The following is a 144,179-nucleotide window of genomic DNA, read 5'->3' on the forward strand; positions in this document are numbered from 1 at the left end:
TTTGACTATGGATTACATCTTCAATCAATCACTCCTTCAGTTATTCGTTCATTAAACAGAAATGTATTATTGCCAAGTGTTCTTTTAGGCTCTGGGACGCCTGAGTGAGCAAGAAAAGACTTATGGCGCCTCACCTGAGCAGGAAAGAATAATGACCACGGAGTCACATATATGTGATCAAAGGGGAACTACAGCGTTGGAAGAGCACAGCTTAGTGTCTGCTCAGACTACCCAGATGTGTAAATAGCCACTGTGTGATGTGTGGTTTGCAGGTATTAATCATAAACAACATGATCCAGAAAGAACATATTAGTAGCTGGAAAAAAAAACCCTCTGCAAGTGAAAGAAGATATCAGAGCAAGGCTTAGGCATCTTAAATAATTAACTGGAGAGTAAAACAACAATTCAGTGGAGAAACTTTTCCTTTTCCTCTCAATCTCCCTTTCCAGTCTCCAGTCCCTAAACCACCACCCCTAGAATGAACTTGAGGGAGGAGGTTATAAAATCAAGAATTTAGGTGATTATACAACAAGTTCCAGCAACTTTTTAAATCTTAGGGACAACATACATTTGTGGGTCTTTTTAATGACTCACATAACAATTTCAATTTCTTTCACATCACTATGCCCATGTTCACAGAGTTAAAATTTTTAGTAAATTTGTCACCTTTCACTGTGTTTAATCAAAGTACAGAAAGTTGAGTACAGCAGAAACTAACACAACAGTGTAAATCAACTATACTCCAATAAAAAATTTTTAAAGAAAACTAAAAAATAAAAGAAAAAGAAAATGTACTTTAACTTTAACCAGTCATTTCCAGAAACTTACATATTCTGTAGTCACACTGATGTTAAGTGGGCATTTTCTTTAGAACACACTGAATGGACCCAGGTTTTTTTTCCCCCAAGCTCTAATTATTTGAGATAACAGAACATGAAAGTAGTGAAAATGTAGTTATAGTTTTATGCAGCTGAAATTCAATCCATTTCTCAAGTTACATAAAAGAGAGAGGACACTAATTCACCCAGAGAACAGAATCAACAACCTTAAGTTTTCCCACCCAAGATAGTTTGTCCCTGGAAAAGGAGCTTGCGGTTTTGTGAAATGGCAGCTGGGATGGAAAGAAGTGACTCTTGCCGTTTTGAACAGAAGAATATAAAACAACTACAACCAAGCAGCTTAGTCGGATCTTGAAAACACAGAATTTAATATTATTTTTAGCATAGCTAAAATCCTTTCGGGTAAACTAACATTTTCTTTTCAAAAGTTAGCAAAATGGTTTAGGAAAGGTCTTTCTGAAAACCCACCTGCTTAAAAATTAAGCGTAAATGTATTCCCACCATCTAGAATACAGTCCTACTCTCTCCTGCCCCATCCTCCCTGAACCTTCCATCTCTCCAGCCTCACACAAGCTCTTATCATTGTGTATTGTCATTTCATCGATTTCCAGTTCATTTCCAACATTAGACTGTAAGCTTCATGAGGGCAGGAACTGGGTCCTGCTGTCTGTATGTACTGGTATCTGGCATTTGGTAGACACCTGAAGAATGTTTGATGAAAGAAAGGGAAGAAAAGGAAGAAAGAGGAAGGGGAGAAAAGAAGGAAGGAAGGAGGAAAGAAGGAAAGGAAGGAAGGAGGGGTGGAGGGAGGGAGGAAAGGATGTATGGACTCTGAAGATCGAAGCAAAATTGTCAGTGACACATAATAGGTCCTGAACAGTACTTAAAAATTTTCACTTTGATTTGTTTAGATTTGGTACTCTGCCTTTAATACTAACTAGAAAGGAAGTCTCACTTTCTCTCACTTTTTTTTTCCCCGAACTACTTGTGTAAGTAACATCTGATTTACAAAGAATGTATGACATATGTTAAGCCTTGTTGCCATTGATGCTGCTGGGAAATAAGTGTAGGATTCCATTCTGAGATTTTTCTCACAGAATCCTGTCTTCTCTGAATTTCCTCACGATTTGTCATACGGGAAATTAAAGGTCATCAAGATGAGTAAAGCACAAAACCGCCATGCATTTTACTACAATCCTTCTCAGAACTCCGGTTAACATGTTTAATTGTACCATCCTTATTAGTTGCCATAAAAAGAGAGGTACCTTGAAAAAGAAATTACTTTTTTTATGGGCTTATATCACCATCACATAATCACAGAGAATTTAACAGTGTTACTGTGAAAGCAGAAGGACACTACCATCAAGGGGATATCTTCACAATTTGAGCTTATTGTAGTTTTTTTAAAAAAGTACTTATACTTCTCAGACTCCACTTTGTTCCTAGAAACTGTATGATATCTTTGTTGATCTCTACTTCTTAAAAATAATATTCTCAACCCAAATATTATGGAATGACTCCTAAATAGAATTTATTCACACTGAAAGAAAAGCTCGCATAACTAAATGGCTTCACGTGAGGTCAGCTGACTATGATAAACCTTGACACAGAAATCTGGAAATAATGGAAGGCTGTTCTTGTTTTTTTATAAATTGGAAATATGGCTAAATTATCTAAATTGTTTTTGAGAATTAAACCAAATTGGGACTTCCTCCATAATTTGGGGGAGGAAAAATATTCTCAGATAAGTATGTAAAGATGAGCAAAACCTTTTAAACTTTTAAAGACTTGAAGTCAATAGAGATATTTGAGCTGACTTGTGATGGTAGCTCTCAGATTGGGAAAAACATGCCAGTTCTGGTTACCAGTTTGCTGGTTTCAAAGGACCATAGCAAAACTTATCTGCCTCAAGTGGAAAAGCCAGTCTGATATCAGGAGATTAAAAGACGCTATTGATGATTTTACAGTATACAGAGTATCAGGTGTTATTGGTGAAAGTGATTTCCATTGTCTTTATTCCCTGAGGTAGTTCACACAAAGGGCACAACTTTAAAATCTACATAACGATGAGAGAAGTTACATGTAATACCTATAAAATATTTAGATTCTAGAAGAATCTATTCTAGCTAGTAAATGGAAGATTAAAGAGGTTTCAAAGTTTTCATCCACAATTTGTGTATGAATCACCTAAGGAAAAGACAGCTTATTAAGTTTCCCAAGAACAGTATCATAACGTATGTTCTTTTTAAAATAATAAGCTGCTGCTAAACAGAATGTGGATGATGTTATTTGTTCTATTACACGGGTTTCTGTAAACTTGACTTCAAATCTTCTTAGGGAAATCTCACACATCATACTCTCTAAATCTTGTTATTCTGCGAGTTGGGATCCAAAATAGAATTGAGCTCAAATATTTGATATGACTTTTATGGGAATATACCTTATATTTCAAAGAAAGGCAAAACAATATCAATTACTATAAGATAACAATAATCAAGAAACATACACTTAAAAATGTGTCCAGGGAAGTCTGTTCTATTATCAGGGATGTGGATCTAAGACGAAAAAAATCTTCTTAATAAATAAGGGAAAATAGAAGAAACCTAGTGAATTTTTTTTTTTTTTTTACTTTTGCAATGTTACTTAATTCTGTCTCTCTCCAAAAGTGTTCTGAACTTACTAAGGGAAGAAATTACTAGTTCAAGACCGTATGGTAAGAACTATAGTAAGTGCTCAATAAAGATTTGTAATTACCAAGTACTTTAAAGAGGATTCGAGTTATCTTATTATCCTATCTGGTAGGATCTTGTAACTAAAACCTGTGGATACTAATCTTAGAGTCTACATACCTTGGAGATAACTCTATAAAATATACTAGGCGAATGTGATGGTTCAATTCACAGTGGATATGCGGCTGGGTTTATTTTTTAAGTATTCTTATTTTGCATTGTCATAGAATTTTTAAATTTTCTTTATTTTTACATGCCAAAATAAAGTAAGAACTGATTTAGAAAGCCAATATGAAAGAGAAAATTGGGTATTAGCTTGCAAACTATGCTGTTTTGATGGCTAATTCCCATCTTTCCAGATAGTTGGTTCTTAATGATCCAGGATCTCTACATTGTAGCAGCTTTTGTCACGATTACTATCAGAGTAACTATGGCTAATAATATCCAAGCAAATTTAAATATCATATTTATTGGAATAATGAATCCATGGAAAGAAACACTCTGAAGGGAGAACTTATTCAATTAAAAATTTCAATTTTAAGGATGTAAAGAAAATCTCTCAGAGCATGAAACTATGAAGGGGCCTTTACAAATCTAAAGGTTCCATTTTTCCGATATGGTCAAACATAACATGAGATCTGACTGCACTGTTTCCCAGCCAAGTGAGTAAGTAAGACAAATAGCATCAACTTGTCTCCAGTAATATGTACAGCTTATTGATTAGTTCTGAGGAGGGCCCTGGACCTCTCCTGGGCTCAAAGAAATTAAATGAGTCTACACTATGAACATTTTGAAGATAAAATACTAATGCACAGAATTCCTTACTAAATGGTCTGGAATCACATACAGAGAAAGGCAGTCATTCCAGAGCTGGGACCTATGAGTCCTAAATCACATCTTGAATTATTACTAAATCCTGTTCCAGGCAGTTTCCTGTTTTCTTGTTACCATTCTTTATTTTAGATTGGGTTTGAAATACTTCTCACGTTGTTTTCAGTGATTTATTTTCTATTACAATTAGATACAGTGATTAAAATGTTTTACATATTTGTATTTTCTGTGCACATGGATAACATCTAGATAGACTCTCCCTTCCCACACTCTATACTTTAAGAAAATAGGACAGAATGGTCATGAAGAATTACATTTTTTTTTCTCAAGGTTAAGCTGACCAAGACTGACAATAATATAACAGAAAGAAACACATATTAGAAGGTTATTTTTTTCTGTTTTTCCCTTTCTTCAATAAGCAGTCATTTAGTAATATAAAAAAAAAGTCAATTTGGAAAAGTATAGTTTAGTGTTATCAGTGTTCTCACATATATTCCATGACAGAGAACAGAACAATAATTATTCTGCCAAGCAAAAGCCATAAATTGTAAGTACACTTCCAATTCCTCCCTTTTTTCAAACGTCTGTAAATTTCATGCATTGGGATATCAAGGAACAGAAATTCAGAAGAGATAAAGGTTGCCTGACTCTTCTACTTTAGAAAAGCTTTGTCTCATATAATAAAGAATACTGTAAACTAAAATTGTAAATAAAAACTGTATCTTAAAACTTGGTCTTAGGGCCCACAAGTTTCCATATAATTGTACAGAATAATGAATGACGCAAGTTAAAATAAATTGACATCATTTTACATGTGCATACATAGTTCTATAACGGAACAAACAAATTAGATTAGCCTATGATTATAATTAATGAAATTAAATTGTCTAAAAATTACACAGTACTAAATATCCATTTTATATAAGAAAAACTGCTTTGAGCTAGTTTTATATATTAAATATAAGTGACAGAATGATACAGAACTCCTTATTTTAAATCTTGAAATGTATTCAGAATTGGGGTTTTTCAAGTATAGAGAAAGCAAGCTAAGACCTGCATTTGAACATGACTTAATATACGGTCATTTGAAAGTTTTTCCTAATTACACAAGTTAACTGGGATGCACCTGGCATATTTTTTTAAAAAATCAAAACTTGCAACAGAGCATTTGTCATTTTTATTGTTATCAGTTTCATTATTAGACTGTCAAAAAAAAAAAAGTATAATGCCACAGCAACTGGATCCTGTGAACAAGAGTAGCAATTCATCCCCAGTACCTAATGTTCCAAGAACATGGACCTTCCCTTTCTTTTGTCCCATCTTCTCCTTTATTTCTGCTTTTCTTACTTATCTATTGATTACTACTCTTTTTGTTGAATTTTCATGGTATATCAGTGCTCAAGGTAGCTGTGATTGCAAAAGTTATTTTTTGATTCAAAAAAATAATAATAATCCTGTTTTAGGACTTCCAAGGACTTCCCTCAGTCCTAAAACTTCTATGGGCTTCATTGGAAGAAGCCCATTAAAAGAAAAGAAACCACAGGCTAGCAATTTTGTTTGCCAGAGTTATTTGTACTAAATGTACATGACGGTTTTAAACAGACCACTATGGAAGAGGGTTTAACTCTCAGTCTTTATCTTGAGTTCAAATACATGTCATTTAAAATAACACATGAGCTTTGGTGACAATGATCAAAGATTAGTTTATCTATTTAAGAGAAATCAAGAGCCAAATTAGAGGTATAGGCAGTTAAAATTACACAGATGTGGAGCCAGGCCTTGGGGTCTCACGACTCCCAATCTATTGCCAACATTGTTCCAATTTTATCAGAGCATGGTAGCCAATAATTTTGCATTTTATATATACATATAACTCCCTGAAGTTTTATATTTCCTATATAATATAAAAATATAAATGTAAAATATTTTATACAGTTTTATATTTCTTAAAATACTACTTCTCTGATTTACCATAAAACCTTCACAAAAATGTAATCTCTTATTCTACACACTATTTCTAGTGATACGAGTAGAGATTCATAAAAGTAACTTTTGGATTCACAAATAAAGAGAGGAGTTTTGGAAGAGTCTGGCTGGAACGTCCCCATGAAAAGCCAATGAGGAAGCATTCAGAGAGAAACTAATTGCTTTTGTGTTTAATTTCATTAGTCAAGTCACTCAGAATTATCAAACTAGTTTGTACAGTCAAACTTTCAACCCTCAATCAGAAGTTTAAAAAAAAAATCGAAAACTCAGAAAAATATTCTTCAGTCATCAGGCACACAAAGACTGGGTGTGACAATCTCACACTCTTCTAGAAGGAAACAGGAGGAGGAAAATTAGTTTCTATCACCCTTAAAAATATCCCTGGGAATGAAAATAATCACCAGACTCAAAGGAGCTGATTGTGTCTCCCATACTTGGACCTGATTGGTGGATGTGGTAAACCAACCAGCAGAGCTCTTTGTGAAGGGAATTAATGGAATGAAAACAGAGTAATTAACCTTAAGCCTCTAGTAATTAATCATAAATAGAACAGTCTGTTCAATTTTTTCAGATTTCAGGAAAAAGAAGCCACAGACGGCAGTTTGTTTAGTACATCAATGGGGCTACCCACAAAACATTTTTGCTTTTGAAAAAAAAAAAAAGCTGTTTGGCTAGGGCCTTGAGAAAAGCATTTGACCAAAGTGTTTGAGTCAATGGCTTCCTGTAGACAGCCTCTATATAGGGGTGTGATACAGTAGCCAGCTGTGGAGCAATTTGCGGAAGATTTCAGCTGGCTGAACTCTATCCGCTAGTTTCGGTGAAATGTTTGAAGTAAGTGTTCATCTTGAAAATGTTTACCATAAAACAAGAATTGCCTTCCTGTTTAATTTTGAAATATGCTTTTTGGCTGTTAGAATGTCATTAGAGTCAATGTTTGCTTACCTAATTGGTTTTATAAAGCAAGTATTGTCCAGATGTTGCTTTAATGCTCTAAGCACTTCACAAAGTACTCGACATAAAAGACAAGTTCCTTTGGTACTGCAAATGTTATGTCTTTATTTCCGTGTGTAAACGCTGATATTAAGTATTTTAATATTAATGTATATTATCAAAGAGATTACTGTTAAGACACATTCTCAAGTTATTGTAGGTTCTTAAATTCAAATGTACAGGTGAACAATTATCCAAGTCCTGTGATTTTCTCCAAGGAGTGTGTAACCCTGAAAATTTCATTATAAAAGAAGAGCTTCCCATGTTTTAGTAGACTCCTCCTTTGCCTGAAGTATTACCTGATCTCAGCTAATTGTGATTTTATATTTTTCTTAAGCTTCTGCTATTTCCACCTAATTTCTTCAGTTCCATTTGTCAAGTCCTGGCTGTGTCCTTTTTCAAAGTTAACTGTGTTCCTGCATCTTTCTCTCCATTCTGAACATCACTCCTAGTTGGAATCTTATCATCTTCTTAAACATTTTCAAAACCTTTTGAAATTGTTATCCAGCCTATAGTTTCATTCTATCCTACAAGTCTTCCTCTTAAAAACCTTCCATGCCCCCTCTACTTTGCCAAACAGATAGAATACATCTCCATGAATTAATGCTCATCTATATATATATCTTACACTCCAGCTAAAATAGAGAATAAGCTATGGCCTCTCAAAGGATATAATCCACTTTCCTACTTTTTTGCTTTTGTTATTTCTCCCCACCAAGAGAAATAATATTTATTTATTTTATTCAGTTGTGTCTTGCCTCGTAAAATCCTTTGCAATATATCTTGTATTGGTGATTTTTTGTGCGTGCTGTGTTCCTCCAAATCCTGAGATTCTGTGAAGGGTTTTGGTACCCTTCAACAAAAGTAGCTCTGCTTAGAAGAGTATAAACTTTGAAAACCACAGACATATATTATTACTCAGCTCTTCAACTCATATTTAAGAGCTAGGGAGAAAAGGAACTTAGTCTTTTTTCATTTTAATGGGCATCCAAAATGCCTTGTACATGATAGTTGATCCCCTGATAGGGATCAACTAACATTTAAATACCAGTTAAGGTTTTACCTCTTGTGAGTTACTGAAAACATGAAAATCCTAAAGGAGAACATAAATACTTAATTTAAAAAAGTACTTCTACATCTCACATGAGAGTAGACCATGAAAGGGTTAAACAGTAAGTCCCTGACCTGTTAAGGAAGAAGACAGTTACTTCAGCAGAAATGTCATGTCATCTATGTTTCTACATAATGGGACAATCATTTGTAGCCTGGAGCCCAGGAGGTAGGATTTTTCTCACCAAAACAAGGCCAAGTTAACTTTCCCTAACCATGTCATAAACAGAGAGCAGAAATGGGAAGAATGTATTTGTGGTATGATAATACATACATATAATCTATGTCCCTGGTTCCTGGGATGGGGCTTCAAAAATCCTTGGAATTTCCGGAGCGATAAGCAGTGTCTTTGTTATGCTAATGAGGTGACAATAGCTCCAAGATGGAGAGTAGTCACCATAAAGACCAATTCTGTGATTAGAGGACTGGAACTTTGGACCAACTCAATTTCTGGGCATGGGAGATGGGCTGGAAATTGAGTTCAATCATGTGGCCAATGATTTACTCAATCATGCCTATGTAATGACACCCCGATAACAGACTCTGGACACTGAGGCTCACTGGAGCTTCTTGGTTGGTGAACGCATTGATGCACTAGGAGAATGATGTGCCCGGATTCCAGGAGACAGCCTAGAAGCTCTCCATTTGCCCCCAACACCTGACCTGCCCCAATGTCTCTCTTCGTTTTGCCGTTATAACATTTATAATGATACTGTAATCATAGGTAGAGCACCTTCAATGAGTTTTGTGGATTCTAACAAATTATCCAATCTGAGGACGTTGTGGGAAGCCTTAAGATTTTTTTTTACCAACCAGGCAGAAGTGAGGGTGGCTTGGAAACAGCCAAACTTGTGGCTGGTGTCTGAAGTAGGGGCAGTCTTGTGAAGGAACTGTACCTTTAACCGGGGTCAGTACTAACTCTAGGTAGTTAGCACTGGAGTTGAACTCTAATTTAATTCCACTGGGTGTCGGACACCCAGATGGTATCACGGAACTGGTCTCAGAATGCACTACTGCAATTAGTCAGGAGGTAGTTGCTGCAATTAGTCAGGAGGTAGTTGCTCAAAAAGCATACATAAAGCACAGAAATGGGGCTTTCCTGGTGGTGCAGTGGTTGAGAGTCCGCCTGCCGATGCAGGGCACGCGGGTTCGTGCCCCGGTCCGGGAGGATCCCACATGCTGCGGAGCGGCTGGGCCCGTGAGCCATGGCCGCTAAGCCTGTGTGTCCGGAGCCTGTGCTCTGCAACGGGAGAGACCACAGCAGTGAGAGGTCCGCGTAGCGCAAAAAAAAAAAAAAAAAAAAAGCACAGAAATGAGAGAGAGTGATGTACGGAGCCTGGCAAAGAAGAAGAGACATCCCAGGATCATATGCAATTAACTATGGAAAATTTTCCAAAAGTAATGAAGTTTCTTAATAAAAACACTGACAGTGACTCTTTTTTTTTTTTTTTTTTTTTTTTTTGCGGTACGCGGGCCTCTCACTGTTGTGGCCTCTCCCGTTGCGGAGCACAGGCTCCAGACGTGCAGGCTCAGCGGCCATGGCTCACGGGCCCAGCCGCTTCACGGCATGTGGGATCTTCCCGGACCGGGGCACGAACCCGTATCCCCTGCATCGGCAGGCGGACTCTCAACCACTGCACCACCAGGGAAGCCCAACAGTGACTCTTGAGATAAATTTTGTGAGAGGCATAAGATAGACTGAGAAGCAGAACTTGACTCCATCATCATAACTCAGAACAGGATGTGTTCCTACTTAGAAATGGCAATGTAAGAATGAGGTGTATATGGGTGTGGGAGGTACAGACTGCATCTGGATGAGAACAAAGATATTTCTCTTAGCCACACACATTAAGGAAGTTTCACCCACTTTAAACTGAAGACAGGATGGGAAATCAATAACAGAACCCTCCCCTGCTGTGCATCATTATACTTAACACCACAGTGACATAAATGGCACTTCCAATCCCTTGCATGCGTTCACTTTCACCTAACATTTTCATTGTCTTCCTAAAGCGGGAATTGAAAGACTTCTCCAAGTATTCTTGGAAAAATCTACCTGAACTAGCATATTTTGTAGTCAAAATTCTTATACCCAGAGTGGGCAAGAGCAAATGCACACTAACCATCTTATTTCACCATAACCAGGCTTATTTGTGTCTGAATGCTGTACATATTCCACTTCTCTTTAATGAGAGTTCACAAACTGACTAGCCACTTTTAAAGAAAACAATCATTAATACATACATATACACATACATACATACATACATACATACATACATACATACATACATACATCTAAGACCTGGGACTGATTCCAACTTATAAATGGCCAAGTTGTTTTGGTTCTGGAATTCTGGAAGGAAATATATTGAGAACATCAACTATTGACTCAGATTGCAAATTTCCCTGCTGAAAATATGCAGGAAGTGGGAGTGATGTGAATGAGTGCGTAAAGGGGCATTATGTCCTGTATTTGATGAATGAATAGGCTTACTTGGCCATTATCAAACCATCATGGGAACCATAAAGCTTACCTTCTCCCTTTCTTACAATCTGATAATCCTTAGAAAACAAAATTTTTTTCCTGCTCATTTTCAATGTATTTAGTATTTTCTGCTTTAGGAAAAAATTATTAAACTGAACAATTTCTGCTTTAAAACACATTCTAAACCTTAGTGTTATAAGATCACAGGTTCTCTCTTAAAAATCTCAAGGTCACCTAAAAATATTTTCGACAAATTTTTATAACAATACTAATTTCATAGTGGTAAAATCTGACATAAAGTTCCCCAAAGTGTGCAACTCATTGGATCATGAAAATAACCACAAATTCACAAAATCCAATTTGCCACAGCACAGTACTTTACAGTATGTGATGGCTAATTTTATGTGTCACCTTGGCTGGGCCACAGTTCCCAGATATTTGGTCAAACACTATTCTGGATGTTTCTGTGAGGCTGTTTTTGAATTAGATTAATATTTACTTTGGTAAACTCTGAGCAAAGCAGATTGCCCTTTATAGGGTGGGCCTCATCCAATCAGCTGAAGGCCTGAATAGAACAAAAGACCAACCTCTCCCAGGGACAAGAAAAAATTCTACAGCAGACAGCCTTTGGACTTGAACTGCACCATCAGCTCTTCCCTGGGTCCCCAGCCTGCTGCCCCAGATTTGGGGGCTTGCCAGCCTCCATGACTGTGTGAGCCAGTTCCTTAAATTAAATCTCTTTCTACATGTATATGCATCCTTTGGTTACGTTTCTCTGGAAAACTCTGCCTAATACACAACAGAAACAATAAACATAAGTCAAATGGGCAAAAGGAGTTTCAAACCTAAAAAAGAATAACCTTGAGCTACAGAAGTATTTATGTAATGAACTATATACATTATAATAAAAAATTCCCTAATCACAAATGTCTTTATTCACAGAAAATATTCACTTTTGCCAGTCATCACAAAATATGATCAATCAATTATCAAATTACATTGCCTTTGATAATAGTATCAAATAGTATTTTTAATATATACTGACATACTGACAAAGATACCTCTCCTTTTCTTCCTGGTTTTCCTTCTTCTGGTAAGAGTACTTGACTTTTCTGTGGGTAATTAATTACGTGTTTCAGGTTGACCTCATATGCTAAGCCAGAGGTAGGTCGACCTGTGTGTGGAAAGCCCCTCCACAGACGAAGTGGAAAATTCACAGGTCCTGCAATGTAGCTACTGATAAATAGAGGTTCTGTAGCCTTGGAACAGGCACCAAAAAAAAGAGAGGTGGTCTAAGCATTCTGCAAAAAGAATTTCAGGACCCAGAACCACACATTAGGCCAGTGGTAATGGTTCGCTGAAGAGGTTTCTTTGCCTTACACTCTAGTGGAAGTATTTTCTGAGCCCTGTTACAACACTTCTCACAGGTGGAAAGATAAGAGTACTGGAAGTCTCTTTGTCCAGGGGTCCCCTCACCTGGCAGATTTCTCATTCCATGTGAGCTACCAATTATCATCACCACCTTGAACTGATCAGGACAAGAGAAGCCAGGCTCATTCAGATATATCCCAGAACCACTGAAATACTCAGGGATGGGTATGCGACTCAAGTCAGGACAATAGAGCCACAATCACTGGACTATTTCTGGGAATGTCAGCAAAGAAAAATTCTCTTTCCTTGGGTATTGTGACGCTGCAAGGACGGGGGGGTGGTGAGCTCCTCTTTTTCTAACCTGTGGAAAGATCCTTCCTGAGAGTAAATCATGCAGAAAAAAGCAAAGCTGAGACAGAGAGAAAAGGGATGCTGTTCGTGGATATATGTCTTGATCAGCCGTATCTAAAGTCATATCCACCTCCTGGAGTTTTTGGTCACAGGGGCCAAAATATCCAAGTTTAGCTCAAGACTGAATTTAAATTCTGTCCCTTGAAAACCACAGAAGCCCTAATTCACTTATATAGCTTTCCACGAATTATATCTAGAACTTACAACAAACAAAATAGAAGCTATCATTAGACCTATATGAGTTACTTTACTTTTGTGACACAACTTGTTTTAAGGCCTACTGGCAAAGAAATGAAGGCTTCAATGCAATTGCTCATGAGACTGAAACCTGAGTTGAGTGAACACTTTTCTCAATACACTGGCCTCATTTTCAATCTATTCTTTACTTTCCATTAGTCCTTCCCATAATTTATTCAAGGTGAGTGAGGAAGATGCTGGGCACAAGAAGCAGAAGACACAGGAAAAAATGATTGAGACCATGCCTTCTCTCCTCAAACAGCTACCATTATTTTCACACTTGTTAAGTGTATTGGTTAATGCAAGTTTATTTTCAAATTTAGGCACTGTGCTTAACAATGGAAAACTCTCTCCTTTTCTCCATATACTCTTATTCTATCTACATTTGAGCATTTTTTTTTTCTTCTCTTCCACTAAACAATTTGAAGCCTTCTAAAGCAAGAGAGACGTGGGCAGGAAACCAACCAAATGACTACAGGGTTGTATTGATATTTCTACCCTTTGGAAAGGTGTGTGAGGTATTCCTTTCCCCAGGCTACCAAGAGCCTCCACTGTAATGCAAAGCAAAATCTCTATTGTCCATACACTCATAAGTATAAAAGTGCTTTGGAGGACACATCAGGGGGCCACATAAGTGGACACGAAACGTTTTTGTAAAGAGATAAATAACTGTCAATACGAGTCATATCCTTTTTACCACAAATATACTGCCATGATATTTTGTTGTTCATTCAATCATTATTTTTTATTTATTTATTGTTATTGAAGTATAGTTGATTTACAATGTTGTGTTGGCTTCAGGTGTATAACCAAGTGATTCAATTATATACATTCTTTTTCAGATTATTTTCCCTTATAGGTTATTACAAAATATTGTGTATAGGTCCCTGTGCTATACAGTAGGTCCTTACTGGTTATCTATTTTACATAGAGTAGTGTGTATATGTTAATCCCAAACTCCTAATTTATCCCTCACTCCATTCCTTTCCCCTCTGGTAGGTATAAGTTTGTTTTCTATGTCTGTGCGTCTATTTCTACTTTGTATATAGGTTCATTTGTATCATTTTTTTTAGATTCCACATATAAGCGATATCATAAGATATTTGTCTTTGTCTGGCTTATTTCACTTAATATGATCATCTCTAGGTCCCTCCATGTTGCTGCAAATAGCATTATTTCATTCTATTTTATGACTGAGTAGTATTCCATTATATATATATATATATATATATATATATATATACACACACACATATACACACACACACACACACATACCACATCCTCTTTATGCATTCCTCTACTGATGGACATTTAGGTTGTTTCCATGTCTTGGCTATTGTAAGTAGTGCTGCTATAAACATTGGGGTGCATGTCTCTTTTCAAATTATGGTTTTCTCTGGATATACGCCCAGAAGTGGGATTGCTGGGTCATATGGTAGCTCTATTTTCAGTTTTTTAAGGAACCTCCATACTGTTCTCCACAGTGGCTGCACCAGTTTACATTTCTACCAACAGTGCAAGATTTTTTTAAATGCCATGCTATCTGAGACTCCCTAGCCAGTGACTGTACTAAATTACATGGGAGGGAGAGAGGCAATCCCTTTCAGCTGACAGCAAAGTCAAATAAGTGCAAGTTGAAGCAATAGGAATTTAGATAAAGTGGCAAAGGAGAAAACGGACAGATCACAATTTGTAGATTATAGACACTAGAATGTGTTCAAGGAAGTTGTAAAATCTTTTTTCTGAGGGATGGTTCATGATGAAAATACTGTCTACCATATGCTTGCCTTCAGGCGGGGAAAGGACCAGATACGTATTTTTAAGCCAGTTCCAACTCCAAGTCCCAGTCATTACTAACATGAAGAAAAAGAGCTGCTGTTGACTGAACCAGCCGTGTTTTTCTCTGACTCATTCACATTATGTGGAATTGGCTCAAAAAGAGAACAGATGTGGGTCATCAGGGTGCAGTGCCGACTTTTTGGCTCATCTAAGTAAGAAAACCTTCTATACTCCGCACTTGCAGATGTGTGGTATTAGCTAACATTTAACACTTCAAAACAATAGGAGAATAACTAGTGAAAAGGAGAGGAAAAGAAGTTCACCCTTTTTTTCATCACTTCGAGTGAAAGCATGTCCAGTAAAAGTCAGTCCCAGATACCACTGTACCCAGTGTCATTTTGCAATAAGTTAGGAAAGCAATAAATTGAATATTATTCTACTTCTGCCCAATAAGGCTGATTCTCTAGCGTTTGCATTTCTCATCCATGAGTTACTAACTCTTGTTAGTTTTGTTTTCCAAGAGAGAATTAATCTGAAAGTATAATCTTTTTTACTGGAGATATTCCGCTCATTTTCTGGCTGTCTGCAGATAACCTGTATATCTGAATTGATAAAAACCAGATTGTTCGAGTCAGACCTTCAAGATGGCAGAGGAATAAGAAGTGGAGAATACCTTCCTCCCCCCAAATACATCAGAAATACAACTACATGTGGAACAACTCCTACAGAACACCTACTAAACACTGGCAGAAGACCTCAGACTTCCCAAAAGGCAAGAAACTCCCCACATACCTGGGTAGGGCAAAAGAAAAAACAATAAACAGACACAAAAGAATAGGGATGGGACCTGCACCTCTGGGAGGGAGCTGTGAAGGAGGAAAAGTTTCCACACACTAGGAAGCCCCTTCACTGGCAGAGATGGGGGTTGGCGGCGGGGAAGCTTTGCAGCCACGGAGGAGAGCACAGCAACAGGGGTGCAGAGGGCAAAGGGGAGAGATTCCCGCACAGAGGATCGGTGCCGACCAGCACTCACCAGCCCGAGGGGTTTGTCTGCTCACCCCTGGGGCCGGTGGGGGCTGGGAGCTGAGACTCGGGGTTCAGAGGTCAGATCCCAGGGAGAGGACTGGGGTTGGCTGCGTGGACACAGCGTGAAGGGGGCTAGTACGCCACAGCTAGCCGGGAGGGAGTCCGGGAAAAAGTCTGGACCTGCCTAAGAGGCAAGAGACCATTGTTTTGTGGTATGCGAGGAGAGGGGATTCAGAGCACCGCCTAAATGAGCTCCAGAGACGGGTGTATGCAACACCAGAGACGGGCATGAAATGCTAAGGCTGCTGCTGCAGCCACCAAGAAACCTGTGTGCAAGCACAGGTCACCATCCATAGCTTCCCACCCGGGAACCTGTGCAGCCCGCTACTGCCAGGGTCCCGTGATCCAGGGACAACTTCCCCAGGAGAACGCACAGTGTGCCTCAGGCTGCTGCAACATCATGGTGGCCTCTGCCGCCGCAGGCTTGCCCCGCATCCGTACCCCTCCCCCTACCCCCAGCCAGAGTAGCCAGAGAGCCCCCTAATCAGCTACTCCTTTAACCCTGTCCCGTCTGAGCGAACATGCCCTCAGGCAACCTACACGCAGAGGCGGGGCCAATTCCAAAGCTGAACCCCAGGAGCTGTGCAAACAAAGAAGAGAAAGGGAAATTTCTCCCAGCAGCCTCAGAAGCAGTGGATTAAATCTCCAAAATTAACCTCATGTACTCTGCATCTCTGGAATAACTGAATAGAGAGCAAATCATCACAAAATTGAGGCGGTGCACTTGGGAAGCAACTGTAGATTTGGGGTTTGCTTTCTGCATCTAATTTATTCCTGGTTTTATGCTTATCGTAGTTTAGTATTTAGAGTTTATTATCACTGGTAGATTTGTTTATTAATTTGGTTGCTCTTCCTCCTTTTTTTGAAAATATATATAGATTTTTTTTTCCTTTTTCTCTTTTTGTCTGTATGTGTATCCTTCTTTTTGTGATGGTGTCTGTATAGCTTTGCTTTTACCATTTGTCCCAGGGTACTGTCTGTCTGTTTCTATTTTTGTTTTTTAGTATAGTTTTTAGCGCTTGTTATAATTGTTTGATTTCTTTTTCGGTTTTGTTCTTCTCTTCTTTCTTTCATTTTTTAAATTACGTTTTAATTTTTTTAATATTTAATAATTATTTTTTATTTTATTAATTATTTTATTCATTTATTTATTTATTTTTCTTCCTTTCTCTATTTCTTTCTTATTTTCTCCCTTTTCTTCTGAGCTAAGTGGCTGACAGGGTCTTGGTGCTCTGGCTGGGTGTCAATCCTGTGCCTCTGAGGTGGGAGAGCAGAGTTCAGGATATTGGTCCACCAGAGACCTCCGGGCTCCAAGTAATATCAAACAGCAAAAGCTCTCCCAAAGATCTCCATCTCAAGGCAAAGAACCAGCTCCACTCAATGACCAGCAAGGTCCAGTGCTGGACACCCTATGACAAACAACTAGCAAGACAGGAACACAACCCCACTGATTACCACCAAGGCCGCCTAAAATCATAATAAGGTCAGAGACGCCCCAAAACACATCACCAGATGTGGTCTGGCCCATCAAAAAGACAAGGTCCAGCCTCATCCACCAGAACAGAGGCACCACTCCCCTCCACCAGGAAGCCTACACAACACACTGAACCAACCTTAGCCACTGGGGGAAGACACCAAAAACAACGGGAACTACAAAACTGCACCCTGCAAAAAGGAGAACCCAAACACAGTAAGTTAAGCAAAATAAGAAGACAGAGAAACACACAGTAGATGAAGGAACAAGGTAAAACCCACCAGACCAAACAAATGAAGAGGAAATAAACAGTCTACCTGAAAAAGAATTCAGAGTAATGATAGTAAGGATGATACAAAATCTTGGAAACAGAATAGACAAAATGCAAGAAACATTTAACAAGGACCTAGAAGAACTAAAGATGAAACAAATAACGATGAACAACACAATAAATGAAATTAAAAATTCTCTAGAAGGAATCAATAGCAGAATAACTAAGGCAGAAGAATGGAGAAGTGACCTGGAGGATAAAATAGTGAAAATAACTACTGCAGAGCAGAATAAACAGAAAAGAATGAAAAGAATTGAGGACAGTCTCAGAGACCTCTGGGACAACATTAAACACACCAATATTCGAATTATAGGGGTTCCAGAAGAAGAAGAGAAAAAGAAAGGGACTGAGAAAATATTTGAAGAGATAATAGTTGAAAACTTCCCTAATATGGGAAGGGAAATAGTCAGTCAAGTCCAGGAAGTGTAGAGAGTACCAAACAGGATAAATCCAAGGAGAAACACACCAAGACACATATTAATCAAACTATCAAAAATTAAATACAAAGAAAAAATATTAAAAGGGAAAAATAACAAACAAGGGAATTCCCATAAGGTTAACAGCTGATCATTCAGCAGAAACTCTGCAAGCCAGAAGGGAGTGGCAGGACATATTTAAAGTGAGGAAAGGGAAAAACCTACAACAAAGATGACTCTACCCAGCAAGGATCTCATTCAGATTTGACGGAGAAATTAAAATCTTTACAGACAAGCGAAAGCTAAGAGAATTCAGCACCACCAAACCAGCTTTACAACAAATGCTAAAGGAACTTCTATAGGCAGGAAACACAAGAGAAGGAAAAGACCTACAATAACAACCCCAAAACAATTAAGAAAATGGTAATAGGTACATACATACTGATAACTAACTTAAATGTAAATGGATTAAATTCTCCAACCAAAAGACATAGACTGGCTGAATGGATACAAAAACCAGACCCATATATATGCTGTCTACAAGAGACGCACTTCAGACCTACGGACACATAGAGACTGAAAGTGAGGGGATGGGAAAAGATATTCCATGCAAATGGAAATCAAAAGAAAGCTGGAGTAGTAATTCTCATATCAGACAAAATAGGCTTTAAAACAAAGATTATTACAAGAGACAAACAAGGCCACTACATAATGATCAAGGGATCGATCCAAGAAGAAGATATAACAATTGTAAATATTTATGCACCCAACATAGGAGCACCTCAATACATAAGGCAAATGCTAACAGCCATAAAAGGGGAAATCGACAGAAACACAATCATAGTAGGGGACTTTAACACCCCACTTTCACCAATGGACAGATCATCCAAAATGAAAATAAATAAGGAAACACAAGCTTTAAATGATACATTAAATAAGATGGACTTTATTGATATTTATAGGACATTCCATCCAAAACCAACAGAATACAATTTCTTTTCAAGTGATCATGGAACATTCTCCAGGATAAATCATATCTTGGGTCACAAATCAAGCCTTGGTAAATTTAAGAAAATTGAAATTGTATCAAGTATCTTTTCCGACCACAATGCTATGAGACTAGATATCAATTACAGGAAAAGATCTGTAAAACATACAAACACATGGAGGCTAAACAATACACTACTAAATAACCAAGACATCACTGAAGAAATCAAAGAGGAAATCAAAAAACACCTAGAAACAAAGGACAATGAAAACACAACGAACCAAAACCTATGGGATGCAGCAAAAGCAGTTCTAAGAGGGAAGTTTACTGCAATACAGTCCTACCTCAAGAAACAAGAAACATCTCAAATAAACAACCTAACCTTATACCTAAAGCAATTAAAGAAAGAAGAACAAAAAAACCCCAAAGTTAGCAGAAGGAAAGAAATCATAAAGATCAGATCAGGTATAGATGAAAAAGAAATGAAGGAAGCAATAGCAAAGATTAATAAGACGAAAAGCTGGTTCCTTGAGAAGATAAACAAAATTGATAACCATTAGCCAGACTCATCAAGAAAAAAAGGGAGAAGACTCAAATCAATAGAATTAGAAATGAAAAAGGAGTAGTAACAACTGACACTGCAGAAATACCAACGATCATGAGAGATTACTACAAGCAACTGTATGCCAATAAAATGTACAAACTAGAAGAAACAGACAAATTCTTAGAAAAGCACAACCTTCCTAGAATGAACCAGGAAGAAACAGAAAATATAAACAGGCCAATCACAAGCACTGAAATTGAGACTGTGATTTAAAATCTTCCAACAAACAAAAGCCCAGAACCAGATGGCTTCACGGGCAAATTCTATCAAACATTTAGAGAAGAGCTAACACCTATCCTCAAAATCTTCCAAAATACAGCAGAGGGAGGAATACTCCCAAACTCATTCTATTAGGCCACCATCATCCTGATTTCAAAACCAGACAAAGATGTCACAAAGAAAGAAAACTACAGGCCAATATCACTGATGAACATAGATGCAAAAATCCTCAACAAAATACTAGCAAACAGAATCCAACAGCACATTAAAAGGATCATACACCATGATCAAATGGGGTTTCTCTCAGGAATGTAAGGATTCTTCAATACACACAAATTAATCAATGTGATAAACCATATTTAAAAATTGACGGAAAAAACCATAGGATCATCTCAATAGATGAAGAAAAAGCTTTCGACAAAATTCAACACCCATTTATGATAAAAACCCTCCAGGAAGTAGGCATAGAGGAAACTTATCTCAACATAATAAAGGCCATATATGACAAACCCACAGCCAACATCGTTCTCAATGGTGAAAAACTGAAACCATTTCCTCTAAGATCAGGAACAAGACAAGGTTGCCCACTCTCACCACTATTATTCAACATAGTTTTGGAAGTTTTATCCATAGCAATCAGAGAAGAAGAAGAAATAAAAGGTATCCAAATCGGAAAAGAAGAAGTAAATCTGTCACTGTTTGCAGATGACATGATACTATACACAGAGAATCCCAAAGATGCTACCAGAAAACTACTAGAGCTAATCAATGAATTTGGTAATGTAGCAGGATGCAAAATTAATGCACAAAAATCTCTTGCATTTCTATACACTAATGATGAAAAATCTGAAGGAGAAATTAAGGAAACACTCCCATTTACCATTGCAACAAAAAGAATAAAATACCTAGGAATAAACCTACCCAAAGAGACAAAAGACCTGTATGCACCAAACTATAACACACTAATGAAAGAAATTAAAGATGATACAAACAGATGGAGACACATACCATGTTCTTGGATTGGAAGAATCAACATTGTGAAAATGACTATACTATCCAAAGTAATCTACAGATTCGATCAAACTACCACTGGCATTTTTCACAGAACAAGAACAAAAAATTTCACAATTTGTATGGAAACACAAAAAACCCCGAATAGCCAAAGCAATCTTGAGAAAGAAAACCGGAGCTAGAGGAACCAGGCTCCCGGACATTGGACCATACTACAAATCTACAGTAATTAAGACAGGATGGTACTGGCACAAAAACAGAAATATAGATCAATGGAACAGGATAGAAATCCCAGAGACAAACCCATGCACATATGGTCACCTTATTTTTGATAAAGGAGGCAAGGATATACAATGGAGAAGAGACAGCCTCTTCAATAAGTGGTGCTGGGAAAACTGGACAGCTACATATAAAAAGAATGAAATAAGAACACTCCCTAATACCATACACAAAAATAAACACAAAATGGATTGAAGACCTAAATGTAAGGCCGGACACTATAAGACTCTTAGAGGAAAACACAGGCAGAATACTCTATGACGTAAATCACAGCCAGATCCTTTTTGACCCACCACCTAGAGAACTGGAAATAAAAACAAAAATAAACAAATGAACATAATGGACCTACTGAAACTTAAAAGCTTTTGCACAGCAAAGGAAAGCATAAACAAAATGAAAACACAACCCTCAGAATGGGAGAAAATATATGCAAATGAAACAACTGACAAAGGATTAACCTCCAAAATTTACAAGAAGCTCATGCAACTCAATATCAAAAAAACAAACAACCCAATCCAAAAATGGGCAGAAGACCTAAACAGACATTTCTCCAAAGAAGTTATACAGATTGCCAACAAACACATGAAAGAATATTCAATATCACTAATCATTAGAGAAATGCAAATCAAAACTACAATGAGGTATCACCTCACACCAGTCAGAATGGCCATCATCAAAAAATCTACAAACAATAAATGCTGGAGAGGGTGTGGAGAAAAGGGAAGCCTCTTGTACTGTTGGTGGGAATGTAAATTGATACAGCCACTATGGAGAACAGTATGGAGGTTCCTTAAAAAAAGAAAAATAGAACTACCATAGGACGCAGAAATCCCACTACTGGGCATATACCCTGAGAAAACCATAATTCAAAGAGTCATGTACCACTGTGTTCACTGCAGCTCTATTTACAATAGCGAGGACATGCAAGCAACCTACGTGCCCATCAACAGATGAATGGATAAAGAAGATGTGGCACATATATACAATGGAATACTACTCAGCCATAAAAGGAAACAAAATTGAGCTATTTGTAGTGAGGTGGATGGACCTCGACTCTGTCATACAGAGTAAAGTAAGTCAGAAAGAGAAAAACAAATACCATATGCTAACATATATATATGGAATCTAAAAAAAAAAATGGTTCTGAAGAACCTAGGGGCAGGACAGGGATAAAGATGCAGACGTAGAGAATGGACTTGACACAGGGAGTTGAGGGGTAAGCTGCGACGAAGTGCGAGAGTGGCATGGACTTATATACACTACCAAATGTAAAATAGATAGCTAGTGGGAAGCAGCCACATAGCACAGGGAGATCAGCTCAGTGCTTTGTGTCCACTTACAGGGGTGGGATAGGGAGGGTGGGAGGGAGACAGAAGAGGGAGGAGATATGGGGATATGTGTATATGCGTAGCTGATTCACTTTGTTATAAAGCCGAAACTAACACACCATTGTAAAGCAATTATACTCCAATAAAGCTGTTAAAATAAAAACAGATTGTTCACTTCTGATGAAATGTTGACAGAACCACAAAATGCTTTATGAATAAAGTTCAATTAGAATTCCTAATAATATGCAGGGCCTGTGGCCATTTGCATTTGGTGGGGTTAGGTGTGCAGTCACACACTGCCCTGAGCAGCATGGGTCAAAGCACAGCAGTGTCATACTAAAACATACTTAAAGGAGTACAGACCCCAGATTTTCCCAATTGAAGGCCAGATTTGGTCCTTTAAGATATTTGCATAATTCCCTTTCGAAATTAATAGGGGTTGCAAAAGTACATATTTTGGGGGAAATGTTAACCTAATCCAGCTCAGGAAATGTTTAATAGCTGCTTGTTCAGAAAACTTTCTCTGACATAGCCAGACATCTCCACTCTTCTTCTGCCAGTAGTTTAGGAAGCTGAAGAGGAAAGCCAGTTCACCTGAGTTGAGGAAATCTTGTGCACAGCATTTCAGAAGAGGGTTTGGTGATTGTGATGCTGTGCTATGTTGTTGTTGCTACTACTGCTGTAATTAATCAAAGACTAGTCATAATAACAACCTTATAAAGTAGATACCTGTGTTTTATTTTTACAAATGAAGAGAATGAATGTTTGAGAAATCATTTTTCTGAAGCCCTAGAGGACTAGCTGTCAGAATCAGCATTTACACTCAAGCCAATATACCTTCTGGAACTCATGCTCTTTCGATACCCAGATGAGTTACTAACTTGTCACAAGCACCAGGGGATTGAACTCAGGAGAGACAGTAGTGACTACCTGAGGACCTGTCTAAAAGGTGGGCCCTCCAACCGGCTTAGTCCCCAACATTAGCCCTGTAGCTAGGTGCCCAGAAGTGAAAAGAAAGTAAAACTTAACGGGAGAAAAAGTAAAAGAGGTTGACTATAGAGGTACTTAGATCAATCAACTCTCTTACTAACTGCAATCAGAGGTCCAAATAAATTCCTCCATTCTCAATCCTGTATGAAAGAAGCAGAAATCAGTCCTATTATCTAATTGATATTATCCAGTCCATTTTACTCTTTCAGTATATCCCATAATTATTAGGTACTCAGTCCAGGATTTTTAAAGAAAATCCTTCTCTCACTCTCCTTTGTTCTAATTCTTTCTTTTTTTTTTTTTTCTGAAAAAATGTAGGCTGTGGTACAAGAAACCACCATACTGTTAATCATAAATGAGAAAATTGAAGGTTTATTCAAAAGCACTAGGTTACAAATCTGGGCCAAGAATTTATAAGGTGTCGACTTTTTCTGACACCTGACAGCTTGGATTTCTCTGTCTTTTTTGAAACAGAAGTATCAAGAGATTAGTTTTCTGGCTGTTCTATATGACTTTGCCAAACCCACAATACGTAGAAACCTATCAATGTGATAAATAATATGCAAAACAAATCCTGGGAAAGGGATTAATTTTGGTGGAGACTTCCTTCAAATAGTCAAATTCATCTTTCTCAAAAGAAGCAGAGGAAGCTGCTAATGTTGCCTTGGAAAATTTGAAAGTGAAATATGTTCATTTCTCTTTACTTATCCAAATATCTCAACTTAGTTCAAGCAATGGACTCAAAACATCCTGTGATTGAAAAGGCAGATTTTTTTCAGTTACTTTCCCCTAACTGATTTAAAACAGAAAATTTATACCACAAGTAATAAAAAGAAGTGATATAAAATGTTCCCCCCCACACAAAATAAATTGTAAACAAATGCAAAAAGACACATGAGGGGACACTGGAAGAAAAATTGAGGTCACAAAAAAGTGGTTTTGAACAAAATAAAATTTCAAGACATTAAAGAATTAATCAGCAGCTGTGATTTTTTCCCCTAAATAATGTAGTAATTAAGATCACAGGCTCAGTCACTTTATAGCTGTGTCATCTTAGGCAAATCATACTTCACCTCTCGTCATCTTATTTTCCTCACTCATAATATAGCTGTACCTAACCTCAAATGTCACTGTAAAGATTAAATAATTTGATACTTGAAAAGCTCTGAGAATCTTGCCTGGTACATAAAAATGTCTCACTACACAACTGCCAAACAAACGTCACTACTTTATTTATTAAACTCTAAAACTTGAATTTGAAAGGAAGCCACTACTTTTAGAAGGTTGCTTAATGTAGTTAATTCTGCTTATTCTACTCTTTCCATGTCATATAGGGGGAGAAAAGGGAGAAATACTCTAAATCTGGGCTCATCTTTTGTCTTCCAGCATTTTCCTCATCTTTGGTATCTATTTTAAAAGACTACTGACCCTCAATGTGATAGAATAATGAGCAGCAAGGTTAATGGTCTCTACATCTCTCAGGGGGTATCAATTCTTTTGTCTCACTGTAATTTATTAAATGTTCTTATGGCAAGCTTTTATGTTAGCAATAACAGTGTATTCTTTGTTCAGGTGTGCGTGCAAAAAAAAAATACTAGTATAGAGGATAAGGAAAACATAGCTGATTTATCAATCACTAGAAGAGTCTTATCTAAAGATCCATTGCTTTAAGTTTGAAATTTGGTCTAGAACAATGGATCTCACATTTTAGCATGTATTAGAATCACTGGGAGGTCTCCTTTAATGCTGGTTCCAATCCCCAGAATTCCTGATTCAGTAGGGCCAAACATCTGCGTTTCGAACATGTTCTCGTGACGGTGATCGCGAGACCACACTTTGAGAACCTCTGCTTTAAATCTATATAATAAAGTCACTGGGAACTTTTTTCAAAAAATACCAATGCCTTTTAAATCAGAATCTTTGGGGGTGGGTCTGGGCAACTGCATTTTTTTTTTAAAAAAAAACTCTTCCCAGGAGATGCTACAGTACAGTCAAGACTGAGAACTCCTGGTCTACAGAAAGGGTTGTCAAGTAGGATGGGTGTTGAACCAGATTCACCTAGGAAGCTTTTCCAACTCTTCCTTAGCCCACCCCCAAGGTTAGATGGAAAGGCGGTGGAAATACAGTTTCTAAATGTTTCTCGAAGTTAGTCTTGGGATGACTTCAGTCAAAATTACCTTATATTTATTAAAAATGAAGATCCCTTGCCTCACCTGGGACCTACAAAGTCTCAGATGAATTTACACACCACACCAAAGTTTGAAAATCACTGCTCTAGGGATCAGAAGCAGTGGGTTCTAATTCCTCCTTGCAGATTAGGAGTTGCACTGGAACCTCACAATTAATATGGTGATTGATTGGTTTACCAGCCCTAGAGAGGTGAAAGGAGAATTGATAAAAGGAGAAAGGCAGGAAGGAACGGGGCAGATGGGCAGGGGTAGAAAAGGTAGGGCTCCTCTCTCCTTACCAAAACCAGTAACCACCCAGCTGGCCTCTCCTCTCTTTAATTTGCCCTGGCACGCAAGGACAGAACGTCTTCTGCTGATACACATGTCTAAAGCACCAAGCAGCCTCTGCTGACAGCTGTGTTGACTGCTGTCTCGACAAAGAAAAAGCAAGAGAGCAAAAGAATTTTGCAAGGAAACATTTTCATTTTCCCCTCTAAACAAGGAAAGAAAAGCCGTATGTGGGGAAACACGGGATGCAAACACGATTATGTAATGTAGTGAAAACAATAGAGACTAATGTAAAGTGAAATGTTCAGGAAAGTGACTATTGAGAAGAGACTGTCCTTGGTGATGCTGTTTCATTAACCTCTGCTATTCAAAAATCCAACGCCGGATTACTGGCATATATTATCATGCTATTGATAATGATTTCAAAAATGACTTTTCTGGGCATTTCCAAAAAGACAAAGATGAATGAAGAGTCCTCACGTCACTTTGGAAAGATAAACACTGCCCAGGGTGTTGTCAACCATAATCATTCTCTATATGGCGTTCCGGAGTTTGCACTTTTGCCCCTAGAACTGATGTGCTCCTGATGCCTTTGTGCCAAAGGGGAACCCCAAGCTCTGTGAGCTGGATTCTAGGTGAATCTCTTGGTCGGTGATGTTTTCTGTCAGCCCACAGCTTAGTTGTGCATCGGCAGCTTTAGGCAACGCTGCATATTGATGGCATAGGCCAAGGCAACAGAGCGCAATCAGATCTATCTGATGAAATCTGCCAAAAGAGTTTTAAATCCCAGCATAGGGTTTCTAACAAGATTTTCAAATAACTAAAGACTTTCTAAGATACAAATATTGTATCAACTATTAGTGTTACATTCTTCTAAGCATATTTTTCTTCATGTGTGCTGTGTACAGTCACTCTAACTCCTTAACAGTGATTTAAAATTTTAGGATGACAATCTGTAAATTTCTGAAAATGATTTAAGCATATAAAGTTGCAAAGTCAAATGATTCCCCTGTGACCTTTCCTTGAAATAAGAGGAAATTGAAAGAGTTTGTTTTCCTTCCATTTTATCTGAAGTAACCAGAGGGTTTTATTTTTGTGAACTTATCAGATCTACTAAGACTGTTCTCATCTAAAATAAAACTGATTCTGCAAAGATTGAATTCTCCTATGTCATGCTACAGCTCAGCACGGTAGAAATTAGAGCTACTGTCCCAGCCTTCCCCATCTTTTCAGTCATCTAGTTCACTGTTCTGAAAAATGTGTAGAAACTTCTGGAAAGTATGAACAGATTGGATTCATATACGTAAGGATGAGAAAAAAGAAAGGAAGGACAGTGCGCTGCCACGCTTTCCTTGAGAAGCATAAGGTTTAAGATAGCGGTTCTTATCTGTGTCAAGAAAGGATGATTTGCAAATTCAGAAGAGCAGCTCAGTTTCTACTACATCCTGTAAAGAGAATTATTTCTCTCTTTGAGAAAGACCATAAATTCTGATGGTACTTGTCAGAATGGGAAAACATTTCTTGAGCCTCCCACCTATACAATGAAGTGAAATTGATTCCTTTTTGTTTAGACTCAAAAGCACCACCATTTAATGACATGAGCTCATGATTTTGATGAGATTAGAAAACTTTTAGTAATGACAAAATATTACAAGTGGAGTAGCTAAATGATTAAGAGGAAAATATGATGAGAATAAATGTATATAAAGGAAAAAGAAAAAGCTTTCTAATTTCCAGTGCAAAGTACACAGATGCAACATGTGACACAGGAAACGACAAACTTTCCAGCATTATTTTTTTCTTATGACAAGACCACATAAATTCATATGCTATTTCTCCTATGCTGTTTTTGATCATTTACTGCCATTTTAGCCATGAAATATGATATTAAATGTCACTTATTAAAAACAAACAATTTCAAATTGGTTAAACTAATTATTGGGAACAGAATAAAGCTTGTTATGTGTTTTTAAACCAATGATATGAATTCATTCTTTATCATAAGGGAGAGTTTCTAAATAGTGGCTGGAAATCAACATATTGCCTTTTAAAGTGTGTTCCGCAGACTCCTGGGGGTCCCTGAAGATTTTCCAGGGGTTCATGAGGTCAAAACTATTGATATTTTTATCATTATACTAAGGTGTTATTTGCCTCTTCCACTGCGTTACATTTGCACTAATGGTGCAAAGGCAAAGATGGGCAAACCTGCTAGTGCCTGAACACTAAGAAAGGCCATTGCACCCAGAATCACCTCTACACATTTTCAATTTAAAAAAAAAAATAGTTGCAATTAAGAACTTCCTTGATGAAACATTTAACAATTATTAGTTTTTAAAAAATCTTCACCCGTTAGTCTACTTCTCTTTGATATTCTATGTGATGTAAGGGGTAATGCACGTCAAGCACTTCTGCCACAAAATGAAGCACAATGATTTTCTCAAGTAATAGCCCATGTGCTATTTTTTGAGTTGCAAACGAACTAGCTGCTTTTTTGCCTGAAACACCACCCCTGCCTGAAAGAATAACTGGCAGACAAGCTATGATTGTGCAGAATTAGGCATCTGGCTGACAATTTCTTCAAAATCAAAGAAATGAGCTGATTTCAAGGAAATGAGCTGATTTCAAGGAAAACAATTGACAGGCTTGTTGTCAGTAACAAAATTCAAGCTTTTGAGTAAAATCTTAGAATTTTTCAAAGTTATATTTGCCACCATGAGTTTGATAACTCCTCAATACTTAAGGAGCTTTCAAATGAGCTCAGTGGTTATTTTAATGAAAGTAATTTTTCTATTATAGAATGAAATATGTCAACAATCAGTGAATCAAGAGTTTCCGAATGACTAACATATCATTTTATAAAATCAAGCATGGGTCAAAGTGCAAGAGAGACCCATGGATTGTAACGTATAGATACATAAAGTTAATTAACATGTTTTCATATCCCATACTGAAACTGAACTTTAAGAAACTACCACTTGCCATGTTTTGGTATAATATCAAAGAAGAATACACACAATTATTTGAATATGTTATTAAGATACTCTTCTCTCTTCAAACTAGGTATTTGTGTGAGGTGGAAGTCTTCATATACTTCAACCAAAGCAACGTTACAAAAGATTGAATGCAGAGCAGATATGAGAGAATCAGCTGTCTTCTATTAATCCAGACATGAGATTTACAAAAAGTATAACACATGGCTATTTTCATTAAAATGCTTTACTTGTTATTTTTATTATTTTTAAATGAACTAAAATATTTTAAAATTCTCAGTTATAACTTCTGACTCAGTAAATATTGATAGATATAATCCACATAAGCAAAAGTGTTTGAGATCCTCAATAATTTTTAGTAGTATAAAGTGTTCCAAAACAAAAATATTTGACAACAATTGTCCTAGGCTAGGGTTATCATTTTCACTGTCATCCTGTGAACAAACACTGATTTTGGCACACTTAAAGGTAATTTTGTAAGGGCAAGTAGTCAGAGAAACATTATGGAGTTTAGATCATTCAGAGACTTGGAAGATGTACATACCCTGTGAAGAGTTCCAGTAACCTGCAGATTGTAGCATATGGGCTTCTTCTTGAGCTGATGTCCAACCCTATTCAGTAAAAGTGCATAATACTCTCCCTGCTTGACAGTATGTTGCAAAATCAAGGACATATACCTTTTCTTGCAGCATCTTAAAAATAAATTGTCCTCGATATAAATAAATAAATAATTCAGGGGAAAAAATTCAGAAGAAAACGAATTCAAAGGGATCATAGAGTAAAAGCCAATGTAGTGAGTTCAGTGACTGCAAGATTGAGATAAGAGAAAAAGCAGAAACTGCATCAATGGATGGTAACAAATGTTGTGAAACTTGATTCCAGTGATGCTTTTCACTGTTGTTGATGTACTTGAGAATGAATCTAAGAGTCAAGGAAAACATTCTAGGTGCAAAGCTGATCACCTAGGGGAAATAGATGTGTGTTCATTTCTACTTTCATTTGAATGTTATGACTTAGGGTAAGGAAGGAAGAAACAGAAAATGAATTGGTATTCTGTCATTGGTGCTTTGTTGTTCAGGGATACAAATCAGGAAATAGAAGTTCTCCAGTTATTTTAACAGAGAGAACTTAATATAAAGGATTATGAGGTATATTGAAGTAGAAACTGCAGGAGACAGCTACCATTCCCTAAACCTGAGGAAACAAAGGGAAGAGGTTATTAAAACTTGAAAGCTTGGAGGAGAAGGGGCCCTGCACAGCTGGGACCCAGACCCCTGAAGAGGGGCTGCTGTTTGATGGGAGTGGTACCTTAAACACCTAAATAGAGGGTAGCACAGAGCTGGGATTCAGGCTACTCTGCACGGGTGCTGCTCAAGTGGTGCTGATGCCTCAGGAGCAAAGGGAACTGACCTCTATGAAAAAAGAGATATTTCTGGGAAAATTATAGAATCCTTAAGCATCCATGCTTGTGTCACCTTGAAATTGAAAAATACTACCAATAAAAGTAAAAGGGAAAAGAAACAAAATATTGTGCACAGGATTACACATATGCCAGGCTCTAATAAAGCTGATGACAAAAAGTAAATGATAGAAAAATAATTGTGATTCAATTGCCAGAAACTTAAAAATGAATGTGACAGCATGATCTATCAACATAATTGTGAATATTTAAAATGAGAAAGAAAATTATCTAGTGAGATGCTTAAAAAATGTAAGATATAGAGGAGGACATGGAAACAAGGATGAACTCAAAAGCACGTCACACCTACCAGAATTGTTTGTGGAAGATTATAAAGATGCAGAAAAACTAAAATAATTTTTAAAAGGATAAAATACGGGTAATTATAAATGTATAACAAGATAATGCTTATAAAGATGTTATGTTAATAAGTGACAGAAAAGTCACTACTCACCTTCTCTTTTGTTACCACCTTCTATATAAAGGTAGCACTCTTAAATCAGAAAGTGGCCAACAAATGCTTTAAAATGAAATAAAACATGATAAAGGTGAAATGATAGTCAAAGCATATCTAATTTAAATAAATTCCTTTCTCTAGTCCCACTGGAATTGCTTCCCAGGGAACTGAAAGAATCACAGATGCAACTATAGAAACAGTGTCTGGAATCTTTGAAAATTAAAGAATGGGAGGAGTGCCAGAAGTCTTTTTTTCCTGGTCATCTAAGAGAAAAGGGATGGATTCCACCAACTACAGTTCAGTAAGTTTGATAGATGTCTGCAATTTTAGATCTTAAACCTAAAATCTGATACCAGTATATATTCCAAAGGAAAGTCACAATTAAACTAACCTATTAACTTTTTAAACAAGACTGTTGGACAAGGAACAGGGGAATGTCACGGATATATTGAAATTTGAATTAAAGAAGGTATTTGATAGAAACTCTCTGGATATCTGTTTTGAAGTGAAGAAATGCCAATGATAGCATATACATTTTTTTGCAATAACTAAGCCAATGGGTAACACTGATAGACTAATAATCTTAGAGAAGCCAAACCACGGGCTATTCACCAGTGACCGGAAGGAAGACGTGGAGCCAGGTTCATCAAGTTTGTAAATGACACCACACTGGGAGGGACAGCAAATACATTGCATCTGGATTCAGTAGACACTCCAATTAATGGAGTGCTGTGACAAAACCAAAGAGATGCAATTTATCACGTATAATACAAAATAATGCTTTTAATTTTTTAATTATATTCCAGGCTATGGCAGTCTAGTCTTGAAAATATCTGCTCTGAAAAGATCAGATGGTTGAGTTGACCACAATGTGTGATAATGATGTCGAGAACCCAAAAATGTACTGTTAGGTTACACGGAATGATACTACAGAGCCTAAATCCAGCTGTTGGTAGAGTTGGGCAGGGATCATCCCATTATAATGTCTAAAGTCAGATTATCTGTGGGGAACAGTCTTGATATATCCACTTGAAGAGGAACACTGACAAACTGAACTTTATTCCAAAGAGGCCAAATGGACTAATGAATGTCTGGAGACCCAAAATGTATGCATTCATGGGTGTTTAGTCTAAAGAGAAAAGAATAATCACTCTATTTATCTACAAATATTTGAAGGCCTATCCCATGCAGAGTTTATTCTGACTTTCCAAGACATCAGACAAGGACCACTGCATGAAAGTAAAGAAAGCACCCTAAACGAGCACATGAAGAGTCTTCCCCAATAAAGCCCACTGCCTCACAGTGGAGCATCACTGTCACAGGAACGGTCAAAACAGAAGCTAGATGATCAAGTTCAGGTCCTAAAGAAGGATTTCTTCATTTGGTGAGAAACTGGACTAGTTTTTCTAAGATCTCTACCACTTCATACTTCTTTTTTTTTTTTGCGGTACGCCGGCCTCTCACTGCCGTGGCCTCTCCCGTTGCGGAGCACAGGCTCCGGACGCACAGGCTCAGCGGCCATGGCTCACGGGCCCGGCCTCTCCTCGACATGTGGGATCTTCCCGGACCAGGGTACGAACCCGTGTCCCCTACATCGGCAGGCAAACTGTCAATCACTGCACCACCAGGGAAGCCCCACTTCATACTTCTTTAATTCATACAGTTGACAGTATCTGGAGGCAACTAGCTGTGTAGTCAGCAACCTTATAAGACTCAGACCTAGTCTTCTTCCCTATAATGTCTAGATAAATCAAGAAAAGTCGAGAATATAGCTAAACTATTTGGGCAATAGCAGCTATAGAAACTCAGGCAGAAAAGGGGGGAAATAATCACAGTTTCAGATTTACAATAAAAAGCCAAGTTAATGTTAAGTCCACAAATGGATATGGTTATCACACTAATAAGAAACTGTCAATAACATAGCCCTGAAGGTGGCAAACAAATGTACCATGTACTATACACTGCCAGAAATAAATCCGATTAGAGCAAAATGCTATTTAGGTTGCACGCACCTGGCTTTTCCTACTCTGGGCTTCAAAATCCTAGCCATACACACAGAGGCAGCCTAGTTCAGATATCAATCTCATTAGGCGTCTGCATTTCTGAGATTTATGAAGAAAAGATTGGTGAGAATGATTTGGAACGCCCAGAGTTCATTAACTTCGACACAAATACATGCTGTGACCTCCGAGGGAGCTCTGGCATACACTTCCCAGTCATCCTCTTAAATAGCGCTAGAGAAACCTTTAGCCAGAGCGATTAAGCGAATTGTTCTCTGGGTAAATTTTAGAGGCCTTTCTTCTGCTCGTCTTGTCCCGTGATCCTCCTCTGTGTGTCCTGTGCAATTCTTGTCCCTCATTGGACTCTAGTGGAATAAGATTTCCTTCTTTCAGGACCCTTGTTACTGTGATAGGAACTCCTGCTCTATTCATAGGCTTACTTAAAGTTTATTTAATATGCAAATTAAATAAATTTAATTTATTAATTAAATACTGTGAATCAACTACATAGGATGCTTTGTTTACCTCTTAAATGATCTGCAAAATGTCTGTCTTTTCTTATTATCTTTTTTTTTTTTTTTTTTTTTTACTTTATGTATCTGTTTATTTTTGCCTGCACTCGGTCTTTGTTGCTACGTGTGGGCTTTCTCCAGTTGTGGGCAAGCGGGGGCTCCTCTTCTTTGTGGTGCGCAGGCTTCTCAGTGCGGTGGCTTCTCCTGTTGTGGAGCACGGGCTCTAGGCACGTGGGCTGCAGTAGCTGTGGCTCGCGGGCTTTAGAGCGCAGGCTCAGTAGTTGTGGCACACAGGCTTAGTTGCTCCGCGGCATGTGGGATCTTCCTGGACCAGGGCTCGAACCCGTGTCCCTGGTATTGGCAGGCGGATTCTTAACCACTGCGCCACCAGGGAAGTCCCTTACCTATTATCTTGAAGTGACTTTCCTTTAGTCAGCTCAATGGTACAGCCGTGCTCCATAACATAGGTGCCCTTTGTTTCCTGCAATCAATATTCAAGTTTTCTTTGGATTTTCCATGCACTCATCCTGCTGACCATCCCTGCTCCAAGGATGATGTGTTATTCTATTCTATTCTCTTCAATGAGAAACCTCCTAATTCGGGGGGTTGGGGGGGAGGCATATTGGGGTAGAAAGGAGACCTCCAATAGATCAAGTCAAAAACTACATGATACTCTTTGTATTACCTATTAATTGCCCTCCTTGGTTGTATTGGCTCAGTATTTGGTTTGGTTCGGTTTTCCTATAACTACTTCATGCCCTATGTTCTACAAACTAAAAAGCATGAAAATACAGGCATAACTCAGAGACGTTGCGTGTTTGGCTCCAGATCACCACAATAAAGTGAATATCACAATAAAGCGAGTGACATGAATTGTTTTGGTTTCCCAGTTTATATAAATGTTGTTTATACCATACTGTGGTCTATTAAGTGTGCAATAGCTTTATGTGTAAAACAACAATGTACATACCTTAAAAAATATTTTATTGCTAAAAAGTGCTAACTATCATCTGAGCCTTCAGCAACTCACAGCATTGATTCAAAGATCGCTGATGACAGATCACCATAAATACAATAATAAAGAGTGAAATATTGAGAGAATGATCACAGTGTGACACAGAGACACAAAGTGAGCAAATGCTTTTGGAAAAATGGCGCCGATAGACTTGCTAAGTGCAGGGTTGTCACAAACCTTCAATCTGTAAAAAACACAACAAATGCAAGTGCAATAAAGCAAACCACAATAGAATGAGGTATGCCTGTAAAAGGTATAAACAGAAAGATTTTATGATAATAATTTAAAGTTTTTTTCATACTCTTTCCTAGGTCATATGATCCTAATGAGTACATGTTGTACATACATGCTTCAAAACTATACACGCACCACAGACATTCTACGATATGTATTTTATTTTACTGCCAGAGGGGACCTGAGTGAATCTTTCCTGTCTGACTGTAACTAACATCAAAATATTCTGAGTAAAACTAACTTAGGCCATATGATCTGCAATTAACAAAATAGGATATAGGATATTGTGTACATGCTCATTTGTTTTACCCAGCTTGCTCTGACTCATTAAAAACTATTTTCATTCTTTGCTGGGAGTATTGGGTACCCAAAAAAGCAAGATACAAATGGAATTGATTCATGACTGTCTGGGTTCTGGGAACAGACACCTTCTGGCATGTGTTCACAGGTGGAACATTGCTTCTTGACTGTAATCTGTCTGACGCAAACAATACCTGCTTGTTGAAAAGGTGGCCAATTACTTCCTTTGAATGGGAAACCCAGCAGACTTAGATTCAGGTCACAAAAGTTGTTTGGGGTTCTACCTTTTTTGAGATTTTCAAAGAGGTGCCCAAAGCGCCTTTGTTTTCAGAGTTCACGGGTTTTCTGTATCCAATATCAAAATATGCCTTGTAGGTAGCCAGGACTATTGCAACTTACGTTTACATTGTGGTTTTGTCTAATATTTCAAAACAGCATTGTCTAAACATACTCAGTTGGTATCATGAGAGTTAAGACAAGAGAATCTAAGGGATGTGGTTTTCCTCAAAACTAACTGAGGGGCTTCCCTGGTGGCGCCGTGGTTGAGAGTCCGCCTGACGATGCAGGGGACATGGGTTCGTGCCCCGGTCCAGGAAGATCCCACATGCCGCGAAGTGGCTGGGCCCGTGAGCCATGGCCGCTGAGCCTGCACATCCGGAGCCTGTGCTCCGCAACGGCAGAGGCCACAACAGTGAGAGGCCTGCTTACCGCAAAAAAAAAAAAACAACAAACAAAAAAACAAACAAACAAAAACTAACTGAGAGGTGAAATCAAAGCACACAGTGTTGGAAAGTCTTTTGTAAACTAGTAACAGCTGCTTAAAAAACGCTTTTGTTGGGATGGAGGAGGGAGAGCCTGCCTGCACAGGCTCAGCACGTAGGGAAGTCCACCTCGTGTTAAGTCAAAGGAAATTCAACAATGTTATCTAAAACATACAAAGGGCATAAACTGATAGGAGGTTAAATCGACTGTGTAAATATTCTTAAGAAGATATTATTAAAAAACCAAATGTTTTCTTTTGTCTAAACAATGAAATATGGAATTGTGTAGCTTTGCCATTTCCTTTTAGGCTGTTTAGGACTCAAGTTACTTTTATTTCCTGTTTTTTTCTTCTAATATGAAAGGTACAAATATAAGCATAAATCTAAAAGAAGAAGAAAAATAGGTTCTGGTCTCATTCAATGTGTATTACATTTTAGCTGAAATCAGGTACATGTGATGAAAACTAATAGGAGGTTTCCATCTCAGGAGGAACACTGTGTTTCTTTTGACCTTGAATTACGTAGCATGATAAAGGACTCCTTTTGCCTAACCTTTTCTAGCAATTTCCCAACCGCATTCATTGGCAAATATAGGCCACTGTTTACTTCAAATTTTTTCTTGTATATGAAACTATGGAAGTTACCGAGTATTTAAAATTAAACTTAGATGATCAAATATCCATTAACAGAACAGAATTTTGTTGTTGTTGTAACAACTTGATACAAGTTACAGTACTATATATTATTAAAATTTAATGGAAATTTAAACAGAAAAAATATAAGCTGCACTGGTAATGATTATAATTATAGTATTAGATAGAAATTCACTAGGGAATAAGAAGGACTCTCATAGTTTTAAAAACCAGCAACAGCTTAATGGACGGTGGGTGTTGTCTCTCTAAACAGATAAGCATAATTAAACTGTCTATGGGACCACGGCCCACTCAAAGGTATTTGCTTCCCTCTCTACGTTATAAGAATTTACCTACACCGTGTGTCAAACAGAAAGAACCTAGAAATACTGGTCTTACCAACCATGGAGTGCTAATAGAACACCATATCAAGTTGGCAGAGATCCAAGTTTCACTGCCTAGCTTATTCATACAACACACTTCTTCCTGAGCCTTGACCTTTTAGACACCAACACTTACGTTAAAACAACTTCTAGAGTAGAGTGGAGTAACACAAAGGATGTAACTAAAATTAGAGACCTAGGCACTAATTCTAATGTTACCTCTGAATAAATCAAGACAACATAATCAGCCTCCCTCCCACAGTTTGTCTGATAAAGGAATGGGATCAAATTATTCTAAGGTCCTCTTTGGTTTAAATATTCTACAAACTTCACAATATAGCAGTGCTTCCCAAACTTTCCAACAACGAACGATCTCTCCCACATCTTTTTTTTTTTAAACCACTGCTACAGACTAGATGCTTTATGTACTCACTTATCTCTCCATTTTAAAAGCCAAAGATTAATGTGCACTATTAATACCACACTGAGTTAACATAAATTTGATATTTAAGTTAAGCCATGTAGCTTATCTTTGGTAAATATATGCAATTCATTAGCTTTGGGGGGAATATTAAATGTATGAACTACTTAGGGATCTAGGTACATTTACTTGGAAATCACCAAAGTAAGGGAAAGACACCATCCAAATCTGTCAAGAGAACTTAGCTACCCTCTGTTTGTCTTCCTGATTCGGCTACCTGGAGAAAATCATTACCTCTACCAACTTCTCCCAGAAACAATATTTGTTAGTCCTGCATCTGAAGTCTTTCTGTCTTCATCTGAAGACCCTACATTAGTGGATAACACATCTTGACCAAAGAACAATCTTAAAACCAATCCCAATGAATTGGGGGTGAGTGGGTAGGGTGCCCACTGTCACATAAGCCATTGAACTTAAAGACATAGACTTTCAAGGTAATTCACACTTTTCATCAGTATTTGTTCTTGAAACCTTTAATTAACTAATCAGCCAGGCCGGAAATACTGATGTATATTCCATATGCCTGAAATTGGCCTTTTATGGATACGGCAAAGATGTATAAGAGGCCATCTAAGTAGGCAAGGAAGAGTTAAGTCAGGAAAACAAGGCACAAATACAAAGCACTAGCCAAGAAGCTGTGTGGCAAAGAGAAAACAGAGTTAAGGTGAGTCAGCTAGAGACCTTAAGCAAATAAACCATGTTAGCCAATCTGAGTTTTAATTTCAACTGATAAATGAAAGACAAGGGTTTTGAATATTTCTAATCCCACAGGACCAGTAAAATTATCAAATAGTAGAGGAGTTCACAGGCAGCTACTGAGGTCAGCGGTGGATTTAGCTCTAAAGTTAAAATTGAGCTGAGCGTAAAGGCATGTATATGGTTTGGAGAGTTAGTGCATAGAAACGAAATGGGCAAAGACAGAGATATCAAAGATCAAGGTATGTTCAGGTAAGAAAAATAACTAATCAACTGCATAGAGTAGAACAGGATTATACCTGAAATCCTAGGTAGGTGGGAACAATACTATTCGGGGCATTGAAAGGCAATCTTAGGATGCTATGGAAGCCTTCTAGGTGGAGAAATTGCATTCATTTATTAATTCATTCACCATATACTTATGGAACACATACTACAAACAAAGTGCTATATTAGGGGCTGTGGGATGAAATAAAACTGGACACTATGTGTTCCTTATCTTCATCCATTTCACCTTTTCCCCCAACCCCTTGCCTCTAGCAACCACCAAACTGTTTTCTGTATCTATGGGTTCAGTTTCGTTTTGTTTTATAAGTGATACCATGCAGTATTTGTCTTTGTCTGACTTATTTCACTTAGCAGAACGCCTTCAAGGTCCCTCCATATTGTTGCAAATGGCAAGAAATCTTTTTTATGGCTGAATAATATTCCATTGTGTAGATACACCACATTTTCTTTATCCATGCATCCATCAATGGACACTTAGGTTGCTTCCATGTCTTGGCTACTGTCTTGGCAATGAACATGGAGATGCATATATCTTTTCAAGTTAGTCTTGCTGTATCCTTCAGATAAAAACTCAGAAGTAGAACTGCTGCATCATATAGTAGTTCTAGTTTTAATTGTTTGAGGAACCTCCATACTGTTTTCCATAGCGGCTGCACCAATTTAGATTCCAACCAACAGTGCAAGAGGGTTCCCTTTTCTCCACATCCTCTCCAACACTTGTTATTTCTTGTCTTTTTGTAACAGCCATTCTAACAGGGGTGAGGTGATATCTCATGGTTTGATTTGCAGGAGCAGGAATTTGAACCAATAAAGCCAAGTCTGAAGCCTGTTGTGTTAACCTTTACATTATGCTGCCTCTCTAATGACACCTGTCAAGAAGCCTTAGTGATTCACTCATTTAGACAATGAGGCAAGGAGATGTAGGTGAAAACTTAGTTTTGAAGTTAAGAAGGTGATTTTTAAGGCCTCCTCTGGTTCAGAAATTTTCACACGGATTCAGAGTCAGGTAGATTATTGTATAACCATAGCTTAGCTGACTATTAGCTGACCTACCCTGGACAAACCTCAGGCTCCTACTTTGTGAAACGGCACAACTTCCCTTCACAATACTGTTACAAAGCTTAGAGGCGAGAATATTTGTACATGGTTTAGTGCGGGGCCTTGCACATACTAGTCAAAAGGAACAATACTTTCTCACCTTGTATACCCAACAGCATACCTGACCACAGGAGGCAACATAATTATTTTCTCAGTGTATGTATTAATTGACTCAATAATTGATTGATGAACTGATTGGTTAATGGAAAGAATTTTTTCTTATAAATTTATTATGTTTTTAATTTATTTACTTTCAGCTGCGTTGGGTCTTCATTGCTGCGCGCAGGGTTTCTCTAGTTGTGGCGAGCTAGGGCTACTCTTCGTTGAGGTGCGCAGGCTTCTCATTGCGGTGGCTTCTCTTGTTGGCGGGCACGATCCCTAGGCACGTGGGCTTCAGTAGCTGTGGCAAACGGGCTCAGTAGTTGTGGCTCGCAGGCTCTAGAGCTCAGGCTCAGTAGTTGTGGCACACAGGATTAGTTGCTCTGCAGCATGTGGGATCTCCCCGGACCAGGGCTTGAACCCATGTCCCCTGCACTGGCAGGCGGATTCTTAACCACTGTGTCAACAGAGAAGTCCTAATGGAAAGAATTCTTAACCAACCATCTGATTCCAATGATCCATCTCTCTTTTCTCTGCCTTACCCCTAGTCTATGATTTCAAGTTTGAATAAATTTTCTATCTAGCATGTATCCATTAGTAGATGTTAAAAGAGGTGGCAGTATTTCAGAAAAAGTAAAATTAAGGCAAGTAGAATATATACAGAATTGTATGAATTTCATCATGGAATTATCCTTTTCATACTGCTGCTCGAGCAGGAAGATCACAGCTTTAGAAACCTCGCTCCTTCCTCCTGTCAATTTAGATCTAAAACAACGACTGTGCAGACTCTTCTGCTCTATGTAGACTTAGACGCTTTTGTAATAACAAATGAAAAAAGAAATTCTACAAATGAAAAGGAAAAAATTCTGAATTATTGAATTCCTGAATTCCATTTTTTAAAATTTTTATTGGAGTATAGTTGACTTACAATGTTGTGTTAGTTTCAGGTATACAGCAAAGTGAATCAGTATATATATATATATATATATATATATATATATATATATATATATGTATATATATATATATATCCATTCTTTTTCAGATTCTTTTCCCATATGTGTTATTACAGAATATTGAGTAGAGTTCCCTGTGCTCTACAGTAGGTCCTTGTTAGTTATGTATTTTATATATAGTAGTCTGTATATGTTTATCTTAATCTCCAAATTTATCATTCCATTTGTTTTTGTTCACTAACAATTTAAACTGAGTTTTCAGTCACCAGGTATAGTAAATGTCTGAAAATAAATCTAGAGTCTTGAATTCACGTGGCATTACAGATACTTAACACATATTAAATGAAAAGCTTGGAAACTTCAATTGACCAGAAAACAAGAGTAAATAAAGGAGTTTGATCACCAAGGTAAAGTTCAAAACATTCCATTTTTACCACAGCAATCATTAAAATTCTCTTCTTATAAAATTCTCTGATTTTTCAGTCTGGGGAAAGTTTCCTAAAGGAGATATAAATGATGCTTTTTTTTTTCTGGCTGCTCCAGGTCTTAGTTGCTGGCATGCACGATCTTGGTTGCCGCATGCGGGATCTTTAGTTGCGGCAAGAGGTATCCTTTAGTTGCAGCATGCAGGCTCTTAGTTGCAGCATGCGGAATCTAGTTCCCTGAGCAGGGATTGAACCCAGGCCCCATGCATTGGGAGCACGGAGTCTTAATGGTTGGACCACCAGGTAAGTCCCTAAATGATGCTTTTTTAAAAAAATGATGAACTTGTTGTCATATTTTGGTAAACCATAAAAGGTCTTCACATTTCTCCTTCCACCCTCCCCCATTCATACCAGCATATAAAGTTTGCATTCCAGTCACCAGAGGAGAGGTAGAGTCAGTAATTTTTGAGGCACGTGGATGAAAATATCACTGTGGGAGGGGAAAAAATGCACCTCTGAACTATTTGCCCACGTCAGAAAAATAGTGCCACCGTCCAAACACAGGAACTCGCATTTACATAAGGCTGTCACTTATTTTCTACATAAAGAAGAAATAGCTTAATCCTTCATGGAAAGCAAAGCACAACAAGGAAATGAGATATTTTTTCTGGCAATTCACTTTCAGTGAAGTAGCAGGTCATTTTTATCTCCTTTTCTCAGAGAATAATACTTTCTTAATAAGTGTCCCTTTCTCTGTCAGGAAAAGTCTTACTAAGTTGTTGAGATGGATGTTGCTATCTCTCTCATGTTGAGAATCTGAAATGCCGTCTTCCAGCACAGTTTAGAGGGAACGCTTTCTGAGGATGCTGTGCGGTCCTACAAATGTCAGTTTGGAGAATCTCCTGGCCCTGGTCTCAATCTTTGTTGTACTAAAACATGTTTAAAAATATTAAAAAAAAAAACAGCCAATAAGCATTTTTAAGAATAAAAATAGTAATAGACACTCCTCTAATATTTCAAGTGATTTCTGAAATAGAAAGTGGCAGGGAAAAAAAAAGGAAAACGAAAATGAGGAGAGCATGTCACGAAGAGATTTATCTCCACTTCTCCACATTCACTCCTTGCCACTTCTGTTGCCACTCATGGCTGTTTCTTGGAGGCTCAGAAGAAGCTTTCTAGTTTATGACCGTGCTGATATTTCCTCTCGGGAAGGGAAAAAATGGTCCACAACCAGTGCATTAACCTAAAAGGAAAACATCTGTTTGGAGCATGGAGCAATTTACTGGCCGTTTTTTTTGAATTTTCTGAATACAGGGATTGCTGCTGAGATCCTCTCTCTGATTCTGCAGGTCTCATCCGAGCACAAGGAAAGGAAAATTGGCCTTTAGGGGAGCACTCACCTGGGACTTAACTGGATTAGAATAGAGATTATGTCTGTCATTTAGACAAAGGTGGCTTCCTTAATAGTACAGGAAATTTGAGAATAAACACAGCACGTAATGGTCAGAAGGATATGGTTAAAATGGCATATTTTACGTTACGTAGATTTTACCACAAAGAAATGGTAAGACGGATTTGTTTTTTTAAAGATACTTATTCCTTCTCGTATTTCAGATTCTAAAACAGGCATCAAAAACCCCAAATCTAAATATCATCAAAGTAAATCCAACTCAGATGATTCTTTTGCTGTGAAATCAACCCCTCAACTTTTACTAACAAGCAAAGAGGACTTTTGTTTCTCTATAGACTAATATTAAAGTTTTTGGCCTTTTAAAAGGGCCAGTGTCTCATCCTATTAAGTCTATGTTCATTGAGAACACTTTAAGTGTACATAGATATGTGAAGATCTAAAATTAGGTGTGGCATGTACATGAAACTAAAATGGAAAAAGAGGGATGTTAAGGAGAAAAGCTTCGAGAATAAAAACTGATTTAAAAGATTGCAACCCAATCCAAAAATGCGCAGGAGACCTAAATAGATATTTCTCCAAAGAAGATATACAGACTGCCAACAAACACATGAAAGGATGCTCAACATCACTAATTAGGGAAATACAAGTCAAAACTACAACGAGGTATCACCTCACACCAGTCAGAATGGCCATCATCAAAAAAGCTACAAACAATAAATGCTGGAGAGGATGTGGAGAAAAGGGAACCCTCTTACACTGTTGGTGGGAATGTAAATTGATACAGCCACTATGGAGAACAGTATGGAGGTTCCTCAAAAAACTAAAAATAGAACTACCATACGACCCAGCAATCCCACTACTGGGCATATACCCTGAGAAAACCATAATTCAAAAAGAGTCATGTACCACAATGTTCACTGCAGCTCTATTTACAATAGCCAGGACATGCAAGCAACCTAAGTGTCCATCGACAGATGGACGGATAAAGAAGACGTGGCCCATATATACAATGGAATATTACTCAGCCATAAAAAGAAATGAAACTGAGCTATTTGTAGTGAGGTGGATGGACCTAGAGTCTGTCATACAGAGTGAAGTAAGTCAGAAAGAGAAAAATAAATACCGTATGCTAACATATATAGGGAATAAAAAAAAAAAAACAACGGTTCTGAAGAACCTAGGGGCAGGACAGGAATAAAGATGCAGACGTAGAGAATGGACTTGAGGACATGGGGAGGGGGAAGGGTAAGCTGGGACGAAGTGAGAGAGTGGCATGAACACATATACACTACCAAATGTAAAATAGATAGCTAGTGGGAAGCAGCCGCATAGCACAGGGAGATCAGCTCAGTGCTTTGTGACCACCTAGAGGGGTGGGATAGGGAGGATGGGAGGGAGACTCAAGAGGGAGGAGATATGGAGATATATGCATATGTATAGCTGATTCACTTTGTTATGAAGCAGAAACGAACACACCATTGTAAAGCAATTATACTCCAATGAAGATGTTTAAAAAAATAAATAAAAAATTTTAAAAAGTAAAGATTGGACTCGGTTTCAAAGCACCGGATTGGATCTTACGAATAGACAGCGAATGAAGTTCCTGGGACAAACCTGGCCAATAATCCAGGTGCCCTAAATCACCATCCGGTACTGCCACTGTGCAACTAACAGCCATTAGGTGTCAAACACACCAGCATATTCAAAAATAATTGCATTTAGAGCTGGGTCTAACTGGTCACATAATTGGAGATAATTTAATTTTTTTCAAATTGCTTCATAAAGTATAACTGGTAAGAGGGAAAATAGATACGCTATGCGACGGACTCACAGTGAGTCATACCTAATACTTATAACCCAAGAAGATAAATACAATCTAAACTAACCACCGTCAACAATAAAAACTGCACTTGAACCCATGGGTTTGTGACTACAGCAACCACTGTAAAATATAACTTGAAATTATTAAAGGAAGAAAGGAAAAATCTTACCTTTTACTCTTTCAATAAACTCTATAAGAAACTACAGGCAGTTCTTTTCATAGCATGAATTTAGAACTTCTACTTGTCAAATGATATCTTCTCCAAAATGACTTCATACACTACAGTCTTGATTTAACATGGAGCTACCAGTATTTTAAATAACTTATTACTGACCAATGATAAATTAGCTGCCACAACGAATCTCTACTTGCCAATAAATATTTGCCCAGTGGTCAGGCTTCTGGTTACAAGAACTACTGTTTGTATAACACTGGTGCATTTACAAAGTACGTTTTTCATATATGACAGTGTTTCATTTACATCTCACAGCTGTCTGACAAAGTATTATCTCCACTGTCCTTTGACAGAGGGGAAGTAATATTTGACAAAGTCCTAAGATTGGTACAGGAAAGAGACAAAATAGAACCCCAGTCCTCTGACTCACGTTGTCACGATCTTTCCCTGAGAGAAACGTCAAAAGACAACTTGAAATGCAGAAATTAAACCACCACGATGGTTTTCAGAGTGTTAGTTATTTGCCTCAAGTGAATATTTTAATATTCAAGCACATTTTTGTAATAGGTCGCAGCTGATACCTTGAGTGTTGTTGAAAAGGCAGAAGACCAAAAGCAAATATAAGAGTAATAAAAGCAGTGTTCTGTTGGCAAATTTTGTTCTCCCATAGGATACTGTGGTATTGCCATGTATGCGTTTGCTAGGGCTGCCATGACAAAATATCACAGACCGGGTGATTTAAACAACACAAATTAATTTTCTCACAGTTCTGGAGGCTAGCAGTCTGAGATCAAGGTGTCAGCATGGTTCGTTTCCTCTGAGGTCACTCTCCTCAGCTTGTAAATGGCTGCCTTCTCCCTGCATCTTCACCTCATCTCCCCTCTGTTGATGTCTGTGTCCAAATTTCCTTCTTATAAGGACACTAGTCATACTGGACTAAGCCACCCTAATGACCTTATTTTAACTTAGTTATCACTTTAAAGATTCTATTTCTAAAGGTAGTCACATTCTGAGGTACCAGGGGATAGCACTTCAGCAATTAATTGATAATAAATGTATTGCTATAATTGTATTAGAAAAAAGTTTTTAAATGACTAAGAAGAGTTAGTACATAAAATATATACTAAACAAGAAAGAAAAGAAATGTATGAGTTTATGATTGAGTTGGGGGGGTAGATTTAATGTCATAGTCACCAATGAAATTAATAGTTTTAAATATAGTGGCTACCTTCTGTTTGTTCCTATAGTTCTTTAAAAAAAAAATTAGTTTCTAAAATAGTCTCCTTTTCTACTGCAAACCTGAATTGCCTCTTAGTCACTGTTTCACATACCATATTAAAAATCTATATCTGTTTCTTAACAAAATTTTAAGAACAATTTTTTTTTTTTTTTTTTTTTTTTTGCGGTACGTGGGCCTCTCACTGTTGTGGCCTCTCCCGTTGTGGAGCACAGGCTCCGGACGCACAGGCTCAGCGGCCATGGCTCACGGGCCCAGCCGCTCCATGGCATGTGGGATCTTCCCGGACCGGGGCACGAACCCGTGTCCCCTGCATCGGCAGGCAGACTCCCAACCACTGCGCCACCAGGGAAGCCCTGAATTTTAAGAAAATTTTAATGATACATATTCAAAATAAAAATTAAATATTATATCTGTCAAGACTATCAATCAAAAAATAAATACGTCATTAAAAATTTTAGCAGTCATAGAATACTCAAGTTAGAAGTGACCATAGGAATTTTACTAATTCCTTGATTACAAATATATATATATAATATTTTCAGTTTTGTTCTGATTCCAGGTTATACCTGCCATTGTGTTGGCTTTCTCGACTACTGCTGTCAAACATGGATCAATGTCTTTAGAAACAGGTTAACAATTATGTTTTTCTTTTATTCAAAGTGGTGGCTCGGAATGCGTCTCCTCTAAGACCCAGCGTGAGCTACTTCTCCCCAAACAGCTAATTTTACGCTGCTCACGTACATATGTAACTCAGTTAACATGGAATGATGGTAATAAAACATTTTCTATTTGAAATGCATTGCATAATTCTTAACTCCTATTATAAACAGATGTCATCTAAAGAACAATTGCCACTTTTGATGTTCATTTACAGTCCTCCACCTTCACATGACAAAATGGTTGTTAACATTAGTTTATTTAGCCATAAATTTTTTCAGCTACAGGTAACACCATCACAAGGGAAGAATGGCATTACATAAAAGGGTAAAAAGGAAAAAAAAAAGCAGAAGCATGACATAGCCAACTAATAACTAATTGACTAGGCTTGAGTTGACACATCATCAAAGAAAATTGTCACTGGGTTTATGATCCTTGTTAATTTTTAGCCAGCAAGGTAAATTTGTTTTTACTCTTTGGCATGACTTTGTGCTTGCTTATTTGCGTACTCACTTGCTTTCTCTATTTTTCTTTCCTTATTTCTTTTCTATTAAAAAAAAATCAGAGTATATTCTCTTCCCATTATATTTACCTCCCAACTTCTACAAATATAAATCTTTATTATTCTAACTCAATATATTTTCCACTCCAGTAATCACCAGGAGGAATGCACTTCTGTTGTATTTAACTACACAAGTATATATAGAAAACCAGAAATAAAATTGAACTCTTAATACATCTAGTAGCAAAAGGTAATCAATGTCCTTCAATTACGAAGAGCAAAAGGATTGCTCAGCTGTAGGGTGAGGTCCTTGTAAGGTGGATTTACGGTGATAGTTGATCAGAATAGAACCCTTAGAGAAGCAAGGGCAGAGATAAAGGAATAAATAGCCTTACCTACCAACCTACTCAATGAACTTGAATAAATCAACAAGTTTAAAAAAAAAAAATCAACACGTTTTCTTTGTTCTTTCCCCCTGACAATTATTTTTTTTCTGCCTGTTGACTTAGACTACTGAATTGGAGTAGTGCCTGAATAATCTACCTCCACTAATTGAAACTTTATATGGTACAAACGTACGCTTCACTTTGTACTCTGTACAATGCTGTAGTACTCCAATTACAGTTTTGAACAACTGCAGGATTTTAGGGTATTGGTTAAACTCCTTAAATAGACAAACTGAGATCAAGCACTTGAGGAAGCACTATTTGCATATAAATAAATACTGTGCTCACCATTGCTAATCTTGCCCTGGTCTTTACTGAAGGTCTGCCAGGTTTCTAGTTGTCAGGGGCCCTTGTTACAGGAGTGTGAGTTACTCTGCATTTAGAAGACATAACACGGCCTTTCATTAAAATTCCTCTATAATCCCAATATGTAACCCTCAAGTAGCTAAATTAGTAATTGTCTGCAAAGTAAACTAACAAGGCTGGGCTACTGAACTGTTTTTAAGTAATCCAATGATGTTACGTGACCATGGGTTTAAAAGCATTTTTTGTTTTCAAACACCAAATTCTATTTTCACTGTTGTTTTAATGAAGTACACAGAGTCCTTCTCCATTTAATTGTCCCATGCTTGTTTCTGTCTTCAATATTTTCCCACTTTATAATATTGTTGAATCAGTTATTTTTCACTTCGCCAAGGCATTCAATATATTTATTCATCTTTCAATAATATTTGTAATGGGAAAACTTTGATTTTTTTTTGTGAAGGCAAAAAAATTCAAAATCTTCAAATATAATTTACAAATTTTAATTGGTGTCTTGGAAGTCTATAAAATCGCATTACTGTGCAGCTAGCTAGAAAAGAATTGGAAAAGGAGCCCAACAACATGAAACTGTTTCGTGGAGATAAAGGCAAAGTATACTAGAACCCAAGTCACAAGAACAGACTGGTTGGTTATTACAATGGGATAATCCAAGATCTTGCTTCCTGCTTCAGTAAGTTTGGGTGCAAATGTCCAACAGCTGTTCTCTTTTACCCAGAAGTAGGTTCCTTTAGCTATGGGTTGAATGACTGCCACATGCACAATTCCTAATTCCTTAGGCAGGGAACAAAAGAGAATCAACAGATACAAAATAATCAAATGATTACCCAGTGTATGGCCTTTATAGTATATGGTTTTCATCAAAGACAGTACACAATAAAAGCATCATCTTACACTATTTATCATGGTAGCCAGTGGTTTTCGACTTGGATTCCAAGAAGTGGCCAGATCTGTTCTATTTTCAAGTTATAGTCTAACTTCCATTGTCTAAGATTTCGTTATAAAAAGAGGCCCCCTCATTTTATTATTCCCATAATCAAATTTTTAACCTTAGAAAACTTCCCACAAGGATAGCAGTAAAAGTTCCATATGGGGATAGAATTTTCTGTGTCATACTACAAGATCTGACCAATTGCTTCATTAATTAGTAAAGGGAAAAAAAACTATACTGAATTCCACAAAATATAATGTAAGCCAGAAGAGAATTGTTAGTTCTAAATTTTTCAGTTCTTAAGGGATAAAAAAGACATTCTTTATTCTAGTTTGCTTAGTCAGAAAAGTTATGCAGCTTTATCATGGCCCTTATAAAGATTGCCACACAAGACCTATTCCAGTACCTTTTTACACAGTGATTTCAGCCAAAGGCACCACCATCCTATTCTCCAGTCCCTTATCCAGTGTGAATCACAACTAAGCACTTCAAATGACTAAAAATTGTTTATAATGGTCTTCTGAATTTCACACGGTTGAGATCTAGAAACCACTAGAAAGATTTTAACTGAAACTTCGTCTCCTAGAAAAAGTAATCGGTGTCATTAATGAGCAAAAAAGAAAGGAGAGAGCACTTCTTGCTCCTGATGATTTTCTTATAATTGATCTGGAAAGATTGTGTGTGTGTGTGTTTCACTGGAAGGACAGTGGCCCACAAAAGGCACGTTAAACTACCCTGAATCCTTCTTGTAATAAGGCAAGCATCTTAAGGATCTTTCAGTTGAAAGTAATAGAAATCCACTCAAACCAGCTCAAGTGAAAGAGGAATTTAAAAGAGATTCAAAGTTATCTTGGAGTAGCCAAATACAGAAAACACATTTAGGTTTTGATAAAAAATGAAACATCCGTAAGGCAGTTTTTCTACCTTTCAGACATCTTCTCTACTTCGCTTTTAGATCATCTTCTGCAATGCAGTTATTTTTTGTTCCTCCATAACAGCAGCTTTCAGGTAAGTTTACTTTCCTATTTCCAACTCTCTTTAACTTACAGGCAGAATGTCCATTGCTGTCTAATTCAGTCTCTGGGGCTCCAAGTTTAAATTACTAAGAGAGTGAATCTGATTTGCTCAACTGGGTCACATTACACCTTGGCCCAATCAAGTGTGGCCAGGGGTTGGGACTTGCTCAAGCAAGTAATCTTTCATAGGCAATAGGTATCAGTAATAATACTTGCTGAGTTTGAAAATTAACTTCTATAGATTATATAAATGCCCTGTTTACTGAAGATACTAGATAAATGGTGATCGTAATAATATTAATGTGAAAGTATCTTTCCTAATATGGCAAACATAACATTTAACTCATAACATTTTTAATTAGCCAAATATAGAAGAACATATTTGAAACTCAGGCATGAATTTAGTAATTATATTTTGATATTCAATATCTCACAATGAAAACAAATGTTCATATTGGAAAAATTTTTTTATAAACTACCATCTTTATCTTTATAAACTACCATCTTTTTTATAAACTTTTATAAAATTTTATAAATTTTTTATAAAATTTTTTTATAAACTACCATCTTTATCTTTATAAACTATCATCATTTTTATAAACTTTTTTTATAAACTTTTTTATAAACTACCATCTTTATAAACTACCATCTTTTTTTATAAACTACCATCTACTACTACCACAAAAAGTGTCTTTTTATTAAATTTCAATTAATAGTTGTATGCAAATCACGAATTTGGGTATGTTTTTTAAAACTCCTTGTAAAGACAGCATAAAGAAAACATCAGTTCAGTGCCTTAAAACAAATCATCAGAATGTTACAACAGTCATTGTAATAATAATACTTTTCATTTACAACTGCTGTGCTGAGCACTTTCTGTACAGATTCTCATATACCAATAACAATTCTTACACTTAGGTGTATTTTTTTTTTTTTTCTTTTGCGGTACACGGGCCTCTCACTGTTGTGGCCTCTCCCGTTGCGGAGCACAGACTCCGGACGCACAGGCTCAGCGGCCATGGCTCACGGGCCCAGCCGCTCCGCGGCATGTGGGATCTTCCTGGACCGGGGCACGAACCCGTGTCCCCTGCATCGGCAGGCAGACTCTCAACCACTGCGCCACCAGGAAAGCCCCACTTAGGTGTATTTTTTAAACCATATTACAAATGAGGAATCCGAGGTTCAGGAATACTATATTTTGTCCAAGTTACCCAAAGCAAGTCTGTAGTGATAGCAAGATTTTCTAATAAAAATCAGGCAACTCTTCAACTAATTCAAAAGCCTCTTTGCAAAAATTTGAAGAATCTGACATTTTCTTAAGACAATGTTTTAACATCTGCTAAAAAGTTACCATTATAAATATAGAAATCCATAATAACTGCAAATATGAATGGTACCCCTAGAACTGTACAACACAAAACTTGCACAACTATATATGACAGCCTGTTAATCACAATAGTAAGGATATTACTAATCAATTCTCCTTTCTACATCGAGTACCATTCATTAATGCTCTAGCCCTCCCCACCTTTTCCATTTACCCCACCCCATTACCTAGGTAAATGATTAAACTCTAAAGTGTTTTAGCCCATTTGTTCCATTGATGGTTCAGTGATAAAAGACTTTAAAAGGAGTGTTAAACCAAAGTTCCAATAAATCCCTATATATAATTCAATCAATAAAACATTATGTGGTCCAAGAAATGCACAGGGTTTATGACCCACTGTCCCTCTGTGACCTCCTTTATTTAAAAAAATCTTAGTTCTACAGTGAACAAGGGAAATCTCTTAACAAACAACAACAGAGCTTCCATTTTGTTGTTAGCTAGTTTGATGAAGTGAAATGTGACATCACTCAGCAAACCTGTTTAGAAGACGTAACTATTGATACTTGCACTAATTATGCTTATGCCCATTGGCTTTTTCCAGAATGATGGCTTTGCCACCTAATCTTACATTAGGCCAGCAATGCTCAAGGAGAATGGAGGAGAGAAGAGTGACAGATCAAAATGTCCAGGGAAGCACGCGTACTTAGGAAAAGTGTATTTATTGTAAGACAATATTGTAGTTGGGGGAAAAGGAAGGCAACTCTTGTTTTTGTAGTACAAACCACAGAAAGTAAAACCTTATGAAACCCTGGTTGATGGGGATGGAGGATGAGGGAGGGCTAAAAAAGAAGGGAGATATGCCGAATATGTGACAACTTGAAGAACACTTGCCCAGACACTTCATCCTGAACTCGTGGCACCATTTCACTAAACATCATCTTATTTAACAACATCCTTTGCACTCAAGACATGGGAGGAGAAGTAGAGCCAACCAGGCTACTTGACTTTGGCTTTGAACTTAAAAGAGCCAAAAGTTTTAGCTTTTGTGTAGCAGCAAATTTCTGCAGGGAAACAATACAATGCCTAGAATAGTGGCCTTGAAATATACCTTTCGTAGACTTTTTTCCAAAAGCCGTATTCATATTTCTAAAAGCCACACAGTTACCAATTTTGGATATTGTTCCTATGTTAGTGAGGAACATGGGGACGTAGCTCATGCTACAATAACTCTATTGACATTCGCATTACAACCACTCCTTCTCCTATGGTAGCCTGTGATCCTCAGAAGCACAGTCTCTTGGAACTCTGTTAATATATGTGTTTGTATATGTGCATGTGTATGTATATGTACATCTTCCAAAAAATTTTTTTCCATGATTTTACTTAAATAGTAAGTGCTAACTAGATGAAGGAGGTGAAGATCCTTAGGGGCATAAAATATCACTGTAACACACAAAACTGTAATCCACAGTACTAACTCAATCTGAGGGTGCCAGGATAGACTCAAAGAAGGGGGACTTTAAACAGGCCTCCGTGAGTCTACAGGAAGGGGACCTGCATGGAAGTGGGATGTAGCAGTGGCTGGCTAAGGACAAAGGACTTCCATTTTCCTGTTGACAATTTCCACCTGCCAGCTTCCACCATATTTATGAGGCATAAAATAAAGATACTTGGGGTTTAAAAAAATAAAATAAAATCAGACGCAAACTCACCTGGAGAAAACCCCATGAATGTACCTAAGTAGATCACAACTGTTTTTTTCCATAGCCTGCTAGCGTCTCATTACTACTGCTTAGACGTAAGGATAATTCAGGGGAAAGTAGAAGAGTCATCATACAGAGAAATAATTACTGTATGGATTGAAGAGTTCTACTGCTCTTTGCTATTTCAAGGATCCAGAATAAAATCCCACTATATATATATGTTTCTTTCGTAATCACTTTTTAAAATACTGAACAAGGTGATTAAAGATAGTTTATGGTAAGAAGAGCCACTGCAAACAAATATGAAAATAAAAACAGCAGCTCCTCAGAGAACACACTTCACAATAGAAGTCTCCTACAATGTCGAGTAGGAACTAGAAATACTTTAGAAACCAGCTAAGTGGATAACTATTTCATCACGAATATCTTTTACCCAAAGAGTGAATGATTTGCTAAAACTTCCTATGCTATTTTGTTCAGTTCTCTTGCCAAATTTTGGATTAAGGCACGAATATTTCAATTTGGCTGTAAAAACAAAGATTACATTTTACAATAAAATTATATTTCCTTGAATGATAAAATTCACATTTCTTCCTAATGCTCTGGTAACGAAGAGCATTAAGAAGAAAACTAACCAAGTTTTATATAACTTTTTCCTTACATTGTTTTCTAGCTAACCTTAAGATGGTTACTTTTCAACCATAGATTCTCATTAATTTTATTTCCATAGAGGCATGTTGGTGACTTTTAAAAATTTTATTAGCAGCCAGTCTTGGTAGGGCACCAGGTTCTTTCCCTCTTGTTCACATTTGCATACGTTTATTTAGATCTGAGCTTCTAGAGGAAGTGTGAAATGATGAGGTAAAGATCCCCTCCTCAGGGAAACCTTCAAGATGGCAGAGGAGTAAGACGGGGAGATCACCTCCCTCCCCACAGATACATCAGAAATACATATACATGTGAAACAACTCCCACAGAACACCTACTGAACGCTGGCAGAAGACCTCAGGCTTCCCAAAAGGAACAGACGCCCCCAGGCGACCTACACACACAGGCAGGGACAAATCCAAAGCTGAACCCCAGGAGCTGGGCCAACAAAGAAGAGAAAGGGAAATCTCTCCCAGAAGCCTCAGGAGCAGCAGAGTAAATCTCCACAGTCAACTTGATGTACCCTGCATCTGTGGAATACCTGAATAGACAACACATCATCCCAATATTCAGGTAGTGAACTTTGGGAAAACTGTAGATTGGGGTTTGCTTTCTGCATCTAATTGGTTTCTGGTTTTATGTTTATCTTAATTTAGTATTTAGAGCTTATTATCATTGGTAGATTATTAATTTGGTTGCTCTCTCCCCCTTTTTTTTAATATATATATTTTTTCCATTTTTTCTTTTTGTGAATGTGTGTATGTACGCTTCTTTGTGTGATTTTGTCTGTAGAGCTTTGCTTTTACCATTTCTCCTAGGGTTCTGTCTGTCCAATTTTTTTTTTTACTACTAAAAAAAATTTTTTTAATAATTTTTCTAATTTTAATAACTTTTATTTTATTTTTTCTTTCATTTTTTGCTCCCTTTTCTTCTGAGTTGGCGGCTGACAGGGTCTTGGTGCTCCGGCAGGGTGTCAAGCCTGTGCCTCTGACGTGGGATAGCTGAGTTCAGGACATTGGTCCACCAAAGGTCTCCCGGCTCTACATAATATCAAACGGCAAAAGCTCTCCCAGATCTCCACCTCAATGTTAAGACCCACCTCCACCGAACGGCCACCAAGCTCCAGTGCTGTGCGCCCCAAGCCAAAAATCTAGCAAGACAGGAACACAACCCCACCCATTAGCAGAGAGGGTGCCTAAAATCATAATAAGGTCACAGACACCCCAAAACACACCACTGGAAATGGTCCTGCACACCAGAAAGACAAGATCCAGCCTCATCCACCAGAACACAGGCACCAGTGCCCTCCACCAGGAAGCCTACACAACCCACTGAACCAACCTGAGCCACTGGGGGCAGACACCAAAAGCAGTGGGAACTACGAACCTGCAGCCTGCAAAAAGGAGACCCCAAACACAGTAAGATAAGCAAAATGAGAAGACAGGAAACACACAGCACATGAAGGAGCAAGGTAAAAACCCAACACACCAAACAAATGAAGAGGAAATAGGCAGTCTACCTGAAAAAGAATTCAGAGTAATGATAGTAAAGATGATACAAAATCTTGGAAATAGAATGGAGAAAATACAAGAAACGTTTAACAAGGACCTAGAAGAACTAAAGAGCAAACAAACAACGATTAACAGCACAATAAATGGAATTAAATATTTTCTAGAAGGAATCAACAGCAGAATAACTGAGGCAGAAGAATGGAGAAGTGCCCTGGAAGATAAAATAGTGGAAATAACTACCACAGAGCAGAATAAAGAAAAAAGAATGAAAAGAATTGAGGACAGTCTCAGAGACCTCTGGGACAACATTATATGCACCAACATTCGAAGAATAGGGGTCCCAGAAGAAGAAGAGTGAAAGAAAGAGACTGAGAAAATATTTGAAGAGATTATAGTTGAAAACTTCCCTAATATGGGAAAGGAAATAGTCAATCAAGTCCAGGAAGGGCAGAGAGTCCCATATAGGATAAATCCAAGGAGAAACATGCCAAGACACATATTAATATAAATATCAAAAATTAAATACAAAGAAAATACATTAAAAGCAGCAAGAGAAAAATAAAAAAGAACATACAAGGGAATCCCCAAAAGGTTAACAACTGATCTTTCAGCAGAAACTCTGAAAGCCAGAAAGGAGTAGCAGGACATATTTAAAGTGATGAAAGGGAAAAACCTACAACAAAGGTGATTCTACCCAGAAAGGATCTCATTCAGATTTGACAGAGAAATTAAAATCTTTACAGACAAGGAAAAGCTAACAGAATTCAGCACCACCAAACCAGCCTTCCAACAAATGCTAAAGGAACTCCTCTAGGAAGGAAACACAACAGAAGGAAAAGACCTCCAATAACAACCCCAAAACAATTAAGAAAATGGTAATAGGAACATACATATTGATAATTATCTTACATGTAAATGGATTAAATGCTCCAATCAAAAGACACAGACTGGCTGAATGGATACAAAAACAACAAGACCCATATATATGCTGTGTACAAGAGAACCACTTCAGACCTAGGGACACATACAGACTGAAAGTGAGGGGGTGGAAAAAGATATTCCATGCAAATGGAAATCGAAAGAAAGCCAGAGTAGCAATTCTCATATCAGAAAAAATAGACTTTAAAATAAAGATTATTACAAGAGATAAAGAAGGACACTACATAATGATCAAGGAATCAATCCAAGAAGAATATATAACAACCGTAAACATTTATGCACCCAACACAGGAGCACCTCAATACATAAGGCAAACACTAACAGCCATAAAAGGGAATTCAACAGTAACACAATCACAGTAGGGGACTTTAACACCCCACTTTCAACAACGGACAGATCATCCAAAATGAAAATAAATGAGGAAACACAAGCTTTAAATGATACATTAAACAAGATGGACTTAACTGATATTTATAGTACATTCCTTCCAAAAACAACAGAATACACATTCTTCTGAAGTGCTCATGGAACATTCTCCAGGATAGATCATATCTTGGGTCACAAATCAAGCCTTGGTAAATTTAAGAAAACTGAAATCGTATCAAGTATCTCTTCCGACCACAACACTATGAGACTACATATTAATTACAGGAAAAAATCTGTAAAACATACAAACACATGGAGGCTAAAAGATACACTACAAAATAACCAGACATCACTGAAATAATCCAAGAGGAAATCAAAAAATACCTAGAAACAAATGACAATGGAGACACGACGACTCAAAACCTACGGGACGCAGCAAAAGCAGTTCTAAGCAGGAAGTTTACAGCAATACAATCCTACCTCAGGAAATAACAAATATGTCAAATAAACAACGTAAACTTACACCTAAAGCAATTAGAGAAAGAAGAATTAAAAAAGCCCCGAAGTTAGCAGAAGGAAAGATACCAAAAACATCAGATCAGAAATAAATGAAAAAGAAATGAAGGAAACAATAGCAAAGATCAATAAAACTAAAAGCCGGTTCTTTGAGAAGATAAACAAAATTGATAAACCATTAGCCAGACTCATCAAGAAAAAAAGGGAGAAGACTCAAATCAATAGAATTAGAAATGAAAAAGGAGAAGTAACAACTGAAACTGCAGAAATACAAAGGAAAATGAGAGGTTACTACAAGCAACTCTATGCCAATACAATGGACAAACTGGAATAAATGCACAAATTCTTAGAAAAGCACAACCTCCTGAGACTGAACCAGGAAGAAATAGAAAATATAAACAGACCGATCACAAGCATTGAAATTGAGACTGTGATTAAACATCTTCCAACAAACCAAAGCCCAGGACCAGATGGCTTCACAGGAGAATTCTATCAAACATTTAGAGAAGAGCTAACACCTATCCTTCTCAAACTCTTCCAAAATATAGAAGAGGGAGGAACACTCCCAAACTCATTCTATGAGGCCAACATCACCCTGATACCAAAACCAGACAAAGATGTCACAAAAAAGAAAACTACAGACCAATATCACTGATGAACATAGATGCAAAAATCCTCAACAAAATACTTGCAAACAGAATCCAACAGCACATTAAAAGTCTCATACACCATGCTCAAGGGGGGTTTATCCCAGGAATGCAAGTATTCTTCAATATATGCAAATCAATCAGTGTGATAAACCATATTAACAAACTGAAGGAGAAAAACCATATGATCATCTCAATAGATGCAGGAAAGGCTTTTGACAAAATTCAACACCCATTTACGATAAATACCTTCCAGAAAGTAGGCATAGAGGGAACTTATCTCAACATAATAAAGGCCATATATGACAAACCCACAGCCAACATCGTCCTCAATGGTGAAAAACTGAAACCATTTCCACTAAGATCAGGAACAAGACAAGATTGTCCACTCTCACCTCTATTATTCAACATAGTTTTGGAAGTTTTAGCCACAGCAGTCAGAGAAAAAAAATAAATTAAAGGAATCCAAATAGGAAAAGAAGAAGTAAAGCTGTCACTGTTTGCAGACGACATGATACTATACATAGAGAATCCTAAACACACCACCAGAAAACTACTAGAGCTAATCAATGAATTTGGTAAAGTAGCAGGATGCAAAATTAATCACAGAGATCTCTTGCATTCCTATATACTAATGATGAAAAATCTGAAAGAGAAATTAAGGAAACACTCCCATTTACCACTGCAACAAAAAGAATAAAATACCTAGGAATAAACCTACCCGAGGAGACAAATAACCTGTCTGCAGAAAACTATAAGACACTGATGAAAGAAATTAAAGATGATACAAACAAATGGAGAGATATACCATGTTCTTGGATTGGAAGAATTAACATTGTGAAAATGACTATACCACCCAAAGCAATCGACAGATTCAAAGCAATCCCTTTCAAACTACCAATGGCATTTTTCACAGAACAAGAACAAAAAATTTCACAATTTGTATGAAAACACAAAAGACCCCAAATAGCCAAAGCAATCTTGAGAAAAAAAAATGGAGCTGGAGGAATCAGGCTCCAGGACCTCAGACTATACTACAAAGCTACAGTAATCAACACAGTATGGTACTGGCACAAAAACAGAAATATAGCTCGATGGAACAGTATAGAAAGCCCAGAGATAAACCCACATACATATGGTTACCTTATTTTTGATAAAGGAGGCAAGAATATACAATGGAGAAAAGACAGCCTCTTCAATAAGTGGTGCTGGGAAAACTGGACAGCTACATGTAAAAGAATGAAATTAGAACACTCTCTAACACTATACACAACAATAAACTCAAAATGGATTAAAGACCTAAATGTAAGGCCAGACTCTTTAAAACTCTTAGAGTAAAACATAGGCAGAACACTCTATGACATAAACCTCAGCAAGATCCTTTTTGACCCACCTCCTAGAGAAATAGAAATAAAAACAAAAATAAACAGATGGGACCTAATGAAACTTAAAAGCTTTTGCACAGCAAAGGAAACCATAAACAAGACAAAAAGACGACCCTCAGAATGGGAGAAAATATTTGTAAATGAAGCAACTGACAAAGGATTAATCTCCAAAATTTACAAGCAGCTCATGCAGCTCAATATCAAAAAAACAAACAACCCAATCCAAAAATGGGCAGACGATATAAATAGACATTTCTCCAAAGAAGATATACAGATTGCCAAGAAACACACGAAAGGATGCTCAACATCACTAATCATTAGAGAAACGCAAATCAAAACTACAATGATGTATCACCTCACGCCAGTCAGAATGGCCATCATCAAAAAATCTACAAACAATAAATGCTGGAGAGGGTGTGGAGAAAAGGGAACCCTCTTGCACTGTTTTGGGAATGTAAATTGATACAGCCATTATGGAGAACAGTATGGAGGTTCCTTAAAAAACTAAAACTAGAACTACCATATGACTTGGCAATCCCACTGCTGGGCATATACTCTAGAAAACCATAATTCAAAAAGAGTCATGTTACCACAATGTTTCATTGCAGCACTATTTACAATAGACAGGACATGGAAGCAACCTAAGTGTCCACTGACAGGTGAATGGATAAAGAAGATGTGGCACACATATACAATGGAATATTACTCAGCCATAAAAAGAAATGAAATTGAGGTATTTGTAGTGAGGTGGATGGACACAGAGTCTGTCACACAGAGTGAAGTAAGTCATAAATAGAATATATTTGTCCTTGTATATATGGCAAGGACATATATACACTACCAAATGTAAAATAGATAGCTAGTGGGAAGCAGCTGCATAGCACAGGGAGATCAGCTTGGTGCTTTGTGACCACCTAGAGGGGTGGGATAGGGAGGGTGGGAGGGAGATGCAAGAGGGGAGGAGATATGGTGATATATGTGTATGTACAGCTGATTCACTCTGTTATAAAGCAGAAACTAACACACCATTGTAAAGCAATTATACTTCAATAAAGATGTTAAAAAAAAAAGATCTAAGTCTTCTCCCCATTGATTAAAAAAAAAAAAAGTCTTGCTTTCTATTCTGCAATTTTGTTATCTTTAACTCACAGTTAATGCCTGGGGAGATGTTGGTTTGTTTTGTTTTGGATCTAAATCTGCAAGCCCTCTGCCATAGACTGAATGTACATGTCCCCCCAAAATTCATATGCTGAAACCTAATCCCTAATGTGAAGGTATCTGAAGATGGGGTCTTTGGGAGGTGATTACATCATGAGGGTGGGGACCTCATGAATGGGATTAGTGCCCTGATTAAGAAGAGATCTCCAAGAGCTCCCTCACCCATTCTGCTATGCGAGGACACTGCAGAAAGATGGCCATTTATGAACCAGAAGTGGGCCCTCACCAGGCATCACATGTGCAAACTCCTTGATCTTGGACTTCCCAGCCTCCTAAAGTGTGAGAAATAAACTGCCGCTGTTTATAAGCCAAAAAAAAAAAGATCCCCTCCTCAACAATTTCTCTATCACATTGTTTTGTTAAAAAGATTCTCAGTCTAAGAAACTACTACTTAAATATATATGTGTGTGTGTATACACACACACACACACACACATATAATACACACACACAGAAAAGCTCTTTGAAAATTTCTTATAAAGTTAAACATACACTTAGTATGCAATCTACCAATTTCATTTAAGAAAAATGGAAATGTGTCCATGCAAAGACCTGTATATGAATGTTCACAGCAGCTTTATTCAGCTATAAACTGGAAGCAACCCAAAAGTCCATCAACAGAACATGTCCATGCAATAAAATGGTATTCAACAAAAACAAAAAAAAGAAATAAACTACTAATATATGCAACAACATAGATAAATCTCTAAAGCATTATGTTTAGTGGGAAAAAAAAACAGGCATAAAAGACTACAGTTGACATGATTCCATTTATATAACAATCTAAAAAAGGCAAAACCATAATGCCAGAAAGCAGATCATTGGTGTTGGGAGAGGAGACTGACTGCCAATACTCTTGAAGGATGTTTTTGGGGTGAGTAAATGTTTTATACCTTATTTTGGTGGTAGTTACATGGCTGCATATATGTGTCAAAACCCATTGAACTGTATCCTTAAAATGAGTGAATTTTATTACATGTGATAGCTTAATAAAGCTGATTAAAAGGAAGAAAAATACAAATATAACAATTTAGATCAGTGGCCCTTAAAATATTTTGTATCATGATATTTAATGAAAGCTATTCACCTGATTTGACAAAATTAATAGAAAGACCATGAAGAAGTTTTGTAGACTCACTAAAGGCATCCCTATTTAGTCTACAGCCTAAAACACTTTTCCTTGGAGGATTAAGTTAAGACAGCCTGATGAAATACTCAGATTGCTTACCTCAACATTTAACCCAAAATCAACTGGATAGAGGAAAATGCAAGTTGAGGCATTCAAGGAAATTGTCCTACTTAGCCTGAGGAGAGACATTTCAGAAAAGAATTGTGAGAATGTTGAAAACAGATATCACCCACTTACAATTTTTCCAAAACCCCCAAGTTTGGCACCCACCTCCATTCCATTGAAAATAACCTCATGCACCATCTTTGACACAAACAACCAAAGTTTGCAAATGCCTTTGATCCCAGTGAGATATAGTGAAATAGAATCTCCACTGATGAAAGCTAATAGTTTTGCATTCAATTCATATGGAGTACTAATGGCCAACATTTCCTCTTCTCTTGTACCAAAAGATTGAGGCCCTGTCCTTCAGATTTCCAAAAGATCACAAGTTTTATTATAATCATCTCATAAGGAGTAGCTTTTCATTAAAAAACTTCAAAAATTCTCACTTAATTTTTAATTATCTATCGATTTTCTTTGCATCATTCTGTATACAAATGTTATCACAAAGAAAATGGGCCAATTTTAATTGTCCTATCAACTGTCCTTCTTCCTTTGTCATCAAATTTCGGAAACAAAATAGTCCTACATGATTAAATTAGTCTTGATTTCCCTGATCGCTACAAGGGAGACTGATTTCTCTTAATCTCATGTCTATGAATATGGCATTACCATAAAGAATTTTTTAAAGCCAATTGTTTTCCAAATCAATATCGATATTTTGGTAGCAAGTTAAGCACTTACTTATTATAACTATGTTCCTAGTTCTTTTAGCCAGAGGATACAAATTTCGACAGAACATCATTTCTACCACGGTATGATAAAATATAAACTAATGAAAACTTTTTTGCTGTCCCATCCCACATGAGATTTTGTTGTTTGAAAAAGATCTTGCCATTTTTTCCTAATAAAAAAAGAAAAATATTTAAGTTAACTTAGAAAATTCAGCATCCCTTCTCTCTCCCTCAGGTTGTATTAATTTTGTAAAACTAAATCATAATTGTAGGATCTAGCCTTTCCTAAAATGCAGTCTCTACAACAGACAGTGGGACATGATGGAACCCATGTGACATAGAACTGAAGGCTCCTAATGAAGCTGCTTGAGGTGGCTTATGTAACCAGCTTAAAGCTGAGTAATGAAAATGTAATTTTCTAATAAATTCCTTTGAAGGTTCATTTATTCTTTCACTTATTCATTTTTATTTATTCATTTTTGCTTATTCAGCAAGCATTTAAAGCAAGGGGTTTTGTTTTTGTTTTTGCATAACATTGCAAATAATTCTACTGGAGAAAAATCAAAGAAACAGAAAATCAGTGATATGGTCCATGCAAGATTAATGTTCCAGAGCTGCAGCTGGAAGAAAGCAGAACAAGCTCAGGGATGACACAGAATTCTCTGACACGGTCATCCAGCATGGCAAGCAGATCAGATGTGAGCAGGAGGAAAGAGACGATGCTGGTAGAAAGAAGTTTTTATATGCTTTTTACAACTTGCACTAGGATAAAAGGTGAGTAAAATGCAGACCTTGTCCCAAGAAAATCTCAAAGTTTTATTGAAAGCCTAAAGCATTTGTTGTTTCTGCACAATTGTTTCTTTCCAATGCCCTCAATTATTCCATGGCAATTTGGTATCCACTATCCTTTTTAAAAATACACACATGAAAAATTGCCAAAAGTTGGAGACAACCAGGATGCCCTTCAGTAGGTGAATGGATAAATAAACTGTAGCACATCTGTAGAATGGAATATTATTTAGCACTAACAAGAAATGAGCTATCAAGCCATGAAAAGACATAGAGGGATATTAAATGCATATTACTACGTGAAAGAAGCCAATCTGAAAGGCTACATATTGTAGGATCGCAAACACACAACATTCTGGAAAAGGCAAAACTACGGAGACAGTAAAGAGATCAGCAGTTGCCAGGGGTTAGGCAGTAGGGAGGGGTGAAGAGGCAGAGCATAGAGCATTCTTTTTCCACGATAAATATAATTTTTTTAATTGTGAAATCTTGTAGGACATAATATGGACAGAGTGGTAATACATCAAACTTCTCGGTATTTATTTAATAGAAGGACCTCAGCACTATGGAATGATGAGACTTCTGTAACTAAATTAGTTTAGGAGTTATCATGAAGCAAGCCAGACAAACCAAAACCATAAGACAGAGGTGTAAACTTGTCTTCAAAATACTGATACTACTATGCTGAAATGTTTCAAATTTTGTGACTATAGAGACAAAATAATGATGCAAAGTTGTAATAAATTCATGATTTTGAGAGCCTATAAAATTATTTTTCCTTTTCTTAAAATTGTTATTTTATATTGGAGTATAGTTAACAATGTTGTGTTAGTTTCAGGTGTACAGCAAAGAGATTCAGTTATACATATACACGTATCTATTCTTTTTCAAATTCTTTTCCCATTTAGGTTATTGCAGAATACTGAGCAGAGTTCCCTGTGCTATACAATAGGTCCTTGTTGGTTATCTATTTTTTTTTTTTTTTTTTTTTTTTGCGGTACGCGGGCCTCTCACTGTTGTGGCCTCCCCCATTGCAGAGCACAGGCTCCGGACGCGCAGGCTCAGCGGCCATGGCTCATGAGCGCAGCCGCTCCGTGGCATGTGGGATCTTCCCGGAACGGGGCACGAACCCGTGTCCCCTGCATCGGCAGGCGGACTCTCAACCACTGCGCCACCAGGGAAGCCCGGTTATCTATTTTAAATATAGTGGTGTATACATGTCAATCCCAAACTCCCAATCTATCCCTCCCCCCAACCCTTCCCCCCTGGTAACCATTAGTCCATTCTCTAAGTCTGTGAGTCTGTTTCTGTTTTGTAATAAGTTCATTTGTACCATTTTTTTTTAGATTCTGCATATAAATGATATCATATGATTTTTAAGGCAATGAAATTATTCTGTATCATATAATGATGTATGCATGTCCTTATGCATTTGTCAAAATCCACGGAATGTATACCTACAGTGAACCCTAATGTAAACTACAGACTTTGGGTGATAGGGATGGGTCAACATAGGTTCTTGGATAATAACAAATGCACCACTCCAAAGCAGGAAGGCAGGATGTTGATAGTGAGGGAGGTTATGTATGTGTTGGGGCAGGTGTGTGTGAGAACTCTGCTTGCTTAAGTTCTGCTTAATTCTGCTCTGAATTTAAAACTGCTGTAAAAAATAAAGTCTGTTAAAAAACAAACAAAATGCATGAAAAAATGTTGCTTTAACTGAAGTCTTAAATTGTTCCCTTTACTTATTAAACTATTCTTTCTGTTCATCTCCCACCGAATTTTTAATAATATACTTTAAGCTTAAAATTATTTTATTTATAACCCTATCGTATATATGTGTGAAACTTAATATTTTATATTCTCTGGCCATAATGTTCTAAGTGTTAACAAAAAATCATTCTGAATTGAGTTACTGTAGTTTTTAATAGTACACAATCAAAATCACAGGTATTACAAATTAGGTAATACTTAAATTTAAAAATTATATTTTACTGGAAAGTTTCTCTTATCCAGATATGTGGTATTTTTTTAAAAAAAGAATAGTTTATGTATCTGTGAATAAAAATTCTTATTGCTATAATCATATAGGATTCAGAATCTATTTTATTCCTATTTTTAATTTTTATAAATGTAAGCACTGAAAAACTTGTTCACACAGAAGTAGCTGGAAGGTCTGAGGATCTAATGTATAACATGGTGATCATAGTTGATATTACTGTATTGTATAATTGAAAAAAAAAGTAAATATGTGAGGTGAGTGAGGTGGTGGATGTGTTAATTAACTTGAATGATGTGACTTCTTCCACAATGAATAATATATCAAATCATCATCACGCTGTATATTTTAAATATATTACAATTTTTAAAAATTAGTTGGGAATAGAGAATTTTTGAAAGCAACAAGTCTTTGAACACTGGGTTAGATGATGAAAAACATATAGATGAAGACCTACCTCAGGAAACAAGAAAAATCTCAAGTGAACAATCAAAAGGAACTAGAAAAAGAAGGCAAGCAAAGCTCAAAGTTAGTAGAAGGAAGAAAATAATAAAAATTACAGTGGAAGTAAATCATATGGAAACTAAAAATGATACACACCACTATGTATAAAATAGATAAACAAGGATGTACTGTATAGCACAGGGAACTGTATTCAATATCTTGTAATACCCTATAATGGAAAAGAATCTGAGAAAAAAATATATATATATATAACTAAATTTTTTAAAAAGATCAATGAAACTAAAAGTTGGTTCTTTGAAAAGATAAACAAAGTTGATAAACCTTTAGCAAGACTCACTGAGAAAAAAAGAGACAGAGCCTAAATAAATAAAGTAAGAAATAGAAGAGGAGAAATTACAACTGATACCACAGAAATACAAAGGACCATAAGAGAATATTATGAACAGTAATGTGCCAATAAATTAGACAATCTAGAAGAAATGGATAATTTCCTAGAATCATATAATATTCCAAGACCAAATCATGAAGAAATAGAAAATTTAAATAGACCTATTACTAGTAATGAAATTGAATCAGTGAAGAAAAACTCCCAACAAACAAAAGTCCAGGTCCAGATGGCTTCATAGGAGAATTCTATCAAACATTTGAAGAAGAATTCATACATATCCTTCTCAAAATTATTCCCAAAAAATGAAGAGGAAGGAATTCCCTAAACTCATTTTACAAGGCCAGCATTACTCTGATACCAAAACCAGATAAAGACACAAGGAAAAAAAAAAGAAAGAAAGAAAATTACAGGCTAATATCCCTGATCAACATAGATGCAAAAATCTTTAACAAAATATTAGCAAACTGAATTCACAATACATTAAAAGGATCATACACCATAATCAAATGGGATTTATTCAGGATACAAAGACGATTTAACAGCCACAAATGAAACAACATGATACACCATATCAACAAAACAAAGAAAAATCATATGATCTTCTCAACAGATGCAAAAAAAAAATCCCAAAATTCGATATTTATGACAAAAATTCTCAACAAAGTGGGTATGGAGGGAACATACCCAACATAACAAAAGACATATGTAACAAATGTACAGCTAACATATTCAATGGTAAAAAGCTGAAAGCTTTTTCTCTAAGATCAGAAACAAGACAAGGATGCTCACTCTGGCCATTTTTATTCATAATATTAGAACATAGTATTGAAAGTCCTAGCTAAAGCAATTAGGTAAGAAAAAGAAATAAAATAAATCCAAATTGGAAAGGAAGAAGTAAAACTCACTATTTGCAGATGACATGATACTATATATATATTTTATATATATATATAATATATATATACACACTATATATATAGGATACTATTTATATATAGTATATATGTACTATATATACATATGATCCTATATATCCAAAAGGCTCCACCAAAAAACTATTAGAATAAATTAACTCAGTAATGTAGCAGGATACAAAATTAATATATAGAAATCTGTTCCATTCCTATACACTAATGAACTTTCAGAAAGAGAAATGAAGAAAACAATCCCATTTATAACTGCATCAAAAAGAATAAAATACATAGGAATAAATTTAACCAAGGAGGTGAAAGATCTGTGCTCTGAAAACTATGAGACACTGGTGAAAGAAACTGAAGATGACACAAATAAATGCAAAGTTATATCATGCTCATGGACTGGAAGAATTAAAACTGTTAAAGTGTCCATACTACCCAAAGCAATCTACAGATTCAGTGCAATTCCTATCAAAATACCAATGGCATTTTTCACAGAACTAGAAGAAATAATTTTAAAATTTGTATGGAGATACAAAAGACCCCGAATAGCCAAAGCAATCTTAAGAAAAAGAAAAAAACTGGAGGTATCATGCTCCCAGACTTGCAATTGTACTACAAAACTTTAGTATTCAAAACAGTATGGTACTAGCAGATTAATGGAACAGAATAGAGAGCCCAGAAATAAACCTACACTCATATGGTCAATTAATCTACAACAAAGGAGGCAAGAATACACAGTGGAAGAGGGAGGAGATATGGGGATGTATGGATATGTATAGCTGATTCACGTTGTTCTACAACAAAAACTAACACACCATTGTAAAGCAATTATACTCCAATAAAGACGTTAAAAGAAAAAAAAGAATATACAGTGGGAGAAAGACAGCCTCTTCAATAAATGCTGTTGGGAAACTGGACAGCCACATGCAAAGGAATGAAACTGGACCACTTTCTTACATCACATACAAAAATAAACTCAAAATGGATTAAAGACTTAAATGTAAGATATGAAACCATAAAACTCCTAGAAGAAAACATAGGCAGTGATCTCCTTGACATTGGTCTTAGCAATATTTTTTTGGATATGTCTTCTCAGGCAAGGGAAACAAAAGCAAAAACAAACAAAGGGGATGACATTGACCTAAAAATCTTCGGTATAGAGAAGGAAATCAACAACAAAACAAAAAAGCATCCTGTTGAATGGCAGAAGGTATTTGGAAATAATATATTTGATACGGGATTGATATCCAAAATATATAAAAACTCAACACCAAAAAAAATGAACAACTCAGTTAAAACATGGTCAGAGGACCTAAACACACATATTTCCAAAGAAGAAATACAAACGACCAATAGCCACATGAAAAGATGTACAAATTCACTACTCATCAGGGAAAAGCAACTCGAAACCACAATGAGATACCACCTTACACCTGTGAGAATGGCTACTAACAAAAAGGTAAGAAACAATAAGTGTTGGTGAAGATGTGGAGAAAAGGGAAACCTCATACATTGTTGGTAAGAATGTAAACTGGTACAGCCACTATGGAAAACAGTATGAAGGTTCTTCAAAAAAGTAAAAATAGAGCTACCATATGATCCAGCAATTCCACTTCTGGATATTTATTCAAAGAAAATAAAAACACTAACTTGAAAAGATACATGTACCCCTACAGTCATTGCAGCATAGTTTACAATAGCCAAGATACGGAAGCAACATAACTGTCTACAGATAAATGAATGAATAAAGATGACGTGGCATACACACACACACACACACACACACACACACACACACACACACATACACAGAAATATTACTCAGCTATAAAAAAGAATGAAAGCAACATGGGTGAATCTGGAGGGCATTATGCTAAGTGAAATAGGTCAGACAGAGAAAAACAAATACCTTATGATTTCACTTACATACGGAAAATAAAACAAATGAATAAAGCAAAACAGAAACAACTCATAGATACAACATAGAGAACAAACTGGTAGTTGCCAGAGGGGAGGGGTATGGGGAAGGAACTAAATAGGTAAAGGGAATTAAGAGATAAAACCTCTAGCTATAAAATAAACAAGAGAGAATGAGAATAAACATGAGAATGTAATGTACAAAATAGGGAAAAGAGTCAATAATATTGTAACAAATTTGTATGGGGACAGATGGTAACTAGATCTTTGTGGTGATCATTTCATAATGTGAAAAAGATTAAATCACTATGCTGGACACTTGAAACTAAGTAATATTGTATGTTAATTATAAGTCAATTAAAAATCACATAGCTCTGGGCTTCCCTGGGGGCACAGTGGTTGAGAGTCCGCCTGCCAATGCAGGGGACACGGGTTCATGCCATGGTCCGGGAAGATCCCACATGCGGCGGAGCGGCTGGGCCCGTGAGCCATGGCTGCTGAGCCTGCATGTCCGGAGCCTGTGCTCCACAACGGGAGAGGCCACAACAGTGAGAGGCCCGCATACCGCCAAAAAACAAAAAAAAACCATATAGCTCAATAAGTTAATTTGAGTAGGATCTCCATTTATTAATTATTAAAAAATTTTTTTGGAAAACAAAGAATTGAAAACTGCCACATCTTGGAAAAGGATTTGTATGTTACCTGTCACCAGAGCCATTTACTTTCTCAAGATCAACCCCAATAAGTAGAACAGTCTTTTGTTCCTCAGTTGGATTTTACACCCTGGACCATACACTAATTCAGGATGTGTGATATTTATGCCTTTGTAAGATAAGAGAAAGGAGATTGTGAATAGGGAGGAGGTGGGAAGAGAAAGCTTGTACTCTGTCACAGAAGAACTGAGGCTTTTTCATTAATTTTAGCAAAGAGTACACTTGGCAGTTGAGAATCAGGATACCTGAAAACTCTCAGTGACAGCATAACCTTGGAAAGCCTCTGAAGGCTTCCAGGGATGCAGGTCCTTGCATGGCAAGATCACTTTTACAGACACTGTGGTGCTTACAGAGGCTCACATAGTTAAAAGATAGGTATTACCAGGACAAACTAAATTGTAAGATTCATAATTTTTGGAAATGAGATTCCATTTATAACAGTGCACTTTAAAAGTATATATATACTTTATATGATTCCATTCCTATTAAAAGATTTAGTATTTACCAACCTTCTTTAAAGAATTTTTATATTCATGTATTTTTTAGAGGTAATCATGCTTTGCAAAAAGTAAACTGATTTCTACCTTCAATTTTCAGAACTTATGAGACATTTTCGAAAGTACCAAAATCTAATGGATTCTAATATTAGTGAAATGGATTCTTCTAACTCTAATATTCCTAGAACTGGGAAGACAATAAAGGAAGACAAAACACACTAATCAAGAACATTTGGCATATTTAAAAGAAGCCTGGTGAATAGAACAAACAATCCGAACATCTGTATGGAACCACAAAAGTTCCTGAATAGCCAAAGCAATCTTGAGAAAGACCAAAGCTGGTGGCATCACTCTCTCTGATTCTAAACTATACTACAAAGCTATAGTTATCAAAACAATATGTTGTTGGCATAAAAAGAAAAACACATAAATCAATGGAACAGAATAGAGATCCCAGAAATAAACCTACACATATATTTTCAAGAAATTTACAAGAATTGAGTCAAGAATATACAATGCAGAAAGGGCAGTCTCTTCAATAAATGGTATTGGGAAAACTGGACAACTACATGTAGAAGAATGAAATTGGACCACTATGTTACACTTTACTCAAAAATTAACTCAAAATGGATTAAAGCCTTGATAAAGTAAGACCTGAAACCATAAAACTCCTAGAAGAAAACATAGGTGGGTAAGCATTTTGACTTAAGACTTGACAATGATTGCTTGGATTTGACACCAAGAAAAAAGCAACAAAAACAAAAATTAAAAGGTGGGACTATATAAAATTAAAAAGCTTCTGAACAGCAGAGGAAACCCACAAAATGAAAAGGCAATCCACTGAATGGAAGAAAATATTTGCAAATCATACCCTTACCATTGCTCACTGTTGGTTGGAATGTAAATTAGTGCAGCTACTATGGAAACCAGTATGGAGGTTCCTCAAAGGATTGAAAATAGAACTATCATGATCCAGCAATTCCACTTCTAGGTATTTATCCAAAGGAACTAAAAACACTAACTTGAAAAGATATATGCCTCCCATGTTCATTGAAGCGTTATTTACAGTAATCAAGACATGGAAGCAATCTAAGTGTCCATCAATGGATGAGTGGATGAAAGAAATCACATTATATATATATATACATACACATACACACACACACACACACACACACACACACACTGGAATATTTTTCAGCCATAAAAAAGAAATCATGCCACTTGTGACACCATGGATGGACCTTGAAGGCATTATGCTAAATGAAATAAATAAGACAGAGAAAGGAAAATATTGTATGACCTCACTTATTTATGGATCTGAAAACAAACAAACAAAATACGAACTCATTGATACAGAGAACGCATTGGTGGTTGCTAGAGGTAAGGGGGTAGAGGGTGGATGAAATTGATAAAGGTGGTCAAATGGTACAAACTTCCAGTTATAAAATAAACAACTTATGGGGAATTAATGTACAGCATTGGAACTATAGTTAATAATACTGTATTGTAGTTTTGAAAGTAGATCTTAAAAGTATTCACCACAAGAAAAAAAATTGTAACTATGTGTGGTAATGGATATTAACTAGATTTATTGTGGTGATCATTTCCAGGTTATCTGGTTCTATGGGGGCTATTTTACAACTCTGTAAACTGTAGATAACTGATGGCAATGCAAAATGATTTTTGTCTATGGACATGCAAATGAATTCTGTCCCCTACAGGCTCTTCTGACATCTCTCCCACTGTGGATGAAGCCAGTTTTGCTTCTATTTGCACATTTATTAAATAAATATTTTTACTCTATAAATGTCTATTCTTTGGATTCTTCTATTTTTCTTAACACTTTAAAATTTATTTTTAATTGCAGTAAAATGAACATAAAGGTTTGTCATCTTAAGCATTTTTAAGTGCCTAGTTCAGTAGTAAATACATCCACACTGTTGTAAATCACCACCATCCATCTCCAGAACTCTCTTCATCTTGCAAAACTGAAACTTGGTACCCACTAAATAGTAATTCCCTATTCCTCCCTCCTCCCCCAACCCCAAGCTCCTGGTAACCACCATTGTACTTTCTGCATCTACAAATTTTACCCCTCTAGATACTTTATTTAAGTGGAACCACACAGTATCTTTTTGTGACTGGCTTATTTCACTTAGCATAATATCCTCAAGGTTCATCCCTTTTGTGCATGTGTCAGAATTTCCTTCCTTTTTAAGGCTGAATAATATTCCACTGTATGTATATACCACATTTTGCTTATTTATTCATCCATTAAGGGATATCTGAGTTACCTCCACCCACCCATGAACAATGCTGCTATGAACATAGGTGTACAAATATCTCTTCAAGACTCCGCTTTCAATTCCTTTGGGTATAGACCCAGAAGTGGGATTGTTGGATCATACAGTCATTCTATTTTTAATTTTTTGAGGAACAACCGTATTGTTTTCCATAGCAGTTGTACCATTTTACATCTCTACTAACAGTGTACAATGATTCCAATTTCCTCACCAAGACCTGTTATTGTCTGGGTTTTTTTTTTTTTTTTTTTTGCAGTACGCGGGCCTCTCACTGTTGTGGCCTCTCCCGTTGTGGATGGAGCACAGGCTCCGGACGCGCAGGCTCAGCGGCCATGGCTCACGGGCCCAGCCGCTCTGCGGCATGTGGGATCTTCCCGGACCAGGGCATGAACCCGTGTCCCCTGCATAGGCAGCCGGACTCTCAACCACTGCGCCACCAGGGGAGCCCTGGGGTTTTTTTTTTTATAGTAGCCAATCATGCTAATGGGTACAAAGAGGTTGGATTCTTCTTTGACTGCTTGTGGTACCTTACTGATCCTCTCATTAATAATAAGTTAAAACGTGTTTGTTCACTTAGTATCTGTAGGAGAACAAAGTTTTTATTTTATTTTGAAAATTACCTTTTAACAAGTGTAAAATGGAACAAGACAAGCAGTCTAGAATGTTTTATAAAAGTCAGAGATATTTCAGCATGTTTGCTAATAGATGCGATGCGATAAAGAGGGAAATGTCTGATGCCAGAGAGGAGTGTAATAGCAGGAGCAAAGTTCCTGGGTACAGAAAGAGGAAATCCAGAGAGCCTTGGAATCACATATAATTCATTGTAATTGGAAGAGAAGCAGAATATTCATGTCAAATGCACATAGATTGCTTCACTTGGTTGTGGGAGCATATGGGTGATATGCTTTTGAATTTCTCTTTTCATTTTTTAATCTCTACTTCTTAGCTCAAGACTTAGTGCAGAGTGGCTACTTAATGTTTCTAGCATGAATATATCAAAAGTAATCCTACTCTACAAGAAAGAACACAGTAGTAAAGACCCACTGCCTCTAATATATAAATACTTTGAATAGTCAACTAGTTCAACTCATAGCCTTTATTAGCAGCTTCGTAAGATGCTTTTAATTACCCATGTAAATAATTTTCTATATTAACTTTTTTCTTCCAGTTTTACTGAGATATAATTGACATACTACACTGTGTAAGCTTGTGTACAACATAATGATTTGACTTATATACACCATGAAACGATTATGACAATACATTTAGAGAACACCCATCATCTAGAAAATTAGAGAAATAGAAAAAAGTTGTTTTTTCCTTGTGATGAGAACCCTTAGGACTTACTCTCCTAGCAACTTTCATATGTAACACACAGCAGCGTTCATTATCTTTATCAGGTTATACATTACATTCCTAGTACTTCTTTAATTTATAACTGGAAGTTTGTACATTTTGACCACCTTCATCCAATTCCCCCACCCCTACCCCTGTCTCTGATCTCTTTTTCTATAAGGACATGGAAATAATTTTAAAAGCACACTCTCCTGAATTTCCCTCTACCAACCCACGCTTAGTAATTGAAGGTAAAAGGGTCCTGCAGCAATGTCTACCTGTCTGCAACGTGACACATCTTTGACTGATAGAAAACAGACAAACTAATGAGAGGAAGCTAAATAGGGATATTGTTTCCTGGGCTCTGATGACTTAGTGCTGGCAAGCAGGTGAACTCTATCTAAGAGATAAGGAATAAGGAAAACTTTACGCTTGGCCTTAGATAAGTAGAATATGATTTAAAACAAAACAAAATGAAACAAAAAAATAGCTGACTCCTAGTTAGAGCTTACCAGCCCACAGAAGTAGAGCCCAGGATGTATTCTGAGCCTTTAAATGTATAAAGAGCAGGACTGGGAAGAGCGCTAATTGACAGCTGAGTGGCAGTCTCACTGTGTGGGAGAGGATAGCTGTGTACCTATTAGCATAAACAACACATTCCAGGGCTCCAAACTATGTAACTTCCCACATTGACCCAGCTGACCCCAATGCTGAGTGAGCTAGTCAGCATCTGAGAGTAAAGTGAGAAGTTACATAGATGCCAAAGGTAGAAAAAAGGTAGAAAAAGTTCAGCTATGTCTCTCCATTTAGTTCAATTCAACAAACGTTAACACCTCACGTTCAAAAAACCCTGTAACAGAAAGTAGGTACAAAGAACAGTAAAATGGATGCCTCCCTATTTTTGATATAACTGTTAACATTTTTTCTTAGATTAGAATTCGAATTCAGAGAAAGGACTTGCTTATTATTACTTAACTACAGATCATGGAAAAAACAATACATGAATTTACTAAACATTTAAATTAAGTCTTACTAACAGATACACACTACTATATATAAAATAAACAACCTACTCTATAGCACAGGGAACTATATTCAATATCTTTTAATAATCTATAATGGAAAAGAATCTGGAAAAGGATATATAAATAAATATATATATATATATATATATATATCTCTGAGCCACTTTGATGTACACCTGAAACACCTGTACACCTGTAAATCTAGCCTTCTAGCAATTGTGACCTAAATTATGAGCGCTGACACCTCCTCCCACAGTACACTCAGGATCACTTTTTGATCCAGGACAGCTAAATCTGAGTCCGGTCTGTCCCTAGTCCTCTCCATTTCCATCAGCTCGCCTTTTCTTCCTGTTTCCATGCTTATGGGTATGTGTATGGTCTCCCAGAGATTTATGGATTCCCCCTGCTTTGTGATGATGTTGCATTATTAAACCTTTAATGTTACACTGACAATTTGTATGTCTCCCATCCCTTGTGTTCCTTTTTCTTCTAACTTGTTAGTTCCTCTTCTGGGGTCTCTCTCTCTCTCTCTCTCTCTCTCTCTCTCTCTCCTATCTGGTCTCCTTGAAGTTGCAAAATCATTCGATACTTTCAACACATATTTAAGGAGCACAGCTGGCTGACTTTGTGAGTTGTGCTACACTGGAGATGTTCCCCGGCTTTTCCCTATTTACGCCTCCAGAGTGCTTTTTCATTCCCCATCTTACTGCAGTTATACTTGTTTCTCTGCTCCTCTACTTCGAGAAATCCCGTGGTTTAGTCTGGAGAAGACTGAGTTCATGAGAGGATGCCTGTAAAAAGATCATGCCCCGGGAACACTCAACAAGTCTGAAGTCAGTCTGTCTGTCTCTCTTTCTCTCTCTGCTTCTGTTTTTCTTTCTGGCCCTGAGGTTCTCTCCATTGGAGGGAATGACAACGTCATTTGAAAAATCTCGCCCACAATTTCATAGGTCACCCTCTCATGCATTTTTTCTCCCAACACATACTCTGTAAAATACCACTTTTATAGCTAGAACTAGTTGCAGAATTTATCAGAAAAGTTTTGGGGCTTTTAGATTTCTTTTATAAAAAATCCTTATGATGACTCAGGTCATAAGGGTGATGTATGAAACTGTCAGACTGATTTTAATTTTGATCCTTTATGTTTCCTCCCCACTCTGTCACTGTCACACTAATGACTGTTAAAATATCCCCAAAGACAAGCGAATAAGAAAACAAAGACAAGAGCCAGAAGACTGCAAGTTCCCAAATGAGCAAATGTTGCCCATATTTGAGAAAAATTATATTGGCTTAGTTTATAAATGTTTGAGCATTATGACAATCTCCAGAGGGAAAAAAAGATAACCTTTGACTGTAAGAATGAGATACTTTGTTCGTGATGTCACCAGCCAGTTATTGCAATTTTTAAAGATTAACACCTTCCTCTCTAGGTTAATTTTATTTAGGAACAATTACAAATGTATTGACCTGTGAATGAAACAGATGTTTCAAGCATTATATGTTGTCGTATCAAGTATAAAATCTAAAGGAGTAAAACACTTTCAAAATCATTTTCAAAGAAGTCAGAAAAAATTCTGCTCATGTTGAAAGCTGTCCTTGCTAAAAAAAGAATACATGTCTTAATTTATATGTATCTGGCATGGAAAATCTAGCTATTATAGAAAATCTGTAATAACTCATAACATAGTTAACTGCCCATTACTAAGACCTTACCTGTCTCCACTCCATCCCATTGAGTTGTTCATATCAGCTTAATAACTGGATGGCCTGAGTCAGGTGTCAACAATCAGCTACCTTCTTCTTATTATGCGTTATCATCATCTCTTCACCATCATCATCAAACAGCCAATATTCAATGAAGTCTGCTGTGCGCTGGGCACTTTTAAAAACATATCTCATTTAATTCTCACAACAACCTTATCAAGTAGGTATTATTATCCCCTTTCCAAAGGAAACTGAGGCTTAACAAGATTAAGAAATTTGCCCAAGGTCTTACACCTAAAAAGTGGTGAAGCCAGGATTTGAAATGGGCATGTCTGCTTGCATATCTGACAACACTGCGATGCTTCCATGATGGATATGATGGCAAAACTTAAGTGGTTCAAAATCAGCAGCTCATAGGAAATTACTGAAAGTATACAGGGGGACAAATTGTAACTTTCATCAGGAATGTGAAATTATTGTGCACATTTACCTTGATGATCAGAGAAGCATGAAAAATATGCTTCCCTTAATTTGAAGTTCTGGTAATAAAATATTTCACAAAGAACTTTTCCATTTGAGCTTAACTTAAGAGAGCAGGCCAGGCATTGTTGTTCTCATTTTACAGAAAAGGAAGCTGAGTCTTGGAGAGGCAGAGTCACACAACTTGGACACGGTGAAATAAAGCCTAGAACTCAAGTCTTTTGAGTTCTAGTTATTTGCTCTTTCCAACACATTTTAAGGAAGCCCATGTTTATGAATGATGAGAGGAAGCTCCCTGGACTTTGTTCCATGATTGCTCAAAAAAAAGGCGGGGGGAGAAAGAAAGCACCATAAATCAGCTTGAAATATCCACTGAGAACTTCGTTCACTAATTAAATGGTACTAATAAGTACTGTAACAAAACTGTTCCTGGAGTTACTCAGTTATTCTGGGTCTCTCCCATGTTATTAAACTGCTTGATTTTCTCCCTTTAAAAAAAAAAAACAAAACATCGCCTGCTTTGTGACACAATGTGACTTCAAAACATATGAAATAAGGAAGAGGAGAAATTTATAAATAATGAAAAGACCATAAACCATTTACAAACAAAAAGCGTTAACGTTTGAATAGGACTATGCTAAAGCATTCTCAGAAGTCCCCTTGCATATGCCAATTCCTCTGTTACAAATTATCTTCCAAGATGATCTAGATATATTCCAAATATTTTTACTCTTATAAATCATAAACCAAATTTGCTAAAACTGAAATATGCATTGTTGAGTTTTCAAAATTCTAATTCATTTTTTAAGTTGGCAAAGTAACATAAGATTTAATACACAGTTTAACAGAAAGTTAGGAAATAATTGAAAACCAAACATAAGGCAAAGATAACTATTCTTACAAAGAGGATTCATACCTAAAATTGTGGACTTTGTTTTGTTTTGTCTGGATACTGACTTAGAACCTTCCAGTTACTTAATTTCTAGGCATCCTTAGGCCAAGCCAATAAATGTAGGGATAAATAGATTTTACTTATATATTTAGTCATATATTTCATACTGGACTATTGGCTAAAACCAGGATGTACAAGAAACACTGAAACAGAATAAAAAGATAAACTTAATGAAAAGTCAATGAGCAGCATAAAAATAGTAATAACTTTTCAAGAGGAAAGAAATAGATTTGTTCCTGATACAAAAGAAGCACTCTTGAGAAAGCAGGATATAAGAGTTTCTGGTTGTTGAAATAAAAGAGGAAAAAAGACTCTGGAAGAATTTTGCTTGATGAGTATACTTGAATGAAATCCTGTCTGCTATATTATATAAACACTTCCAGTGACCCCCAAAAAATTTCATTACAGCTAAAAACATCATCACTAAGAAAAAAAAAATGTCATGAAGAACCTAGGGGTAAGACAGGAATAAAGACACAGAATTACTAGAGAATGGACTTGAGGATATGGGGAGGGGGAAGGGTAAGCTGTGACAAAGCGAGTGAGTGGCAGTAGACATATATACACTACCAAACGTAAGGTAGATAGCTAGTGGGAAGCAGCCGCATAGCACAGGGAGATCAGCTCGGTGCTTTGTGACCGCCTGGAGGGGTGGGATAGGGAGGGTGGGAGGGAGGGAGATGCAAGAGGGAAGAGATATGGGAACATATGTATATGTATAACTGATGTAAAAAAAAAAAACAAAAAAAAATATCATCACATTCTTAGGTGATCCAAACTTTTATAGGTGCTGTGGGAAGTTAACCCAAAGCTGAAGCAGAATCAGCCCAGAAAGGTAAAGGGACAGCATACATGTAGATCATGTTAAAAATAATATCTTAGTATCTTGGTGAAATTCTGGGGCCAGTGGACCCCAATCTGAAAACCATTGGTCTACATAGTAGCTTTCTGCAGAAACATAAACTCAAGAATCATAAAATGTTCAAGCTGTATGTAATACCAGATGAGATACGGTGAATTTGTTAGTCCCTGCCTTTGTGTATCCTTCATAGGTGTCACCCAGGCCCTATATCCCCACCAACATTTTTCTAGGATGTTCTAGGAGTCACATAGGCCCCTATTCAGAGACCATCTGCTCCAAGGTCAGCTGGAGACCAACACTGAGGGTTCTTCATTGATGGTGCTTGTTTTGCTGCATTTTGCGGTTGAAGAAGGTGTCAGGGCACTTGCCAAGGAGAAGAGGGGATGGCTGAGAAGAATTTATTTCAAAAGGTTAACCAAATGCTTAAATGGTTGCAACTGGGTTGATTAGGTTTAGAGTTTCTTAAACGGCATTTATATTTTCACTGCCATTCAAGGAAACATTTAAATTATTCATCTTGACTTCAGCTTAAAATCTGTCTATTAAATAAGACAGCAAGAAAATGATAAAAATGAGAACATTTCAGCAACTGGTTTATATATATATATATATATATATATATATATATATATATGTGAGATACTTCATATCAGGAATCTACCTGTGGTATTTTTACTTCCCCACCCCCCCATATTTTTTTCTTCCAACTCCTGTGTAGGGATATTTTCAAAGTTTACTAGTTCTTTCTTCCTCTGGTTAAACATACTGATGCCTTTTTCTACATCTGTAAATTCTGACACTTTCATTTCAATATTACTTTGCTTCAAGAACAGGTATAAACCTCATAAGATATTTAGATTTTACAGGAAGAGAGTGGAGAAATACTACTATTAGCCCAAGACCTAGCATTTGATTGCATTTCTTCATTGATTTCAAGGATAAAGAATCCTGAGGGCGACTATTTCCCAGATTGTAAAGGGGAAACCACACTAGTCATCGACGAGAACCTCACAGCCACCGTACTTGTACTCTACCCCAAAAGCAGAGCTTTTCACATTATGATACCACAAGATGGACATGGTTAATTTTTTTAAGTTATTTTTCTTGAGACATCTTTTTTCTAGCTTTATTGAGATCAATTGACCTATAACGTTGTATGTTTAAGGTGTACAACGTGATTTGATATATGTATATATTGTGAAATTATTACCAAATTAACGTTAGTTAACAGATTCATCACCTCACATAGTTACCTGTGTGGGTGAGAACATTTAAGATCTACTCAGCAAGTTTCAAGGGTATGATACAGTATTGTTGACTAGAGTCACCATACTGTACGTGAAAATCTTTTTCTAACTTCCCTGTGAAATTACTTTAGAATTCTCTCTTATTTACAAGTACATCTGAAATATTTTATTAACTTTATTCCACTCAAATAAAGTTACATTTAACTGCCTATAAGAACTAAGTGCATATCACTTCCATAGTCATTAATGTATCAAAACATTTGCTTATCCCAGATTTTACCTATTAGAATGCTATAGGAAATTATAAAAAATATGCAATTAAAAATGACAATAGCTGTTATGCAATCTCCCTCTATTGGAAAGTACTAAAAACTTACTCTAACATATGTACCTAAAGTTGTGGTTACATAGTCAAGTGACACTGTGACCTAAATCAATTAACCTAATGTCCTATCCCTCCCAACTTTGCCACAGAAAAACATGTCACAAGACTTGCCCACTTTGACTAATTTTGCTGCAAAACTGCTCTATTATAGTTCATGCTAAATGTGGCACATAAAGGTAAAATTAACTATTTTTATCTCGTGTACCACAGTATCTGACTACAATTATTCAGTCAAAGTAGAATTTTTTTCAAAAATAATTTGGGAGACCTAAAACTACTATATCAAAAGAACATGTGTCATTCGTTTTTTTTTTAATTTATTTATTTAATTAATTTATTTTTGGCTGCATTGGGTCTTCCTTGCTGTGCACGGGGTCTACTCTTCGTTGCAGTGCGCAGGCTTCTTATTTCAGTGGCTTCTCTTTTTGCGGAGCACGGGCTCTAGGCTTGTGGGCTCAGTAGTTGTGGCTTGTGGGATCTAGAGCGCAGGCTCAGTAGTTGTGCACAGGCTTAGTTGCTCTGCGGCACGTGGGATCTTCCCGGACCAGGGCTTGAACCCGTGTCGCCTGCATTGGCAGGGGGATTCTTAACCACTGTGCCACCAGGGAAGCCCGAACAGGTGTCATTCTTACCTCAAAGTCAGGATTTCTAAATTCTTTCTTCAGTCAAATCTTTGCGTGAGGAAATTAGGTCCAAGTGTTTAAAGATAGTCCTTCATATCTTAAGACAGCGAGTTTCTACTTGATTAGTCTAAGAAAGCCTCTATCAGGAGAAAATTCACAAGCTAGAATTTATTCTCTTTTATGACATAATATAGAACAAAGATCCGGATTCAAACCACAGATGGGCCTTAACAGTTGTGTGACCCTGACAATTTAATTTATCCTTCTCAAGTTCAATCTCCTTATTTCTAAAGCAGAGGTAATCATCACACTTACTACTTAGGATTATATTTAGGATTATCTAAGTCAATGTACAAAAAGTGTTCATCAAAGTGTCTCACTCTGAAGAAATGCTTAACAATTGTTAGCTATTTTTAAATAGTAATACTAAACATGAATTTGATGAAGCTTGATAGCAAATTTAAATTACGTGAATGAGTCTTACAAAACAGAGTGCATTCAAAAGTATGTTTTTTATATCTTTAAGTAAAATTATAGAGCTAATAATGTATTCATTCTTTAATATGCTCCTCGGTAACCAAGACTGACATTAAAACTTAAGATCTAAGGCAGCAGAAAAGAGTAAATAGATCTTGGATGGACTTTAGGTATTATTTTGTATAATCTCCATGTTTTTTCACTTAGGAGAAAACTGAAGCCTTAAGAGGTAAAATGACCTCTAGCAAAGACACAGCTAGAATCTAGGCACTAGATGTCACAGAGCATGGAGTCAAAGTCAAGGCCCCAAAGGCCAGTTCAGTACACTTCTCAAAATAGCAAACTTTTGGGCTTCCCTGGTGGCGCAGTGGTTGAGGGTCCGCCCGCTGATGCAGGGGACACGGGTTCGTGCCCCGGTCCGGGAAGATCCCACATGCCGCGGAGCGGCTGGGCCCGTGAGCCGTGGCCGCTGAGCCTGCGCGTCCGGAGCCTGTGCTCCGCAACGGGAGAGGTCACAACAGTGAGAGGCCCGTGTACCGCAAAAATAAAATAAAATAAAATAGCTCTCTAGCTACAGTAACTTTAATCCGTTTGTGTGTTTGTGTGTCACCTGTCAACTCAAAAATGGTCGAATCATTGATGCAGGCCTTTATTCTGACAAATGTTGAAAATAAAGCAGAGGAGCACAAATATCATTTAAAAAAAAAATAGCAAACTTCTTCCTGACATCAGAGGCTCTTCATTTCATTGTCACTTGTTCAATACATATAAAAAATACAAGAACACAAATATGATGCAAATTACGATGTGACCAAATGTGAATATGAAATCAGTATGTTTAGTCCCCAGAATAATAAACCTCAAAGAATATGCTACATTTCATCTTCAAATTATCTCATTTTATTCTTTAATCTACCCTGTAAAATAGGAAGGCTATATCTTATTAATTGCATCTTAAAGAAGGGTAAATTGAGACCCAGAAAAGTACAATTTTAAAGCTAGTGATGAATGAGACCAAAACCAGGTCTTTGGACTCCTGGTCAACTGTTTTCTTCACTCTTCTTTGCATTATGACGGTTTTATGCTACAAAATTGATACCCTCTGCCCATCATTAATAAATATTAAATGTGTAGAAGTAGAACCATCCAAGTGAATCAATATTTTGATGTATATGAAATTAGTATGCATCTTAGGATATATGTTGTAAAGAGTTTGACCTCAGAGAAAAGGTTATAGTCATTGTTAGCTTTATATTAGTTTAAAATACAAATTGCCCAGACTTTTAATTCCTATAATGCACATTACAAAATAAACTTAAGGTTACAATCAAAAAGGAATAGAAAGATTAAAAATCAGTTACTTTTTTAAGATTAAAAAAAAAAAGCCTTTCGCATTTGAATGCAACTTGTAGAAGAAATCACATAGGAAAACCATAAGATTCTGAGTTGTATTTTCAAAATGACCTTCACTTAGAAGTGTCCCTTTAAAGATATCCCTAAGTGTTGCTAAGCAGAATAAAACAAATTCTACGGCCTGTACTTTAACACAATGACAGATTCAACTGATGTAACAGCATTATCAGCTACACACCCTGGTCAGATAATACCTTTCCCAAGGCACTAGGGCAATAAAGATTTGCTTAAGCCATGCTGTCAGGATTGTAAATCCTCTCTGAGAAAAGCAATTTACCCCTTTGCCACATATACTGCTTGGATTAGGAGCAAACAAGGGAGACCTTCAGGGTGTGGTGTTCGCATCCATGCTCTGAGCCCCGGGAGGTGGGACAGCGAGTCTCTAATCCCCTTCCAGGGAACTGACCAGAGCTGTGCCTGGAATTTGTCAAAAACGCAGACTACATGATCTCCACAGAGAAGGGGAAGAGGTAACCGCCGTTATGAGATCAGTGAGATTAGTGCAAATCCGGTTTAAGGTTCTAGGGTGAACTGGCATAGGAAAAAGAGCACGGCATTTTTTAAATTGGAGAGATCTGAGTTTGAATTCCAATTCCTCCATTTCTCTACCACCAGCATGACTTTATCAATTTCCTCGTCTGCAAAATGAGACAATGCCTCTTAGAACGGTGGTGGGTTAAATGAATGAATATATGTAAAACCCTTGGGGAACGCTACTCAATACTCTGTCATGGCCTATGTGGGAAAATAATCTAAAAAAGAGTGGATATGTGTACACCTGAAACTAACACAACATTGTAAATCAACTATACTTCAAGAAAAATTTAAAATAAATTAAAAAAAATAAAAACCGCAGGGAGTTATGCTGCATTGAAAAAAAAAAGTGCTTGGTGTATGTGGCAGGCCCTACTTTAGTGTTATTCTTATTTATTATCTCTCTGAACCTCAGTTTCCGCTTGTGAGAAATGGGGATAACAGAACAAACTTTGCGAGCTGTTTTGAGGATTACATGAAAATTCAATACTTACTCCATAAATGGTATTGCTATTGCTGTTGCTGTGTTATTTTGTGGTTGTTTTTCTCCATGCAAATTAGTTTTTGCGTCGAACAGTGGTATCATATACTCTCATGCTAACTGAAAGTGAAGTGAGCTGGATCTTTCCCTAGTTATAGGATGACAGTTTATGACACAAGTCTGGAATTTAGCCCTAATTCAACCTAGGGTTGCCCAAGCAGTAGAAGATACTATTCTCGGACAAAGTAAGTAAATCATTGGAACTGAGTTACGTTGAAAAGTTCCTTCATACAGGTAATAAAACAGAGCTATAAAATTCAACGTCAGAAACACACTCAGAGTATTCTGTTTTAAGATCTCAGGAATAATAAAGGTATTCCACAGAACAGTTCTTCCACATACACTTTTACCATGCTACCGCTAATGCGTCTGTCAAAGTTAAACCTTCAGATAAGACTATAAGACATTCTCCAGGTTGGACAAAAAAGGACAATTGGCAAATTTGCTGATGATTTTTCTACAAGAGACCAGCACCAATATTAACTGTGATGAAACAAGATATATCCTGGGGGTAAAAAATAAGGAAGTAAGAATAGGGGGAGGCAAGTGAGACACCTTGAGTGCAGAAACCTGAGTAATCAAGATAAATAATACTGGTAGTGCAACGTCTTGTTCTGTTCTTTTAAATCAAAATTAATGTAAAAAAATCCATGACAAGCAAAATATCAAAATTTTAAATAAAATCAGTGACTATGTATTCTGTGGCTTCTGTAGCATATTGCCTCAAATTTAGTTGCTTAAAACAATACAAATTTAGGGCTTCCCTGGTGGCACAGTGGTTGAGAGTCCGCCTGCCGATGCAGGGGACGCGGGTTTGTGCCCCGGTCCGGGAGGATCCCACATGCCGCGGAGCGGCTGGGCCCGTGAGCCATGGCCGCTGGGCCTGCGCGTCCAGAGCCTGTACTCCACAACGGGAGAGGCCACAACAGTGAGAGGCCCGCGTACCGCAAAAAAATAAAAAATTTAAAAAAAACAATACAAATTCATTACCTTATCTTACAGGTCTGTAGACCAGAAGTCTGACACGGGCTAAAAAAAAAGATGTCAGCAGGCCCAGGTTCCTTCTCAAGGCTCTAGTGGAGAAGCCGATTCCTTGCCTTTTCCAGCTCCTCGAGGCTGCCCTAATTCCTTCGAGCAAGATCTCCTTCATCCACCTTCAAAGCCAGCCGGGTTGAGTCCTTCTCACAAGGCATCATCACCCTGACTGGCCTCCCTCTTCCACTTTTAGGACACTTGTGATTACACTGGCCCCACCAAATCCAATCCAATCAATCCAACACAATCTCCCCATATCAAGGCCCTTTACTTAATCATACCTGCAAAGTCCCTTTTGCCACTTAAAGTAATATATTCACAGGTTCCACTGATTGGGTCTTGGTCATCCTTGGGGGCCATTATTCTGCTTACCACAGAGAACGTCCAACCCTGCAGGTGCACGGCCTGGCCTCATTCTCCACACCCTAATCTCAGCCCTGCTGCGTTGTTTTTTGTTTTTTTTTGAATCTGGGTCAAAAATTTTATTTAACTCATTAATTAACAAGGAAACCACTAAGATGTTCTAATCATTTACAGGAGAATGCAAAGAGTAGACACAAATATAGGTCACCAGGGATCTGAATTAACTTAGAAATAGATGCAAAACTGGCAAAAAAAAAACCCGGAGAGAAATAATGTTTCATTACATTGGATATAATTTGCATATCTATGGACGAGTCATTTACATTGCTATCAGTTTTCTACAACTTCCAGAATTGTAAAATAGCTGAGATAATGAAAGATTGCCTGCTGCATTGTTAATTGACAAACTGTGGTTATTTTAAACCTAAGTTTTCTGGATTGGTAGAACTCTATTCATGATACCCTTATAAACTCTTAGAGGTGTCACTAAACAAAGATACTCTAACAGTGGCCCAGAAGCATACAAGTAATCAAAAAATTGCAAAACAAGCACAATAAATAATTTGTTTACAGGCAAAGGCAGAAGTGGTTCAGTATTTGAAAGCTGTTGAAAAGTTAAAACTCACCTCTAAAGCATTAATGATTTTATTCTCTATGTAGTAAATAATATACTCTGTTATTCTAAAATTTTTACTCTATTACTGTTACTTTTGACTTATTTAAGTACTGCAAATGTTTCATTTGAAAGTGATGATTATTTTCTCTCAATTTTTTTTAACATCTTTATTGGGTATAATTGCTTTACAATGGTGTGTTAGTTTCTGCTTTATAACGAAGTGAATCCATACCTTCCTTCTGCAGGGCCCTGGGTGCTCTAGGATTGCTTTCTTCTCACATCAAGTGGAGCTGGGTATTCCTGGCAACTCTGAGCATATAAGTGCCTTCTCTAGACCTTACGTTGGATTTCTCCACCTTGATCTTCCCCCACGTTTGTGACTTCCAGAGCACAGGGACTATTTGTCATTTGACACAAAATATATGTAAGAGTTTTCTGCAAATGGTTTAGCATTGAATTTTTAAAATACCCCAAAGAATTAAGTACTGCCTTCTTATTTATTTAATTTTTATTGGCGTATAGTTGCTTTACAATATTGTGTTAGCAACGTGAATCAGCAATACATATATATATATCCCCTCATTTTTGGATTTCCTTCCCATTTAGGTCACAACAGAGCACTAAGTAGAGTTCCCTGTGCTATACAGTACGTTCTCATTAGTTATCTATTTTATACATAGTATCAATAGTGTATATATGTCAATCCCAATCTCCCAATTCATCCCACCCACCCCCTTTTCCCCTTGGTATCCATATGCTTGTTCTCTACATCTGTGTCTCTATTTCTGCTTTGTAAATAAGATAGTCTATACCAATTTTTTCAGATTCCACACATATGCATTAATATATGATATTTGTTTTTCTCTTTCTGACTTACTTCACTCTGTATGACAGTCTCTAGGTCCATCAACATCTCTACAAATGACCCAATTTTGTTCCTTTTGTCCCAGAGAGGTGGAGTAGCTTTCCCAAAGTCACACAAGATATGAGCCCAGCTCCATCATGCTCTAAAGCCCCTGCCCTTTCTACCTACCCCCGCGCCAATTCATCACTACTGGGGGCATTATTGTGGATATCCAAATACAAGCTTAAATCAGGAGATAATCCCCATAGGGTCCAAACCATTTAGCCTTCCTTGGGAGTCTGAAGGGGAACATAAAGGCACACACATCAAGTGAGACCCTTTTCACACACACACAAAAAGTCTGCTGACAAAAGTAACCATTAAAACTTTGTTAGAAAATTGAGCAGTCCAATTCCTGGAGATGTATTAACTACCCTACTTCTGATCAAAGGAAAGAAATGTGCTTGCAATTAACATGTTCAGGGAAGCAGAGAGAAAGACAGCTGCTTCATTAACAGTATCCTTGCCAGTAGCACCAATTAAATTAAGATGGTCTCTTTTCCCCCAAAAGATTTGGTTCCAAACACATTACACAAATATTACTCAGAAAATTTACTGCCAGGAGACCATTTATATTCATGAATCCTAGAACTTTCTTTTGCAATATTTTTCTAAAAAGGAAATTCCCATGGTTGCCCTAAATTATTGGACATTTTTATTTGTACATAAAAGAAGTAAATTCCTCCTCTTCGTGCCTTTAGCCAAGGCAGCCAGTGCCAGCACTGGATCAGCAGGTGCGGCTCCCAGCATCCTCTTGGAGCTGGCTGCAGCATCAAGAGAAAAGCCGGCAGTAATCACTTCGAGGGCAGGACATCATGGGCTCGTCCTGCAGAGCACTCGCCAGCGGCTTAAAACTGCCTGTGGAAGTCAGTGAGAGATGCAGGGCCATGGGCCTCTTGGTCAAATCAGAGTTCACTCAAGGGTACACGTTGCTTCACAGAGCAAGTGTGGTTCTAAAGAAACAGTCTTCAGACATTTCCCCCTGTAGCTGATCCTCTTTTCTCCCAAGTACCAACATTCCTCCTCTAAGTTCTGCCTTCCTTCCAGCTTAGATCCTGACAACAAACTGGTCAAATGCCATCATGGCAAAACGCCATCTCATAAAGACCAAGAAAAACAAAATAAAACCTAACAATGTTTGTTTTAAAGGACTTCAGAGTGAAGATGTTAACAAATTATAACATCCCATTTACCATCAGAGACCTTGCTTAAATACGTTTTCCTCAATAAATAAACACATTAAAAATCCAGCCTTTCTGAGAAATATTCCTTTTCAAATAGTAATCAGGAGACATAAATATTAAGTTTTATTCAACTGATCCCATGTTTTTAAAATTTAGTTAATCATCAGAATCATTTGGAAAGCTTCTAAAAGTGTAGATCCTTGGGCCTCCATCTAAATCTAATGAATCAGAATTACTCAAGGAAGTGCCTGAGAATCTGAATTTTTTACCAGAATGATGATAATTTGACAAGTTTAGGCAACACTGAACTAGGCAGATCTTTTTTGTTTCTATTATATGAATAGCTTTGCATTGAACCGTGTAGCTAATATAAAGATGAAAGGACACAGAGCTCATATTTCGGAAGGATTTGAAATTTAGTCGGAGAAATCAGACAAGACAATAATTACAGGCAGACTGCATTTTATTGCGCTTCACAGATACTGCGTTTTTACATTTGTTCTTTGTGTCTCTGTGTCACATTTTGATAATTCTCACAGTATTTTAAACTTTTTCATATTTGTTATGGTGACCTGTGATCGGTGATTTTTGATGTTACTGCTATGCCTCGCTGAAGTCTCAAATGATGGTTAGCATTTTTGATCAGTAAAGTTTCTTTTTTTGGCTGTGCCACATGGCATGCGGGATCTTAGTTCCCTGAGCCAGGGAAGTCCAGAGAGAGTACTTTTTAATTAAGGTAAAGACATTGTTTTTTTTAGACATAATGCTATTGTACACTCAACAGACTACAGTATAGGGTAAACATAACTTTTATAAGCACCAGGAAACCAGAAAATTCATGTGACTCACTTAATTGTGAAATTTGGCTTATTGTGATGGTCTGGAACCGAACCCACTCCGAGGTATGTCTGTATACAATAAGGCATAAGATAAGAAGTGGTATAAGAGTGTGTTCCACCAAAAGAGATCTAGGAGGTTAAAGGGGAATAGGAAGGAAAAGCTTTAAAGAATGTATTTCACTTGAGATGAACTTTATGAAAGTATCATCTTGATGAGAATCAGAAAATGCAAAGCTACAGAGACATAAAGCTTACTATATAATGAGAAAGAATGAGTGACAGTGTTTGGCTACAGCACTGGGAGTAGCCAGCACAAAGGCTGGACATTTAAACCAGTGCTCACCTGAGAGGCCACTGCATGTTTGGCAGTATTGTGTATATTCAATTTTATAAGAGATTAGATCAATGAACTAAAACACAGAGTCCCCTGGTGATGATATGCTCCAAACAGCACTGCAGCCAGAGCCCTCAGAGAAAAAGACAGGGCTTTGACACTTAGTGAAATGGACTGTGACGTCTGAGCCTGAAATATATGAGATACCAGGTCTTAAAATCAACCCAAATATCCCTCATTTAATTCTATCTACCTACCTACCTGTCTATTTCTACTATGTAATTTCTGCACGGATGATAGGATTGCATGCAATTTTTTTTTGAACATTCAGAAAGCTCAAAATACAAAACTCTTTGGGGATTTGCTGTTTTTGACAACATAAACTCAGTCTAAATTAAGACCTATAGAGGTGAGTTCTACCCACCAATAGACACATCTAAATCCACAGAGGTCAAACAAATAGATTTTGCTATCCTACTGCCAATAGTGAACATGCTCAAATGGTAACAAAGTGATATTTTCCAGGCATATCTGCCGCAGAGAAAAATGACTGATCTCTTTGCATGCTATATTTATGTAAATATTAATCAACAGCTTTTGATAAAGAAAAATACAGCATATGCTTAAGCAAACATGCACATATGTTTTTGAAAAATATTTTAAATACAAGTAGCTTTGCAGAAATTCTCAAGAATTATTCCAAACGTTAGCAATTATATTCTCAAAGGAAAGATTGGTCTCTATAAATGAAATAAATGCAGGGATCTTTTTTTTATTTAAGTACTCGTGATTGTGCAACACAGATGTCGAGATATGTTTATTCTAAGAGTTGGGAAAATAAGCACAAGGCTAGGGACACAGACCTAAAAGAAATCAAGAGCTAAGCAGAAAAAAAGAGACTGGAAAAAACCTGTATATTATTTTCTCTTCTCCTTTCTATTCCCTTTCAGTGTGAGTTTATCGAAGCATTGCTTTCATGAGAGTTTAATGCTTGGACAGCTCTGTACTGAAAAATAGGGAAGAGACAGGGAATAATAATTACTATTTTTTAAGCATCTAGTTTGTGCTAGAACATCTGCTAGACTCTTTACATGTGTTATCCTGCAAAGTAGGCAGCTCTTATTACCCACAGAAAGATTAAAGAAATTATCCAAGGTTATAGAACCAGTATTAATAGTGCCTAATTCATTGGGCTATTATGAGGATTAAAAAGGATTAGAACATGAAAAGTATTTAAAATAGTGCCTGGCATGCAGTGAGGAAATATAAGTCACCATTATTATGCAATTAGAAGACCAGTATCTATATATACTATATATAGAACTGAAATATATATAACTATATTATATAAATAATATAAAAATATTTCTATAAAATATAACTAACTTAAAATGCTCTCCATTTCTGTATTCTTGTCACATTTTTAGTGTTATTGATTCATGGAAGCACCATTTCTCAGTTATGTTATATTGAGAATCACTGCTATAATCTAAAATTGAGTTAAAGGATATTAAAGCACAAATATATGGAAGGAAGGCCTCCCTGTGATTTATTAGCAGAGTGAATAAACAGATCATATAATACCATTTACAATTTCCACCTGCTTTATTTGCATAACTGTGCAGTGTGTGCCCAATCACAGAGACAGATTTGTAAGAGGTATGTCTGTCTATGCATGTTTAAATGTGTCACAGCCAAGGCAAGGCCTCTCGGGCTTCTTCCCTATGAGGACAGAGAACAGATTTCAGAAAGCCTCGGCCAAATTTTCTTACTAAATTCTTTTGTTTCAAAAAATATATAGCTGTCTTTTTTAAAAAGTTGTCTAGAGATTACCATGCTAAGTGAAGTAAGCCAGACAGAGAAAAACAATTATCATATGATACCACTTACATGTGGAATATAAAAAAAATGATACAAATGAACTTATTTACAAAACAGAAACAGACTCACAGACATAGAAAACAAACTTACGGTTACCAAAGGAAAAGGGCTTGGGGAGGATAAATTAGAGGTTTGGGATTAACAGATCCACACTACTACATATAAAATAGATAACCAGCAAGGACCTACTGTATGGCGCAGGGAACTATACTCAACATCTTGTAATAACCAATAAAAGAAAAGAATCTGAAAAAGAATAGATAAATTATATGTATAACTGAATCACTCTGTTGTACCCCTGAAGCTAACACAACATTGTAAATCAACTATACTTCAATCAAGAAAGAAAGGAAAAGAAGTTGTCTATGTTAACATGTAACAGGTCTATTATTGTTATTTATAAATAAATGTAAATACATATTCAAATTTTTTGTTTTAATTTCTAATATTTAACATATAATATTAGTAGATATAACCCACAAAAAAGCAAGGGACCTCTGGGGAATTTCAATAACTTTTAAGACTGTAAAAGGGGGGACTTCCCTAGTGGTCCAGTGGTTAAGACTCCACACTCCCAATGCAGGGGTCCTGGGTTCGATCCCTGGTCGGGAAAATAGGATCCTACATGCCGCACAGCACGGCCAAAAAAAAAAAATAGAGACTGTAAAAGGTTCTGAAACAAAAAGTTTGAGAACCCCTGCTACAGGTGCTATTGCTGCAATTCTCATGGAAAAACTGAGGCTTGGCTTCACCCAGCCTCAGCAGCATCATAACTGATCGGACTGGAGTATGAATGTAGACATGTGTGCACATTTTGCATGTCCCATGCATGCCTGGTGTGGACAAGTGTGAAGCAAATGTGAAAATTAATCAGAGAGTCCTAGTATATAGTGTATTTTATTTCACGTCCTCACCTGATAGCCTTAAGAGGTAAGTGCTATTATTATCTGCATGTGAAGAAATTAAGATATAAAGAGAAAAGGGGCATTCAATAATAAACGTATAAACATTGAGGCAGAAATAATAAGCAGAAAGCCCATTTTCATCTAGAAGGGGAATCTCCCATCTGAGATAAAAAAAAAAAATTAAGGAAAGGCAGAATGGGTGAAACAGAGCAAGTCTCAGAGGAAACAAACAATCAAACAATAACCACCCCCGTTGTTAGATCTTGAGAAATTGTTCCTCTCCATTCATACATAGAGATATTAATACTTAATCTACCTTCCTCCAAGTTTGTAAGGATCAAAACAAATGCAAATGCTTATGGAAATTCTCTTCGAGATTTAAAGTCCAGAAGTAATAAATAAGGTTATATTGTGTATGTTCAGAAAGCACTGTAAATGTGATCTTATGAGTATTTTAAGATTACTCAGTTTAGTGGGACTTTCTACTTATTAGTTTGATAATTTCTTAATGTTAAGCACAGTATTTTTGAGTGTTGTTTATGTTTTTCTACCTTTGAAATCATGATACGTGTTAAGCTAAGAGTTGCCAACGTGTTTGAATAGCGTTGCTAATTACTGGCATTTTCATGAATACTACAACCATATGCTCTGTAAATGACTAGGAAAAAACCTCAATCACAGAGGTTTTCAGAAAGCCAGGATCCCTCTTGTGGGCTATCATGAGAGGAAGGCCAGAAAAATAAATGCTTTCCAAATTTCCCTTGTAGATTGTTGACTTGAGGGTTATTTTACGAAATAGAATTGGCCATTGTTTACTTTTCTTCGTGTGTGTGTGTGTGTGTGTGTGTGTGTGTGTGTGTTTGTCAAGTCAAGCACCAGCAATCTGTTTGCAAATGGAATATTACCAAGCTACCCTCAAAAGCTTTGACCAAGCACATTCATCTCACTGTGTCTGGCAGCAACCACAGCAAGGGTGTCTATGTTTACAAATCTTGGCAATGAGCTGTCACCGGAGCTTGTCTGAGACCTGCTCGGGAGGACTCACGCAACTCTCAAGGCTGATACTACTTTGGTTTAGCTTAGAAAGTCAAGAAATGTGAAGCTTCTTGCATTTCTAACACTAGCTGTACAATCAAAGGCAAATAGCTCCAATCTCTGTTCCTCCATAACATGTGGTTAATAATAAAGTTTATTAAAGAAAATGCAATCTGCAATCTTTATTTCTGCCCCCCCCAAAAAAAAGCATTTTGAAGTTCTGAAGGTGAGCGCTATGGAAATGTTACACATTAAAATCATTATGTAATGTCTATCTCATCTCCACAAACGGATGTGCTCGAGAAATAAGAGGCCCACTCTGAAACCAGCCTTGTTCTGTCTTTGACATTCAATAACATCAAGAAGACAAAATTGGAAACAACTAGAAAACCATATAAAGCAATCCACAGAAAGGACGAGATTTATGATACAGACCAAGCACTATAGGAGTTTGGAGAAAGGTAATTAGGCTAGAGTGACCTGAATTGTAATATAAAAAGAAGAAAAAAAAATTCTGAAACCTAACAATGTTGCGGTAACGTAAAATATTTTGCTTAATTCTTTCTTTCCAATATCATGTTCTACAAATACGTGTGTGCAAAAAGAAAGAGAACGCCTTTGCCTTCCATCCGACATTCTCTTCTGAAGTCAAGTTTATGCTCAGTGCCAAAGAGAGAAGTACAGCTGACCCTTGACAACGTGGAGAGTTAATCCGAGTATAACTCATAGTTGGCCCTCTGTATCCTCACATCCAACCAACCATTCAACCAACGGACCATGTAGTACGATAATATTTACTATTGAAAAATATCCCCGTATAAGTGGACCCGTGCAGTGCAAACCCACGTTATTCAAGGGTCAATTGTACCATCCTATTCACAGATACTCGAGTACTGAATAAACACATCATACCAAAATTTTATTCCTGAGAAAATATCTCCAAGTCTCCAAATATCTCCAAGTCTCTGTGAGCCACTATCACTGGAAACAGAAGAATCAAAAGTACAGAATTTTCTTCCCCTACAACAAACGCTTGTAGCTTCTTCCCTCTGAAAGTTTTCACAAACATGAACCCTATGGTAAAATCTGAGACTTTGAACTTATTATTAGTCTCGTGTGAATTTATGCAAGAGATACACTTCCCTAAATGAAAGCACAGAAATGACTCCATGAACTAAACACAAACAATTGCACACAAGAGATAACTATTTTTAGAGAAAATGATAAAAATGAACATAAAAAAGAAAAAAACACAGGAGGCTGTTCATCAGAAGATTGAAGGTAAAAATATTTCAAAGCAATATCTGACATGGAAGACTTGATTGAACAATTCTGGGCACAGTGCCTTCAAAATGTAATTCACAATAATATCTTAAAATGTATATAAATAAAAACTACTTGATAAAAACCTAATAAACATTTGACTTTCTCTAAGTGGATGAGTAAATTGTACAATTTCTACCCAACTTCTGCTACTTCCTTTTAGAATTCGTGCAAGAAAAGCAAATGCGTATGTAGTTCTTGGACCTAGCAATGTGTGGACCTTGGATTTCTCTAGGCCTTAGTGATGTCAGCCTTGGATGGCATTCTCCCTGTTACATGACCACTGCAGGTCCTAAATAGTATATCTAAGATCTTTAAACATGTGCTGTAGAAAACATTAAAGAATAGGTCTTGTAAGCATTACATGGTCTTTATACAATACGTTTACACAAAGGTATACTACAACAGTTAGATGGACATGAACACATTCATGAAGAGCGTTTATGCAGGTTTACTCTAGTCTTACTATAGAGCGTGAGGTTTTACATGGAGGCAGAGACCCTTAAAACAGTGATGTGCCCTGCTGATCAGTTGACTCATTCACTCATCCAAGAAGTAATTATGAACGGCTTACTCTATGCCAGGCACTGCATTAATCATATGAATAAGACATGAGTAAATAAGATTTGATCCCTTTTTCAACTCACAGTATAGTGGGGCTGACAAGCAACGTTAAAAGAGTGAAAGCATACTAGATTCATGTTCAAAACACTGTACGGTGACAGAGGAAGCAGTAGTCAACTAGGCCCACAATGGTGCAGAGCGTTGTAAAAACAGAAGAAAAAAACAACTTATTTCACAACACTCTGGGGACAGATAATGCAAGCAAGTGAAGCAGCCCATGCAAATACATGGAAACATGAAAGAAAATGTGGGCTTTTCGGTGCTACATGTGGTTTAGAAGGCCTGGTGCACAGAGCATGTGTAGGCAAGTGGCGGGAAGAGAGGTTGGGAAGGGAAGCAGAGCCAGATCATGTATGTTATGTTAAAGGAATCCAGATTGCTCCTTGAAGGCATTGGGAGTGACCTAACCAGATCTGTGGTTTAGAAAGAGAACTTGTGGAAGCACCAAGAACAATTTAGCTGAGCTAAGAGATCACTGCAATTTGGTATTATATATGCCACTTTCCTGATGGGAAAACAAGCAAGAATGTTCTGAAGCTGACTTTAGTTAACAACTGGGACAGATGCTGCTAGTTGCCTGCATACTATCTCTATTCCTTTTCATCACTACCTACAGAATTACAATTCTTTGGAGTGGCAATGTGCCAAATTAGAAACGCTCATCTCCCTCAAGATCTGATTTGATGCTAAAGCCAAAGGACCACAGTTATGTCCAAAAAGATGTAAGGGGAAATCCTACTACTGGGAGGAGTTTCTGTAAAACCTGTTGTTTTCCCGATTAAAAAGTGATATACAGTGAACACCTGCCTTTCTGTTCAACCTTGCTCCTTCTTTCTGCCTGAAACATGAATGTGATACCTAGAGATGGAGTCATCGTGTTGTGAACTTCAGGTTAAAGCCACACACAAAGGACGGGTTTTTCAGCATGTGAAGAAAAGAAAGAATCTGGTTCCTTAATGATTCTGAATCCATATACAAGCCCCTGTGTCTCTGTTCTTTGAAGTAAAAGGCTTTTCTCTAGTCTTCCAGGGCTCCCCTGAATTTCAAAAGGCTGTCTCAAGAGTTAATGATTAGGAAATGTGAACATGTAGAAACAAAGAATACATGTTGGGCTGGGAAACTGATAACAATTTAGACTCTAAATCCAACACATGGCAGAATCACCGAATTCCCAGTTCCCTGAAAGACACAGAAAAAGGTCTGACACACATTCCTAAGTTGTTTTTACAGGAAACAGACCCCCACTAGATGAAAACTGCTGACTGCAAGCATTTAGGCCCCAGACCGATTGAAACCAGAAGGTTGACGATGCTCAAAACTTCACCTCAGGCTTCCCCGGTGGTGCCGTGGTTAAGAATCCACCTGCCAATGCAGGGGACACAGATTCGAGTCCTGGTCCGGGGAAGATCCCACATGCCGTGGAGCAACTAAGCCCGTACGCACAACTACTGAGCCTGCATTCTAGAGCCAATGAACCACAATTTCTGAGCCTGAATGCCACAACTACTGAAGGCCATGCACCCTAGAGCCCACGCTCCACAACAAGAGAAGCCACCGCAACGAGAAGCCCATGCACTGCAATGAAGAGTAGCGCCCACTTGCCGCAACTAGAGAAAGCCCACATGCAGCAACGAAGACCCAACACGGCCAAAAATACATTAAAACAAAGCAAAACAAAACTTCACCTTGATGCCAATCAATCCAAGAACTGAGCACAAGTTGATGGGGCACTCTGCGGCCTCCCTCACCTTGTGTTTGAAACCCCTTCCTTAAAAGCCATCAGGGAATTCAAATCTTTTGAGCATGAGCTGCCTGTTCTCCTTGCTTGGTGCCCTGCAATAAACGCTGTACTTTTCTTCACCAGAAACCAGTGTCAGGAGATCGGCTTTGCTGCACGCAGGAGAGTGGATCCAAGTTTGGCTCAAGAGTGCAGTTACTTCAAGCCATTGTACCATCCCTAACTGCCCATCTCCAGATTTATTTTGATATGTAAAAGCAAATTTCTACTTGGTAAGGACCTATAGTCAGATTTCAACTACGTATAGCGAAAAGTAACACTGACTCAGCAACAAAGGAAAATTGATGGACCAAAAAAAAAAAAATCTAAAAAAACAAAAAAACTAAACAGTAAACAAGCAGAGAAGAGAATCTTGCTCAAGACAGAGAATGAACCAGAAAAGACCCACTAAGCCTTTTACTGTGGTGTATAGTCCCAAAAGCCTCAATCTTTGTCTTTATCAATCTCATCTTTTCTTGATTTTTTAAAAGTTTAAACCCATGATGTAATTCCTCCTATTCTACCTCACCATTTTTTGTTTTTAAAGATTGCCTAGGCTTGACATAGGATTAAGAGTAAACTAGGCCTCAAACTTAAGGATGAATTCTGTCATTACCTGAAAGCACAAGCAAATAAGTATTTAGAGGGCCCCCATGTCATCCTAATCCATCATTTTTCTCTCATACTGCTAGCTAAAAAATACCTATTAAAGGAAGTATTATTAAAATATCTTATTGAGGCAAACTAGTTTTGGTGAAAGGAACAATCAGAGCCATAGTCACTAGTTTTTTGTTTGTTTGTTTGGTTGTTTTTTCCATGAAAGCAAGAGATGAATGAACATCGGCATTATCCTAGATTTAAAGAGACAATCTCCCATCAATACACAACATTTTTTAAACTGTGCCAGATCTACCAAGTGAGGCGTTGGAACCCCTACACAAGGGGTAGGTCACATCTTCTCCTCCAGTCAACGTGTGAAGTTCCCATTGGCATTTCTGGGCTTCTAGCCATAAAGGGAGACTAGCATGTGGGTCTCAGCTATTCAGTTTCCCTGCACATCACAGGAACTGTTCTGATTATATGTGGGCTAATGCTGACACACTGTGTTGTTCCAACTAAGTAATTCCAAACATTCCCATCTGAAGTCAACCTACATTACCCCTCTGGCTGCCAGATGTTCTTGTGAGGAACTGTCTCCTCTGCCGTGTCATGAACCTTGATTAAAGCAGATGAAGGGCACTATATTTACTTCATCACCCTTATGTGGAACAATGTCCTGGCTATTGATTACAACTGGTCTGCAGTTGGAAAGAATAACCATTACTATATGAAAAGTTCTAAAAGCTCAACTGAGAAAACATGTAATACAACTTAACTGATTGATTTTAACTAACGACTGGTCAGCCTGACCTAAATGGACAAATCCTTTGTGACATTACTTACTTTTATTACGGTCCAAGAGTCAGTCATATCACTTCTGAGAAGCTGGTTTTCTGTTGGATGTGGATGATAAATAATGAAAGAGTCACCTCCATACAACACTGCAAAAAAAGAAAAGAAATGTTATGCATAACATACTTTACCTCTACCCAGCTGCATGCTGGTTTGATTGACCCCAGATGCTAGCAAAAGGCAAGGCAAAAAGCAAAACCACATAGCATGTTTAAACATCTTTTTATTTATACCTGCATAATGAACTCAATGGTCAGGATAAACATTTAAAAATAAGATTTACTATGAATATCATTAGTCAAGCTCTATCATAGCTCAAACTTTATGATGATTAAATACGAAAAGCCTTATATTGAATCAGAATGGTAGAGTTTTCACAAATGGTATTAAAGGAGAGAATGGGGAAAGATAAAAAAGAATGATAATTTTTTTACACCAAAAGCTGTGCTATCTATAACCTTCCAAACCTGGAACCTTCAGAAATTAGAGAAGCTAACATTAGTGCAGACTTAAAAATACAGGAAAAAATGAGATGTTCTGTGGTAGACACAGGGTTTTTAGTGATACGTACTCTAGATCTGATGGTGAAGACATACAAGTCTGGTGGGGCAGAGACAACGTGTAGCTCTAAAATTCTATGGCTGGCATACCAAAAAGTTTCAACTCAAGTATCAATTCTAATTGACTGGTAGTATTTCTCTGGAACATTATATTGAGCAAACTTCAGAGAGAGAATCCAAGATCAGAAAGAAAAAAATGCTATAACAGACTAGTAATACCTGCCATGGAGAGAAGCAGTAAGAACATGCATCAAACATACCATCCTACCTACGGTATGAGTTTCTGCAATCAACTGTAGTTTAAATATAAAAACTTCAGTTCCTTTTCTCTTACTAAAGCCAAATAAAGTTTTAAGAGAATTTAAATATTCCGGAATTTTTTTTTTTTTTTACTATCTACTCTGCCACAGTTGCTAGAGCTTTTTCCCCATAGCACCACTTTCCATACTAGCAGATTAGTTTATTACTCTGACAATTATCCATGGTATCTCCCCCAATGTATGACTCTACTTGAGGTAAGAAACAAACAAGTTCATTTATCACTTAACTAGGACAGAAATATCTAGAATTTATCAGAATAAAGTAGAGAATGGGTCCTAAGGGTATGGGTAATCCAAATTGGATAATCGGTTATTTTATTAAATGTTGACTTAAATGCTATTTAACATCACCTATGTTTTCATAGTGAGATAGATGAAAATCAGCCATACTCTAGAACACGTGACTATAACTTATTTTATTTATTTCAATAAATATTTATTGGGCATCTAGTCATTGTCAAGCATTAGTCTAAAAATTACACAAAGGTAAAACAGTTATTGTGGTATACTTTAAAATGAACACAGTCTGGATATATGTATAACTGGTTCACTTTGCTGTACAGCAGAAACTAACACAACATTGTAAATCAACTACACTTCAATAAAAATTAATTAAAATAACTAAATAACACAGTCTGGTCTCTGTCTTCAAAAACTTACGATTTAGTAAAAGAGATCAATATTCAACTAACTGATTATATAGGACAATTTCATATACACAAAACAATAACATGTACAGTTTGTAGCTAGAGCAGAAATTATTAAATTTGAGAAGACTACTGCTTTTTAAATTAAGGACTTAGTAGAAGTACCCCAAATCCTTCATTGAAATAAACAAAGTCAATGAATCAGGAATGGGTTTACCCTAAACCTGGCTGCTTATGCCACACCGGAGGAGACCCAAAAGGACTGTGAACATACTTCTCGTCAAAGAAAACATGAAAGGAGTTTGGAGTCCACAAGAAGCATTCATCCCTCCATTCTGCCATAATGGTCCTCCTGCTGCTCCAGGCATCTAAACCCAAGGTATGCTCATCAGCTCAACGTTAGAAAGAAGACAGTCATCAGCAAGGTCTTCCAGATGACTATCATGAAAGGAAATGATGGAAATGTCCAAAGTGAGCCAAGAGTATGAATTCAGAGGAAAGACCAGTTTACTAATTCATCAGCAATTTACTGATGCCTACTGCACGCAAGGCAGTTTATAAGGGATAGGGAATACAAAGTTGACAGAATTCCAATTTCTGTCCTCATTTCAAGAATCTCGGGTCTGGAAGGGGAGGAAACAGCTTTTAAGGAAATGAGTAAAATGAATTTGAGCCTTTTCCTAACCACTTTCCCTTCCCTCCCCTTCTCCACAACAAGCCAACTGTACAATATCATGTAGGTTAGCAGGGAGCACACAAAGACTTGTGGCAGGGCATCCAGTCCACAGGCACCTGAGGAAGTGAGAAATAGGAGAAGGGTGGGACCTAAGCAGAAGATAGATCCATCTCAATCAGAAGCAGTGGGTCTGCTGACATCTTAGGAGGCAGGGCACAGGGAGTGGATGCCTGGAGGTGGAGGTGGCAGGCCTGGATGGTAAACTGGTTATACTGAACAAAGTAAATTGTTGAGAATAACGAGAGCTGGGTTTCTCACCGGCAAATGTATTGATACTTACATACATAGTAAAGGAGAGAGTCTATAAAGAGTACTATTCTGACATGCTGCCTGGAAATTAGAGGTATCCATATGACCTCATGTATATTTATGTATGTACATATATATTATATATATATTCAAATAGATATAGAAATAGTATAAATATGCTTATATTTTCTAGCTTTCTATGTTGAGAGAGCTGAGAAGTGATGGCATCCCGCTAGTAATGAGAGCCCAGATCTTAGAACCACAACTTCTTGGATAAATAGCTGATTCCAGAATTGGGGCAGGGAAAGTACAAGATAAGGCAGGAACACATTTTGGGGCCAGAAAGTAAGAAAGCGCTCAAAGAATAATGAGTACGTGTCAAAAAGACACAGGAGCCTTGAATAGGGTTCCCACTGGCCACATCTGGGGCAAATTCAAATGTCAAAACTCATAATGATAGTAACAGATGACAAACCAATGAATAAAATAGGAATCCATGAAACTATGCTGATCAAATTCAAAAATAAATGAGAAATTTCTTCTCTATGCTGGAACGTCAACAAATAAATGTAGATTGTAAGGGAAAATCAACATTTAGCAACCATGATATTGAGCTTGATACAAGTACTGGTTGTCAATAGAGGCTTAAAGGTGGTAGATAAACGTGTGATGACAATAGGATATGGACATAATCTTAGGATATTTTCCCCACAAAGTACTATCATTAGTATTAATATACTCAGGGAGAAATGGTGACTTTACAGTGGAGAAAGCTGGCAAGCACCAACATGATCAGGTGAAAAGTAAACACCCCTGTGTGCCCCAAGATGTGATGCACTGGTAAGAGCATAGCAACACTTTTATGGTACTACTGCCAAGAAAGCTTCAGTCTGGTCAGGAGGAAACACTGGGGAGACCCAGGCTGAGTGTCATGTGACAGAGAGAACACAGAGCCTCCATTATATAAAACTGTGAAGGGTGGGAAAGATGGGGGAAGGAGGAACACCTGTATAATTGGAGGAAACTGAACAGGTATAACAATTTAATGTAACATACATTCCTGGATGGGATGCTGGCCCAGAAGAGACACTTTGTTGAACAACTAGAGAAAAGTGAATGGGATCTGTGGATTTGATGGTAGTATTTTATCAACAATTTCCTGATCCAGAGAGTTTCATAAAGGTTATGTAGGAGTGTGTCCATGTTTGGGGAAATAACACACTGCAGCATTTAGGGGTAAGAGGGCATCAAGTCTGCAATTTGCTTTTAAATAGTTCCAGAAAAGACTAATGGTAATGGAGGTATTTTTTAAAAAGGGGGTGATGGAACAAATGTGTTAAATGTTAATAGTTGGGGAATCTCTGTGAGGGATACATAGGAGGTCTTTGTAATATACTTCAACTTTTCTATAAGTTTGAAATTATTTCAAAATTATTGAGCTGATTTTTCTTAAAGTTAATGTGTTGAAGACTATTGCAGAGAGGTACAGCAGGAACAAATAGCCCACAAACCCAGGTAATTTTCTTCATCTTTCTCATAATTAACTGAATTTCTAATTCAAGCTCTAGAGACTGCCAAGATTCATATTCCATTCAGTGACTCCCCATATACTCCTTTTCAGGGACCTATATCTAAATTCTGGACTCTAATAAATTCCAGGATATTGGGGAGAAAGGTGTGGGAAGACAGCCTTCATTTTCACCAGCCTTGCAGGTATCCAGAGACAGTGATGACTTTATCTGGTCCCATCTCAGCATCCCATGCAGATCCCTGAAGAAATAGTCCTCATTCTCCTTTCACACAGCTCCTTCAGGTTTGCTGCTCTCTCTACCCTAGTGACAACCTGGCATGACATAAGCTCCCCCCAGCCCACCCCCCTCTAAAAAACTCATATACAACTATACCAGGGTAAAGTATGGGGGGGATTCTTGAACTGACTGACCGAGATTAACTTTCTGCCACTTTAAGGAACAGAGCACAAACTAAATATTTAACTGAAATATAGAAAAAAATCTAAAAACTAATTTACCTGCACTTTTGAGTTTGTGATGTGACAACAGAAAGTGGGGGGATGAAGGAGGGGGAGTTCCTGCCTGGCTTTTGAATGTCACAATCTTAAATCCGTAAGAGAACAGAAAGGAAGACTCGCAGCTCATGTGAAACCATTTGACAAAACATCATGAGTAGGGACTTCCCGGGTGGCACAGTGGTTAAGAATCTGCCTGCCGATGCAGGGGACATGGATTTGAGCCCTGGTCCAGGAAGATCCCACATGCCGCGGAGCAGCTAAGCCTGTGCGCCACAACTACTGAGGCCCGTGCACCTAGAGACCGTGCTCCGCAACTAGAGAAGCCACCGCAATGAGAAGCCCACGCAACACAACGAAGAGTAGCCCCCGCTCGCCACAACTAGAGAAAGCCCGCGCGCAGCAACGAAGACCCAGCGCAGCCAAAAATAAACAACTAAATTGAAAAAAAGCAAAACAAAACAAAAATAAACATCGTGAGTAACGGTGATACTCCCTCTCCTCATCCCACTCTCCAAGATGGGAAAAGGATTATGTACATGGAGGCGAAGGAAGAGAGTCAGAAGAAGAAGAGCTGGACATTGGTAGGACCCAGAAAGAGAGAGGGGCCCTGGACCCTTTTTTCCTGAGCTAGTCCAGAGAGGGAGCAAAACCCCAGATAAGTTTGTGGGTTCAAAATCAGGTAGATCTTATATCCCATCTTCCCAGGAGAGTCTTGTGGAGGTGGAAAAACCCAAAAAAGCAGTGACTGCCTGCATGTCTAGACCAGTGGTTCTCATCCCTGGCGAAATGTTGGCACTACCTGGGGACTGTACCAACACTCAAACTCCTATCCAGGGCATGATTCTCAAACATTAACAGGTATCAAAAGCACTTTCAGAGTTCTTAAAAAAAAAAAAAAATCTACCTATCTATCTGGATACCATCCACAAAGTTCCTGATTCAGTAGGTCTGGGATATACCAAGAATTTCAGTTTCTAATCAGTCTCTAGGTCAGGCTGAATACTGCTGCTTCTAGACTACACTTTGAGACCCTTGCCCCAGGTATTGGTAGATGTAAAGCTCCTCAGGTGATCTTTACATTCAACCAGGGCTGGTAACTGCAGGTCTAAGCAGATGGAGCCTCAGGCAATCCCCCAGACATTCCTGTTTATTGCATGGGAGAAAAAGAAAGCATTCCCAATTGGGTCTAAAAGTTGCACAGTGGTAGTGGAATGACCCTGATTCCAAAGAAACGAACATTCCCGTGAAAGCCTGTGTCAATGACTGATCAAGAACTTGGTGGAGGACAGACAGCTCAGGAGATGCCTCTGCAACCAGATGACATCAAGGAGCAGAAAGCCCTGTATTCCTTTCATCACCACCCTCCACCCCCCACATACACGCCGCACAACACAGTCACAACCCAGGGAGAAAGTAAGTGGGGCAGTGGGACTTGCTGTTTGGCTGAGAGATTTAAATGTTTATCACCTTAGTGGAACAGGCACTCAAAATAAAAATTACACTGAGGCCTAGAAAAATTTTAAAGCTAAACGTTTATGGCCTGATATTTTTTAAGTAGTAATAAGCAAGGTCATTTTTCATGGCTAAAGGGACCAGAAAGGGTGTGAGAAGAGTGGTTAAAGTTTGGAATGCTAGATGAGGTAATGGACATGGGAACTGACCAGAGATTGCTAAAAGGATTATCGACCTGAGTTGCGGGGCCAGCTGAGATTCGAAGCCATAAATTTGTAGTGGCATCAATTCACACAGTTGTGTGACTTTTCAGCACGTGCTGCCAGCCACCTCACAAAAGCAGAAGGAATTGTTTACATTGATCTAAAGTCGAGGGGTTGTGGATCGGTATAGCTAAAGGGCAAATCAATGAAGAAAACTACAGCTCTTGAATGTCCGTTGTTTAACTATTAACTCTCATGGAAAAAGACAAGCAGCCAATTAGGCTTGAAGAAGGTGGAAACTTGCTAGCACAAGGGTGTAATACAATGTATTACCAAAATGGGAAATATATTCAAACTCAGTATTGCTCTGGGGCAAGCATGAAAATCAGTGGGCGGATATAGGAAGTGGGAGCATCAGAGAAACCACAGTTTGAGAACCTAATCAATCAGCTAGAGAGCAAATTATTTAACCACAATCAACTTAAAAATAATAATTTGAGGGCAAATAATGAACTAAGTTTCTTTGGAATAGATATTCCTTTCTGAGACAAGAGAATAGCAACTATCAACACATACATAAAAGTCATCTTTTCCAGCTTTTTAAGGGACTAAAAGACTCATGATTCTTGTATTCTAAAAAAGAAAAATCTAAAAATCAACTAAAAGAGGTTTTTTGAATCATAATCTGAGAATTCAAACACTATCAAGTTACTTAGTATCTTTGACTTAGTACCAAATCAGACATTCCCAGAATTGTTACCTGGTATATGTTTTAGATGCTTTGCAATGGTAGTTTTAGTGGGCAAAACTAAAGGGATAATTGCTTTCATGTTTATCAGCAAGCTTCATTTTCCTTTCCTTACCATGAAAAATCCACTGAATTGGCCTTAACCCAAAAGTTCTTTGTGGTGAGTCTGAGAATGCAGCATACGTGTTTGCCAAAATAGTTATATGATAATGTTAAATTCAATGGGGCACTTATCGTACGAGCTTTAAAAAAGAATAAGAAATGGCACAATAGTTTCCCCTAGTCTGCACTGAAAAAAATTCCCTTAAAAGAATCTTCTGATCATATTCTACAATTTATTTTAAATGGGAATTGCAGAAATGAATAAGCAACCACCAAAATGCCTGGAAGCAGTAAATGAAATTCCAGAGAGTGACTGAAAGTGTTGATCCAGATGGTGGTCAGTGTTTGGGAACTCTGCTGTCAGCCTAATTGTGAGTAATGACTGAACTCTGAGAAGTTTGCAGATTTGCATCAGATAAGCATCCACCATGTTGGATTCTTTCAAACTTTGTTTGAATGTGCCTTGGGTCATTACCTTTTTTTCACTTGTTTTAATCTTTGATCTTTTCATTTCTAAGAAGATATTCAAAAATATATATCCAGATATCCAGTGGCTTTTAAAACTAGCTTTAAATCTGTAATTTATTCTATCATCAAACTTTTTAAACTAAGTATATTGTACATATCACCAAAAAATGCAGCCAACTATTTACTCAACAAACGTTTTTTTGAATTCCTCTTCTCTGATGTCTTCTCCTCTACTGCTTTCTTCTACCTCTCCTTCTCCTTCCCTCATTTCTCAATATCTACCATCAAGGCTGCAACAGAGTTTCAGAGATCATACAGTTTAGTGGGAAGGAAAAAAAAACACACATACATAAATAGAATTATTATAAAATTGTAATAAGAGCTATAAACTCTTACTGGGTACCACGAAAGAGAAAAGTGGCAGTGGAAGGATGGAGAAAATATAAAGGCATGAATTTGCTTCAGAAATGATAGTCATGGAAAGCTTTTGGGGGGAGGTGATTTTGAAGACAAGCTGACTTTGGGAACAATAGTCCAGGCAAATGAACCAAAATGTGCATGAAGCCCTAAGGAGAAAAAGAGCATGGGGTGTTCCCAAAAGGGAGAGATGATTAGTGTAGCTGAAGGCCAGTGAGAGGACAGGAGCCAGAGTTTAAACTGGAGAAGCACTTAGACAATGAGGGGCTTGAGGGATGGGAAGGGGCTTGGATTTGATTCTAAGTGCCCTAGGCAGTCACTGAAGGAGTGAGAGGTGGAGAATAACACCATTAGATCAGATATTTGAAGTTCTTTTTTAAAAAAATCACTGGCTTTTAGTAGACAACGGATGGGAGGAAGACAAAAGTAGAAGCAAGGAGAACAATTAGAGATCAATGAATATAGTCTAGACAGGAGATAAGAGTGGCCTGAACTAGGGTGGGAACAATGGAGAGACACCCTGCCCCATTTCAGCCCTGAGTATACCCAATTCTATCTTTATATCAGCAAAACAGCTTTATGTTTTATCCCTCTTTTTTGCTCACAATTCTTTATCTGTATAAAGACATAAAGTGCCTGGTACGATAATTGCACATTGTTTTCATTTGTTCCAGTGACCTTTTTTTCTACTTATCCTGAAACTGTCATCTTCATAAGGAGGGACTTAAAAGAAAGATAAAAGGATAGCCAACATTCAGCTCACCTGAACTGAAAACAGTCAAGTTGTTTTGTATAGTGAGAGAATAACTGTCATTCTAGTTCATGAGAAAATGTATTATATTTATACACTCTTGTCCTGTGGACTAAATATCATGTTACATAATCAGGCAAAATGACTCCAAGTCAACAATATAAACTTGACCCAAATTTAAAAGTTAAACTAAGACTTGAAGTTGGTTCCCAAACAAATTTAAAATTTACTAAGCAAGAGACCTTCAAGAAGGCAGAGGAGTAAAACGTGGAGATCACCTTCTTCCCCACAAATACATCAGAAATACAACTACATATGGAACAACTCTTACAGAACACCTACTGAACGCTGGCAGAAGACCTCAGACTTCCCAAAAGGCAAGAAACTCCCCACGTACCTGGGTAAGGAAAAAAAAAAAAAAAACAGAGAGAAAAGAATAGAGACAGGACCTGCACCTCTGGGAGGGAGCTGTGAAGGAGAAAAGGTTTCCACACACTAGGAAGCCCCTTCCCTGGTGGAGACAGGGGGTGGCCGGGCAGTGGTGGGGGTGGGGAGGAAGCTTCGGAGCCACGGAGGAGAGCGCAGCCACAGGGGTGCGGAGGGCAAAGCAGACAGATTCGTGCACAGAGGATTGGTGCCGACCAGCACTCATCAGCCCGAGAGGCTTGTCTGCTCACCCGCCAGGGTGGGCGGGGGCTGGGAGCTGAGGCTTGGGCTTCAGTCGGATCCCAGTGAGAGGACTGGGGTTGGCGGCGTAAACACCACCTGAAGGGGGCTAGTGCACCACGGCTAGCCAGGAGGGAGTCTGGGATAAAGTCTGGACCTGCCTAAGAGGCAAGAGACCATTGTTTCTGGATGCGCGAGGAGAGGGGATTCAGATCACCTCCTGAACGAGCTTCAGAGATGGGCGTGAGCCACGGCTATCAGTGCAGACACCAGAGACGGGCATGAAATGCTAAGGCTGCTACTGCAGCCACCAAGAAGCCTGTGTGCAAGCACAGGTCACTATCCACACCTCCCCTCCCGGGAGCCTGTGCAGCCCGCCACTGCCAGGGTCCCGTGATCCAGGGACAACTTCCCCGGGAGAACACACGGCGCCTCAGGCTGCTGCAACGTCACGCCGGCCTCTGCCGCCGCAGGCTCACCCCGTACCCGTACCCCTCCCTCCCCCTGTCCTGAGTGAGCCAGAGCCCCCTTATCAGCTGCTCCTTTAACCCCGTCTTGTCCAGGCAGGAACGAACGCCCTCAGGCAACCTACATGCAGAGGCGGGGCCAAATCCAAAGATGAACCTCTAGAGCTGTGCGAACAAAGAAGAGAAAGGGAAATCTCTCCCAGCAGCCTCAGGAGCAGCAGATTAAATCTCCATAATCAATTTGATGTACCTGCATCTGTGAAACACCTGAATAGACAACGAATCATCCCAAAATTGAGGCCGTGGACTTGGGGAGCAACTGTAGACTTGGGGTTTGCTTTCTGCCTCTAATGTGTTTCTGGTTTTCTGTTTATCTTAGTTTACTATTTAGAGTTTATTATCATTAGTAGATTTGTTTACCGATTTGGTTGCTCTTTCCTTTTTTTTTTTATATATGTAGATATATATATTTTTTTCCTTTATCTCTTTTTGTGTGTATGTGTATGCTTCTTTGTATGATTTTGTCTGTATAGCTTTGCTTTTACCATTTGTCCTAGGGTTCTGTCTGTTTTTTCTTTTTTCTTTTGGACAGTTTTTACACTTGTTATCATTGGTGGATTTGTTTTTGGTTTGGTTGCTCTCTTCTTTCTTTTTTTTGTGTTACTTTTTAATTTTCCTATTTTTAAAATTTTTTTTTATTTTAATAACTATTTTATTTACTGTGTTTTTCTTTCATTCTGTCTTTTTTTTCTCCCTTTTCTTCTGAGCTGTGTGGCTGACAGGGTCTTGGGGTTCCAGCCGGGTGTCAAGCCAGTGCCTCTGAGGTAGGAGAGCCAAGTTCAGGACACTGGTCCACCAGAGACCTCCCGGCTCAACGTAATATCAAACGGTGAAAGCTCTCCCAGAGATCTCCATCTCAACACTAAGACCCAGGTACACTCAATGACCAGCAAGCTACAGTGCTGGACACCCTATGACAAACAACTAGCAAGACAGGAACACAACCCCATCCATTAGCAGAGAGGCTGCCTAAAATCATAACAAGGTCAGAGACATCCCAAAATACACCACCGGACGTGGTCCTGGCCACCAGAAAGACAAAATCCAGCCTCATCCACCAGAACACAGGCACTAGTGCCCTCCACCAGCAAGCCTGCACAACCCACTGAACCAACCTTAGCCCCTGGGGGCAGACACCAAAAGCAATGGGAACTATGAACCTGCAGCCTGCAAAAAGGAGATCCCAAACACAGTAACTTAAACAAAATGAAAAGACAGAGAAACACACAGCAGGTGAAGGAGCAAGGTAAAAACCCACCAGACCAAACAAATGAAGAGGAAATAGGCAGTCTACCAGAAAAAGAATTCAGAGTAATGTTAGTAAGGATGATCCAAAATCGTGGAAATAGAATGGAGAAAATACAAGAAACGTTTAAAAGGACCTAGAAGAAATTAAGAGCAAACAAACAATGATGAACAACACCATAAATGAAATAAAAAATTCTCTAGAAGGTATCAATAGCAGAAGAACTGAGGCAGAAGAACAGATAAGTGACCTGGAAGATAAAACAGTGGAAATAACTACTGCAGAGCAGAATAAAGACTAAAGAATGAAAAGAATTGAGGACAGTCTCAAAGACCTCTGAGACAACATTAAATGCACCAACATTAGAATTATAGGGGTCCCAGAAGAAGAAGAGAAAAAGAAAGGGACTGAGAAAATATTTGAAGAGGTTATAATTGAAAATCCCTAATAAGGGAAAGGAAAGAGTTAATCAAGTCCAGGAAGCACAGAGAGTACCATACAGGATAAATCCAAGAAGAAACACGCCAAGACACATATTAATCCAACTTTCAAAAATTAAACACAAAGAAAAAATACCAAAAGCAGCAAGGGAAAAACAACAAATAACACACAAGGGAATCCCCATAAGGTTAACAGCTGATTTTCCAGCAGAAACTCTGCAAGCCAGAAAGATGGCAGGACATATTTAAAGTAATGAAACGGAAAAACCTACAACAAAGATGACTCTACCCAGCAAGGATCTCATTCAGATTCGACAGAGAAATTAAAACCTTTACAGACAAGCAAAAGCTAAGAGAATGCAGCTCCACCAAACCAGCTTTACAACAAATGCTAAAGGAACTTCTCTAGGCAGGAAAAACGAGAGGAGAAAAGACCTACAATAACAAACCCAAAATAATTAAGAAAATAGTAATAGGAACATACATATCGATAATTACCTTAAATGTAAATGGATTAAATGCTCCAACCTAAAGACACAAACTGGCTGAATGGATACAAAAATAAGACCTGTATATATGCTGTCTCCAAAAGATGCACTTCAGACCTACAGACACACACAGACTGAAAGTGAGGGGATGGAAAAAGATATCCCATGAAAATGGAAATCATAAGAAAGCTGGAGTAGCAATTCTCATATCAGACAAAATAGACTTTAAAATAAAGACTATTGCAAGAGATAAAGAAGGACACTAAATAATCATCAAGGGATCAATCCAAGAAGAAGATGTAACAATTGTAAATATTTACACACCCAAAATAGGAGCACCTCAATACATAAGGCAAATGCTAACAGCCATAAAAAGGAAAATCAAAAGTAACACAATCATGGTAGGGGACTTTAACACCCCATTTTCACCAATAGACAGATCATCCAAAATGACAATAAATAAGGAAACACAAGCTTTAAATAATACATTAAACAAGGTGCACTTAATGGATATTTATAGGACATTCCATCCAAAAACAACAGAATATACTTTCTTCTTAAATGCTCATGGAATATTCTCCAGGATAGACCACATCTTGGATCACAAGTCAAGACTTGATAAATTTAAGAAAATTGAGATAGTATCAACTACGTTTTCCAACTACAACACTATGAGATTAGATATCAATTACAGGAAAGAATCTGTAAAAAATACAAACACATGGAGGCTAAACAATACACAACTAAATAACCAAGAGATCACTGAAGAAATCAAAGAGGAGATCAAAAAATACCTAGAAACAAATGACAATGAAAACATGATGACCCAAAACCTATGGGATGCAGCAAAAGCAGTTCTAAGAGGGAAGTTTACAGCAATACAGTCCTACCTCAAGAAACATCTCAAATAAATAACCTAGCCTTACACCTAAATCAATTAGAGAAAGAAGAACAAAAAAACCCCAAAGTTAGCAAAAGGAAAGAAATCATAAAGATCACATCAGGTATACATGAAAAGGAAATGAAGGAAACAATAGCAAAGATCAATAAAACTAAAAGCTGGTTCTTTAAAAGGATAACAAAATTGATAAACCATTAGCCAGACTCATGAAGAAAAAAAGGGAGAAGACTCAAATCAATAGAACTAGAAATGAAAGGGGGGAAGTAACTGACACTGCAGAAATACAAAGGATCAAGAGAGATTACTACAAGCGACTCTATGTCAATAAAATGGACAACCTGGAATAAATGCACAAATTCTTAGAAAAGCACAACCTTCTGACTGAACCAGGAAGAAATAGAAAATATAAACAGACTGATCACAAGCATTGAAATTGAGACTGTGATTAATCATCTTCCAACAAACCAAAGCCCAGGACCAGATGACTTCACAGGCAAATTCTATCAAACATTTAGAGAAGAGCTAACAGCTATCCTTCTCAAACTCTTCCAAAATATAGCAGAGGGAGGAACACTCCCAAACTCATTCTACGAGGCCACCGTCACCCTGATACCAAAACCAGACAAAGATGTCACAAAAAAGAAAACTACAGGCCAATATCACTGATGAACACAGATGCAAAAATCCTCAATAAAATACTAGCAAACAGAATCCAACAGCACATTAAAAGGATCATACACCATGATCAAGTGGGGTTTATCCCAGAAATGCAAGGATTCTTCAATATACACAAATCAATCAGTGTGATAAACCATATTAACAAACTGAAGGAGAAAAGCCATAGGATCATCTCAATAGATTCAGGAAAAGCTTTTGACAAAATTCAACACCTATGTATGATAATAACCCTCCAGAAAGTAGGCATAGAGGGAACTTATCTCAACATAATAAAGGACATATATGACAAACCCACAGCCAACATCATTCTCAATGGTGAAAAATTGAAACCATTTTTACTAAGATCAGGAACAAAACAAGGTTGTCCACTCTCACCTCTATTATTCAACATAGTTTTGCAAGTTTTAGCCACAGCAATCAGAGAAGAAAAAGAAATAAAAGCATCCAAATCGGAAAAGAAGCAAAGCTGTCACTGTTTGCAGATGACATAATACTATATACAGTAAGCCTAAAGATGCTAACAGAGAACTACTAGAGCAAATCAATGAATGTGGTAAAGTAGCAGGATACAAAATTAATGCACAGAAATCTCTTGCATTCCTGTACACTAATGATGAAAAGTTGCAAAGAGAAATTAAGGAAACACTCCCATTTACCACTGCAACAAAAAGAATAAAACCTAGGAATAAACCTACCTAAGGAGACAAAAGACCTACAAGGTACTGATGAAAGAAATTCAAGATGATACAAACAGATGGAGATATATACCATGTTCTTGGGCTGGAAGAATCAACATCGTGAAAATGACTATACTGTCCAAAACAATCTACAGTTTCAATGCAATACCTACCAGCTATGAATGGCATTTTTCACAAAACTAGAACAAAAAATTTCACAGTTTGTATGGAAACACAAAAGACCCCGAATAGCCAAAGCAATCTTGAGAAAGGAAAACGGAGCTGGAGGAATCAGGCTCCCAGACTTCAGACTATACTACAAAGCTACAGTAATCAAGACAGGATGATACGGGCACAAAAACAGAAATACAGATCAATGGAACATGATAGAAAGCGCAGAGATAAACCCACGCACATATGGTCACCTTATTTTTGATAAAGGAGGCAAGAATATGCAATGGAGAAAAGATAGCCTCTTACTGAAGAGTGCTGGGAAAACTGGACAGCTACAAGGAAAAGAATGAAATTAGAACACTCCCTAACACCATACACAAAAATAAACTCAAAATGGATTAAAGACCTAAATATAAGGCCAGACACCATCAAACTCTTAGAGAAAAACATAGGCATAACACTCTATGACATAAATCACAGCAAGATTCTTTTTGACCCACTTCCTAGAGTAATGGAAATAAAAACAAAAATAAACAAATGGGACCTAATGAAACTTAAAAGCTTTTGCACAGCAAAGGAAACCATAAACAAGATGAAAAGACAACCCTCAGAATGAGAGAAAATATTTGCAAATGAAGCAACTGACAAAGGATTAATCTCCAAAATTTACAAGCAGCTCATGAAGCTCAATATCAAAAAAAACAAACAACCCAGTCCAGAAATGGGCAGACGGCCTAAATAGACATTTCTCCAGAGATGATATACAGATTGCCAACAAACACATGAAAGAATGCTCAACATCACTCATCATTAGAGAAATGCAAATCAAAACTACAATGAGGTATCACCTCACACCAGTCAGAATGGCCATCATCAGAAAATCTACAAACAATAAATGCTGGGGAGGGTGTGGAGAAAAGGGAACCCTCTAGCATTGTTGGTGGGAATGTAAATTGATACAGTCACTAAGGAAAACAGTATGGAGGTTCCTTAAAAGTCTAAAAAGAGAACTACCATACAACTTAGCAACCCCACTACTGGGCACATACCCTGAGAAAACCATAATTCAAAAAGAGACATGTACCACAATGTTCATTGCAGATCTATTTACAATAGCCAGGACTTGGAAGTCACCTAAGTGTCCATCAACAGATGAATGGATAAAGAAGATGTGGCACATATATACAACGTAATATTACTCAGTCATAAAATGAAACTAAATTGAGTTATCTGTAGTGAGGTGGATGGACCTAGAGTGTGTCATACAGAGTGAAGTCAGAAAGAGCAAAACAAATACCATATGCTAACACATATATACGGAATCTAAAAAAAAAAAAAAAAAGGTTCTGAAGAACCTAGGGGCAGGACAGGAATAAAGATGCAGATGTAGCGAATGGACTTGAGGACACGGGGAGGGGGAAGTGTAAGCTGGGACGAAGTGAGAGAGTGACATGGACTTATATATACTACTAAATGTAAAATCGATAGCTAGTGGGAAGCAGCTGCATAGCACAGGGAGATCAGCTCTGTGCTTTGTGACCACCTAGAGGGGTGGGATAGGGACGGTGGGAGGGAGATGCAAGAGGGAGGAGATATGGGGATATATGTATATGTATAGCTGATTCGCTTTGTTATGAAGCAGAAACTCACACACCATTGTAAGGCAATTATTCTCCAATAAAGTTAAAAAAAATTATTAAGCATTATCCCTCTTCTCTATCAATGAAAGTATCAGTGTTGATATATCCAAGGAGTTTTTCGCATTATGACAGTGTTCATCTATACTTCCCAAGCAGTTAGTTAAGGAAAATTAGCATACCTTGGCATTTATAATTCTTCACTGATTTGATGGTTCTTTGGTGACATGAATTATAAGTGACATTAATGCACACAGTATGACACGGTCTAAAACTTTTCATTTCAGTGTAAAGTCCCTTGTTATTTATTTGTTAGTTTATAAAGGGCTTAGCCTCATGGCTAGAATATTTTCCTTATTAGAAAATGAGTAAAATAGATGCTTTATCCTAAATCATCTCTGCAGACAGGCCCAAATTATTCAATAATTCTTTAATACTCACAGTTGGGCATTCGCTGTCTGCTCTGATTCTTATCACTGGCAAAACCTTCCTAGATAGTTAGCAATTTACAATATGAATGAGTGGATGTGTCAGTAAGAAAGAAAAATACAGGTCAAGTGACAATAGCTGACTTTTTTTTTTTTTTTTTTTTTGCGGTACACGGGCGTCTCACTGCTGCGGCCTCTCCCGTTGCGGAGCACAGGCTCCGGACGCGCAGGCCCAGCGGCCATGGCTCACGGGCCCAGCCGCACCGCGGCATGTGGGATCCTGCCGGACCGGGGCACGAACCCGTGTCCCCTGCATCGGCAGGCGTACTCTCAACCACTGCGCTACCAGGGAAGCCCCTAGCTAACTTTTTATCAACGGAAGAAACTATTATTTTTCTAAGATGAAATAAAATAATTTTCTTTGGTTTCACTGAGTAGCAGGAGGGAGGAGCTGAAATCAATTCGGGCTAAAGGCCAGTCAATAGCACTCCAGCACTCTACACATGGCTCAAATCCATTTTATGAATCCCCTCTGGGAGTAAATCCCTAATTCCAAATTAGGTCTCCAAATCCCTTTCAGTGCTTCAGCTTCTGCTGGCTGATCTGGGTAGATATTTCCCCCAGACTCCTTCTTCCATCTTTGTTTTCTTTTTCTTTTCATGTGCCATTCTTGTGATGAATATTTGAACATCAGCATGATGCTTATATAACCTTAAGTGCCAAGCTTCTCAGAGGGAGCTGAGGCAGCAAAGCGGAACATATCATGGCCGGGAAGGGGGAAGTGCTACCATGATGATTTACCCAGAGGACTCGCCCTACGTGAACGCTGCATAAATTAAATTCCATTCGTCATCCTGGTTGTCTTTGTCAAAGCTATCTCTCTCCCTTTTGTAAACAGCAGCAGGGTTCTGTAGCACTGGAATACTAGGGAAAGCAGACGAGAAAGGGCAATATATGTACCTCCACAGGGCATGCAGAAAATCATTTTCTAGTGACATGAGTGAACAAAGAAAACTGCACTAGAGAGACTTGTTCCACAGCATGAGGAAACATTTTGCAGGAGGGTGGATGAAAGATGTGATGAATGTAGATGGCATTATGAAACAGTGGCTCCTGAAATCGACATAATCATTATATACGGTGTTTCCTCAGATATAATCATGTGACATCGTTCTCTTACCCAGCACTTCCTCCATCTTCCTTAGTTCTCCAAATTTGTTCTGTGTAATACGTGTCCTATGGCTCCTTAACACGTAGTGAATAAGAATAATGCACTCCTGTCATGACATCAGGTACCAACCCATAAAAGGAGTCAGGTGACTAACCACTGGCAACAAACATTAGAATGTCCTTGCTGTTTGCCAGCCAGGAGATACCTCTGGGCAATTGATTTCCTCAGGTTTAGGTTGGGTTTATTTGTGTATCTTCCAACTGAATCACCAGAAACTGTGGGCTCTGGATCTGTAAAAGATTAGCATTCCTGACAGAAAGGCAATCAATAACAGCGAGAAACATCTGCTGCCTTAAAGGCACAATATCTTGTTGTTTATTCAACATTATTTATGCTTCTCCCTTATTTGTGTTATGAATAGAGAGATTCAAGCTGGTAAAAAAAAAAAAAGCTCTAGATTAAATACCTAATTAGTGAACCCCAACTTCTAAAAGGGGTTTTAGAACTTACTAATTAAGCTTCATGAAATCATAATCATGGATTAATCCTAATTATAGCAGGTTTTTGTAATTAATTTTCTTACTTTTATCAAAAAATAGAAAATAAGAGCTAAGTCAGAGTATATTTTATATTGATACTTCAATATATCAATCTTTTATAATGAAACTAAAGTATTTAAATTATAGAAGACATATTTAATTCCCAATGTAGAATAACCATAATTCAGCACCAGTGCTAAGAAGTGCTTTCTCATTGCAAAAAGAAATAGCATTGACAGGGGAATTCTTGTATTATGAGCACCTGCTATAAGCTAGTCTTTGAGCACAACGCACTATTGTCAAGCAGTTTGATACCTACAAACTTCTGAGGGTACAGAAAACACCTCAAAACAACATGCCCAATATAAAACATCAGGTCTTCTCCGACCACTTCCTTCCCCTATATGCTGCACCATCCATCCAGGCCCACAAGCCATAAAACTAAGAGGCTTCTCTGTCATTTCCCTCACCCTTACCCCCACATCTTACCAACTCCAACCCTGTTCATTTTATCTCCTAAATAAATTTGCAGTGGTTTCACCCCAGGCTACACTACATACATCTCTTCCATAGGTAGTGCAAAACAGTCTCCTAACTGGTTTTCCTGAATTTTCCCTTTCCAGACTACAATCTAGTCTCCACAATACAGTCATACCAACCTTTTAAAAATACAAATCTCAAACCATCCTTAAAACCTTTACCCACTGGCATCTGGGGCTCCAAGGCAAGAGGACAGAGACAAACGCTCAGAAGTCAGGCTCCATGATCAAAGGAACAATAGCAATGCCAACTAAGAATGCGTCTTCAGCAAATCTTCATACACATTCCCCCCATGCTCCAGCCATACCGAGGTATTAACCTTTTCCAGAACCCAGAATGGAGTTTATGATTCTTTGCTTCTAAAGGAACTCTTTACACTTTTTCTTTCGAACTTTGTTCAACCCCTCCTCCCTCTTTTGGCCTTTTCTGGCTCTACCAAGGCTGGGTTACCCGATCCTTAGTGCTAGGACTTTTAGGTCCTTAGGTTAAGACTTTTGTGTTTATGCTATTATCAGCCCTTTGTTTAGATATATGGCTATGGTCACCACTGGACTGTTAGCTGTTCATGAGTAAAAAGTATTCATTCATTTTCTCAACTTTTCAATGAATAGTTTGGAGTGTCTACTACTACATGCCAACACGTAACTCTAGTACATGAAAGGCACACAGTAGACAGTGGTTGTCCTGAGATAAAGAAAAACATTTTTTTCATGGTGTTCTACGTCTTCTTTATAAAAAAAAAAAGAGACGAGAACAATCGTGTTTTTAATCATCACTGTTTTTTGTTGTTGTTGTTGTTTTGGGTTTTTTGTTTTTTTTTTTAATCTTCAGTGTCCAGCACAATGCCTGACACACACTACGTGTCATGTAAATGTTTTCTGAACAGGTGAAATGAATCCCTAGAAAACCCTTCCCATATTTCTGCTAGGGAAACTCCAACTCATGCTTCCTTCTTTGAGGAAGCCCTACTCAGGACCCCCAGACAATTTTGTCAGCCTCTCCTTTATGCTCCCAGAGCAAATGTGCACACCCTTCCAAGAGTACTTAACTGCATTTTAAAATATTTTTGGAGCATCTTTTTTTTTTTCACTAGAGTATGAGCTCTTGATATCATGTGTCTTTTTGAACCACCATAACGAATAAATGAATGCATGAAGAGCTACAATGAAAAACAATATCTGAAAGTGCACAAGCAAGTCCCAGTAATTTCGAATTGAAAGACAGAAGGTTAGGTTTCTGGAGGAAATGGTATTGGGAGTTGAAAGATGAAGATGAATAAAATGTCAGGGTCATATAAGGGATAGAAATAAGAAAATGCAGTCCAGATAGAGGACAGTATAACGTAGCAGGTATGACTGTACATGTGTAGGAGTGAGTGGCTGGACCGCAGGAGAATGGAGGACTTGGAAATGATGCAGGGGTAGTTCAAGAAAAGAGCTTGAAGGCAGGTTATGAAAGGTTAATGCCATGCTGGGAGTTGCCATGGGTGGGATGTGAATGCCATTGAGGAACACAGCGTACTGCAGGACATCAGAATATGATAAGGGCAGAAAGTTGGATTTGGTACATAGAACATGGGATCTTTTAGGAGACTTTCTGCTGGATATTGGAAGAGAGAATCAAGAATGCAGGATTTTCCCAAAGAGTGGAAATAAAACAGTAGATCATTCTGAGAATTTTAACAATGAAAGAAGATAAAAAGACAAGGACCAGAATTCAAAGTTGATTACAGGAAAGTACACATGAGTAGGTCTGATAAAAAGAGACTAATTAATGGAGGCAATATCAAGAAACAGGTGAAGAGGATTATACAGGTGGAAGGGTGAACCTTTAAAAGGAAGAAGGAGATTTCTCCCTTAGGGATAAAATTGATAACCTTAAAAGAGTCACGTTATGCTTCCTTAGAATCTCTTTATTAGAATGCATGTGGTAAGGGTAAAGTTTAGCATCAAAAAGTATTGAATTGTATTTTATTATCATTTAAATGAATAAAGACTATATTATTTCAAAGGGAAAAGAGCTAGGTAGTATTGTCTGAGAGATGGTCTCTTAATTTTCTTGTAACTCTAAATGTCTTTGTCTATAAGTCTCTTCTAAGCCACTGCTCTTGATGGTTTCCAGTGTCAGAGGTGCTGGGAAGGCTGCTCTTCCTCATATACTGTAATGGATAATGCCAGTAGATGCACTGGGTTTTGTCTCTAAAAATGCCTTCCACAGAGTGAAAAATAATTGATTCCTTGCTACTGTGTATTTTTCATTCTCCAAAATTCAATGGCTGGGCAAACTATGTTGGGAAACTATTAAACGAATTTGCCGTATTATAATTAAAACTTGATTTCAAGTCAATGTATATTTTTATTCCTTTAAGAAATCAGCACAACAATGGTTCCCACACACAGATCATTCCATACTCCTACAGTATTGTCACATGCAAAAACAAAATAATGAAACCCTCATAAAGTTTATTACAAAACATGAAGTTCATTGAATTTCTCTTAACATAGTAACAAAATTAAATTTTTTAAAAAAATCCTAGAAAACTGAATCATAATCATACTTTGCATAATCTGCTGAATAACTGCTGGGTATACTGACATCTTAAACGAAAAAAAAGTTTCAGTAAGTCCTTATACTGCACCAGGATGATCACTGAGTAATTTTTCTTTCCGTTGACTTTCTAAAATAAATTTATCACTGTTATCTACTATAAAAATTGTCTAAAATGATATGTAGTGAATTTTACCAGCATACTAAGCTTAATTTCAATTCTCTCTAGTTGTGGCTTTTCTTCATTTTAAATCATCCAAACTCTAATTTGTTTTTTGCTTATGGCTGTAGATACAGCACAGTGTATTAATGATTCATCCCATATGTTTGTTAAGGTGAGTTCAATCATTCTTTGGCAGGAGTCTTCTTTTTTAACCTACATCATGCAAGAAAAATTAGGTTGACCTAATTGCTTTTTGGAGCACAGGATCTTCACAGCCATATTTGCAATGTCTCCTTTTAAATGCTGGTGTTCTCCCTACTCTTACCTTCTGATTTTTTTAAGATATGCTAGAAAAAAAGGGGGAAAAGTCTAGTGCTATGTAGGGTGCTGGCCTTGCTAGGTTTTAATAATACGGTGCTAAGCTTATCTTCCCATCTCGACTGATTAGAGCTTGATGGCGTAGCAGAAGTTTGCAGCAATATTAAAATAGTACTGTTACATCTCTTAAACATCACTCCAAAAAGCTTCCAATGACAATCTGCTTACCCTCCCACTCCACCAGCTTCTGTTGTTATTTGCAGAAGACATTGCCAGGTCTTGGCTCTGAAGAGATCAGATAACTCTCTTAATGAACGATGGAATAAGAAGGAAAGGGCTGATGGCTCAATAAAACTATCCTCCATATCGTTCTCATAGGCAGTCACCTAAGCCAGTTTCCCACTAGCATTTAAATACATTCTTTAAGTAAAATAAAAGAGAAATGACTTTTCCTTTCATAAATTGTGAAATCTAGTTGCTAGCATAAACTTTTTAAATTTAAACTGGTTTATAGCATATTTGAAAGATAATATCTATTAAGGCACAATAGATTGGAAACATATTTCAAGTAGCTCAAGAATTACTTTACTATGTGATTTAACAAGGAATCCATTTTAGAAAACAAAATGAATCTTGTGAGTCACTAGGTTTTGCCTCTAGTGGTTGTCTCAGTATGCATTGTACAAATAGAATGCACATTTATTGCCACCTAATATCCCAAGAAAGTAATAGTTTTAACTGATTTTTGTAGAAGTAAATGTGATAAGAAATGCTTATCTATATGAGATACAGTGTAAAAATGCAATAGGGATACAAAATATCTAATCCAAGAAATAAATAGGAATAAGAATATATTGTACCGTGAATTAGGACTTTTAATACATTCACATCACCCCATGTGCCAGTCCATTCAATGACTTTACCAGAAACAAATAAGTCCTATTTATACTCATCTCCATTTATAGGTTACAGACGTCTTCCTTCATGTAAGATTTGATGCAAATATCTTAGTGGTTTCGTTGATTCGACAAAGAGAAAGAGATGGTTTTTTCTTTTGTTATTATATTAGTTTCAGAGGATGTTTTTTTCTTTCTTAAAATTCAATTAGATGTGTAGCTTCAAAATGGAGAATGAAAACATTTTCACATTTTTCACCTCTCAAAGAATCACCCCAAAATAATGAGGAGAACATGAAACATAAAATCAATTCCATCATCAATGCAAATGAGACGTGTGAAAAACAATTTATATAAATATGGAAATAGATGAAGTCAATGGCTTAGCAACTCAGAAACGAGTCAAACCTAAGTGACCATAAAAGGTGGAAACCAATGAAAAGTCAGGTGATTGTCCCTGCAGAACCTCAGAATGACAATATAGGTGACAGTGCAAAATGGCTCAAAAATCAAACTCCATAGGAAGTAAGAATAAGCAAATGGTACAAAGCAGGGCCACTTTTCTAAAATCTATAGAAGAGGCAGTTAGATCTGCAGCCAAAAATATAAAATTTCTAGAAGATTAGCAGGAGACCAAAGGTTTGCTCTGTGGGCAACTCAGCAAGAGTAGCTCCAAGCTCCAAGCATGGAGAAGGGCCAGTGTGAGAGGCCATACAAAAAAACAGCGATTACGTCTGAAAACTGAACCACTGAGTCACTTCCCCAACCCTTCCCAGCTGGCTCCAGAATACCAGATGTCTCCAGGCAGGAGACTGAAGATACTTTGCTAGAGAAAATAAAGAGATAAAGACCTACAACTACGAACATGTATGGTCTCCTAATGACAAAGCTAACCAGCCATCTGACTACCCAAGAATGAAGATCACTAGTGGACAAGGCTTCCCTACCCAAAGATCTTCCGACCAGCTTTTTAGCTTCTCACTCAAAACAAATGTACAGCCAAAGATTACTGAATCGTTAAGAATTCAACATAAAATATAAGTAAAAAAATGAACAAACACAAAATAAAGTAGTTAGTAGGAAACAGACAATGAATTTCACAGACATTGCAGGTAACAATAATCATGACATAGGTGTAAAAGAAAAGAGGCTAGGGGAGGAGGAAGGGGAAGCTGTGACAAAGCGAGAGAGTGGCATGGACATATATACACTACCAAACGTAAAATAGATAGCTAGTGGGAAGCAGCCGCATAGCACAGGGAGATCAGCTCGGTGCTCTGTGACCACCTAGAGGGGTGGGATAGGGAGGGTGGGAGGGAGGGAGATGCAAGAGGGAAGAGATATGGGAACATATGTCTATGTATAATTGATTCACTTTGTTATAAAGCAGAAACGAACACACCATTGTAAAGCAATTATACTCCAATAAAGATGTAAAAAAAAGACAGATTAACAAGAGAAAAAAAAAAGAGGCTATTGTATCAATGAAAGAGGAAATAAGCATGATTTTTTCAAAAAGGAAAATTTTGAAAGAGGTCTTGAAATTTTGTTCTTCCAGTTTTATTGAGATATAATTGACCTACAGCACTGTATAAGTTTAAGGTGCACAGCATGACGATTTGACCTATATACATCATAAAATGATTACCACAAGTTTAGTGAACATCCTTTATCTCATATAGATAGAAAACTAAAGAAATAGATAAAAAAAATTTTCCATGTGATGAGAACTCAGGATTTACTCTTCTAATAATTTTCATACGTAACATAAAGCAGTGTTAATTATATTTCTCCTGTTGTATGTTACATCCCTAGTACTTATTTATCTTAGAGCTGGAAGTTTGTACCTTTTGACCACCTTCATCCAATTCCCCCTCCCCCACCCCCCACCTCTGGTAACCACAAATCTTCTCTTTTTCTATGACTTTGTTTTTAAAGAATAATTGACCTACTAACCTAACTAACTAATAATTGACCTAACTAACACTATGTTAGTTCCTGGTACACAACATAGTGATTCCATATTTCTATATATTACAAAATGATCACCACAATAAGTCTATTATGATGTCACCAAAGATATTACATAAATATTGACTATATTCCCTATACTGTACCCATGACTCATCTATTTTGTAACTGGAAGTTTGTACCTCTTAATCTCCCTCACCTAGCTCCCTCATCCCCCAACCCCCTTCCCTTTGGCAAGTACCTTTTTTGTTCTCTGTATCTATGACTCTGTGTCTGTTTTACTATGATGGTTCATTTGTTTTGTTTTTTAGATTCCACATGTAAATGAAATCACACAGTATTTGTCTTTCTCTGTCTGACTTATTTCACTTAGCATAATACACTCTAGGTCCATTCATGTTGTCACATATGGCAAGATTTCATTCTTTTTTTATGGCTGAGTAATATTCCATTGTATATATTTCTTTATCCATTCATCTATTGATGGACACTTAGTTTGCTTCCATATCTTGCCTGTTATAAATAATGATGCAATAAATATTTCCTCTTAAAATTTTAAAGTAGGATTTCTGCAATATAAAAATCAAAGAAGATTTAGGTAATAATGTCCTGGAAATATAAAGTAAAGCCAAAAGCCAATTGGATAGGTAATAGAAGAGAAAATATAAGAATAATGAGGAATAATCTAGGAGATAAATCATACAACTAATGGGATCATCCAGAGACAGAACAGATGAAATGTTAGTTGGGAGAAAATCATCAAAGAAATAATACAAAAAAATTTTCAATAACCAATGTACATAGATTTCCAGAATGAAAATGTCCACCAAGTGCCCAGTACAATGAATGCAAAAATATTAACAAGACAAACTTTTGACTGATACTTCAATTAATATAAAATATTTAGGTTTTGGTATATTACTTTTGTTTTATTTTCTACTTTTATTGCTATTTTATGTGTTTTCATGCTTCCTAGATATTTTAATAAGAAATTAAAAAAGTATGACAGGCTGTTTGCTGCTATGTTAACAGAAAAAAAACTTATTGTTGAGGGTCTACAGCACACAATTACTTAATTGCACACTCTTGTCTTATTTCATGACTACTATATTTTCATGTTCATCAAAATATAAGGACTAGCCCACAAATATACCATCAAATGATTTTTAACAAGAGTACTAAACTAACTCAATAGGAAAAGCAAAGTCGCCTATGCAAAAATTATTTCAAGATAGCTTACAGATGCAAATGTAAAAACTCAAAATACTTGAAGAAGAAATATATGAGGATGTCTTTCAATCTTGAGAAAGGCAAATATTTCTTAGGTAAGAGAGATAAAGCACTAGTGATGAAAGAAAAATTGATAAATCTTACTTATCAAAAACTTGTTTTCATCAAACAAAAAAACTCCCACCTCTATTAAGAAAATAAATAGGCAAACCACAGACTAAGAGATAATATTCACAACTCATATAATTGACAAAAGATTTGAATTCAGAATATATAAACAACTTCTAAAATGCAATGACAAAATGGTAGGAAACCCAGTTTAAAAACAGGCAAAAGGTATTCCTAAAAGAAGATTTTTAAAAGTCTAATAAGTACATTAAAAAGTGTTCACGGGACTTCCCTAGTGGTGCAGTGGTTAAGACTCCGCGTTCCCAATGCAGGGGGCCTGGGTTCGATCCCTGGTCAGGGAACTAGATCCTACATGCATGCCACAACTAAGGAACCCATGTGCCGCAACTAAGGAGCCCACGAGCCACAACTAAGACCCAGAGCAACCAAAAAAAAAAGTGTTCAATATTATTAGTCATCAGGGAAATGCAAATTAAAACCACAATGAGAAATGATAAACCACTACACACCCGCTGGAATAGCTAAAATAAAAAAGATTGAATACAAATATTGATGAGGATGTGGACCTAGTAGTATTCTGCTACTTTGCTAGTGGAAGTTTAAATGACCCAATCACATTCACCCTATGATGCGACAATTCCACTCATAGATATTTACCCGAGAGAAACGAAAACATATGTCTTCAGAAAGACTTATACATGAATGTTCATTGCAATGTTAGTCATAATAGCCCCAAACTGGAAACAGATCAGTGTCCATCAGCAGCAAAACAGTTAAAGTGTGGTATTTATTCTATGGTATACTTCTCAGCAATAAAAAGGAACATGGATGCATCTCAAAAACATTATGCTGAAGAAAAGGAGCCAGATACAAGACTGCAAGCTGTATGGTTACATCTCAGTAAAGTACTAGATTAGGTAAAACTAATTAATTAGTGATTGGGGTGTGTGTGTGTGTGTGTGTGTGTGTGTATGTGTGTGTGTGTGTGTGAGGGAGGTTATTTCATGGGAAGGGGCACAAGTCCACTATCTAGGGTAATGGAAATTGTCCATATCTGGATAAAAATGTGGGTGACACAGATGTATTCATTTTTCGATACTGATGGAACTATACATTTAAGATTTGTGAATTTCACTCTATGTAGATGATATTTCAATAAACTTATCATATGGATGGAAATAGAAGGGCTAGGATTCCATATTAGATTTATAAGACATTTTTCCCCAGTAATTATCAGGTCACTGGGTAACATTAGTATAGAGTCCAAATGACATATTATAAAAACTCAGCCAAAGTAGATCTTAATATCGTTACAAGAGAAGTTCCAGTTTTATAATGACCCCACTACTGTTTATGACGAATTCTACTGTAGGTGGAAGTTAACCTGAAAACTACTCCCAATCAAAAAAGTGTATACATATTGCAAACTGCCCTAAATGAATTTGTTTATAACCATTAGGGATTTCTTTGGTATATATCTCAACGGTTAGAGGTAAATGAGGGTTAGGGGTGTCTTTCCCCAGTCATTTCACCTCTGGGAGGTGTGTTATAATGAAAGTTTTAGACTGAATTTGGTAACACATACTAATATTTATTAGCTGGCAACTATGAACACAATCATACAAACTGTTCTGCGTGTTCAAATTCCCAGCTCTCTCCTCTTCAGCACTTTGACAACAAACACTTTGCACAGAGGTTTAATTAGAATCACATGCTCTAGTGGAAGGAGTCAGCTAATATTCTAGTTGGATCAAGTAACAGAACCCTCCAAAGATCTTGGGACATGAGGTCGATGGAGTTTAGAAACAGGGTATGTAACTGAGCAGGACCCTATGGGGCCTTCCCAGGATGGACCCCTCCTTCCTTGTCCCCTGCCTGCCTCTTGTTTGTGGAAAAGCTGTAGTCTTCTAGCCCTCCCCAGGGTCACAAAAGCCTTGCTCAAGAATTAATGATTGAAAGGATGTGACCATGTAGTGACAAAAGTAGCAGTTGGGCCAGGAGAACTGGTAACAATTTAAACAGTAAATCAGCCATCTGGCAGTCACAGAATCTTTAGTTCCTCCCTGAAGTACATAAATAACAGTATCTGGTGTACATTCCTGAGTTGTTTTACAGATATTAAAGCCCCCGCCAAATGGAGGAAGTTAACTACATGATGACCATGAATACTGGCTGGAGCATAAGGACTGGTAAAGTTAATCCTTGTGACACTGCCCTGCTACTTCACCATCAACCAGTCACAGAATTACCCATGAGCTGATCACATACCCTGCAACTCCCCTCCCTCATGTTATCTTTAAAAATGCTTCCGTGAAACCCATTGGTGGCCTTTTCAGCATGAGCTGCCCCATTCTCTTGCTCAGCCCTTGCAATAAACCTTTCTCCACTCCTAACTCCGACGTTTCCATTTGTTTGGCATCACTGTGCGATGGGCACACAAACTTGGGTTTGAACAAAAGGTAGAGATTCTTAGGTCCTGTGTGAGCACAGATGAGTTGGCTATATCATACCTCTAGCCAATCGACATGTCTTGAAAATCACTCATTTCCTCAATGAAAAATAAGATATAACTTCATTTATGCTAATCTGTAAGTACTCTAGAGCTGACCTCAGGTAAAAATAGTTGTAGCTTAGCAACCTTGTGAGTTTTAGAGTCTGTTTAGAGCAGTGGTTCTCAAACATGGCTATATGTTAGAATCATCTCTGGAGAGTTTTTAAATCCCAGTGCCCAGGCCACACTCCAGGCCAATAAAATCAGAGTTTCTAGGGGTGAGAGCCAGTCAACAGTATTTTTCAAACCTCCCTAGGTGATTCCAATTTACAGACAAAGCTAAGAACCACTGGATTAGAACCTTCCAATCTAGCCTAAATGCAGTGGATATCCTCAAACGGGTGTTTTAAATGCTATTTAACTACCTTTAAAGGATAAATAATACACACTAGATACCATACTGTTGATGTTTAAGTATTTTTAAGTAAATACGATAGCATGAAACTCATCCCATTTCCTCAAGGATAGAACAGAAACAACAGAACTAGAGATATCAACTAGAAGATTCTCCCTTAAAGAATGTGAGCCCAGACCCCAATGCCCTATAGATATTCCTCTTCTGACTCCCCCTTCCAGAGACACTACTAAGGCTTGTCGAAGTGATAAAGTCTAATTCCTGTTTTGGAATGCCGTTTATTACATGAACTCAGTAAATGTATATTGATAATGTTTAGCAATATAAAATTCCAATCGAATATTGCAAAATATTTTGTACCATCCCATTTGTTAATCAAAAACAGTCTGAGGGGCTTTGCAGAGAAACAAAAACCCAGGCTTCACCCCAAAAAAGCTCCTTCCCTAGCATCAGGTCACCTAACAGTTATTAGAAATTTACACCCAAATGCTATATTCAATCTCAGGGCTTCTGTCACATTATTTCCCTCCCTCTGGAATTCTCATCTTGAAATCATCTTTCCAAATGTGGTTTAGATGACATTTCTAGGAAGTCTTTGATGAACCCTTTCAACCTTCCCTTTATAGTTCATCACTCCTTCCTCTCAGCTACGTCTTTTATGTTTACTGTATAGTATTTGTTTTCATTTCTTTCTCCTCTCACAACACTTTGACCTACTTGTGGGCGGGATCCATGGTATTTCTGCCCTCATCACAGAGCCTAAATTTTTTTTCAAATGTAATAAGTGTTTATTCAACTATTTCACCAGATTTTTGGTCCAATGATTATTTTACTTAACTTCAGACTCTACTTATAGACCCTTATTAACTAATGACACCTGAGTGTTATATTACTTTTGCATGACAAAAGGCCCACTGACATCGAGACACACAGATGTCAGTTGGTTGAGACAGAAATTCCAACTAGAAAAAGGGCAACTAAAATAGAAACTAGAAAGGTGCCAAAGGCAAAAATCAACTATTTGGGGTTGTTCTGGTGAATGAGCATTTTGTAGAAGTCTGGTAGCTTCTGCATGCTTTCTAGGGAAATTTCAGAATAATGTACTTTTGTATGCTTAAGTGTTTAGTTAAAAAAAATAACTGATATGTAAGATTCTATCAGGTTCAAAAGAGCAGGATACGTACATGTTTATGTGTGTGTGTGTGTTTTCTTGCAGAAAAGAAAAATCTATATTGCCCTGTCACATCCTGTATTGTTACTGTTCCTGAATTTTTTCAGAGACACATGCTAGTTATTATATTCCCTATTTAAAAATAGAGAATTTTCTAATGTTGCATTCTTCATGGAAGAAAACACTTGTTTTCTCTCTTTTAATGGGTCTGAAAAGTAAATGACATATTCAGGTCACTAAGAAAATAAATGTCAAAGTTGACGTGAGTCAAGATTTATCTAACAAGCCCTCCTTCCCCTGCAGTGAGTGAGTGGTTACACGGCATAAAAGACAGGCATTCGTTTTAGTATGCAAAATCCTGAGATCTAATTAGAAACTCACAACCTTATCTGGGCAACAATGGACCATTATTTCATGTCTCTGGGTCTCAGTTTCTTCATTCGATAAATGGGGATAACAGTCCCTCTTTTATAGAATTTTCCTGAGAATTACATGAGTAAAGTAAAAAAGTATATAGGAGGCAATAAAAATGTTTCTGTTGAATTGGAAATGTAGTCATAGCAACTCTGTGAATCAGTTAGGTAAATAAGAATTTCACTCACCTAGATCATCACTCTATAGATGGGATCATGGTTCTGGATGCAGAGCTATGAATTCAAAGAAAAACTCTGTGAGCATAATTTAGGCAATGATAGATTTGCCAGGACACTGTAGACAATAAACCACCCCTTACATGAGACCACAGAGGTGTTTCAATATCCGTAAGTGGTCCAGATCTCTGTTTTATGTCTCTTCTGAAAGAAGGCAAAGTGCTTTTCCTATCTAGTTCTCACAGAAGAAGTAGGCAGAAATGTTAGCCGTGTGACTTTAATGAATATCACATGAACAAGTTCCCCACACACTGCTTTGGAAATGTCACCTAATGAAAGGCTGCACTTAGGAAGGGCATAAAACTGAACAAGATAATGGTACAGGCGTTACCTGGCACACAAGTGAGGATATCACCTTTGCTGCTGGAAAAGAGAACAAGGACGCAGTAAGTTTGATTACTAAATGCACAGCAATTACTCAGAACGTGTCGGTGCACCTGCTTTAACGAAAATTGGTTCTTCTCTCAAACAAAACCAAATGAAACCGAACAAAGTACACAGAGGGAACGCCTGGCGTACCCTACAGGGACTTGTTCTCCCTTGTTAGGCAGTTAGAAGTTTGACCCATGCTTAAAATGCACACTTAGTCATCCACACTTAACACATTTTCTGTTGCCATAAGTGAGGTTGATAAACAGTTAGTTAAAAACTCTCACAGATAATAGTTCCAGAATGCCCTTCTGTTTCAAGCCTGTTACCCATGGAACTTTTCCAAACAAAAACAAACAGTAAGTGGTGGCACAGTGGTTAAGAATCTGCCTGCCAACGCAGGGGACACAGGTTCGAGCACATGCTGCAGAGCAACTAAGCCCGTGCGCCACAACTACTGAGCCTGCGTGCCACAACTACTGAAGCCCGTGCACCTAGAGCCCGTGCTCCACAACAAGAGAAGCCACTGCAATGAGAAGCCTGCGCACTGCAATGAAGAGTAGCCCCCGCTTGCCACAACTAGAGAAAGCCCGCACACAGCAACAAAGACCCAATGCAGCCAAAAATAAATATTAAATTAAAAAAACGAAAAACAGTAAGAACTTCAGGACAACCTCTGTGGGGCTCTTACCTCCCATTCACATGATTAAAGTTTCATCTAACTGCCATTTGACTGCCCAAGGATCTTCTAAAATTTCGCCTGTATTCTCCACATGGCATTACAGCAAATCTGGTCTACTCAACTAGGAACCTGTTTGGACGATAGTCAGCTGTGTGCCTTTCTACCCTCGCCTTAGCTCCTGGATGGTGGATACAGTAAAATGCTGGAGTCATTTTTGTATCGCTGAAGCTTGGATACATAACACAGGATTTGGCATCTAATAGGTCCTCAGTAAATACTTGTTGACTATCTTAAGAATGCCGACACTGTCACACTTCCTACCAACCCAACCCTTTGTTTGTAATAATGCTCCTGCCTCCATTCTAATAATACCTAGATTCTTGAGTGTCTGGCAGCAAATTTTAACTCTCTGAATTAACCAAAATCTTTGAGATACTTATCACGCATTCACTCATTTACTTCCACCAAGCTCCCCCTCTACTTTCTCAACTGCAAAAAATATTTACCATCAATTGCCTGAAAGTACCATGCAAAATTTTATGCAGGTTGGAAAATTGCACAATCACTGCCATCTGTGACAGCACTCTCCAACAGAAAGACAAGGAGAGCCATGCGTGAAAGTAAATGTGTTATTTTTAGTTTTTCTGGTAGCTATAGTAAAAAAAAAATAAGAAAAAGGTAAAATTAACTTCAATACTATATTTTAACTACGTATATAAAAATTATCATTTCTATACATGTCCAATATAAAAATTATTGATATATTTTGAATTCTTTTTTTCTTAACAAGTCTTCAAAACCTGGGGTGTATGTTAGGCTTACAGTACACTGAGTTTGACTAGCCACATTCCAACTGTCAACGGCCACGTGTGGCTATTGGTTACCACACTGGACAGCACAGACCTATAAAATCACCTTCTCATAAAAGAAAGGTGTAAATAGAACGTCTATACAAAAAAGACTAGAATGAATGCTTTAAAACAACAAAACATTGGGGCCAAGAGACGACTCAATTCTAAAAGGAGGGATAGAAGTAGGCCCCTTTGGACCTACTCTACCTCTCTTTCCTTTACTAAACATTGCATCCTCTCATCTTATTGGTCACTTCCTCCTTCATCCAATGACTGTGTGCACCCATGTATCTGTGCAAGCAGTTATGTGTTTCTTAGGACCACACATAAATGGACGACACATTTACGTGAGGGAGAGGCCATGTGTAAATGAATGTGACTCTGCAGCTTATATAAATAGTGACTTAGAATATATGGGAGGGCAAATGCAGGATAAAAAGTAGGGGCTGATAGAAAAAAGAAGGGGCTGTGATTGGCACAGCTTATAATGGTGTATTCTTTTCCTAGTGGATTACCAAAATGTTATTGCAGGCAATGAGTAAGATAAAGATGAACCTAGTTAAAAGGGAAGCCAACTAATTCTGCTTTTCTCCCTCATAGGAAAAAGAATTCGCAGAAATTAATGACAGTGTTTTCACAGACACCTGTTATAAAAAGATCTCCTAGTTCTTTTTTTTTTTTTTTTTTTTTTTTTTTTGCGGTACGCGGGCCTCTCACTGCTGTGGCCTCTCCCGTTGCGGTGCACAGGCTCCGGACGCGCAGGCTCAGCGGCCATGGCTCACGGGCCCAGCCGCTCCACGGCATGTGGGATCCTCCCAGATCGGGGCATGAACCCACGTCCCCTGCATCGGCAGGCGGACTCTCAACCACTGCGCCACCAGGGAAGCCCTCCTAGTCTTGACTATCAGGATTGGGTATGAACTTAGAACGTAGAATTTAGAACTCTTGTATTCCCCATGCTCGGCAGAGGTATTCCTAACGTTACTATTTTCTATCCAGTACAGACAAGTGCGAGGAGACACAAAGAAAAGACACGGAGCGCCAAGTGAAGGACCCAATGTAAGTTAAATGATAAAAAGACTGCGGAAAATGCATCAAAACAACACTGACCATATACACGCAGCATTTACCTGGGAAGAATTTCTCCACAAAGCAGTTGAGATGAGAGCTGTGTTTTGGAGGTTGAGGATTTGATTTAAGAAGGGAAAGTGATTGAGAAGGAGAAACTCAAGAATCAGACATGACACATCCTAAACAGACTGAAGAGAGTGGAATGGGAAATAAAATAAGTAGCTGTACACAGAATTGACACAAAGCCAATAAATGGCAGTGAGGGAGAAAAAAAATAAAAGAGGGGGGCTTGGACTCTGAGCCTTCACAGACTCATCCTAAATCCACTGGCCAACAGTGAGTTATCTGGTCTCTCTCAGCTTCAGTATCCTCATCTGAACCATGAGACTCATAACAGCACCTACTCAGTGAGGATTAAATGAGCCGTCTATGCAATATGCTTAGCACAAAGCCTAGCACTTAATAAACATGTGATGCATGTTAGTTGCAATTGTTAGAAGATCTGGGCTCACAAGTTTTGGAATTTGTTAAGAAGGGCAATTAGGTACTGTTGGGAAGTGTCTGATAAGTTATCTATAATGGAAAAAAAAAGATCTTATTTTTATTGCCATATGACGGAAGAAACTATAAATAAGGAGCCCAATGTAAATTTGGTGACTGTTAAGTGAAAGGCTGGTAGAACCTGGACCACAGTTTTGCCTAAGTAAAGAGAAAGTGGTAGAGGCAAGTCATACTTTTCATAAATAATCTGAGAACTGAGAATGAGCAAGGTCTGAGAAGAACAAAGAGAACATTGTACCCTTAGCTCGTCACAAAACACTCACTAGCATCACGTTGGGAAGATTTCTTAGTATCTCCAAGCTTCAGTTCCCTCCTCTTTAGAATGGGGATAATATTAATACAAACTTCACAGGGACATTACGAGGATGGAGTTATTATTTGTCAAGCACTTAGAATACTGACTGGCACATGGTCGGTGCTATGTAAGTATATGTGAGGTGAAACTGAAAACCACAATGTTTTGAAAAGCTCTTTAAACGTTAACTTTTACTCTTCCATACATTATATTTTTCAATCCCAAAAGCAACACTGTGAGGCAGTGCGACTCCCGTTTTAGGGATGAGGAGGGAGTTTTGGAGGCCTGGTCAAAGTCACACAGGAGGAGTCTGAGCCAGGAGCCGAACCCAAGCCTTCCACTCACACCTGGGCTCTTTCCACTACCAGCAGCGCCCCCAATGCCATGAGCCAAAAAACCTGAGGACAGTGATGTAACAATGATACTGAGAAGCTGGGAAGGGCTAGTAGTGCACTGACTTGTCATTAGGGTTCTTGTTACTTAAGTATCAGAGAATCACTAGAAATGTGGAAATACACTCAGACCACCCAAACAAGAGAAAGCAAAGGCTACTTATTCAGAGCTTGCTATAGCAAAGGAGTCAGCCACCAGCACTTCTGTTTTTTGCAGAGACTCAAAGGCATGCAGAGGAATGGGAAAGCTGTATAATTTAAAAAAAATAAAAAAGACACAGCTTCCAGATATGCCCTGATTGAAGGCTGCTGGCAGGGGGAAGCTGCAGGTGGGCTAACTCAAAGCAGGGCATCCTATGTGATCGGTTAGGGGTACACAGTTGGCTTTCTCTGGCTGGCCCTAAGTTGCAAGGGGGACACAAATTAGGGAAGCTCTCAGTTATTAATAAGTCCTAGCTGTATGGGGTCGCTTGTTACAGGCGTTATTATTGCTAGAGACAGTGGTCTGTTTTAGATAGCAGGGCCACCTTCCTGGGCTGGTCACTGCAGATAATGGATTGGTTTCTTGGGCTGGTTGCCGCAGACTGTGGGTCAGAGTCCAGTTTTTATATATAGTCTGGCCACTGTCAGTTTGCATATTCAGCCCTCCAGAAGCCATCTAGTTGAAACCCCAATGTAAATATTTATTCCCTGACCATTGTGGAGTATAAGGGAAAACTCCAAAATAACAAGATGCACATCAGGACTTGTGGGCCATGGTCATGACTTTAGTCCCTGCCCTCAGAGCAAGATGGAAGCCACTGAAGCACATTAAGAATGAGGAAGATATTGGGACTTCCCTGGCGGTCCAGTGGTGAAGACTTTGCCTTCTAATGCAAGGGTTGTGGATTCGATCTCTGGGTGGGGAACTAAGATCACACATGCCTCGCGGCCAAAACACCAAAATATAAAACTGAAGCAAGGGGCTTCCCTGGTGGCACAGTGGTTAAGAATCTGCCTGCCAGTGCAGGAGACACGGGTTCGAGCCCTGGTCCGGGAAGATCCCACATGCCGTGGAGCACCTAAGCCTGTGCGCCACAACTACTGAGCCTGCACTCCAGAGCCCACAAGCCAAAACTACCAAGCCTGAGAGCCACAACTACTGAGCCCACGCGCTGCAACTACTGGAGCCCACGAGCCTAGAGCCCCCGCTCCACAACAAGAGAAGCCACTGCAATGAGAAGTCCGTGCACTGCAACGAAGAGTAGCCCCCGCTTGCCTCAACTAGAGAAAGCCCATGCGCAGCAACAAAGACGCAATGCAGCCAAAAAGACTTTAAAAATGTTCCACATCAAAAAAAAACTTAAAAAAAATTAAAATTAATAAAAAAGGAAAGAGGAAGATATTAGCAGCATTATTTACAATAGCCAAGACATGGAAGCAACCTAAATGTCTATTGACAGATGGATAAAGATGTGGTACACATATACAATGGAATATTACTCAGCCTTTAAAAAAAGAGTGAAATAATGCCATTTGCAGAAACATGGATGGATCAAGAGATTATCGTACTAAGAAAGTCAGACAAAGACAAATAACATATGGTATCACTTATATGTGGAATCCGAAATGTGATACAAATGAACTTGTTTACAAAACAGAAACAGACTGACAGACACAGAAAACAAACTTCTGGTTACCAAAGAGGAAAGGGGGGCAGGGATAAATTAGGAGTTTGGGATTAGCAGATACACACTACTATATATAAAATAGATAACAAGGTCCTACTGTATTGCACCGGGAACTATGTTCAATGTCTTGTAATAAACCATAATAGAAAAGAATCTGAAAAAGAATACATATACATACACACACACGTAACTAAATCGCTTTGCTATACATCGGGAACTAACACAACATTGTAAATCAACTATACTTCAATTAAAAAAAAGAATGAGGATAATATGATCTGTTTTGCTTTTCTAAAAGATCACTTTGGCTGCAGGGTGGAGAGTAAGTTAAAGAGGGTCAATTAGAAGGTATGGCAATGATCCTGTAAAGAGATGACTTGTCCTAAATCAGAGAATGGCAGAAGGGCTTGATAAAGAGGCTTGCGGTAAGGACTACACAAGAGAAAGGAAGAGACATTGATGGAGATTCCCAGATGCTATCGGTGACGGAGACACTTCCTGAAGGACAGACTGGGGGAGAACACTTGCCCTCCCCAATGTTTGTTTTTACAATGCGTGTTTTGTTTTTATTTACAGGTCTCCTTAAGCAACTGGTTTTTTTTGTTTTTTGTTTTTTGTTTTTTGCGATACGCGGGCCTCTCACTGCTGTGGCCTCTTCCAGTTGTGGAGCACAAGCGCCGGACGCGCAGGCTCAGCGGCCATGGCTCACGGGCCCAGTCGCTCCGCGGCACGTGGGATCCTCCCGGACTGGGGCACGAACCCGTGTCCCCTGCATCGGCAGGCGGACTCTGAACCACTGCGCCACCAGGGAAGCCCCTAAACAACTGTTTTAAGGGGCTCCACACAGACACACACACACACACACACAGAGCTACGTGCAAGCTGTTATTAACCAATCATGAGACTCCCCTGTTATTCCTTTTTGCCTTAGAGTTACCTGCTTCCCAAGAGAACCTCAAGAAGCTTAAGACTTACAAGTTTTCTAGTACGGAAGTTCATTTAAAAATTAAAAATAGAGCTACCATATGATCCAGCAATCTCACTCCTGTGCATATATCCAGAAAAGATGAAAACTCTAATTTTAAAAGATACACGCATCCCCTATGTTCAAAGCAGCACTATTTACAATGGCCAAGACATGGGAACAACCCAAATGTCCATCGACAGAGTGGATAAGGAAGCTGGGGTATATATCTACTATGGAATATTACTCGGCCACAAAAAAGAATTAAAAATTGCCGTTTGTAGCAACACAGATGAACCTGCAGATTATCATAGGAAGTGATAGACAAATATTATATAACTTATATGCAGAATCTAAAAAAGAATGCAAATGAGCTTATTTACAAAACAGAATCAGATTCACAGACACAGAAAACAAACTTATGGTTATCAAAGGGGAAGGGGGAGGGATAAATTAAGAGTTGGGGATTAACAGATATATACCACTATATATAAAATAGAAAACCAACAAGGACCTACTGTATAGCACAGGGAACTATATTCAGTATCTTGTAATAACCTAGAGTAGACAAGAACCAGAAAAATATATATATAACTGAATCACTTTGCTGTACACCTGAAACTAACACAATACTGTAAATCGAATATACTTCAGTTAAAAAAAAAAAAAAAAGATAAGTTTCCTTTAATTCTGATGCCGGTAACCAGAACCACCACAACGTCCAGCTTAGGCCTGAGGGTCCCCACCTGCTGACACCTCCACTCACAGGTTTTCCGACAGCTAGTCTTGCCAAGCAAGCTTTATCCACTGCCACTTCCTCAGCTGCCCCCATCTGCTCCACAAAGGTCTTGACCCACCCTCTTCAGATGATCCTTTCCCTGACATTCTCTTGGTTGTAGGGTTTTCATTGCTTCTCTCCTTCCTCGTGTTTTTAGGCTCCAAGGGTGATTCTTCTCCCAGTTCCAACACCCCACCACCACCACCAACCACCAGGACTACAGGAATTCACTTTACTTTCTCTTTCTCAAAAGGACCCCAAACCATTCCTGAACCCCATGTGAGAGCCACCCCTCCATCTCCTGTTCTTGGTTCCCAGGTAGCTTATTTCCTCCATGTAGACAATGCAGACTCACTCCCTCTCACTTTTTTTCTGGAATCTCCACTATGTAACTAGAGCTAACTGAAGGAGAGAGAGAAAGTATCATTTTTCCCCTCTTGGAAATTTGTCTCAAATCAATCAATTTGCCATAGTTAACATTCAAGCTTTGTACATATGCTAATAAATCATTAAAATTCATACAGAGCCTGACATTTTGAGGTTTTCTTTCTTTTTCTGCGTTTCAAAATTTCTACCCAATTCTGTAAACTATACATTTGCAAGCAAGAGCAATCATCACCAAAAAGCTGCACTGCACAAAGGACCAAACAGAGGAACCTCAAGTTAGAAACGTCCATCATTTGTTAGATACTTTTTGGCCTTGAGTAGTTAACAATTCTGTTCCTCTTCTCCTAGATGGAATACTGATTAACTTCAGGAGAAGTTTGGGACTTGGCAGATCAGAAGAGCCAAGCACCCACTACGTATTGTTCCTTAAAGATTTAGCTCCTGCTTGCATACTTCAGAGACCAGAAGACTCACTCACTGTGAGGCAGACAGTCCCAATGTTGGATGGTTCTTATTTGGGGAAAGTTTCTTTTACTGAAATGATATCAATGTTCTTATTCTTTTCACCTCTAGGTTCTCCAGAACAGTGACCAATAAATTCATTTCCACTTCTAAATCACAGCCTTCAACTCTTTGCACACAGTGGAGTCTCCATTAAGCAACTCTTCTTCAGACTGAGCATGTGTGGTGACCCCAACTCTCCTGCAGAGGCCAGGTCTTACCAATCCCTCCCTCACCTGTGCAGGCTCGCGTCCACCACCCCGGGAGCCCTTCCACCTCCTCTCACCCCATCCCACCCTGATGGTCCCCAGATAATGCCCCGTGGCACCCACATCCTAACAAAGGCCAGGAGACATGATCCAAACACAGAAAGCCAAGGGTCTTATAAAACCATCTTTGATCTGAGTTCAGTCCTCTTAGTTTTAACTTTATCTTTAGCACCATTTGACTATTCTTAAAACGGTAGTCCACTAAGACCCAAAGGCATTTTTGACATTTTGCTATAAAGTTAAGATTTCCCCATTATATTCCTGTTAGTTTTAGACTAACTGCTGGACTTTATATTTTTTCTTGTTACATTACAAAGTATTGATTCCTGCCTAGTAAGATTTTTTTTTTAGCCTTATTTTGCCATTTGAAGTATTAGCTATTCTTTCCAGCTCTCAGCCATCTTTTCCATTATCCAAGTCAAATAATACCAAAATACTAAACAGGATAGGGTAAAGGGCAAAAATACTGTGATAAAATTTAAGCACTTAAATATATGAAAAATGTTAAATCTCATTTAAATTATGTATCAAAAAATTAAAATTCCAAATGTCCTTCACGATGTGAATTTTGTAGTGAATTTGCTCCTTGCATATGAGAAAATAAAAGTATATTAGATTATAATTATAATAGGCTTAGAGATATCCATAGTCGCCAGCCTGAGCAAATTAATTTATTAAAAACTTACTATTATTTTTTTTAAGAACAAGCTTTTAGTTTTATTGATCTTTGCTATTGTTTTATTTGTTTCTATTTCATTTATTTCTGCTCTGATCTTTATGATTTCTTTCCTTCTACTAACTCTGGGTTTTGTTTGTTCTTCCTTCTCTAGTTCCTTTAGGTGTAAAGTTAGATTATTTGAGATTTTTCTTGTTTCTTGAGGTAGGCTTGTATTGCTATAAACTTCTCTCTTAGAACTGCTTTTGCTGCATCCCATAGGTTTTGGATCATCGTGTTTTCATTGTAATTTGTCTCTAGGTATTTTCTGATTTCCTCTTTGATTTCTTCAGTGATCTCTTGGTTATTTAGTAATGCACTGGTTAGCCTCCATGTGTTTGTGTTTTTTACGGTTTTTTTCCCTGTAATTGATTTCTAATCTCATAGCCTTGTGATCAGAAAAGATGCTGGATATGATTTCAATTTTCTTTAATTCACTGAGGCTTGATTTGTCACCCAAGATGTGATCTGTCCTTGGAGAATGTTCCATGTGCACTTGAGAAGAAAGTGTAATCTGCTGCTTTTGGCTGGAATGTCCTATAAATATCAATTAAATCTATCTGGTCTGTTGTCTCACTTAAAGCTTGTATTTCCTTATTAATTTTCTGTCTGGATGCTCTGTCCATTGGTGTAAGTGAGGTGTTAAAGTCTCCCACTATTACTGTTTTACTGTTGATTTCCTCTTTTATAGCTGTTAGCAGTTGCCTTATGTATTGAGGTGCTATGTTGTGTGCATATATAATTGTTATATCTTCTTCTTGGACTGATCCCTTGATCATTACATAGTGTCCTTCCTTGTCTCTTGTAACATTCTTTATTTTAAAGTCAATTTTATCTGATATGAGTACTGCTACTCCAGCTTTCTTTTGATTTCCATTTGCATGGAATATCTTTTTCCATCCCATCACTTTCAGTCTGTATGTGTCCCTAGGTCTGAAGTGGGTCTTTTGTAGACAGCATATAGATGGGTCTTGTTTTTGTGTCCATTCAGCGAGCCTGTGTCTTTTGGTTGGAGCATTTAAGCCATTCACGTTTAAGGTAATTATCAATATGTATGTTCCTATTACCATTTTCTTAATTATTATGGGTTTGTTTTTGTAGGCCCTTTTCTTCTCTTATGTTTCCCACTTAGAGAAGTTCCTTTTGCATCTGTTGTAGAGCTGGTTTGGTGGTGCCAAATTCTCTTAGCTTTTGCTTGTCTGTAAATGTTTTAATTTCTCCATCGAATCTGAATGAGATCCTTACCGGGTAGAGTAATCTTGGCTGTAGGCTCTTCCCTTTCATCACTTTAAATATATCGTGCCACTCCCTTCTGGCTTGTAGAGTTTCTGCTGAGAAATCAGCTGTTAACCTTATGGGAGTTCCCTTATATGTTATTTGCCATTTTTCCCTTGTTGCTTTCAATAATTTTTCTTTGTCTTTAAGTTTTGTCAATTTGATTACTATGTGTCTCAGCATGTTTCTCCTTGGGTTTATCCTGCCTGGGACTCTCTGTGCTTCCTGGACTTGGGTGGCTCTTTCCTTTCCTATGTTAGGGAAGTTTTTGACTATAATGTCTTCAAATATTTTCTCGGGTCCTTTCTCTCTCTCTCTCTTCTCCTTCTGGGACCCCTCTAATGTGAATGTTTTTGCATTTAATGTTGTCCCAGAGGTCTCTTAGGCTGTCTTCATTTCTTTTCATTCTTTTTTCTTTATTCTGTTCTGTGGCAGTGAATTCCACCATTCTGTCTTCCAGGTCACTTATCCATTCTTCTGCCTCAGTTTTTCTACTATGGATTCCTTCTAGTGTATTTTTCATTTCAGTTATTGTATTGTTCATCTCTGTTTGTTTGTTCTTTAATTCTTCTAGGTCTTTGTTAAACATTTCTTACATCTTCTCGACCTTTGCCTCCATTCTTGATCTTTGCCTCCATTCCAAGGTCCTGGATCATCTTCACTATCATTATTCTGAATTCTTTTTCTGGAAGGTTGCCTATCTCCACTTCATTTAGTTGTCTTCCTGGGGTTTTCTCTTGTTCTTTCATCTGGTACATAGCCCTCTGCCTTTTCATCTTGTCTATCTTTCTGTGAATGTTGTTTTTGCTCCACAGGCTTCAGGACTGTAGTTCTTCTTGCTTCTCAAAAACTTACTATTATTGACTACAGAAAAGCTGAAGGACAAGTGGTATGCTGACATCCTTATGGAAAGCATCTTTTGTGCTGTGCAAAGAAATTTAAGATGCACTATTCTTTAACTATTTTCATCTAATAGGCTTACTTAGACTTTCACTTACATAGATGCCCAGACTAATGAAAAATATGTAACTAAGTTTGATATTAGTCTACTAACAATATTAATTTGGTTTGAAATTCTGAATATATACAAAGACTTCCAGTCACACCTCTCAAAGTGATCTCAAAGACCCTTAAAAACAATGATACAAAAATCATGAAGCAAAAGAAAACCAATTTTATTGAACATTTTAATATGCCTTTGGTAATATGTTTTACAGATAAATATGTGTGTATGCACTCAGTCTTGAAAGATATATACATAGAATTGCTTAACTGCAATGCTATTAGCAATAAATCCATGACCTAATTATTGCTATAAATTCATTACTAAAGCTTTTCCCTTTCCTACACCAAGCTAAAATATAAACCTTGCACCATTACAAATTCTAGCTACAGCCAAATACATCCAATTATAATCAGTTGCAGTAAACTCTCACTTTGCATTAGGCATAATTAACTGTGAGACAAATAATCAGTATGATAATATTTAATGTGCTGTGATAGCATTTCTAAACTACTCATGAGAATTCTAGAAAACAAAATATACTTCAATTCTAATCATCAATGTTTTTAACCATTTCATATTTGAAATTTCATACCTGTGCCTTATAAGAGAAATTTTAGTATACCCACCTGGAAATTAAAAATTGGATCTACTCAAGCACATCTTCATGTATGTATTACAAAAACATTCTCTAGTTTTATCAAAATGTTATCAACTTTAATATTTAATTGATGCATTTGTATTTCAAGAAAAATCTCACACCTCCTTCATTTTAATCATCATCATCATCAGTGGAAGAGGAGGAGGAAGTGGAGGAAAGAGAGGAAGATCTCTTCTCTGTCCTCATAAGGAGTGAAATACAATATCGATTCCATAGAAGAATATCTGTATTCTAACACATAACGTTCTTATCATCACCATGAACATTGTCCTTCTTTTTATGTCTATGACAGCAAGGTCAATTAGAAATAATATCAAATAGTATTTCTGAATTTCATGCTCTTTGTTTAGTTTTAGGCTAATTTCACTCATATCATTAAATGACAAAATAATAATAGTACCTATTACAATTCCATGTTTTTATTTTACTAGAAACCCTATGATAATAAACCCTATGGAATGGTGAAAATTAATTGGATGCACTGTAATTTTGTTTGGCATTGTAACAGTACTGAAAAAATGGATCCTAAGCTAGGACTTAGAATTTTTTTTTCCCTCTGGGCAGAAACGATCATAATATTTGCTCTAGTGAGCTTTGACCTATATATTCATTACAAACATGGTTATAGGTTACATTTAATTACTTATCTCTTGTTTTCCCTCTTTGGCCCACAAAACTTTTGGCTGATAACTTCTCTGGCTCAGTTTACTATTTCCATCTTCAGAGGCTACTCTTAACTCACTCTTAATTAATCAGAGTTCCTAAGTGAATGCACTCTCATTATCTCTGTAACCGCTTTGTGTTCAATAACTTAAAACTGATTTTTAAAAGATATTCTCAGGCTTCCTTTTACTTCATGTTCACAACATTTCGAAAAGAAATTTTCAGGGTAATTAGGAGACCCTCTTTACCTGTGTTTTACATACACACACTACTATATATAAAATAGATAACTAATAAGGACCTACTGTAAAGCACACGGAACTCTACTTAATACTCTGTAGTGACCTATATGGGAAAAAAATCTTAAAAAGAGTGGGTATGTGTATATGTATAACTGATTCACTTTGCTATACAGCAGAAACTAACACAACATTGTAAATCAACTATACTCCAAAAAAATTTTTTAAAAAAAGACTTTTTAACTGCTGCCAAATAATGCAAATGGCTGTCCTTCACAAGAGAAATTCAAGTTACCAGAACTTGGCCAATGAGGGATTCTTCTAGAAAAGCTGGCAGAGTTACAGTAATCATTCATAGTTCCTCACCATTATGAACAAATGGGGATGGAATTTCCGATGGATAAATATGAAATAATAGAGTGACATCAATAAACTTCTCATGATGTTTAGCCTGTAACCTTGTAATTATCACACACCTTGTAATTATTGACTCACCTACCTGTCCACAAAGAATAAAGTAGGTGTCATTGAGAAGTTTCTTCCTCCTCTGGATACAACAAAGGCAGCCATGGATCTTGCCAAGGATCCAACACTTGTCCCTACTTCAAATAGGGACAAATAATAAAGCTGATTAAATATTATTAGGTCTCTATGTCCATTTCTCTAGGAGGTGGGTCAAAAAGGATCTTGCTGTGATTTATGTCATAGAGTGTTCTGCCTATGTTTTCCTCTAAGAGTCTGACAGTGTCTGGACTTACATTTAGGTCTTTAATCCATTTTTAGTTTATTTTTGTGTATGGTGTTAGGGAGTGTTCTAATTTCATTCTTTTACATGTAGCTGTCCAGTTTTCCCAGCACCACTTACTGAAGAGGCTGTCTTTTCTCCATTGTATATTCTTGCCTCCTTTATCAAAAATAAGGTGACCATATGTGTGTGGGTTTATCTCTGAGTTTTCTATCCTGTTCCACTGATCTATATTTCTGTTTTTGTGCCAGTACCATACTGTCCTAATTACTGTAGCTTTGTAGTATAGTCAGAAGTCCAGGAGCCTGATTCCTCCAGCTCTGTTTTTCTTTCTCAAGATTGCTTTGGCTATTCGGGATCTTCTGTATTTCCATACAAATTGTGAAATTTTTTGTTCTAGTTCTGTGAAAAATGCCATTGGTAGTGTCATAGGGATTGCATTGAATCTGTAGATTGCTTTGGGTAGTATAGTCATTTTCACAATTTTGATTCTTCCAATCCAAGAACATGGTATATCTCTCCATTTGTTTGTATCATCTTTAATTTCTTTCATTAGTGTCTTATAGTTTTCTGCATACAGGTCTGTTGTCTCCTTAGGTAGGTTTATTCCTAGACATTTTATTCTTTTCATTGCAATGGTAAATGAGAATAGATGTAAAACAGATAGCTAGTGGGAAGGAGCCACATAGCACAGGGAGATCAGCTCGGTGTTTGGTGACCATCTAGAGGGGTGTGGTAGGGAGGGTGGGAGGGAGACTCAAGGAGGAGGAGATATGGGGATATATGTATATGTATAGCTGATTCACTTTGTTATAAAGCAGAAACTAACACACCATTGTAAAGCAATTATACTCCAATAAAGCTGTTAAAAAAAACAAATTATTAGGTCTCCAGAACCTATTCATCTTATAACTGGAAGTTTGTAACCCTTTGACCAACATCTCCCTATTTCCTCCACCTCCCAGGCCCTGGTAACCACCATGCTATTCTCTGTTACTATGAGTTCGATGTATATCAAAACATCATGTTAACAAACTTAAATATATACAATTTGTATTTGTCAATCATATACCAATAAAGCTGGAAAAAAACTAAAACCTTTAGAGGAAGAGAAAGAGAGAGAAGACATCACATTCTAGGAATGCGATCATTACAGCCTAGAAAGTTCAAGAAAAGATATAGGTGTAAGATACGGTATTTTACATTTACATTATAAAATTCTGAAAAGTAAATTTTACCTGACTAGGAAATGAATGATTGTTGACATGTTCCTGCATCTTCTGGGTATGACTTGCATTTGTGGTTATGATCAACAAAGCACAGTAATAACTTTAATAGAGTTGCTGGAACCCAGTATGCACAAGGACTGCAGGGGATGATGCAGGAACATAAGCAATGATGTAACCAGCATAAAACTAATGATAGGACGGAACTGTAGGTGAAGACAAGAAGATACATTTTGTTTCAATACAAGCAGAATCTTAAGAGCCATGGCAGTCTGAGTAACAACAATTATGATAACCTTTTTCTCATGGTAGGTGTAGTAGGCTGAACAGTGTACCTCAAAACTCATGTCCACTCAGAAAGCAAACTTATTTGGAAACAGAGACTTTGGACTTGTAATTAGTTAAGACAAGGTAAGGCCACACTACATTAGGGTGGGTCCTATATCCAATGATTGGTGTCCTTTTAAGAACAGGAAAGGACACCCTGAAATACCCACAGGAAAAGAGGCCACGTGAACACAGAGGCAGAGACTGAAGTGATGCAGCTACAAGCTCAGGAACATCAAAGATTTCCAGGAGCCACCAGAAGCTAAGAGGAGGCAAGAAAAGAGTCTTCCCTAGAGCCCTTGGAGGGAGCATGGCCCTGCCAACACCTTGATTTCAGACTTCTAGCCCCCAGAACTGTGAGAGAATGAGTCTTCTGTATTAAGCCACCCAGTTTGTAGTAATTTGTCATGGCAACCCTAGGAAATCAATAC

Source organism: Globicephala melas, chromosome 10 (genome assembly GCF_963455315.2).
Source record: "Globicephala melas chromosome 10, mGloMel1.2, whole genome shotgun sequence".
Lineage (NCBI taxonomy): Eukaryota > Metazoa > Chordata > Mammalia > Artiodactyla > Delphinidae > Globicephala > Globicephala melas.